A 144,179-nucleotide genomic window follows, 5' to 3' on the forward strand; every position below is an offset into this window, starting at 1 on the left:
AACCAAAAAATTCTAAGTCGAAAAAGGGGCATAATTTTGTAAAAAAGCAAAATAGAGTTATGGAACCTGTGCAATGTAAGTCAGTTTATCACAGTAAATAAGTGTGTGAAGTTTCAATCCATTCCCACAAGTGGTTACTGAGATACCAGCTTACATACAAAACCTTAACCAAAAATTTCTAAGTCAAAAAAGGGGCATAATTTTGTAAAAAAGCAAAATAGAGTTATGGAACCTGTGCATTGTAAGTCAGTTTATCACAGTGAATAAGTGTGTGAAGTTTCAATCCATTCCCACAAGTGGTTGCTGAGATACCAGCTTACATACAAAAACTTAACCAAATCGGGACGCGGACGCGGACGCCAACGCATGGGCGAGTCCAATAGCTCTACTATTCTATGAATAGTCGAGCTAAAAATTATATGATAAGTCCACACATAACTCTTTACCAGGTAGGGTAAGTTAAAATACACCTAAAACTTGGATATAACTTGCATGCTGTACCACAGGAAAGTGGTCTCGATTTTTCCCAACAGCCAGTAATAAAAAAGTTACAATATAAGCTATTTATGGTAACAACAATGGGAAGTAATTCAAAAAACAGGAGGGCCATGAAGGCCCTGTATTGCTCACCTGACCTACTGACCTAAAGATTATCAAGATTAACATTCTGACCAAGTTTCATTAAGATATGGTCATAAATGTGGCCTCTAAAGTGTTAACTAGCATTTCCTTTGATTTGACCTGGTGACCTAGTTTTTGACCCCACATGACCCAGATTCGAATCTGACCTAAAGATCATCCCGATTTACATTCTGACTAAGTTTCATGAAGATACAGTCTTAAATGTGGCCTCTAGTGTTTACAAGCTTTTCCTTCGAATTGACCTAGAGTGACCTTGTTTTTTACCCCACCGGACCCAGATTTGAATTTGACCTATAGATCATCAAGATTAATATTCTGACTAAGTTTCATTAAGATATGATCTTAAATGTGGCCTCTACAGTGTTAACTAGCTTTTCCTTTGATTTGACCTGATGACCTAGTTTTTGACTACACATAACCCAGATTCGAATTGGACCTTGAGATCATCAAGATTAACATTCTGACCAAGTTTCATGAAGATACAGTCAAAAATGTGGCCTCTACAGTGTTAACAAGCTTTTCCTTTGATTTGACCTGGTGACCTAGTTTTTGACCCCAGATAACCCAATATCGAACTCGTCCAAGATTTTATTAAGGGTAACTTTCTGACCAAGTTTCATTCAGATTGGGCCAAAATTGTGACCTCTGGAGTGTTAACAAGCTTTTCTTCTGATTTGACCTGGTGACCTAGTTTTTGACCCCAGACGACCCAATATCGAACTCGTCCAAGATTGTATTGAGGGTAACACTCTGAACAAGTTTCATCAAGATTAGGCCAAAATTGTGACCTCTAGAGTGTTAACAGTTAAATTGTTGACAACGGACGGACGGACGGACAACGGACATAGGGTGATATCACAAAAGCTCACCTTGAGCACTTTGTGCTCAGGTGAGCTAACAAGTGTGCCTCATGGTGGTGAACATTGGTGCCAAGTTACATCAAAATCCCTCCATGCATGAAGAAGAAATGCTCCGGACAAAGTCATTCTTGAATTTGACCTTTGACCTCTAAGTGTTACCTTGACATTAGACCTAGGGACCTGGTTCTTGCGCAAGACATTCCTTCTCATGATGGTGAACATTTTTGCCAAGTAATATTAAAATCCCTTTAAGGATTGTTGAGATGAAGACTAGACAGGAAAAAAGCCCTTTTGGCCTTTGACTTCCAAGTGTGACCTTGACCTTTCAGCTATGGGCCTGGGTTTTGCGCATTTGACACGTCTCATCCAGGGGAATATTTGTGTCAGTTGATATTTAAATCCTGTTTTGCATGACAAGAAAAACTAGATGCCCACGGGCAACATGTCGAGCCCGCCCACTGTCAAAAGGACTGGGAGTTGCACATGACACTCCCTGTCTCACTGAGGCAAACATTTATGCCAAATAAAAAGGAGATTGCAAAAAGTTACAATATAAGTTATTTAAAGTAACAACAAAGGGACGTAAATCTTAAAACAAGAGGGCCATGATGGCCCTATATTGCTCACCTGTTATTATTGCACTTGAGGACAAGAAGGTCCTCAGAAAAAATATCTAAGTCCAAAGGACAGGAACAACAAAGGAAAGAAATTTAACCAAAAAGAAAAACAAAATTCTTACAAGGTACAGATATGTCAAAATACACATAAAAATTGGAGGTACCATCCAAGTTGTACCACAGAAAAGTGGTCTCGGTTTTCCCCTATGGCCAATAATAAAAAAGTTACCAAAAATAGGCTATTTATAGTAACGTAAAAGGAAAGTAATTCAAAAGAAAATTATTGTAAGTTAACAAAAGAAGGATCTGTCAAATAAATCTGTTGACATAAATGAAATTTCAGATCAGTATCTTCATTAGTTAAGGAGATATACCCGTTTTAATTTGAAATAAAGGGAGGTAATTTGACATAAAATCAGTCCATAGTTATCTACCCTGATTGGCTTGGTCCAACTAATGACAATAATGAAATTTCAAATAAGCCCTGTAAGTACTTACTGATATAAATCCATTTTGACTACAATCAGGGGAGGTAATCAGATATAAAATAACTCTGGAAACTACGATTGGATCTGATTTGTCATCGAATCCAAGACTTATTGTTGTTGAAGATATTTTGGAAGTTTGTATCAAATAAAACCATAAATGAAGTCTCTATATGGCTGCAAAAGCCAAAATAGACAATTTTGGACATTTAAGGGGCTATAACTCTGGAACCCATGATGGAATCTGGCCGGTTTAAGAAAGGAACCAAGATATTGTGGTGATACAAGTTGTGTGCAAGTTTGGTTAAAATCAAATCATAAATGAAGTTGCTATTGTGCAGACAAGGTCAAAATAGCTAATTTTGACCCTTTCAGGTACCATAACTCTGGCACCCATTAGGGAATCTGGCCGGTTCAACATAGGAACTGAGATCTTATGGCAACACAAGTTTTGTGCAAGTTTGATTAAATTCAAATCATAAATGAAGCTGCTATTGTGCAGACAAGGGCAAAATAGCTAATTCTGGTCCTTTCAGGGGCCATAACTCTGGAACCCATAATGGAATCTGGCCAGTTCAAGAAAGAAACCAAGATCTTATGGTGATACAAGTTGTGTGCCAGTTCGGTAAAAATCAAATCATAAAGCTGCTATAGAGCAGACAAGGTCAAAATAGCTGATTTTGGCCCTTTCAGGGGCCATAACTCTGGAACCCATAATGGGATCTGGCCAGTTCAAGAAAGGAACCGAGATCTTATGGTGATACAAGTTGTTTGCAAGTTTGGTTAAAATAAAATCATAAATGAATCCACTATCGTACAGACAAGAAATTGTTGACGGACGGACGGATGGACAAACGACGGACGAAGGGTGATCACAAAAGCTCACCTTGTCACTATGTGACAGGTGAGCTAAAAACTAGAGCTGTCTCCATAGGATGCACATGCCCCCAATGGCACTTTGAATGAATAGTTATGGCCGATGTTAGAGTTTAGGACCTTTGACCTACGGACCTGGGTCTTGCACGCGACACGTCGTCTTACTGTGGTACACATTCATGCCCAATAGTTTTAAAATCCATGCATGAATGACAAAGATATGGACCGGACACGCCTATCAATGCACTAGGCCTAACAAAAAAAATTGTTTGTTTCCAGTGACATGGCCAAAAAAAATAGAGTAGGTAGGTAGGCATTTTTTTTTTTTTTTTTTTTTTTTTTTTTTTTAAACCTAACACCACCCTAGTTTCAAACAGGGAGATTATAAACCTTATAAACATGCATCCTATTGTTATGTTTGATTTACACCTGAATGTACAATGACTTTGATGATGTTTTAGCAATATAAAATGCCATTTGATTGTGTATTTAAATATGAAATAAATATATGCTTTATGTTTGTGTTTTGTTGTTGTTGTTTTTTCATTTCCAGAGTAGCCCATCTGATTAGCTCAATAGGTAGAGCAGTCGATCTACGGATCAAGTGGTCATAGGATCGTTGTGTCCTATATCATTCATTCTCCGCCGCTAATTCATGTGGAGAAGTTGGCAATTACTTGCGGAGAACATGGTTTATATTTGATTAAACATGAAACTTGAATGAAATCTTGCTGTGGATTCTCTCTTTAAATAATAATTTTAATATTGAATATTATTCTACAACCAACATTTATATTTCAAACTAAAACCAAGTAAAAGCACACTGGCCAGGAATATGATTTGCATCTTTGATCTGAATTGAGATTAATACCATCAACCCCTACCCCAGTCTAAAATTCTGGATTAACTGGAAATGCTAGACAATGGAGTTTTGACTGGTATGCCCAAATTGTGAATTAATAAAGCTGCAAGTGGTTGTTCAACGTCTTACTACTATAAATCTAGGGTTTTCCCTAGGAAATTTATTTTGAGGGACATCATGTCCCCCCAAATTTATTTTTCTGGAAAAAAGAGACTATTTTGGGGGACATGTTAGGATTTGCTTGAATACTTTGATACTCTTTTGGGCTTTTAATAGTTTAAATTGATTGAAATTAACTTTTAATTAATTTGAAAAATTGTTTTTTTGGGAAAACTCATGCCCCCCTTTGCTAAGAAAAGGGGGACATGGACCTCGAAAAGTGGTAAATTAACCACCTTTTTTGGGCTAGGGAAAAGCCTGTAAATCCCATCTAAAACCTGACTTTTCAAGACTCTCCAGGCCTCGACCTTAACTTTTTTCAGCAGGTCCACCAACTGCTGAAATCTAGGAGAGCTGCTCAGACTTTAGTGGACCTCCAATTCTATCACATAAATTGTGATGTTGTAGACGTCATAACTTCATATGACTCAAAGAAACAGGACTTATTTCTAAAATAATTAATCAAAGACCTGAAGGGTCTGAGAGTCGGCTAATGATTGATGTACTGGTAGACTAGTATAGTCTACCAGTTTCAGTTTGTTTTTTAGTTTCTTTTTTCCCAACAGAACAGAGATTTTGTTACAATAGATGAAATGGACATTCAATTGATGCCTAGTAAGACTTTGATTGACATTATACAAGTATTTAAAACCAATATATTTCTCTAAAATTGAAGAGTGGTTCGCAAAAATAAAAATGTTGAAAGTACAAACTACAACTGGACAGCTGACACTAAGATACTGTCCATGACTACGTGTCATACATTAGGTATTGTTCAATCATATCATAAGTGATTTGAATTTAAAGTATACTTACTTTTGCGTTTAAAGATATGTAAATGTTGCTGAGTGTCAATATATAGTGTCATGAATGTTTACACTGACAGGAAAATTGCGCACTGGAAACTAAGGGAAGTTACTTGGACTAGCTACCAGTTTCGGAAAAGAAAACCGACATTAATAAATGCAGTTCTTTTTTAGTTAAAACCATCATTTATTCTATTTCAGTCCTGTTAACCTCTTCAAAACCATGTCAGAAGTCCCCAAGTCCATGCACTTTCAATTATTCATTTTGATTCATGTAGACAGACTTGAATGTTAAAATTTCATAAAACAGCTCAATATTAACCCAAAATATTATATCCGGATACGTACACTTTTCTTAATACCCCCAAAATCTCCAGTTTCAACAATATGTTTTACAAATTGTGATGATATGAAGACAGTTAAGCAGCAGTTGGCAGTATCTGTCATTGAAGTTTATGGTGAAATTACCTCTTATTTAAATCATTTCATAAAAAAGTTGTTTCGTTTTGTCAAAGCAGTCTAACATAGACGATCTACTTTCGTTTTCGAAAACTACAAGAAAATACAATTTAATGTTTCGCCAATCGTTAATTTCTTGAAAAATAAGAAATAAAATCATTTTTAAGATCAGTAGTAATTAAACAAACCAGTAAGAGCTTCTTCTCCTGACAATTTATCCGCTTACTGACTGCAAAATTCAACCCATGTGTCATCATGAATGGGTGACGGTTTCATTTTTTGCGACCTGAATCGTAAGTAAATTATCCGAACCAGTCAAAATTCCAGAAAGGTTACGATTTAGAACAAAGTTATAGACGTTACTAGCGATTTTGCATAATTTTTATCTGGCCTATCTTCGTAGTACTTTTTCGGTAAACCGAGTCCGTATTTTCAAACGCAAAATCGTAGAAGCGTTGTTATAAACAGGTCACGTGTTAGCCGACAAGTGCCCAGAATGTAGTTAGGATTCATCCGTGAAGTCTCGCGGAAGAATTAACGTACTGCACATATCTTATTCGGGTCATTTAAAATGAAGCTGTCATAATTTAATTTCATCGATGTGGTAAACTCTTTGATAAGAGACATTTCAATGCTTTCAGAGGTACTCGACTCAATAAAATACTAGCAGTATGTTCTGGAACTATATTTTGTCTTTCGCTGGATGTTACGCAAGCTTGGTAAGCCTGCGCAATTCATGAAATGCACAGCGCAATAAATGTTATTTGCGCAATGATTTTAAAGATTATTTTTTGAAACGGACAGGGTAACAAATGGACAATTTGGCTAATAAATTAATATGCAGTTTTTATTTGAATTTGTGAACATTATATTTGCTATTTTGTGACAAAAGGGCATAAAATTAGTCACCATAATCATATGCGCAAATGTATTACCAAATCCTGCAGATTCATTATGCGTGTTTATGCTTAATGAGTTACCGCGGAAGAAAATACGTGGCTTTATTCGAGTATTGCACAAATACACTTCATAAATTTGACAGATTGCATCGTATATTGGTCATAGCAAATGGGACTGACATAACTGAACTTCATCCGATCAATGAACTCTTTGAAATTAAAGACAATCTAATGGAACTACATCAATTCGCTGTGTTGTGAGGCCATTTAATGTGAATGAGAAATTGGGCGATAGCAAGGACTCGTCAAACGCTTTCAGCGTTTAGCCGACTCAAAAATGGAAGACTGTAGCAATCTGTTACCCCGAAAAATAATTATTTTGAAAAGTGTCCCAAAATATGGACACAATAATCATCATCCACCCGACGTCGACCCGTGTTAAAAGTGAAAAAAAAAAAACATTAATAATTATCGGTAATTATTCTGATGATAAACTAAGTAATTAGCCTTGTTTTCATCATCAATTAACACCCCCTCTAAGAGCTAAAAGAAGTGTGTCGGTTATTATGGCATCTGAAGTGGAGATCAAAGCGGTATAGTTGCCCGAGATTGTCATGGCATTACGTCATGTTTTCGCGCCATGTGACACATCACTGTCTGATCGTACTTTCTCGATTCCTTAAATTGTTGAGAAGAAATCAATAAAAAAGTTTTTTCTTTATCTTTTTTTAAAAGCGAATGTGCAATATCCCGAATAAACTGACATGTAAATGTGTCGTGAACGATGATAGTCGACAGCCAGCTCTGTGACCTATTTGCCCTCAAGGAATTTACATTATTGTTTGAAAAGAATATTTAACAAAGTGTTGTGTCAAAAAATACATGTACTATGAATAATTTAAAACTTATTAAAATCCGCAACAACATCATACTGCTTTATTTTAAAACCACATTTCTATTTACGTTCACGAGGTCACGTAACCTATTCTGCCGTGCTAACAGAAATCTGTTTGCCAAAAATCGTTTTACTCCATGTATTTAAATTGCTGCCGCTTTTTCATTATTTAAGATTTTTTAATTGTGTTTTTTGTACATTCTGGTCAAGAGTCTGAATTTTATTACCATAGTATGTACCGTTTATTTCCTTTAAGAAAGAAGTAAATAATCAAGATCGCGCTGTTTGAAATTTTACAAAACATTATATGAAAATCTGATCGTTTTTAAAGAATTTTGCCTACATTCCTGTCGATATCTTATTAAAATTGTTATAGAACTCAAACTGTATTAGTTCTCAAGCGGTGTTGAAAATTTGAAGCGATTACATTGAAAAATGAATGCACCACGCGCGTTTATTGTGTCAAAACCCTTACAGAAGAAAAAGGCCTGCTGCGTACTCTTGCTGTGTACATACAGCGTATATGATGCGTACATGATGTGTACTGAAATCAATAGTACGCAGGATATACACCGCACATACACCGATAGTACGTTTGTAGTACACTTTTGACATGCAAATGAGCTCTGCCGCGTACTACTTGCTGCGTACATGCTGTGGACTACATAGTACACAGGATGTACGCTGGAGGAATTTAGTATGCGAGAAATAGTACGCAGCATGTACGCGGCACATACACTTTTCACATGCAAATGAGCCTGCGGTGTACTACCCCTGCGGCGTACATGCTGTGTACTCCTGCGGCGTACATGCTGTGTACTCCTGCGGCGTACATGCTGTGTACTCCTGGCCCAAGTCCTGCGGCGTACATGCTGTGTACTCCTGCTGCATACATGCTGTGTACTCTTGTGGCGAAACTGCTGTGATAATGTAAATTCCTTACCCCACCAACTTTCGTATGCAAATGCTGATCATTTGGACAGAAAAAAACAGAAAAAAGATAAGTGACATGCATCAATAAGTATTTACCCTTACCAAAATAATGTAGATTGATGTTATCAAATAAATTAGTATGCTTTTCTTCATCCACTTTTCAATGAAATAAATCAATTTTTGTAGCATGTAATTTGGTAAACATTTGAAGAAAATGGCGTAACTGCATCAAGGGAAACAACTTTAATGCAACTAAATATAAGTGTTATGATTTATTATAGACGATGTGTGCGTAGTATGTATTTATTTTGATTAAAATCCATCTGAGAACAATCTAGGACTGGAATTATATAAGCATTTATACACTTTTACGTCCGTAAAAAGTAGCACACCAAAAAATTTTGGATTGATTTTTTCCAATGGGGCAAGCGCAATTAGCCAAAAACGTTCTGAAAATATATGAGCGGCAAATCCGATAAACAACTTTTTAATTTGGTGAGGCCTTAATGAGTTAACATAATGAGCATTAAAGCCTTTATAAAACATGATAGAGTGGTGTTTTGCTTAAGAGTATTCAAATAACAGTGAGAGCTATTAATTCTTCTCATTCGGGCGCTGTTGAGGCATTATCTTGGTAATTATTTCATGTATTACAAAATGTAATGCAACGAAGTTCAAATAAGGCTTTTCAATTATCCATGTTAGAAAGCTCCAGGATTAATTCAAAATGAAAAAGAATATATTTTTACACTGCATGCAAGGTGCAGCTCAGAAATCACTAAGATGTAAGCTTCACAATTGAACATTGCAAATAGTTTGGCAAAGTTTTATTGTTCAGAATACCGGTAATCTGAACTATTCTATGCTATTAAGATAAAAGTTACTCGGAAATCAAGTTCTTGCTTCCAAAAAAAAAAAAATGTACAAATCCTTCCTGCATGAAGTCCCTCCCGCGTATATGAAGTTTACTTCAGACTTTAACTTATAAAAAAAAACTAAGTATAAATGCCAAAAGAAATTGTACAAGTCTTTCCCGCGTATATGAAGTGTACTGCACAAATTTCAAAGTATCTGCGGTGTACATGCAGTGTACTATTTTCTTGTACAAGTCCCTCCTGCGTACATGCAGTGTACTCCTTAAATTTTCAGAGTCTGTGCTGCGTACTTGAAGTGTACTAGTGACCTCCTGCGTACATGCTGTGTACTCGTCGAAATAGTACACGGCATGTACGCGGCATGCGGTGTAGGTAAAATGTACTCCTCTGGCGTACTACTGTGTTCGCGGCATATACACAGCAAATACGCAGCATGTACGCCACAGAGGCTTGCTTCTGTAAGGGTTAACCAAAAATTTCTATGTTGAAAAAGGGGCATAATTTAGTAAAAAAGCAAAATAAAGTTATGGGACCTGCTTCGTGCATGTCAGATCATGACAGTGAACAAGTGTGTGAAGTTTCAATCTATTCCCATTAGTGAGTACCAAGATACCAGCTCACATACAAAACCTTAACCAAAAAATTCTAAGTCGAAAAAGGGGCATAATTTTGTAAAAAAGCAAAATAGAGTTATGGAACCTGTGCAATGTAAGTCAGTTTATCACAGTAAATAAGTGTGTGAAGTTTCAATCCATTCCCACAAGTGGTTGCTGAGATACCAGCTTACAAACAAAAACTTAACCAAATCGGGACGTGGACGCGGACACATGGGCGAGTCCAATAGCTCTACTATTTTATGAATAGTCGAGCTAAAAATGCAATATTTTTCCCAATTATCATCCAAAAATTCCCCAAATGACCAAATTATGTTGATGACTGCAGAAGGAAAACCAATCTGACTAAAGTACTTGATCTTCTAAACGAAGATCTGAGAACGACCCATTCACATTCGTCTTCTGTATATTTTGGATTTCCAATATTGCTATTTTTATTTTCGCAAATCTATTTTTGTTTGAACCAACCAGACAACTTGTTCGAATGTCAAAGAGTAAGAAAAATTTGCAGTTAATCCAGGGCTCGAACCCGGGACCTCTCATTTACAAAGCAAGTGCCCTACCGACTGAGCTAACCGGCTATCTGACATCTTTCAACATAAAAATTGTTGATATCAAAACCCACGGCTTTTAAAGCTTGCAGGATATTGTAAGGTAGCTTTTGATTGGCTAGCGGAAGGGTTGTCAGAACGAGGCCATGAATAGCTCGTTGTCAGATCCTATGCGTAGCGTAATAGGAGAGATCGTGTTTGTATACAAATTCTATTTTTAGAACTGATAAGACAGTGATCGGGTGGGCAGAAGCCGACCGTCCATGTTTTTTGTAAACAGTGATGTTTTTCTAACGGTCTAAACTTTCTTAAAACACAAATTACATAAATAATTTTTTGATCAATGGAAAGGTTATAAAACAAGCAATTTATTGATTACTTTTAATTGTTATTTCGAAATAAAATGGATTAATTATGAACGCTTAACTTACACTGTTTTTCTAAAGGTTGTGAAAATCACTACGCCGCTTTTAAAATTATATGTCATTTAAAACGGTTATTCATTGAAAAAAGATATTTGGATACAAAAATATGAAGATTGTTAGTATTTCAAATCTTTTTGAATTTTGAAAATCCATAAATGAGCAAAAAAGTTATTAAAAATTAAAAATTCTGATTCAATACGCAAACGGTGTTAAAATCATTTGTTTTGCCAACCACCAGATAAACAGATGTTAACGCGTGACGTCACGGCGATCTCTCCTATAGGAGATGTACTTTAGTCAGATTGGAAGGAAAACTTAGTTACATTGACATTCACCATGATTTAACCATTCAAACAGTTTGTTTGATGCTATTTACATGGAATTAAGGAAGAAGCATTCTAATGATGTTATTAATTCACTATAAAAATTCCCAATCTGAGTAAAACCCCGCTATTTTCCCCAATTTATCCGGTACCGGACCTTTTCCCAAATGGGCAAAAAAAAATCACTGAAAGTAAACATTGAAATAAAATCTTGAAAAAAAAATCGTAGAGGAAAAAGAAGGGTGTGCACACAAATTAACGGACGAAGTGTGACCACAATATTTAACACTATCACTTTGTGCATAAAAGTCTAACAAAACAAATGTCATGGTTTGTCGTCTGCAAAACGAAACCGAAAGTTGATTTAGACCGGAAGCTGCAAAGACAGTACACATATTATGATGACGTCATTAAGTAACTGTGGAGTTGTTTACAAATGGCGGCCAATTAGTCAACACGTAGTTTGTTGATTAAAAAGTTTGCTTATATCTAAAGGTAAAACATTTACAAAAAAATTACCACCATTTCTTGATCGCTTAAATTGTCTTACATAGCATGACAATTTCGACATTAATCGTCGTCAAAGTCATGCATGAAATCGAAAAATAAACGACATCCCCAAAATTGCCAAATAGACTGCCTTTTAATTTTAGTCCAGGATAGTATAGCCTAAGATCTGTATTTCTAGTGTCCAGATTGGAATTTTTCCAGTTTTTTTTTTCTACTAAAAACAGTGTAGCCAGTCATTGCAGCAAAACTTCAGATCACAGGGACGAGTACAGTGCTTTAGGGTATAGCGAATTTTGGGTATAGAGGATAGATTGATAAATTTTATATTTAGACTTGAATTATTGTATAAATTTTCATATCATTCTTTTACTGGCATCCAAACAGACATTATGACATACATTTTAAATATTTGCTTGTTGTGTTATTTTTCGTATGTCATCAAATGTAAAATAAAGCTATCCCCTATAGACTAAATCAGTGTATGTGTAAAAAACGTCGGTGAATGAGAAGTATTTAATAGTAATTTAAAAAGCTGAATGTTTTTGAAGAGAGAATACATTATTTTTCTGATCTATAGTAAAGAAATCTTGGAAAGTTTGTTAAGATGTGGATTTTAAGCTAATAATGGAAAAAATGACCAAAACTATCCTGTACACCCTAAATCAGCTCATATGTAAACAATGGCTTGGAGAGAAAAAACACATGAATTTCTATGAAAAGCTGAATGTTTTAAGAAGAATAGATGTTTTCTGCCTGATATACTGAAAGAAAAACCTACTATTTTCATTTCTTTGAATTGGAATGCAGAAAAAATTAGTTAGCTATCCGCTATACCCTAAAGCACTGTACAGTATTGGACCTGGGACAAAAAATAATGACTGTACGTTAGCAGGCTGGTAACAGTGCCCGATCGGGCTTGTGACTTAATATTACTTTTTGTGTCATAAGCCCGATCGGGCAATGTTACCAGCCTGGTTAGTGCGTATTTTTCAATTTGGACTAATTTAGGATGTAAACAAGTGGTTTTATCAGTCTGGTCATATTGTCCCAGGTCTGATACTTGTGCTCCAGATATGTTACTTTGACCATGTAAAAAGGTAATAATTTTCATGAAAATTGTGTCACTAATTTTGTGATACTTTCCTGTATTCTGTCAAACACTTTTCACTGACTTACTTGGACTCATGGGCATCAAGCGACAAAATTTGTAAATTCTTTGGTAAGTTTACAAAACTAATCTTGATTTAGAAGCATAATATTGAAGTGTAGACAGACCATCTTTGTTCTCTGGACTGGTATAATTTAACTAAGATTCATTATATTTCTTACAATATTAGGAGCAGTATGAAGAAGCTGACATTAAATGTATGTGGTTGAAAAACTGCATATTCAAAATATTTGAATATAACATGCACTTTACTTTCAGTGTTTTTTTCTGGCTATTTCAGTGCCAAATTTGACCCCCAATCCCAATCGCTATAGTACCAGTATGTTTTTTTTTTTCCAATTTCAAAGCTAAATTCCTAACGTGAAAAAATATTTTTTTCTTTTTGCTTTTCCAACCAAGACTGTTTCACGTAAACATTTGAAACACAAAACAGTATGCTAACTCAGTGCATTTAATATCATGACCATTTTTTTCTTAAATGTATCTTTTTGATTAAAAAAAACAACTTTTTTAACAATTCCTACCAGTAATTTAGACATTCAGACATTTAATGACGCATTTTTCCCCAATTATTGTAAAGGTTCCAGTCCCATTCCCAAATCAGTAGAAAAATCACTGACTCGTCAAATAAAATTTGTCCTTTAGAGGCATAGAACACAATTAAGCACAATAATAGCAGAGTTTGCTTTATGTACTGACACGGTTAGTATGAATACATATTTTATCATCTTTCTTGTTGTAGAATCCTGCTGGTCAGGATGGCATCAAGGGAAAAGGTGAAGAAGAAGAAGACAGCCCCGTCTCCAGCAGTCAAAAAAAAGTCAAAAGCACCTACTATATCAACAAAAGTAGAAGAAGTAACCAGTAAGTTGAAATTGATAAATTTTGTCACCTTGGCGTAATATTGGTTAACTGCATTAATTGACACAAGAATTGCAATAGGCGTTGAAAGTGAACTGCATGGATCCTGACCAGACTGCAGGATGCACAGGATGGTCTGGATCCATGCTGGTCGCAAATGCACTATGTTGGTTTTGTCATGGCGCGGCTGATATATTCTCTAATGAACATCCTCCACTTAATAAGCTTAAAAAATAAGGTAATTTAGGTCGTAAGTAAATACCAGTATTATGATAATGCTTATAATAGTTGTTATAAGTTAGATTTACAGTTTATATTTTCTAAAACATGTTTTTATAAAGCCAAACTTTTTGAGGGCTGTCATAATAACCCCAATTTTGCAAAATTTAATGCCCCTGTGGGTGTTAATAAGGAGTATACAGTATATAAAATGTAAGATTGCCTGAAATGTGTTGTACATCATTATGTCAGCATATATTATTAACAGTAGTGTATATATTTAATACATTACTTAGACAGTTTATACACCATTTTACAAGATTCTGAATATCTTCAGTATTGTTGTCAAATGGTACTTTGAAAATGATATTATTTTACTTATTAAATATCTTGAAATGAACATTTCATGGTCTAGTTTCTAGCATGTTCATGGTAACAAGGGCTACTAGATAATGTACTTCACAGCCAAGAAGCAGTATACTCAACAGTAATCTAATATTTTTTATTTTAGATGAAAATATACCTGAGGAAGTCCAAGGTTCTCAGGTATCTGTCAGATCTGCTGCCGATGAAAACATCAAAGATTTTACTGGCAAGGTTAGTACTTCAATAGAGTATTAAAGATAAATTTGTAAAGACCAAATGATAATAAGATGTTAATTAGATTGTTAAAGGATATTAAATTGATAATCAGATGCTGTACTCAGTTGCTTGGTGATATTTATGTTTGAAATGTTTATTGGAGGGTACTTGTCTACCTAAGTACTGCTGGAGATTTTATATCCAGGCAACAATATTTCTTGAATAAGACTTAATTTGTTTTTTCTTCTGTCTTGAGATATTTGTTCCACATGTCACATGCTAAAGGGTCCATGACTCCAGACCAATATTTTATTAGCTCGACTATTCGAAGAATAGTCTAGCTATTCTACTCACCCTGGCGTCGGCGTCGGCGTCGGCGTCACACCTTGGTTAAGTTTTTGCATGCAAGTACATACAGTCATCAATGAAAGGCATATAGCTTTGAAACTTATTTCTTCTTTTTCTAGGTCAATTACCAACCTCTCTGGGTCAAGTCCCATAACTCTGACATGTATTTTGAGCAAATTATGCCCCCTTTTGGACTTAGAAAATTTTGGTTAAAGTTTTACATGCAAGTTACTATCTCCAAAACTAATGCAGATATTGATTTGAAACTCCACATGTGTCTTCGGGGTTATAAAACTAGTTGATAGCAGCAAGTCCCATAACTCTGACTTTCATTTTGGCCAAATTATGCCCCCTTTTGGACTTAGAAAATTCTGGTTAAAGTTTTGCGTGCAAGTACATACAACTATTTCTAAAAGGCATATAGATTTGAAACTTATTTTTTCTTTTTCTACATCAATTACCAACCTCACTGGGTCAAGTCCCATAACTCTGACATGTTTTTTGAGCAAATTATGCCCTCTTTTAGACTTAGAAAATTTTGGTTAAAGTTTTACATGCAAGTTATTATCTCCAAAACTAATACAGATATTGATTTGAAACTTCACATGTGTCTTCGGGGTTATAAAACTAGTTGATAGGATCAAGTCCCATAACTCTGACCTTCATTTTGGCCAAATTATGCCCCCTTTTGGACTTAGCAAATTCTGGTTAAAGTTTTGCGTGCAAGTACATACAGCTATTACTAAAATGCATATAGATTTGAAACTTATTTTTTCTTTTTCTAGATCAATTACTAACCTCACTGGATCAAGTCCCATAACTCTGGCATGTATTTTGGGCAAATTATGCCCCCTTTTGGACTTTGAAAATTCTGGTTAAAGTTTTACATGCAAGTTTCTATCTCCAAAACTAATGCAGATATGGAATTGAAACTTCTCATGTGCCTTCGGGGTTATAAAACTAGTTGATAGCAGCAAGTCCCATAACTGATATGCATTTTGGTCAAATTATTCCCACTTTTGAACTTAAAACTCTTTTGATATTTAACTTTTTTGGGTAATATTTTCCTGCTTCTGGGTCAATATTTCGAATAGTCGAGCTTGGCTGTCTTACGGACAGCTCTTGTTAATTATGTCCCGTTCTTCTTAGAATTATTGGTGAAATTGGTTTTTATACTTTCCTTGAAACTGATATCCCTAGATGTATTTACCTCATTTCAAATTAAGATGTTGCTTCTTGTCATCTATTACATCATATACACTACTCAACTTCCATATGATGTTATATTTACATGCAGGACAAATTTTTTATACCTTAATATCTGTCTTATGCAGGACCCACAGTCTGAGATTCCTGGCCCACAGGCAAGTTCTGGAGATCCTCAAGTAAGCACTTCAGAGGCAAAGAGAATCAAGAAAGATCATGTTGAGCAGAAGCTTGGAAAGGGGGCAAGTCCTGCAAAGATGGCAGACCAGGAGGCACAGCCAACTTCAATTTTGAAGAAAACTGAACATCCTATGGGCAGTGCTGTTTCTCTTAGGTCCAATGCATCTAAAGGTAAAGTAACCACATGACAAATGTCATTTTTTAGCTCATCTGATTTTTTAAAAAGATCTGCAAGGTATTTTTGTCACTTGATTGTAGGCATTGGTTAAAATTTTTGCATAGGTCCACCTTTTCTCAAAACTGTAAGAGTTACAGCTTTGAAACTTTGCAAACTTGTTCATCATCATTAGGGGACTATGTAGACCAAGAACCATAACTCTTATTTGCATTTTGGCAGAATTATAGGCCTTTATGTACTTAGAAAGTCTGAACTATAAATCTTTTCTTACATATTGTCCAGCACTTGCAGACAAGTGATGACACCAGCATAAGCATGCTTTATCTACATTTGATCATATCAGGGTTTAATATTGTGGTAAATGTTGACCAGTATTGATAAGTTCTTATAATTAAACTCATTTGTACTCAAACTCTTTTTCTTAAAGTGAAGCTGTTCATCACTTGCAGAAAAAAATTGCTTGTAAGAAATTGTGATAGAATGACAGGTTACCTGGTTATATTCACATAATTTACTCTTGTCTCTGTAGCTAAGTGATCCAGTTCGCTGACTTTGAATCACTTGCCCTGCACTGGTTTGGAAATCCCTCTTAGGCTTTAGATTTCTTTCATTTCAAGTCACATAAATTGCTTGCAAAAAAACAGTGTTTCTACCTGGGTAACTGCCAGTGGCTTAAATTATGTCAGAAAGTGGTCTTACCTAGGTGACCACCAGTGGTGCAGATAATATCCAAGTGGTCACTTCAGGTCTTGATGACCACACCTGTGAAAAGGGTGGTGTCCAAAGTGGTACATGTATCAGGTTTAACCTTGGTTACCACACCTGTGACAAAAAAAATTCTAAAAGGGCATCTTAGATCTTCTTGAATCAGTAATGTTAGAACCTTGATGTATGATGCAAAACGTTTTTGTGTGACTTTAAACTCTGCAAAACATATCACATTGTTTTTATTTCCAGAGGCTTGGATAGAGAGAAATGAACAAGATGTACAAGGTATACACATTTCTAAACTTGAAATATTAACATTTGAGGATTTTATTGTAATTGTATCTATTTAATTGCACTAATGTCAATTTATACTAAACTTTAACTAATTTTTTTTTGTCCAATAGATGCTTTATCATTACTTATGATTTATGTTCATTCTCTTTTGTCTAACTGTATGTACTATAGATTGGGTATGCTTCAGATTTTCACTGTATGTGCTATAGAATTGGCATTGCAGTTATTTTGCAATTTAGTATTCATCATTCTTTTTGCCTTATTAGCTCACCTGAGCCAAAGACTCATGGTGAGCTTTTGTGACCGCTCAATTTCTGTTGTGTATCGTCTGTCGTGTGTCCATCAACATTTTCTAAAAAAATCTTCTTGAAAACGACTGGGCAGAATTACACCAAACTTCACAGGAATTATCCTTGGGTGGCCCGCTTTTAAAGTTGTTCAAAGAATTGAATTCCATGCAGAACTCTGGTTGCCATGGCAACCAAAAGAAAAAACTTTAAAAAATCTTCTTGTCCAAAACCACAAGGCGTATAGCCTTGATATTTGGCGTGTAACATTATCTACTGGTCCTCTATGAAGATTGTTCAGATTGTGCCCCTGGGATGGAAAGAGGCCCCATCCCAGGGGGTCCCAAGTTTTACATAGACTTGTATTGGAAAAAACTTCAAAAATCTTCTTGTCTGAAACCGCAAGACCTAGGCCTTTGATATTTGGTATGAAGCATTGCCTTGTGGTCCTCTACCAAGATTGTTCAATTTATGCCCCTGGGATTAAAAGAGGCCCTGCCCCAGGGGGTTTCAAGTTTTACATAGACTTATATAGGAAAAAACTTTAAAAATCTTCTTGCCTGAAACTGCAAAGCCTAAGCATTTGATATTTGGTATGTTTCATTGCCTTATGGTCCTCTACCAAAATTGTTCAAATTATGCCCTAGGGGTGAAAAGTGGCCCTGCCCTGGGGTTCCCAAATTTAACTTAGACTTATATAGGGAAAAAAATAAAAATCTTCTTTTCTGGAAAGTTGAAGACCTAGGCCTTTGATATTTGGTATATAGCATTGCCTAGTGGATCTCTAACAAGATTGTTCAAATTATGCCCCTGGGGTGAAAAGAGGGTCACTTGTTATATGAGATATATAGGAATAAATACTTCAAAAATTATCAGAACATATTTCCTAGACTGTTTAATTATAATTACCTGATGACCTTGAAATTTGGATGACATGTACAGTTCTGCACACCAATCTTAAAACTGATTTTCAGTGACCATGAATATGACCTACTGACCTACTTTCTAATATTTTAGCATCAATTTGCCATTTGAAACATGTGGCTCATATTACTCAGGTGAGTGATTCAGGATTATCATGACCCTCTTGTTTTTAATTTGCAACTCATAGCTGATTATATAATTATTTGACATAATGTTGACTGTAGGAATATCACATCTCAAGTGATTGCAAATATTACCCAATCTCTTGTACGTTGTTTTTTAGCTCACCTGTCACAAAGTGACAAGGTGAGCTTTTGTGATCGTGCAGCGTCCGTCGTCCGTCCTTGCGTCCGTGCGTAAACTTTTGCTTGTGACCACTCTAGAGGACACATTTTTCATGGGGTCTTTATGAAAATTGGTCAGAATGTTCACCTTGATGATATCTAGGTCAAGTTCGAAACTGGGTCACGTGCGGTCAAAAACTAGGTCAGTAGATCTAAAAATAGAAAACCTTGTGACCTCTCTAGAGGCCATATATTTCACAAGATCTTCATGAAAATTGGTCAGAATGTTCACCTTGATGATATCTATGTCAAGTTCGAAACTGGGTCATGTACCGTCAAAAACTAGGTCAGTAGGTCAAATAATAGAAAAACCTTGTGACCTCTCTAAAGGCCATATTTTTTATGGGATCTGTATGAAGGTTGGTCTGAATGTTCATCTTGATGATATCTAGGTCAAGTTCGAAACTGGGTCACATGCGGTCAAAAACTAGGACACTAGGTCTAAACAGAGAAAAACCTTTTGACCTGTCTAGAGGCCATATTTTTCAATGGATCTTCATGAAAATTGGTGAGAATGTTCACCTTGGTGATATCTAGGTCAAGTTCATAACTGGGTTACGTGCGGTCAAAAACTAGGTCAGTAAGTCTAAAAATAGAAAAACCTTGTGACCTCTCTGGAGGCCATATTTTTCATGAGATCTTCATGAAAATTGGTGAGAATGTTAACCTTGATGATATCTAGGTCAAATACAAAACTGGGCTACATGCCTTCAGAAACTAGGTCATTATGTCAAATAATAGAGATACCTTGTGACCTCTCTAGAGGTCATATTTTTCAGTGGATCCTCATGAAAATTGGTCAGAATAAACGACGTCATACTCAGTTCATGTGGGGACAGGTGAGCGATTCAGGACCATCATGGTCCTCTTGTCTATCATTAAAACTATCTCTTTAATTTACTATTACATAATAATTATAACAGCTTCTGTATCCACAGAACAGTCTTTAACATAATTTCTGATTAACAAATGCTTTGTGGTCATTAGAATCTACTAACTCCTCAAGGAAGGGAAAATTTGGAAGTACTTTCAGCCTGTCAAGGGGCAATAAAGTGACCCCAGAAGGTAATGTGCATGTAGAAGGCTAGCAAGCATGCAAGCTAAAAATAGCAGTTTCTGTATGTATCTTGCAATGGAGAACAGACACCTGGTCATTGGGATGCCATCATGTGAATATGCATGTAGCACATCTGCAAGAGTGTGAGATTTCAGCTTCACACTGGTATTTTCACAAGATCCTCTGATTTTTACCCGGGGGAACAAAATCTCTCCCAACCCATGTATCTATTACAGATGCTTAATTTCAAATAGTGAAGTTTAATGTGTAGAAATATAAACTTGATTTATGGATGTAGAACTTTATAAATTTAAAGAAAAATAGAGTTGCCTTTTCTATCTTTTTTACTGGAAATCAGAAGTGTGATTTTGGCTGTTTTTATGTTTAAATTAGCAGAGGGGAGATGCAGAATGTCCCAATACTACTATTATTATATGTAACCTGTCATCTTATGCAGATTTATATTGTATACATTTCATAATTATATCACAGATATCACATTATAAATGTTATTTGCAATATTTAGCAGATAGGACTTTGAATTATTTTTCAAAGTGTTGCATAGGTCATCTGCTGTATTAGAATTGAATTGTATTCTCTTTTGCAGAATTTTTCATATTTTGCTTATATTTTCACTTTATACTATCCATTTTATTTGCTTCACCAGTTTTCCAAAATCTTCTTCATTCTCTTGTATTCATAGTTTAAAAGCACTTTGAAGATTCTGATGTTTTTGTTATATGACTAAAAATGTATTGTTCGAAAACAAATCTTTAGTTAATATATTCAGCTTATAAAATTTTGATTTGTTTTTCAAAATGTTACCATGTTATTTCATGATCATTTTATATGCACTAAAATTTTGCTTTGTCTATATATGAAGATTTCCATGATATTTTGGATAAACAAGTGTAGAAGAATTTTTTGTTTTAACCCTTAGCCTGCTGGTGGCAAGTAATTCTGCCTTTGCAACAAGTGCAAATCAAGATCATGGTCTGCTCTGTTTGCCATTCAGTCAGTATCTTTTTAGTAAGCACCCCTTTTAACAGTTAATGGTACAGTCTAAATTGAAAGACGGACAAGTTCGTTATGGAAACTTAGCAGGGTAAGAGTTAAACCCATCAGATAGCTGAATGCTAGATTTCATGACATGAAAGACTGAGGCTCTTAAGAGTTATCAAAGTTTTATAGTTTGTAAGTTCTGTCTGATAAAATATTAATACTGTTACTGTTTAAAGTCTATACAATGTTTGTATGTACATAGGTACTTCATGGCCCAGCCAAAGTAAATCTTAAAAGCCCTTTCCTTCTAAATTTCATTAAAAATGTAAAAATTTGCAATTTTAAAACAACTTTCAGATTATTTCATTCTTTTAAAAAGTTAAGCTTGATTCCTTGTGGAAAATGCATTTATAGGAGTAAGGGGTTGATTTTAGGTTTAAAGGGAGTAGTGGTCTAATGGCTAAGGTGTTGTCGCTCAACCAGAGGGTCTTGGTTTCAAGCTTAACTGGGGTTCACAATCAAGCCTTCTCATATGACACCAGTACTGGTTATTCCTGGAAGTGGACTTGAGAATGGTTCAAGGAAGCTTGAATCTTCCATCACAATCAAGCTAGAATAAATTTGTAGAAATTAAGTTTTCAGATTTTCAAAGAATTGTACATGCCTTTGCATAGCTGCATTTTAAAGTTCCAATTAGATCTATTGGTTTTAGAAATGAGGCAGAAAAAAGGGAAAACTGGTAATTCCAGTGTAAAGCGAATAAGTGAACTTTGCACGATGATTGTGAAATAATTTAATGTAATTGACATATTTTTTTCCCAAAATGTCTTAATTGTTTGGCATTTGAATTTGTGGATATCAGAGATTAAGATATAATAAATTTTTATTGGGATTTGATTTCATAAACTAACACAACCATGAAATCTAAGAAAATGATCCCCCCTCATGAATATTGAGGAGTTCACTATTTCACATTAAAATGTATCATCTGGTTTAGTTTGCATATTTATTTCATAAATCAGGATTAACTGACTATTACATTAATTTGAAATTGAAGGGAATATGGTTTCGTAAAGTAAATAATCATACAATGTGTTCCACCATACTTAGTATACTCACATACAATACTGTAAAATCATTTAATTTCGTGGGCATGAAATTTCGTGGTTTTGGTCAAATTGGCAATTTCGTTGGGTTAAGAATTCGTGGATTTCAACCTTTGAACATAAAATGAATGGGAATTTTACTTGTTCGTTGGGATTAAATTTCGTGGATTGACTCAACCACGAAATCCACGGAAATAAGTCCCCCACGAATATTAATGATTTCACAGTATGTTTAATAAAATATATATATTTAGCTTTAGAAGTCTACATGCTTATCATTTTTGTTGCTTTATTTACATATCGCAGCTTCAGCTACTAACCCTGCCTCCAATTCTAGTTTAGCTAGCTCACAAGATAATACAGCAACCGGTCAAGATATTCTGGCATCCTCTAATAACACTGATGCTGCTTTAAATAGTTCACAAGCTACTAACCTGCAGACTGCTTCTAGTTTAGTTAGTACACATGCTAGTGGGCCAACCAGTCCTGGAGTGAAGGGTTTAAAAGGTAGATTATTGGTGTTGTGCTCCACAGTTACATGAATTTTAAAATTGATACATTGTATCACATTCTAATATGGCCTAGTTTGTTACTTAGTTAAACAAAGAATGAAATCTGGTGTTGTATATTCTGCCGTAAACAATTGGTTTGACACATGGATGTGAGACCATGATTATGCCAAATTTTGCCACATAATGTCACCCACTGAATGGATATCAGCTATTTTAACTTGATAGTTTATAAGTATTTTAGTATATCTTGTTGTTGTTTATTGTCTGATATACAATGGTTTGGAGTTCATATGTTCTGCTTAGATGTTTAACCATTGGGCAACTTAACTCTGATTCAAGATATATCACTGTGACAGGATAAGCCACAAGTAGGCCTCGATTATCTAATAAATATCTGTATCTACGCTTTTATATATGTATACACATGAAAACCAAAGCTAGATATAAGAGCCTGAAAATTCAAAGCATTTTTTTTTTATTTTGGTAAAAAAGCTCATGTAGTTTAAAGGTCTGAATCACTAATGTATTTTACAGTAGTTCTTGCATCTTTGTTCTTTTTTACTCCCTTTTTGTTCTTATATTTAACCCTTTGCCTGCTGGCGGCAGTAATTCTGCCTTTGCGACCAGGACAGACCAAGATCAGCCTGCACTTCCGTGCAGTCTGATCATGGTCTGCACTGTTCGCTATTCAGTAAATTTTCAGTAAACACCCCTTCGAATAATAAATGGTATTGCCCAAATTGAATGATGGACTAGTCCATTATAGAAATTTAGCAGGCTAAGGGTTAACAGTGTACTTAGTGCAGATTACTTACATATGTGTTATGATAACTACATCAGCTGTGTACTATCTTGTGTATTCATCTGTTAAAACTTTTCATACATGTTTTTAGCTCACCTGTCACAAAGTGACAAGGTGAGCTTTTGTGATCGCGTGGTGTCCGTCGTCCGTCGTCCGTCCGTGCGTCCGTCCGTCCGTCCGTAAACTTTTGCTTGTGACCACTCTAGAGGTCACATTTTTCATGGGATCTTTATGAAAGTTGGTCAGAATGTTCATCTTGATGATATCTAGGTCAAGTTTGAAACTGGGTCACGTGCCTTCAAAAACTAGGTCAGTAGGTCTAAAAATAGAAAAACCTTGTGACCTCTCTAGAGGCCATATATTTCACAAGATCTTCATGAAAATTGGTCAGAATGTTCACCTTGATGATATCTAGGTCAAGTTCGAAACTGGGTCACATGCCATCAAAAACTAGGTCAGTAGGTCTAAAAATAGAAAAACCTTGTGACCTCTCTAGAGGCCATATATTTCACAAGATCTTCATGAAAATTGGTCAGAATGTTCACCTTGATGATATCTAGGTCAAGTTCGAAACTGGGTCACGTGCCGTCAAAACTAGGTCAGTAGGTCTAAAAATAGAAAAACCTTGTGACCTCTCTAGAGGCCATATATTTCACAAGATCTTCATGAAAATTGGTCAGAACGTTCACCTTGATGATATCTAGGTCAAGTTCGAAACTGGGTCACGTGTTGTCAAAAACTAGGTCAGTAGGTCAAATAATAGAAAAACCTTGTGACCTCTCTAAAGGCCATATTTTACATGGGATCTGTATGAAAGTTGGTCTGAATGTTCATCTTGATGATATCTAGGTCAAGTTCGAAACTGAGTCACGTGCGGTCAAAAACTAGGTCAGTAGGTCTAAAAATAGAAAAACCCTGTGACATCACTAGAGGCCATATATTTCATGAGATCTTCATGAAAATTGGTCAGAACGTTCATCTTGATGATATCTAGGTCAAGTTCGAAAGTGGGTCACGTGCCTATAAAAACTAGGTCAGTAGGTCAAATAATAGAAAAACCTTGTGACCTCTCTAGAGGCCATATTTTTCATGGGTTCTGTATGAAAGTTGGTCTGAATGTTCATCTTGATGATGTCTAGGTCAAGTTCAAAAGTGGGTCACGTGCCATCAAAAACTAGGTCAGTAGGTCAAATAATAGAAAAACCTTGTGACCTCTCTAAAGACCATATTTTTCATGGGATCTGTATGAAAATTGGTCTGAATGTTCATCTTGATGATATCTAGGTCAAGTTCGAAACAGGGTCATGTGGGGTCAAAAACTAGGTCAGTAGGTCTAAAAATAGAAAAACCTTGTGACCTCTCTAGAGGCCATACTTGTGAATGGATCTCCATAAAAATTGGTCAGAATGTTCACCTTGGTGATATCTAGGTCAGTTTCGAAACTGGGTCATGTGCCGTCAAAAACTAGGTCAGTAGGTCAAATAATAAAAAAACCTTGTGACCTCTCTAGAGGCCATACTTTTCATGGGATCTGTATGAAAGTTGGTCTGAATGTTCATCTTGATGATATCTAGGTTAAATTTGAAACTGGGTCAACTGTGGTCAAAAACTAGGTCAGTAGGTCTAAAATTATTAAAATCTTTTGACCTCTCTAGAGGCCATATTTTTCAATGGCTCTGCATGAAAATTGATCTGAATGTTCACCTTGATGATATCTAGGTCAGTTTCGAAACTGGGTCACGTGTGGTCAAAAACTAGGCCAGTAGGTATAAAAATAGAAAAACCTTGTGACCTCCCTAGAGGCCATATTTTTCATGAGATCTTCATGAAAATTAGTTAGAATGTTCACCTTGATGATTTCTAGGTTAAGTTCAAAAGAGGGTCACGTACCTTCGAAAATTAGGTCAATAGGTCAAATAATAGAAAAACCTTGTGACCTCTCTAGAGACCATATTTTTCAATGGATCTTCATGAAAATTGGTCAGAATTTTTATCTTGATAATATCTAGGTCAAGTTCAAAACTGGGTCACATGAGCTCAAAAACTAGGTCACTGTGTCAAATAATAGAAAAAACGACGTCATACTCAAAACTGGGTCATGTGGGAAGAGGTGAGCGATTCAGGACCATCATGGTCCTCTTGTTATTTATTTATTTATGTATAACATCAGAATGTGTTATTTTTCTTTAAAGATATCACACCAGCAGTAGCTGAAATAATAGAATAACGCACTAGAAATAGCTTACAGGATACTAACATTAGCTTTCTTTTTGTATTTTGTTGCTGTTTAATAGATCGTCCAGCTTCTGCATCTAACAGTAGATCTAGTTCTAGCTTAGTACGTTTAGAAGATAGTCAGAACAAAGATGGATTCAAAAATGTTAAAGGTATTTCTTATTTTAGTCCTGTTGACATATATGTTAAATTCTGTCTTTTTTTGGCGTATTTTCTTCATTTTAACAGGAAATTGAAGTAAAATACGTAATTAAGTAGTTGTGTTTTTACCTTTTTTTGAATAGATTATTTACATCATATAATTATTGCAGTAATGTGCTATAATAGTCATAGAATAAGACCATATATATTTTTTTAGGTTCATAGAGGGAAGAAGATTTCAGCTTAATTAGCCATGGTCTTTTGTTTAGAGCAGCGATTAAAATAAGATTATGTATCCTGTATGAATAAGGTTTTCTTTCATTAGAAGCACAGTCTAGGCTTTGTTTTTCTTGACATATGTCCTCTATTTTTATACGCCCGTTTGAAAAACGGGACGTATTATGGGAACGCCCCTGGCGGGCGGGCGGGCGGGCGGCGTCCACAGACCTTGTCCGGAGCATATCTTCTACATGCATGAAGGGATTTTGATGAAACTTGGCACAGTTGTTCACCATCATGAGACGGAGTGTCATGCGCAAGAACCAGGTCCCTAGGTCTAAGGTCAAGGTCACACTTAGAGGTCAAAGGTCAAATTCAAGAATGACTTTGTCCGGAGCATATCTTCTTCATGCATAGAGGGATTTTGATGAAAGTTGGCACAATTGTTCATCATCATGAGAAGGAGTGTCATGCGCAAGAACCAGGTCCCTAGGTCTAAGGTCAAGGTCACACTTAGAGGTCAAAGGATACAAGAATGAAAACTTTGTCCGGAGCATTTCTTCTTCATGCATAGAGGGATTTTGATATAACTTGGCACAAATGTTCACCACCATGAGGCGGAGTGTCATGCGCAAGAACCAGGTCTCTAGGTCTAAGGTCAAGGTCACACTTAGAGGTCAAAGGATACAAGAATGAAAACCTTGTCCGGAGCATGTCTTCTTCATGCATAGAGGGATTTTGATATAACTTGGCACAAATGTTCACCACCATGAGACGTAGTGTCATGTGCAAGAACCAGGTCCCTAGGTCTAAGGTGAAGGTCACACTTAGAGGCCAAAGGTCAGATACAAGAATGACTTTGTCCGAAGCATTTCTTCTTCATGCATGGAGGGATTTTGATGTAACTTGACACAATTATACACCATCATGAGACGAAGTGTCATGCGCAGTTCCCTTCTTTCGAATTACTTCCCTTTGTTGTTACTATAAATAGCTTATATTGTAACTTTTTCATTACTAGTCATAGGGAAAAATCGAGACCACTTTTCTGTAGTACAATATGCATGCTACATCCAATTTTGAGGTGTATTTTGACCAGTCTCTACCTGGTAAAGATTTTTGCGAGGACTTACAATTTTTTTTTTGATTTTTTTTTTTTTTTTTTTTTTTTTTTTTTTTTTTAACTTCCCTTAGTTGTTACTATAAATAACTTATATTGTAACTTTTTTATAATTGACCGTAGGGAAAAACCAAGACCACTTTTCTGTGGTACAACATAGATGTTACTTTCCAATTTTAGGTGTATTTTAAGGTATCTCTACCTGGTAAGGAGTTTTTTTGTGGACTTAGAAAAACAAAACACTTAGTTATTACTAAACAACCACAAAGTTAAAATTCCATTTGCAAATACAGGTGCTAGAGTAAAGAAATTTGCTGTGACGGGCGTATATTGTGACATTCTTGCACTCTTGTTAGATTTCATATAGTACTGACCATTTTGTCAATTACTGGATTATAATGTTTGGATAATTGTTTGTCTAAATTTTCTTTTTAGTTGTTGAAGAAGACAGTCCAGAGAAGCATGCCTACATTCCATACTTGTATGCCCGTAATTGTATTGCTAAAATCATGGAGGACATGAAAGCAATGAAGACAAACCATTTGGTCATAGTGGAGAACATCCAGATGCATTATGGGGAAATAGAAACTGAGACACAGGTTACCCATAATTCTCTGTTTTATACATGTACTGTTGGATGGATCTTAGGATTTATGGATGGGACCATTTGCTGAAGTTGGAAAGATTTCTGTATTATGCTACAGAGAGATAGAAGCTATGAAACAGATCACCCACAATGTTCCTATCCAGAGGTTTATCTAAAAGACCCTCTTTTTGGTACCTTGCAATTGTAGATACTTTACTTAGTACATCATCACTCTCTTGTAGTTGAATTTGAGATAACGGAACACCATAGTTACGCCCTTTCAGCTGGGCAAATCTCCTGGTAAAAATATCTTAGTGCCTTGCTAAAGTAAGAGGGATGGGAGGCATTCCATGTTGTAGACATTGTTGGAGGGATGGGAGGCATTCCATGTTGTAGACATTGTTGGAGGGATGGGAGGCATTCCATGTTGTTGGAGGGATGGGAGGCATTCCATGTTGTAGACATTGTTGGAGGGATGGGAGGCATTCCATGTTGTAGACCATTGTTGGAGGGATGGGAGACATTCCATGTTGGAAACCATTGTTGGAGGGATGTTAGACATTCAATGTTATTATATAAATATCATATGGCAGCGTGTGTGACATTGATATTGTCAACCTGAGGGCAGAATGTCACCTGAGGCGAAAGCTGAGTGGTGACATTCTGTTTCGAGGGTTGACAATATCAGTGTCGCACATGCTGTCATATGATATTTATTTTATTATACCGAACAAAATTAAGCATATAAAAAAATTTTAAAAAAGTTTTTAATTTATTTAATACAACAGTTTCATCTTTTGCGCGGTTATCACATGCGTACACATTGAATAGTGACGTCACTACAATATGACATTGTGTACAAGGGAGGCAGGGGCAAATAACTGCTTCAATATTTTGGCCAAATGGTCAAAATATTCAAGCAGTTATTTGCCCTTGTATGACATTCAAAATATCAGCGCGGTCACATGACCTGAAAGTCACTTTCGCTAGGTCACGTGTCAAAAAGGTTGAAAATGTTTCTGATAGACAAAATATCTCTTTCGGGTAATGGGATTTTACCATTGTAGACAAAAGTGAGGTATAATAAAGATCATTGTTACAGGGATGGGAGACATTCCTTGTTATAGATCATTGTTAGAGGGATGGGAGACATTCCATGTTACAGATCATTGTTAGAGGGATGGGAGACATTCTATGTTATAGATCATTGTTACAGGGATGGGAGACATTCCATGTTACAGACATTGTTGGAGGGATGGAAGGCATTCCATGTTACAGACATTGTTGGAGGAATGGTAGGCCTTCCATGTTGTAGACAATTGTTGGAGGGATGGGAGACATTCCATTTTGTAGACCATTGTTGGAGGGATGGTAGACATTCCATGTTATAGACCATCGTTAGAAGGATGGGAGACATTCCATGTTACAGACATTGTTGGAGGGATGGGAAATATTTCATGTTTTAGAACATTGTTTGAGGGATGGGAGGCATTCCTGTTTGACGGATGGCCCTGTTATAGATCATCATTGAAGGGATGGGAGATTTTTCCTGTTACAGAACATTTTATAAATGTGTAGGAAATGTATTTGTAAACATTGATCTTAATTGTTAATTACTAGACATTGCATTTTGCATTAACCTGGGTATTTTATAAAAGTTTACGTTATTAATTTAAAGAAATAAAAGATTGTGTATGTATTTGCAAACAGGAACAATTCAACATGTTTGTGCTGTGTATGCGTGAGGATTATTCCAAACAGAGAGGCACATTTAGGAAGGTGATTGATGCTCACCAGGTAGAGCTGGACAAGAAAGAAAAATACTGGAATGAAATGTTGCAGGTATTTTAACCACTTGGTTAAAAGTTGATCTTTTTTTAATTTGTATTTTTTATGTCATACAGTCCACTGAGAAAATAGTCCCAAAGTTCACATGTACTATTTTATGCTCATAAATGAATACAGTTCCCTTTGACAATATTGAACTCCTTGAAAACTGAACACTTTATGACGAATGGATACCCTAGCTGATGTAAGTGGAATATGGATAATTCTTAAATGAAACACAAGTATATATTGCTAAATATAAATAAAGAAGTGATTTCATATTTCTGATTCATGTTTGTACCTTCTTGTCTGATAAATATATATGGTTTGGCGATTTCAATTGAGACTTTGGCAATATCAGACGTGTGATAACCAGACAAATGCTTTTGTCCAGAAGATTTCATAGTACACTGTATTGATAAAGAGAAGTCACATAAGGTCGAAAATTTATTTCACAAACTTACATTTTATATAGCAAATCAACCAGTAGATGAGATCTGTAATACAGTAGTTTTCATTACACGTTTTATATTTGATTTATAAAAAGCTATTATTTAGTTATGTATGGAAATATTTCAGAGTTTGGCAGAAAGAAATAACCGTCTTCTGAGAGAAAAGAAAATGTTACTGGTCCACAACAAGACAGAGATTGAGAGGCTGGAAAAAGACAAGGTTAGTGCTATATGTGATTTTATTGTCAACTAATTTGAGTATGAGAAGAATTTAGGAGTTGTAGTATGGGTAGATGTCATTTTCTCATCAGAGAGATGGAAGAGTTGAAGCTAAGATAGAATTACAACATGCCTCCTCGTAAGGCACAAGGAAGTTTACTCAAGAATTGCTTGATTAGCTTCATATTTAAAAAATCAAACCAACAAAAATAACTAGTTTCTAACATGTTTCGTTGTTGCTTTATTATAGAAAAATTTCATCATTTTGTTTTTGCATATGATAACATATTCACAGGATGATTCAGTATCATTATAGTCATTTTTGAATGAGTTTGCTATTTATATTCTTAATAAAAAATCATAAGTCATTCTTCTTACTTAAGAAGAAACTATTTTACCACTCTTCAGGTCAAAGTGAATTTGTTTTGTTACAATACTGCAAAAATATCGAAATTAAAGTGAAAACTAATGTACAGTGTATTGCCATTTTAGCAAGAACTTCAAGAGAAACTAAGTGGAGTGGTTGTTGCTCCTGTGCCAGGTATGTGTTCAGGTGTTACTGTTTTACTTGCCAGTTCTGTAACATATTTTTTTTCTATATATTTTGTTTTTGTTGGGTTTTACATCACACTGACACAATAGTAGGTCATATGGCGACTTGTCAGCTTTTGATGGTGGTGGAAGACCAGGTGCCCATTTCATCATGGGCGGGCACCTTGGTAGAACCAGCAACCTTCCGTAAGCCAGCTGAATGGCATCCTCACATGAAAAATTCAATACCCTTAATTTTAATATTTAATGTTAAGTTGTTTTAAGAATCAGACAACATATAAAGTCAAGATAGAACTTTAAGAAAATTCTCTTATCCAAAATGGCTGAAATTTACGAAGGTAAGTATTTCATCAAAATGAAATTTCTTCATCTGTTTAAAAAGAAATTAACATTTACTGTAGGATAGTGTTAGGAAATTGGTTCCACCAGGTGTTTAAATTGAAAATGCACTTGTCACAAAGGAGTTGTAACTGTTTAATTGCACTTCTTTTTGTTAAAGTTGGACATACACATAAATGTATGTAAAATGATTGAAACATTAAGAAACTTATTTTTTACAATGTGAAAATCTGCAAAGTAGATTGTAAAAATCAGCAATTTTAGTGTTCCCAGAAACCCCCAAATGGGTTTTTTTTCTTCACGCCCAGAATGGTACTTTGCACCTCCAGTTTTCGAGACAGCTGTTATATTATCTCTTAGTGAAGGGTGCAAAAGTGAAAGAAAAATTCAGTTTTCACCCCCAACTTCAAATGCCAGTGGGAACACTGATTTGGTGAATTGTCATGAAAAATATTCTCATTTTCAAAACCCAAATTACTGAAATGCTTAAACTTCAAAATTTTAATAAAAAAACCCTTCTCAGAATTTTACATAGCTCTTGATGTTAAATTTCAGTGTTAATGTATAAATAATTTAGATAAAATGTATCAATATCACACATCATTTCTCTTGCACATGAATTATTATATTGTGCTTATTCTTTCAGCTCCAGTACCGGAAGCCTGGGAGGAAGAAAGAAAGGTAGGTGATACCATGAGGACAACAGAGGAAAATATTAACCCTTACTCTGCTAAATTTCTGTAATGAACTTGTCCATCTTTTAATTTTGACAGTACCATTAACTGTTAAAAGGGGTGCATACCAAAAAGATACTGACTAAATGGCGAACAGTGCAGGTCATGATCAGACTTTGAGATGAGTTTAAAGTTACAGCGACACAATTATAGGGCATACTTCCAGCTTTTGATAGTGGAGGAAGACACCATATGCCCCTCCGTGTATTATTTAATCACGAGTAGAACCACCAACCTTCCTTAAGCAGGCTTAGATGGCTTCCTCACATGAAGAATTCAATGCCCTGAGTGAGGCTCGAACCCACATTGGTGCCGGGCAATTTATTTGAAATCAGCAACCTTAACCTATGGGCCACGGAGGTCCCATTGAATCTTTAAAAGTTATATTTCATAGTTGCTGGTATTAGCACAGAGATGGATGCAATTTGACATGTTAGCATCTCCTTAAATTATTTGTACACACATGAAGTTCAGAAGTAAGTGTAATTTTTTTATGCCCCCGGCATCTACTGATGCGGGAGGCATATAGTGATTGTCCTGTCCGTCCGTCCGTTCGTTCGTCCGTCCGTACGAGGTTAACCAAATGGGACCGTTTCGTCTAGCATCAATACCACTTACTAGAATGACTTGATACTAATGCAGATGTAACCTGTGACCATTCCTCATCTTCAGACATCACCTGATCTCAGTTTGACCTTGACCTCATTTTGGACTTAGGTTGCTTTATATGGGCCATCTCTTGGTTAACCAAATGGGACCGTTTTGTCTAGCATCAATACCCCTTACAAGAATGACTTGATACTAATGCAGATGTAACCTGTGACCATTCCTCATCTTCAGACATCACCTGACCTCAGTTTGACCTTGACCTTGACCTCATTTTGGACTTAGGTTGCTTTATATGGGCCATCTCTTAGTTAACCAAATGGGACCGTTTTGTCTAGCATCAATACCCCTTACTAGAATGACTTGATACTAATGCAGATGTAACCTGTGACCATTCCCTATCTTCAGACATCACCTGACCTCAGTTTGACCTTGAATTTGACCTCGTTTCGGACTTAGGTTGCTTTGTATCGACAAGGATGCCACCGGGGGCATCAAGCGTTTATTGAACGCAGCTTTTTGTTTTTATTTTAAGCTTTTACAAGATCAGCTAGAGACAGAGAAGGCCAATGTGTCCAGCCTGGAGCAACAGATTGCCACTATGAGTAAGGAATCAAGTGCTTCTGTAAAACTAGAGGTAGCTACATCATCATCTAAGGAGACGGCTGTGGCTGGGGCGGCCGGATTTGGTGCAGGTAATTGCATTTAGTGAACAATTGTAAATTATGTTATCATTGATGACATAGGCTATTGTGAAATTATTTTTATTTGTGGGCAATTTGTTTTAGTGGATTCTATGACTGTACCATTCCACAATATGAAACTGTGACAAACGATATTTCTTATGTACATTTTATCTTTTAGAATTTAGAATCCAAAAATTAATGTCCTAACAAAACAACCTTTTTGGTTGAAATGTCATGCCAGTAAAACTACATGTTTTCACAGAAGTGGTTTTTCTGCATCATAATTTTAGCAAAAAGTTTTAAAAAATCAGGGTTTTTTTAGTGAAGAAAAATGTGGGAAGCATGCAGACAGGAATAATAATCACATAACAAAATTTTGTTGAAAAAAATCAAAGACTGACAAAATAATATTTCTATTCAGGTGCCTTAGCAACAGCAGGTGTGTTGGCTGCCACCAAAGAGAACAACAAACAGATAGAGAAAGAGAGAAATGAGATTGACGAGGAGAGGAAAAAATTAAGTGATGAGCGTGCCAAGTTTGAGGAGGAAAGGGAAGGTTTTGCAGAGGAACAACAAAAATGGATGGATGAAATAAGCAAGTTGCAGACAGAACTGGCTGAAAAGAATGTGGTATGTGGGCTATTCTTCTTATGGTAGACTGGGTTAGAATTTTCTGATCAAGGTCCAGTTAAAGTGTATTAAATTTTGGGGACCAGTCTAAGTGTGCAATGTTGACATTGAGAAATTTCAGTTTAAACTCTGGTGGTAAAGTTTTAAGACTTTTCTTCAAAGTTTGTTCCATAAACTGAGGCACTGATACTTTACATGTTGAGTCAAACTTAACTCTAGTCTTACTTCGGCCAAGGTTAAAAAATGAATTTTTAGACCAGTCACAAAATTCCAGCATAATATGATTGGTTGATTCTGTCCTCAAATTGAGACTGACCAATGACAGGTCAGTCTCTACATTTGTTTTATATCCTTTCACTCTGGTCTTGCATTGTTTTTATGCCCCCGAAGGGAGGCATATAGTTTTTGAACCGTCTATCTGTCTGTCGGTCTGTCAGTCTTTCGGTCTGTCAGTCTGTCGGTCTGTCCGCAATTTTCGTGTCCGGTCCATATCTTCGTCATCGATGGATGGATTTTCAAATAACTTGGCATGAATGTGTACCACAGTAAGACGACGTGCAGTGCGCAAGACCCAGGTCCGTAGCTCAAAGGTCAAGGTCACACTTAGACGTTAAAGGATAGTGCATTGATGGGCGTGTCTGGTCCATATCTTTGTCATCGATGGATGGATTTTCAAATAACTTGGCATGAATGTGTACCACAGTAAGACGACGTGCAGTGCACAAGACCCAGGTCCGTAGCTCAAAGGTCAAGGTCACACTTAAACGTTAAAGGATAGTGCATTGATGGGCGTGTCCGGTCCATATCTTTGTCATCGATGGATGGATTTTCAAATAACTTGGCATGAATGTGTACCACAGTAAGACGACGTGCAGTGCGCAAGACCCAGGTTCATAGCTCAAAGGTCAAGGTCACACTTAGATGTTAAAGGATAGTGCATTGATGGGCGTGTCCAGTCCATGTCTTTGTCATCGATGGATGGATTTTCAGATAACTTGGCATGAATGTGTACCACAGTAAGACGACGTGTCACGCGCAAGACCCAGGTCCGTAGCTCAAAGGTCAAGGTCACACTTAGACGTTAAAGATCATTTTTCATGATAGTGCATTGATGGGCATGTCCGGTCCATATCTTTGTCATTCATGCATGGATTTTAAAATAACTATGCATGAATGTGTGACACAGTAAGACGATGTGTCGCGCGCAAGACCCAGCTCCGTAGGTCAAAGGTCCTAAACTCTTAACATAGGCCATAACTATTCATTCAAAGTGCCATCGGGGGCATGTGTCATCCTACGGAGACAGCTCTTGTTTTTTTTTGTCTCAGTTTTAGTATTTTAGCTTGAAAAAAAAAAAACCCTTTTAAGCAGGTGTTGTTATGAAGTAGAAATCTTTAAATGTTCTTCCTTCAGAAAATAAGTAAATTAAACATTTCTAAGAGGAAAGATTAGTCATTAAATTGATCGAATATTGCAGTGCCTTTCCATATAAATTGGTCTGAACATGAAATTTGTTCATTCTCTCATTACCTTAATTGATTACAAAGTATTACATTGGATTACAAAGTATTTTTGATTATATGTAATAGTCAGGAAATGAGTGGAAAGTGAAACATGATGTTCTACACGGACGTCTGGAAGAGGTTGCTGGGGTTCAAGCCAAGTACCAGACTCTGGAGAACCAGTATGCCGCACTTGCTCTCCTTGTGAAGGGAACCGATACCTCAGCTGCACTTAAGGTACCATATGTGAATATTTAAAAGAATAGATTGTCTTGTTTTATTAAACTTCTGTAGAGATTTGTTGCGTTAAAGGTTTGCCATACTTTAAGGCAATCTTAGCTGGTGCGAACCTTTCTTTATTGTGATGAATTATAGGCTAAGATGAAACTAGACTGTTTAGGGGTCTAACTAGAAAAGTTACTTTTACACCAGAGGTTACTTCTTTTTCCTTTGTGTGATTGAATTCATTGATAGTTGGTAATATGAAAATGAAAATGGGTCTCGTTTCTGCATAAAATCTAGGTCACTTGGTCAAATAATAGAAGTGGATAACATTTAGAAAACATGTTTTTGAATGGTTCTCCATAAAACAATTTTGTTGATCTAGTTTTGTAATAAATTAAATTGTTCTGTTTGTTATGACTTATATTCAAGGTCAGATAAGCCCAGATCAGGTGAGCAGCTTGGCCCTCTTGTTTCCTTAAGAACCTGCAGCAAAGTAAAATTGTCAGTAAATTTGGTATTCAGATTTCGTTGTTTGCTACGTACTTAAATGTAACTATGTTAATGTTTTTAGGAGAACATAGAAAAGACACAAGATGAGAAGAAAATGATGAATGAAGAGAAATCAAGACTTGATGCTGATATCAACAAATGGGAGAGAGAATTTGAAAAACAAAATGGCCGCAAACCAGCTGAGGAAGACAAGTATGTTTATTTCTAACTTCTATATTTAAATTAAGACAGTAAAAATCTCTGTTAGAAGGAAAGAATCAAAGCTAATGAATGAAATGTTCTTACCTCTGTTAGAAAGAAGCACAGCTAGAAGTGAAATTTTCTTATCTCTGTTAGAAGGAATGAAGCACACCTATGAATGAAGTTTAGTTTTCTTATCTCTGATAGAAAGAATGGAACACAGCTATGAAGTGAAATATGGAACACAGCTATGAAGTGAAATGGTCTTAGTTTTGTTAGATGGAATTGAGTGCTGCTAGGAAATGTATAGTCAGCGATATTGCATGGTGCTGTGGTTCGTTAAGAGAGTGCTAATGGCCTAGCACCTCTGTCTTCAACACTCTAGGTTTCTTTCGGGGTTACCTCACCCTTAGTTCCGAGTTAAAACCCTATCCTGGGAACAGAGGAACTATTTGTCCCATAGCTGGGGGTCTGTTCATAGGCATCAGGGCGTGTCTACACGCCGGTGGGTCTGGCATGCCACATGTCTGGGGGTAGACCTCCTCCGAGTCCCCTGCAGTTCTGCCTGAGGCGGCAAGGTGCTCAGTTACCGTGTTGCGCCAACTAGGAGGCACTGCAAAAGGGCTTGTCTGCAGAGAGGCTATGCACTGGCAGGGAAGACTTATGCACTTGGCTTCTTGTTCACCAGAAGGCTAGCCAGCGGTGGGGGTTGAAAGCGGAAGGTGACAAGCACACAACACACAGCACGCCACACTTGATGCATCAGCAGACTTATGCCACACCTGCTAGGAAATGAAATGTTCTTGTAAATGTTGGAATTTTAGGAATATAATCAAAAGATATATTGTGCAGATAAAACTATTAGTATTGTTGCATGTTTTTTTTAAAAAAAGATACCTCTGCCTTATTGAATAACTTTGGGGTTTTTTTTTACTTATTTACAATTATTTATAAATGAAAATGTTTTCTAAATCAGAAAATTGGGCATTCTTATGAGAAAAGAATCAGATGTTCTAAACCTTGGTTTCTGCAACAGTCATGAAGAAAAATGTAAAATTGTTAGTGTACTGTATTGTTCCACCTTTGCTCATGTTGAAAGATAGAAAGTCTGTAATTCAGCATCTATAGAAAGTCTGCTATTCAGCATCCATAGACAATCCATAGACAGTCTGTAATTCAGCATCCATAGACAGTCTGTAATTCAGCATCCATAGAAAATCTGTAATTCAGCATCCATAGTCTGTAATTCAGCAACCATAGACAGTCTGTAATTCAGCACCCATAGACAGTCTGTAGTTCAGCATCCATAGACAGTCTGTAATTCAGCAACCATAGTATGTCCATAGACAGTCTGTATTTCAGCATCCATAGACAGTCTGTAATTCAGCATCCATAGACAGTCTGTAATTCAGCATCCATAGAATGTCCATAGATAGAAAGATAGAAAGTCTGTAATTCAGCATCTATAGAAAGTCTGTTATTCAGCATCCATAGACAATCCATAGACAGTCTGTAATTCAGCATCCATAGACAGTCTGTAATTCAGCATCCATAGAAAATCTGTAATTCAGCATCCATAGTCTGTAATTCGGCAACCATAGACAGTCTGTAATTCAGCACCCATAGACAGTCTGTAATTCAGCAGCCATAGACAGTCTGTAATTCAGCACCCATAGACAGTCTGTAATTCAGTATCCATAAACAGTCTGTAATTCAGCAACCATAGTATGTCCATAGACAGTCTGTATTTCAGCATCCATAGACAGTCTGTAATTCAGCATCCATAGACAGTCTGTAATTCAGCATCCATAGAATGTCCATAGATAGTCTGTAATTCAGCATCCATAAACAGTCTGTATTTCAGCATCCATAGACAGTCTGTAATTCAGCATCCATAGAAAGTCTGAAATTCAGCTTCCATAGACAGTCTGTAATTCAGCATCCATAGAAAGCCTGTAATTCAGCACCCATAGACAGTCTGTAATTCAGCATCCATAGACAGTCAGTAATTCAGCATCCGTAGACAGTCTGTAAATCAGCATCCATAGACAGTCTGTAATTCAGCATCCATAGAAAGCCTGTAATTCAGCACCCATAAACATTCCATAATTCAGCATCCATAGACTGTCTGTCTAATTCAGCATCCATAGACAGTCTGTAATTCAGCATCCATAGACAGGCTGTAATTGAGCATCTACAGACAGACAGTCTGTAATTCAGCATCCATAGAGAGCCTGAAATTCAGCATCTATAGACTGTCTGTAATTCAGCATCATGTATATGGAATCTTTGATGGAGCAAAAAACAAAATTGGCCTTTTAAGGTTTAAAGTCTTTATTGAAACCACAAATAATATTTAATGAATATTTGCATTAATTCTATTACAGAACTGATATGGTAAAAGAGATGTATACAACACGTGAGGAAGTGACATACATGGTTACCTCCCTTCAGCATAAAGAGGACACATTTAAGAAAGTTGAAGCTGGTAATGTTCCTGATGTACCAGAGATACCACACAAACCTGTAGATACCAGTGACCCTGAGGTTGTCACCGTGCAGGTATAAGACTGAAACAAGTTTTTGAATATTTTCATTAAATATTCTTATCAACATCTTACATACAAACCTTGTGATATCCCCTTTATATACCTTTTTTCTGAAACAATTACAAGACGTAAAAACAAAAACTAAAAGAGACATTCTTCAAAAACTGAGATTGTATCGTGACCATTTTGATAATATTTCCCTTGACTAAAGTATTTTTGGATAGCCTTTATCTCAGTTTCTGTGCTACAAAGTATTAAAACTTAATTGGGTGAACTAAAGGGTCCTCGCTTGATGGTTCACTAGTTGAGATGATGTTTGATGATATCAACCTTTAGCCTGCTGGTGGCAAGTGATTCTGCCTTTGTGACCAATGCAGTCACTGCACTATAAACTATTTAGTCAGTAACTTTTCAAATGATAAATGATACTGCCCAAATTGAATGTTGGAACAGTCCACTTTAGATATTTGGGAGGCTAAAAGTTGAAAGTTCTTTACTCTTTTGAAGCGTTGTTAACAGAAGTTTTATTATGAATTCATTGGTTGAACCTCTGTTTGATAAGGTGAAGGTACCAGACCCAACTGTTGTGGAAGAGCTGAAGCAGACACAGAGTACCATCATCACAGTGAAGACAGAGGTCACGACCTTACAGCAAGAGATGTCCGAACTGAGAACCGAGATTAGCCATCAGAATAAACAGTTAGCCACACAGGTTTGCATGTTTATATTACTTACATCATTAGCAAATCTGTTGTTCTCAAATCTGTTAATGTTCTCATAGTGAATGATACAGTTCTGCAGAATGAAATTGAAAGTTAATTAAAAGGAAAGGAATGATTAGCAACAAGTTGATTATATTTGAAAGCTCTTAACCAACCATTCAAAACACAAAGAATATTTAAAACTGAACCACTGTTGAACAAGGTGTTTTGAAATTTAAGAAAGGGGCTAGCCATAAAGGCAGCCATTTTAGTGAGATTGTAATCATTTACAAACTGACTGATTATTTATTTAGCAAATACCTTCTAGAATAGATTAATTTCTATAGTTTCATAGTTTAAAATGTAAAGCATGATATTTTCTTTTGTTTTAGCTGAAAAAGTAGAGAAACTAGTTTACAAAATGAAGGAAATACTGATCAAACAAATATCTAAAAATAAATTAAACCAACCATTTTCTTTTTGTGTTGCCATAGAAACAAAATGGCTGCCATTTTGATCTAATAATGAAATGTCCATAACTTTCTCATTTTTAATCAGATTTTCAAAACCCTTTTTCTCCTTTTAAATAATTCAGAAGACCTAGCTTACTTCTTTAAAACATTGCCTTTCCTTTTAAATATAAGTGATAAAAGGTAAGATCATTCTGAAAGCTTAATGATTTATGTATTTCAGAGAGAGACAATTGCTGAGTTAGAACATCAGATAGCTGCCATGAAGGCAGAGGGTGTTGTAGCTGGGGCAGGGGTAGCTGGAACTGCAGGCATCTCTGAAGAGGTAAGACAGAGGGTGTTGTAGCTAAATCTGGGGTAGCTGGAACTGCTGGAGTCTCGGAAGAGGTAAAGCAGAGACAGAGGGTGTTGTAGCTGGGGTGAGGGTAGTTGGAACTGCTGGTATCTTGAAAATAGTAAGGCAGAGTGTGTCATGGGAAGTGGTAGCTGGAACTGCTGACATTTCGGAAGAGGTAAGGCAGAGGGTGTTGTAGCTTGGGCAGGAGTAGTTGAAACTGCTGGCATCTCAGAAGAGGTAAGGCAGAGGGTGTTGTAGCTGGGGCAGGGGTAGCTGTAACTGCTGGCATCTCAGAAGAGGTAAGGCAGAGGGTGTTGTAGCTGGGGCAGGGGTAGCTGGAACTGCTGGCATCTCAGAAGAGGTCAGACAGAGGGTATTGTAGCTGGGGCAGGGGTAGCTGGAACTGCTGACATCTCAGAAGAGGTAAGGCAGATTGTCTTGTAGCTGGGGCAGGAGTAGTTGAAACTGCTGGCATCTCAGAAGAGGTAAGGCAGAGGGTGTGGTAGCTGGGGCTGGGGTAGCTGGAACTGCTGGCATCTCAGAAGAGGTAAGGCAGAGGGTGTTGTAGCTAGGGCATGGATAGCTGGAACTGCTGGCATCTAGGAAGAGGTAAGACCGAGAGTGTTGTAGCTGGAGCAGGGGTAGCTGGAACTGCTGGCATCTTGGAAGAGGTAAGGCAGAGGATGTTGTAGCTGGGGCAAGGGTAGCTGGAACTGCTGGCATCTCAGAAGATGTAAGGCAGAGGGTGTTGTAGCTAGGGCATGGGTAGCTGGAACTGCTGGCATCTCAGAAGAGGTAAGACAGAGGGTATTGTAGCTGGGGCAGGGGTAGCTGGAACTGCTGGCATCTCAGAAGAGGTAAGGCAGAGGGTGTTGTAGCTAGGGCATGGATAGCTGGAACTGCTGGCATCTCAGAAGAGGTAAGGCAGAAGGTGTTGTAGCTAGGGCAGGGATAGCTGGAACTGCTGGCATCTAGGAAGAGGTAAGGCAGAGGGTGTTGTAGCTGGGGCAGGGGTAGCTGGAACTGCTGGCATCTTGGAAGAGGTAAGGCAGACGGTGTTGTAGCTGGGACAAGGGTAGCTGGAACTGCTAGCATCTCAAAAGAGGTAAGGCAGAGTGTGTTGTAGCTTGGGCAGGGGTAGCTGGAACTGCTAGCATCTCAAAAGAGGTAAGACAGAAGGTGTTGTAGCTGGGATGAGGGTAGTTGGAACTGCTGGTATCTTGAAAGTAGTAAGGCCGAGTGTGTCATGGGAAGTGGTAGCTGGAACTGCTGACATTTCAGAAGAGGTAAGGCAGATTGTGTTGTAGCTTTGGCAGGAGTAGTTGAAACTGCTGGCATCTCAGAAGAGGTAAGGCAGAGGGTGTTGTAGCTGGGGTAGGGGTAGCTGGAACTGTTGGCATCTTGGAAGAGGTAAGGCAGAGGGTGTTGTAGCTGGGGCAGGGGTAGCTGGAACTGTTGGCATCTCAGAAGGCAGAGGGTATTGTAGCTGGGCTGGGAGTAGTTGGAACTGTTGGCATCTCAGAAGAGGTAAGACAGAGGGTATTGTAGTTGGAGCAGGGGTTGCTGGAACTTCTGGCATCTCGCAAGAGGAAAGGCAGAGGGTGTTGTAGCTTGGGCAGGTAGCTGGTCCGGAATTGCTGGCATCTCGGTAGAGGTAAGGCAGAGGGTGTTGTAACTGGGGCAGGACAGGGATAACTAGAACTGCTGGCTTCCCAGAGGGTATCTTTAGCAGTTGTAGTTGGAAATGCTGTTATCTTAGAAGAGGAATGGCAGAGAGTGATGTAGATGGGGAAGGATAGGGGTGGCTTACACAGCTGACTTGGAAGAGGTAAGGCAAAGGGTATTGTAGCTGGGGCAGGACAGGAGTATCTGGAACTGCTGGCTTTTCTAAAGAGGTAAGGCAGAGGGTGTCTTTGGCAGTGGTAGTTAGAAATGCTGACAGCTTGATGTAAGGTAGAGGATGTTGTAGCTTGGGTAAGGATAACTTGAACTGCTGGCATCTCGGAACAGGTAAGGCAGTTGATGTTGCTTCCTAGATGGCAGTGATTGGAACTGCTGGTACTTGAAAGAGGTAAGACAGAGGGTGCTTTAACTTGGGCAAGGGTCTCTGGGGCTGCTGTTATCTGTTGAAAAGATAAGACAGCAGGAGTCCTGGGTGGCAGTAGATGGAAGTGCTGTTATCTTGGAAGAGGTAAGGCAGAAGTTGTTGTAGCTTTAAGGATGGTAATATGAACTTTTAAAATATCTTGATTAGTTTTGAACTTATCATCAAAGAACAATTTCTGTATGGTATTTTCTTTTGTGTATTTCAACCATTTTGAAGTTAAAGACAATGAGGATACCTTTGATATTTTTTTCAAACTTTGTCTGTCATGGTTAGACTTGATTTCACTGAGGTATGTTTAATTGTCTGCAGGAACTAGAGGCATTAAAGCAGGAAAATCGTGCATTACGTCGAGACATGAAGAAGATGATCAAACAGTATGAACGTCTTGCTGAGAGACAACAGGCAGCTGGAGCTGGGGGAGGTAGTACTTCTTTACACATGTTCAGTATTTGTAACCCCAAATAGCATTAAGACATATCACATATATATCATCAGTGTTGAACTATCTCTCCATTACATTGATCTATACTTTTTGAATATCTGAAAAGATTTTTTGAAAATGTGGCCCATTATTTTTCATATTAAGACAATATGCAGAGAACAGCTTACGGCTCTATATGCTCATGTACGGTCATGGTTATATTCTTTGAAACTAATCAACCAACAAAGTTTGTCTTAAAATTATATGAAATATCAAATCTGCCCATATATACCATAGTTATATTTTTGTTAATAATTAGTGTTTTGTTACAGATGGTAATGCAGAAATGAAGGAGATGGCAGAAACCATGAGTCACCTTGACAACAAGATTGCCGACCTTGAGTCTGAGAATGAAGCTCTTAAGGAGGAAAGACTGGTTCTCAGGGAGAAAGTCAGGGTTGGTGTTTGCCAGTAAAAAATATATTACTAATAAATAAAATTCACCACAAGAAAACATTGCAGCATGATTGTCTGTGCTGAAAAACTGGGAATAATTATTTTTTGCATGGTTGTTAATGGTAGCTTTTTATACGCCCGAAGGACTTGACACAAATGTTCACTACATTGAGACGACGTGCAGAGTGCATTTTTTGGATGACTTGCTTCAATGTCAAGGTCACACTTAGGGGTCAAAGGTCATATGACTGTTTCATGTCCATTCTGTAACTCTTGAACTGCTAGAAGGATTTTAAAGAAACTTTGCATAAATGTTTACCACATCGAAATGACGTGCAGAGTGCATGTTTCGATGGCTCGCTTCAAGGTCAAGGTCAGATTTAGGGGTCAAAGGTTATACCTTTGGGCATATATAGCTCCGGATTGTGGTGCTCTTGTTTTATATGCCAATGTTGAAAAAATGGGTGGTATTATGGAATGGTGATGTCTGTCCATCTGTTTGTCAGTCCATCAGTATTTTCCATTTCTGGACACTTAACTATAATAGCTACAGCTTTCAAACTTTAAAGTATAACTAAGCACTGCTTTAGTAGGATCTTTATTGTTTTGGGGGTCAAAAGGTCAAAGGTCAGGGTCACAGTAACTGGAAACTGTTTTGTTTTATACTGAACTTAGAATATCAGAGTACAGTTATTTGCACTCTATACTAGTGTGAAATCCAAGAACACAGGAAATTTCTGCTGATTGCCATTACATATCTGGAATATTGAATGATAAAACACAAACTAGGCAAAATTTAATGAATTTTAAAAATTTCAGACAATTACAGAGACAATCACTGTGACTCACTTTGAGGAGAACAAGAAGAATCTGGAGGAAAAAGACAAAAAGATTGAGGAATTGATTGCTGTGAGTTATCTCCCTTTAAAATAACTTTATTTATGAAACACAAAAGTGAGTTTAAGATTAAGAGACAAGTAAACATAAAGATTTTTTGTTGTATTTTTCCCTGTGTTACCGTCTGAAGGAAAGACTTCTTATCATAGTTTATTATCAAAGCCTCTTTAAAGGGGGAAGGAATGCTTAATATTAAGATGATTTTATATGAAAGTCATCATCAAACCTTTCACAGGGCTAGAAGATTTATCTTAATCTGACCACAATTGAAAAAGAAATGGTAGTTTGAAATTTAAGAAATTGGCCATCGTAGTGGGTTTATGACATCCTTAACTCACTGCAAGATGGATAACATGCTAGTTTCTTTTGTTCTATCCGGGTAAAGCAAAAAATTTATATTACAAAATTAAACAATAAATGTTTGAAAATAAATTCACCTTTTTAGCTCGACTATTCATAGAATAGTAGAGCTATTGGACTCGCCCGTGTGTCGGCGCCCGCGTCCCGATTTGGTTAAGTTTTTGTATGTAAGCTGGTATCTCAGCAACCACTTGTGGGAATGGATTGAAACTTCACACACTTACTCACTGTGATAAACTGACTTACATTGCACAGGTTCCATAACTCTATTTTGCTTTTTTACAAAATTATGCCCCTTTTTTGACTTAGAAATTTTTGGTTAAGGTTTTGTATGTAAGCTGGTATCTCAGTAACCACAAATGGGAATGGATTGAAACTTCACACACTTATTAACTGTGATAAACTGACTTACATTGCACAAGTTCCATAACTCTATTTTGCTTTTTTACAAAATTATGCCCCTTTTTTGACTTAGAAATTTTTGGTTAAGGTTTTGTATGTAAGCTGGTATCTCAGTAACCACTAATGGGAATGGATTGAAACTTCACACACTTATTAACTGTGATAAACTGACTTACATTGCACAGGTTCCATAACTCTGTTTTGCTTTTTTACAAAATTATGCCCCTTTTTCGACTTAGAAATTTTTGGTTAAGGTTTTGTATGTTAGCTGGTATCTCAGTACTCACTAATGGGAATGGATTGAAACTTCACACACTTGTTCACTGTCATGATCTGACATGCACAAAATAGGTCCCATAACTCTATTTTGCTTTTTTACAAAATTATGCCCCTTTTTCAACATAGAAATTTTTGGTAAAGTTTTTGTATGTAAGCTGGTATCTCAGTATCCACTAATGGGAAAGGATTGAAACTTCACACACTTGTTCACTGTCATGATATGACATGCAGTGCAAAGGGTCAATAACTCAACTTCGCACTTTACAAAATTATGTCCCTTTTTAAACTTAGGAGTTTTTGGTTAAATTCTTATATGTAAGCTGGTATCTCAGTACCCACTTATGGGAATGGATTGAAACTTCACACACATGTCCACTGTCATGAGCTGATAAGCACTATGCAGGTTCCATAACCCTATTTTGCTTTTTTTTACTAAATTATGCCCCTTTTTCGACTTCCTTATTCATTCATTCGACAAGGATGTTGAATAGTCGAGCCTTGCTGTCCTCTGATAGCTCTTGTTGTTTTATGTTGCCATGGAAACAAAATGTCTGCATTTTTTATCAAATATGGAAATGTTCATATCTTTCACTTCCTTTTAAAAATAAAATCAGAAGATCTATCAGACAGAAATAACATTAATGTTGTCTTTCCCTTTAAAAATGGATATATGGTTACAAGAGTCTGCCTTAAGTTTGAAAATGATTAAATCTTAGCTGGCAGTGGAATGTTAAATATAGACGTCATTACTTAAACAAATAAGTCTACATCTTTTTAACTGTGAAGGCTGGTTCTCTAGATTTAACCATCCCAGCTGTTTGTCAAAATAAATGTTGTACAATTTTGTTTTAGGAAATCACAAAACTGCGTGAGGAGAATGTTGCTATGACCAAGGATATGAAGAAAATGGTGAAGGCACATGCAAAGACCAAGGGAAAACTGGATGACCTTTTGTCTGCTGAGAAAGCTGTTAAATTGTTGGAGATAGTTGCAATGCTGGTAGGTGTTACTTGTCTGTACAAATATTCATTGAACTTAGTAAAGAGGTTTTTTTTTGCTGTATATACCAATAGCTATTGTGCACTGCTGCTACTTCCTTGAGCATCAGTTGCTCAAGTACCCCTAGACACACTCAAGCAATTTTTGTCATCCAAAGTCATTTTCTTGTTTTTTTATTTCACTCATAACACCAGATATTTCGAGCATTTTGCACATTGTTTTACTGCATGCTAAATGCACAGTTTTACACTTGAAAATTATGTATATTTAACTTCCTCACTTGCTAGGAATTTATTGTTATAAATTATTATAGTAACTTGAAGAGTTGATTGTTTCGTAAATGTTAAAGACTGACCTAGCAAACAGAAATTCATATTTGGCAATTATGAAGAATCTTGATGGTAAAAGAAATGTTAAATTCAAGTTAACAATTTTATTTAAATCATAGATACTTCTTTGTTTCTTTAAAACTAAATGCAGTTAAACAGATGATCTCTGTGTTTTCAAAAGCAATAAGGTCATTTCAACTTTGAATACTAAAATTGCATTGCTGTGAACTAAAGTACACTTGGCCAGACTAAAACTTTAATTATCTCCCTTACAAGATACATGAGATTCATGGTGATGTCCCAGAAGCTGCAGGAAAAGTCAACAACCGATTGGTTGAAGCTCAGGATTCTGTCAACCAATCAAAACAGATGTTAGATAATAAACAAGCAGCCTATCAAGCTTGGGTTGACAATTACCAGAAAGAACACAATAAATTACCAGGAAAAGAAGATAGGTAAGATTGTTTGTCCATACAGTAATAGTCAGAAATGCTTACTGGGTGTTCCTCCACTAAAATGAAATATTATGACTGTCATGTTGCGGAGTTACTTTTTCCTATTTTTTATGGCTATTACATTTCCTCACGAGAACAATTTGTCGGTCATATATCCTACCAGACACTCAAATTCGTGGATATGGGGCTATCATCATCCCATTGTCACACAAAACTTTGCATATTAAATTTCTGAAAGTCTCTACTGAACCGTTTTTTATGTCAGTTACATTTACAAGTTTGACTGATTTAGATATTCCAGTCACCTATTTAGAGATCTAATTATGATGATTTCTTAATTGTTTTTCTGTTTGTAATTAAGACTTTCAAAAAATATAGTAGCTTACTTCCTCCTTAACTGTGCATCACTCGGTGAAACTTAACTCTTGTTTTCCCGACCATAGTTTCAAGAGAATAGCATAGGTTCCATAACTCTTCCAGGATTTGATGAAATTATCTTGCTTCTTTACTGACACACAATATCAAAATGTAGCTAAAAAAATTGATATTTAGTTGAATTCACAAAGTTATGACTTACTTCATTTATGTATGTTTATCCATATATTGATTTCAATCAATATACTTTATATTTTAAATAGAAGATGGAAAAAACTGACTTTGGAAGAAAGTGTAACATTTCGCATATTCAGAGGGTATATATACAAAAAATAATGGTGATATTGTAGACGTGGAATTTGAGTGATAACATGACTGTACTGTGAAATCATTAACGTTTTTGTGGGTCCAAGTTTCATGGTTTTGTCGATCCATGAAATTGTATCTCAAAAGAAAAATAAAATTCCTATTTATTCTGTCCGTTAACTTTGAAATATACATTTTGGCTTCAGCCAGGAAATTCAGTGTCAACAAAATTTAATGATTTCACAGTGGTGTATTGCTTATAATTTGAAAGCTTACTGATAAGTGTGATTCAGCCAGGTTGACGTCTCCAGCAGTGCTGCTTGACAAAGCTAGATGGGCTCAATAATTTTCAGTTTTATGTCAGTTTGAACATACTAATGACAACTTAATGGCTGATTGAACTGATGCAGATTTCTTTGATAGTGTTCTAATATAACCTGATATAGATTGTAACACGGGACAACTGGTAGATTGATTTTGATACATTTGGAACAACTGGATTGCTTAACATTTCTAATGTTTTGAAGTTGTTAAGATCATGCATTTTATGATTACATGAAATTTTTAGTCTAGTTCATTATTTATCATGAGACAGTTGCTTTTCTCTGATTTATGTGGAGAAGTTGATAGCTACTTGTGGAGAACAAGTCAATATTGATGTGGTATTGTGCATTCCTTTATGAAATATAATGGTAATGTGATTATATTTTATATGTTAGCTGTAAAGTTAACAGTGCTATTGTTTTATTTCCCTTTTGTTTCACTGTTTCAGAAATATGTTTGTGTCTTTAGGAAAAGTCATGATAAAATTGAAATATACATTACAACATAACACAAACAAATTGATGATTTTCAGGGATAAGAATGGTGAGAAATACCATGGAGAGTGGGACATGGCGAAACATGATTTCAAGGAGAAACATCTATTTATGTCTGCGCTCCTGCTGATGAAGACGGGAGATGTTAATGAAGCTGTGGGAGCTGATGGAACTGCAGAGAAATGTGAGACACTAATTCTAAATATTTTGATAAAATGCATTGATGAGTTCTACTTGGTCTAGCTGAAATGTTTTATACGTTGCTCTACTAAAGTTACTATCAGTCTGTGAGATAAGAGCACCTGGCATGCCAAAAAAACAAAAAACTAGAGGAAGCTTCATGAATTTATTCAGAATCTAAAATGACATTCTTCGGGAGTATTCAACTGTATGTTTAACTTAATGCAGCTGTGAATTAATTTGATATTTTTTTTTCCATATTGGTTAAAAGTCATTGCTTGTTTGAAAAGTTCTTAAAATGGATTTGGGAAAAATTCATGAAAGAAAGTTTTCTGGGACAAGACAATAATTATCACCAGCATTTCATCTGACTTTTTATGATATAAATCTGATGTGCCTTAAATTCATATCTTGAATGATTCCTGCCTTTAAATGCAAAATTTACTTGAAAGCAACCTCATAACCTACAGGTAATTATGTCTCCCCCCTCTGGGGGAGACATATTGTTTTTACTCTGTCTGTCCGTTCGTGCCAGCGAAATGATGGTTAAGTGACTGCATAACAGTACCTTCTCTTTGATGTCATTCATTCCGTTCTGTTTATGTGACCTTTTTCTTTTTATGTGACTGTTAGAACAAGAGAGAGAACAATGGGGGTATCACATAAATACCGTTTCGTTAGAACGTCCGTCCGTCCATATATACGTACGTACGTCACACTTCATTTCCGAGCAATAACTTGAGAACCATTTGAACCATTCATAGGTTGGTAGGGCTTATGGAGGAGACGACCCCTATTGTTTTTGGGGTCACTCCGTCAAAGGGCAAGGTCACAGGGGCCTGAACATGGAAAACCATTTCCGATCAATAACTCGAGAACGACTTAACCCAGAATGTTGAAACTTCATTTCAGGATGATTGGTCATGCAGAGTAGATGACCCCTATTGATTTTGGGGTCACTCCATTGAAGGTCAAGGTCACAGGGGCCTGAACATCGCAAACCATTTCCACTCAATAACTTGAGAACTACTTGACCCAGAATGTTGAAACTTCATAGGATAATAGGTCATGCAGAGTAGATGACCCCTAGTGATTTTGGGATCACTCTGTTAAAGGTCAAGGTCACAGGGGCCTGAACATCGAAAACCGTTTCCGATCAATAACTTGAGAACCTCTCGACCCAGAATGTTGAAACTTCATAGGATGATTGTTCCTGCAGAGTAAATGACCCCTATTTGTTTTTGGGGTCACTCCATTTAAGGTCAAGGTCACAGGGGCCTGAACATTGATAACCATTTCCGATCAATAACTTGTGAACCTCTTGACCCAGAATGTTGAAACTTCAGAGGATGATTGAACATGCAGAGTAGATGACCCCTATCGATTTTGGGGTCACTCAGTTAAAGGTCAAGGTCACAGGAGCCTGAACATGGAAAACAATTTCCGATCAATAACTTGAGAACCACTTGACCCAGAATGTTGAAACTTCATAGGATAATTGAACATGCAGAGTAGATGACCCCTATTGATTTTTGGGTCAGCCTGTTAAAGGTCAAGGTCACAGGGGTCTGGTCATATAAAATCATTTCCGGAAAATAACTTGAGAACCATTTGACCTAGAATGTTGAAACTTAATAGGATGATTGGACATGCAGAGTAGTTCGACGAAACCTCACAGGAGTGATCAGTACCAAGCCTAGTTGCAGCCAACAATCAGTGTCTCTTTGACTTTCGTTCCTGACCCCTATTGACTTCTTGCCTATAGCACTTTGCAATGGGGGAGACATATGCTTTTTTACAAAAACAATTTCTAGCTAGATTTTTTATTTATATAAGTCAAAGTTTAATGCTGATTGAAATGATGTAAGTAGACAAGTAACATTTGTATGTAATATAATTTGCTTGTACATGTGTACTACAGTTGATGTAGATCTTGCCAATATGGAGAAGGCCCTGTCATTGGCAGATAATCAGATTATTGACCTTGAGGCCCAGGCACAAAACCTCACTGATGAAAAGAACAGATACAAAGAGAAGGTTGAGGTAGGTATTGGTACTTACATACCTCAAGGTATCTCATGTAAACCGTCCTTACTTCTGTCATGTAGATGGTAATTCTTTATCATGTGTTAAGGGGAAAGTCCATATTCAAAAATACTGACTACCATAAAAATATTAACTTATGTAGGAGATAGGGTTCTGAAAACTTATGACTAATATGTAACAAAGTGAACAAGAGAGCTTAAACTGAGGACAAGTGTTTGAACTTAATTATCACTGTTGTTTCATCATAATCTAAAAACTGAATTCCATGGCATATCTGTAGTCATTTTTTGGTTATACACCCAGATACTAAGCCATTGATGACTATATTAGAATCAAGTGCATCCATTGGTTGGTCTGTCTGTCAGAAGTCAGTCTATCAATTGGTTGGCCCTCTCTCGGATGGTTTGTCTTTCATTTCCAGGGGATTTTTTCCAAAACTGCCACAATTTGAGGTCAAAGGTCATGTAACTTTAGTGCTATCTCCAATCTTCCAAACGTCTTGAAGGATTTTCATAAAACTTGCATCAGTTGTTTACCTCATCAAAACAAGGTGCTAACCTACCTTGTATGTATTGTCTCGGTATATCAGTCATTTCAGTGATAACTCTAGCCCTTACCCTGCTAAATTTCTATAATGAACTTGTCCTTCTTTCAATTTGGACAGTACCATTAACTGTTAAAAGGGGTACTTACAAAAAGATATTGATTGAATGGGGAACAGTGCAGATCATGATGAGACTGCATGGATGTGCAGGCTGATCGTGATCTACACTGGTTGCAAAGACAGACTCAACCATATCCAGCATGCTAAAGGCTAGCATTGAAATGTCTTAAGATATTTAATATACTAAGTATAAAACTGTATATAATTACAGGACCTGGAGAAGATGTTGCTGGACTTGCATAAACAAGCAGAATTGAATGCCACATTAATGGCAGATTCTCAAAGTAATGCTGTAAGTTTTCCTGTGAATTCATTGACATCCTGGTATATTCACTTGAACTCAAAACAGCAACTTTTCAGTCAGTATAAATACTTTTGTAAAGCGTTATTTTTGACAAAAAACAAACAAAATATGATAGGAATAATACATTTTTATGTCTCTTAATATTTCAAGAAAGCATTTGGCGAGGAATCAAAAAAGGAAATTTAAAAAAAAAGGTTGTTATAAGGTCAATGTCTAGATTTCTGACTTGTAGATGAGTTCTTACTAAATCATGCTTTTGGTTGAGAACAGAAACTCTTTAAGACATGGTTTGCTTCACAATAATATTTATGATTTAATGCTGACTTTAGCTTGTTGTGGAAATAATTTTTTGACACCATTTGCAAAGAAAATGTTAGGAAGTCAGTATGAATTTTTTGGAGATTTTTTTTACATACTACTTTTTGTAACTAGGAATTGACTGAACAAATGAGTGAGTTGCAAAAGAAAGCTGATAGTTTTGAGGCAGAACTCATGCAAGAGCGTATGTCTCATGTTAACACTAGGGATGAGCTGGAGACATTGCATAAACAGATGGACGTCCTCAAGGAAGAGATGGAAAATGAGAAACAAGGAATGGAAGCAAGACTAAATGGTTCCAAGGCTGGTCTTGAGGCACAGCTCGATGTGAAAAATGAGGTAAAGATAGGGTTCACATGAACAAAATTGTTATATACTTGATTTCTACCTGCTCTGTTGTACTCCTTTTCTTGAACTGCCGTGATTTGTAGCTCATCATGAACACTATTGATGTACAGTTCATCATGTATTCTGGCAGCTCTTTTTATGCCCCCGAAGGGAGGCATATAGTTTTTGAACCATCTGTCGGTCTGTCAGTCTGTCTGTCCGCAATTTTCGTGTCCGGTCCATATCTTTGTCATCGATGGATTGATTTTCAAATAACTTGGCATGAATGTGTACCACAGTAAGACGATGTGTCGTGCGCAAGACCCAGGTCCGTAGCTCAAAAGTCAAGGTCACACTTAGACGTTAAAGGATAGTGCATTGATGGGCGTGTCCGGTCCATATCTTTGTCATCGATAGATATACCCTTACAGAAGAAAAAGGCCTGCTGCGTACTCTTGCTGTGTACATACAGCGTATATGATGCGTACATGATGTGTACTGAAATAAAGGGCTTCAAATAGTACGCAGGATATACACGGCACATACACCGATAGTACGTTTGTAGTACACTTTTGACATGCAAATGAGCTCTGCCGCGTACTACTTGCTGCGTACATGCTGTGAACTACATAGTACACAGGATGTACGCTGGAGAAATTTAGTATGCGGGAAATAGTACGCAGCATGTACGCGGCACATACACTTTTCACATACAAATGAGCCTGCGGTGTACTACCCCTGCGGCGTACATACTGTGTACTCCTGCTGCGTACGTGCTGTGTACTCCTGCGGCGTACATGCTGTGTACTCCTGGCCCCGAGTCCTGCGGCGTACATGCTGTGTACTCCTGCTGTATACATGCTGTGTACTCTTGTGGCGAAACTGCTGTGATAATGTAAATTCCTTACCCCACCAACTTTCATATGCAAATGCTGATCATTTGGACAGAAAAAAAACAGAAAAAAGATAAGTGACATGCATCAATAAGTATTTACCCTTACCAAAATAATGTAGATTGATGTTATCAAATAAATTAGTATGCTTTTCTTCATCCACTTTTCAATGAAATAAATCAATTTTTGTAGCATGTAATTTGGTAAACATTTGAAGAAAATGGCGTAACTGCATCAAGGGGAAACAACTTTAATGCAACTAAATATAAGTGTTATGATTTATTATAGACGATGTGTGCATAGTATGTATTTATTTTGATTAAAATCCATCTGAGAACAATCTAGGACTGGAATTATATAAGCATTTATACACTTTTACGTCCGTAAAAAGTAGCGCACCAAAAAATTTTGGATTGATTTTTTCCAATGGGGCGAGCGCAATTAGCAAAAAACGTTTTGAAAATATACGAGCGGCAAATCCGATGAACAACTTTTTAATTTGGTGAGGCCTTAATGAGTTAACATAATGAGCATTAAAGCCTTTATAAAACATGATAGAATGGTGTTTTGCTTTAGAGTATTCAAATAACAGTGAGAGCTTTTAATTCTTCTCATTCGGGCGCTGTTGAGGCATTATCTTGGTAATTATTTCATGTATTACAAAATGTAATGCAACGAAGTTCAAATAAGGCTTTTCAATTATCCAAGTTGCAGCTCAGAAATAACTAAGATGTAAGCTTCACAAATGAACATTGCAAATAGTTTGGCAAATTTTCATTGTTCAGAATACCGGAAATCTGAACTATTCTATGCTATTAAGATAAGTTACTCGGAAATCAAGTTCTTGCTTCCAAAAAAAAAAAAAATGTACAAATCCTTCCTGCATGAAGTGTACTTCAGACTTTTACCTAAAAAAATTCAAAGTATAAACACCAAAAGAAAATGAACAAGTCCCTCCCGCGTATATGAAGTTTACTTCAGACTTTAACTTATAAAAGAAAAACTAAGTATAAATGCCAAAAGAAATTGTACAAGTCTTTCCCGTGTATATGAAGTGTACTGCACAAATTTTAAAGTATCTGCGGTGTACATGCAGTGTACTGTTTTCTTGTACAAGTCCCTCCTGCGTACATGCAGTGTACTCCTTAAATTTTCAGAGTCTGTGCTGCGTACTTGAAGTGTACTAGTGACCTCCTGCGTACATGCTGTGTACTCGTCGAAATAGTATGCGGCATGTACGCAGCATGCGGTGTATGTAAAATGTACTCCTCTGGCGTACTACTGTGTTCGAGGCATATACACAACAAATACGCAGCATGTACGCCACAGAGGCTTGCTTCTGTAAGGGATATTTTCAAATCACTTGGCATGAATGTGTACGACAGTAAGACGACGTGTCGCGCGCAAGACCCAGGTTCGTAGCTCAAAGGTCAAGGTCACACTTAGACGTTAAAGGATAGTGCATTGATGGGCGAGTCCGGTCCATATCTTTGTCATACATGGATGGATTTTCAAATAACTTGGCATGATTGTGTACCACAGTAAGACAATGTGTAGCATGCAAGGCCCAGGTCCGTAGCTCAAAGGTCAAGGTCACACTTAGACGTTTAAGGTCATTTTTCATGATAGTGCATTGATGGGCGTGTCCGGTCCATATCTTTGTCATTCATGCATGGATTTTAAAATAACTACTGGTGAATGTGTGGCACAGTAAGACGACGTGTCGCACGCAAGACCCAGCTCCATAGGTCAAAGGTCCTAAACTCTAACATTGGCCATAACTATTCATTCAAAGTGCCATCGGGGGCATGTGTCATCCTATGGAGACAGCTCTTGTTGAATTCAAACCATTTTACAGTTCATTATGAATTTTAACAGTTAACTTGAATTCTGGTCATGTACAGTTCACCTTGAACTCTAGTCATGTTCTGTTCACTCTGAACTCTAGTCATGTAATTTGAACTCCAATCATGTACAGTTCACTTTGATGTCTAGTCATGCACAATCCTCTTTGAACTCTTTGTCTTACACAGTTTACTTTACACACAAGTCATGTACACTTTCAACTGTAGTCAGTTTCATCATGAATTCTGGTCATATAAATTAACTTATATGTTATAATAAATTCCAGTCATGTACGGTTTTCTAATTTACATTTTTGAGTCAAAGTTGGACCAGTCAAATTAGTGATCTTTCATGTAGTTTAAGAAAAACAGTATAGTTTCGTAAGAAGCTTTGATAATGTGAGAATTAAAAATGAATGGAGAGATATACATGATGGAATGTTGTATTGTTTATTTTATGAACAGGAGATAGAGTCTCTCAAACTGAAGAATGATGAACTAGAGACAGAAAAGTTGTCAAAGTTACCACCAGACTCAGCTGCAGAAATCAAGAAGTTACAAGATAAACTGGTTTGTACTTACAGTATTACTTCCCTCCCCTAATTACACACATGCTTAAGTTATTACTTACCTCCCCTGATTATACCTGTATGTAAATAATTACTTAGCTTTCCAGATATACATGTACTTAAATTATTACTTCCCTTTCCTGATTACATATGTACTTAAATTATTACTTCCCTCCCCTGATTATACATATAATAAAATTATTACTTCCCTCTCTTGATTATACACATACGTAGATTATTACTTTCCTTTCTTGATCATACATGTATTTAAATTATTACTTCCCTCCCCTGATTATACATGTACTAGAACACCCACCCACTTAGCTCAATAGGGAGAGCGCAGATCTACAGATCATGGGGTCGTGAGTTCAATCTCAGGGCAGAGCATATGTTTTCCATGACGGTTTTATAAAAGACGTGTCTGAAATCATTCCTCCTCCACCTCTTATTCATGTGGGGATGTTGGCAGTTACTTTAAGAGAACAGGTTTGTACTGGTACAGAATCCAGGAACACTATTTAGGTTAACTGCCCACTGTTACATAACTGCAATAATGAAAAAAAACATGTACTTCAATTATTACGTCCTTTTCTTGATTACATAATGTAATTAAATTATTAATTCCCTCCACTGATTACACACAAGCATTGAAAAATTAAAATATATAGTCTGTAACAAAGTTTTGGTATCTTAGAAGTAAAAGTAAACAAAAATTATGGGAAAATTTGATTTTTGACGAAGAACTTCAAATTTCAAGAAAAAAAGTTGTTTCTGAAAAAATATGGGGAGTGAATCAGACAACTTTTATACTTCATGAGGCCTAAAGGAGATACCAGTTTATCCTTCCACAGTAATAACTACCTAATCACCCATGTCTCCTTACAGAAAAATCTGGAGCAAGATAAGAGCAGCAACAAGACATCTTCAGTGACTTTGAATGCTCAGGTTGCAGAACTCACCTCTCAGCTCGATGTTACAAGTAAAAACCTTGAGTCTCAGAGGGCTGCTAACAGGGAACTTGAGGTTTGTAGCTGCATATGTTAGTCTGTTAGATAATATTTGGTGTTATAACACAAGTAAAAATGACAAGTGTTGTAGTTCTAACCAAACAAAATCACAGATACAACAGCAAATTGTATGTTGATGTGTCATATTTGTTTGTGTTTCTAAAGGAAATAATGACATTGTTAGATGGAACAGAGGTCTGAAATGCATCTAAAACAAGTAACTTGAGGTTGTTTTACTTAAAAAGTTTGTGGTTTATTTATTCATGCTATCAAATTCAGTTGTAGCAATTAATAAGATTTGATATGGCCTGACTGCTGCCAGTGTGAATTAAAAAACATAAGTGATTGAAACCTCATGATATTTCTTCATATATTAAAATATTCTACATTATTAACAATTCTAACACGATCCGCAGCAATTGCTATATAAACATATAGCGAAATCGCCTATACATGAATCTACGATAAAATATGGTTGGCTGTTACATTTCACCCCCTATGATTGTAACGTAAGAGATTCTACTTCAGTTCCATTACATACAAATTATTTCAGGGCCAAACGGTTGAAAACGGCATTTCAAAAACATAAATATAATAAAAAGACATACTGACTTATGTGTAGGTCCGTAAAACACGTTCTGATCTCTACGAGCGAATTCAATTAGCCTAATTATGATTCAGCGGTGACGTCATAAATGTATGACATAAAGTATGACGTCATAATGATGTGACGTCATATAAAAGTTAAGCTCGTCACTCGTAACACAGGGTCAACTCGCCTAATTTGATGATTCTGTTCATAAATAGTTTGCGAGCTGTTAGATTACTAATTTATGAATACTTCTTAAAATTCTGATAAAAAAGAAACAAATATCTATACGTTCCATTGGCTATGCAACACTTTCTAACCATAGGGGGTAAATTGTAACAGCATATGACCCGAATGACGTATTACGCTGAAAATGTAGTACTGTGAAATGTGAATTATTTGCGTTGTTAGAATCAAAATAATAAATATGTTCCAATAATTTTATCAATTAATAAAACATTGGCAGTCGTTTGGATGCGAATAATTAAATCACGCACTCGTAATTTAATTATTACGCATCCAGACTCCTGCCCATATTTTATTAACTGATAAAATATAGGAACAGATATATTATTTCTTAAGTGAAAGTTTCATGCATGTTAAAGTTATATTCTGCAGTAAGACACCAGTCGCTTATGGTTTGAAAAAAGTAATCAAAATGCTGGAATTGTCTGGGATTTCAAACAAGACATAGAAAATCTATGGAAAACTATACTGGAAAACACAAGAATTGCTCCAGCGAGCCTGTCTTTCTCGATATCAATGCTTAACCCTAATCATGCTAAATTTCTATAATGAACCTGTCCGTCTTTCAATTTGGACAGTACCATTAGCTGTTAAAAGGGGTGCTTACCAAAAAGAAACTGACTGAATAGCAAACAGTGCAGATCTTGGTCAGAGTGCACGGATGGTCAGGGTGATCATGATCTACATTGGTTGCAAAGGCATAATCAATCATGTCCAGAATGATAAGGGTTTAAAGCAATGCATTAATCTGCATGTGATGTCTTTTTGGAATGTTAAGTTGTTTGGTTCTTTCAGGCCAAGTTGAAGGCTCACAGAATGGAAAAAGACAAGGACGCAAAAAAGATGTCTCGTCATTTGGAAGAGAAACAGCAGAAGACAGCATCTGAAGACAAACAACGTATTGCTATGCTTGTCAAACGTGTGAAAGAACTGGAGTCGAAAGCAGGCAAAGGAACTGTGAGTTTATCTTTTTAATTTTTTTTTGTCTTTACCTGTAGGCTTTAGTTTCATTTAGGATATGTAAAATGTGAATTAAAATGATTGATTTGTTTTGTTTGTTTGTTTTGTGTTTAATGCCGTTTTTCAGTAGCATTTATACGCCCAAAGGGACGTATAATGTTATGACGCTGGTGTCCGTCCGTCTGTCCATGAGCAATTTCGTGTCCACTCTGCAACTCTTGAACCCCTTGAAGGATTTCAAGGAAACTTGACACAAATGTTCACCACACTGAGATGACCTGCAGAGCGCAAGTATTGGATGTTTCGTTTCAAGGTCAAGGTCACACTTAGGAGTCAAAGGTCATATCAGTTTGTTTCGTGTCTGCTCTGTAACTTTTGAACCCCTTGAAGGATTTCAAAGAAACTTGACACAAATGTTCACCACACCAAGACAATGTGCAGAGCGCATGTTCCGGACGACTCGCTTCAAGATCAAGGTCACACTTAGGGGTCAAAAGTCATATCAGTTTGTTTCATGTCCGCTCTCTAACTCTTGAACTCCTGGAAGGATTTCAAAGAAACTTGGCAAAAATGTTCACCACACTGAGACGATGTGCAGAGCACATGTTCCGGATAACTTGCTTCAAGGTCAAGGTCACACTTAAAGGTCAAAGATCATATATGACTTTGCTTTGTGTATATTGCTCTGCATTGCAGTGCACTTGTTTTTATTTGGCAGATCTCTTTATTTGTTCACTTACAATAATTTTTTTTTAATAACTTCCCTTTTATGTTACTATAAATAGCTTATTTTGAAACTTTTTTATGATTGGCCGTAGGGAAAAACTGAGACCACTTTTCTGTGGTACAACATGGATGGTATCTCTAGTTTTTAGGTGTATTTTTACATACCTGTACCTGATAAGGATTTTGTTTTGTGGACTTTGAATATTTCTTTTTGTGGACTTAGATTTGTTTTTTGAAGTTTTCCTTTTGTTGTTCCACTCCTTTGGGCTACAACAGTCAAGTTCTTTAAATTTTGCTCCCATCCTATGATGTAATCCTTCAGGCGTATATTGCCCCGCTTGGCGGAGCTCTTGTTTAGTTATGTTATGGCAGACAGTTAACCAGTACAAACTTGTTTTCCACATGAATCATAGGGGGAAGATAAATATTTCAGACACAATGTCTTTCTTCAAATTGTCATGGAGAACAATCACCTCGCCCAAGGATCGAACTGGCAATCTGTAGATCTGCACTCTCCCTATTGAGCTATTTGAAAATTCAGCCTTTATATATTGTGTTATTTGAAGGACAGTAATAGTATGGAATAACTTTATCTGTGATAACATTTATGGACATGATGTTCTTTTTTTTTTCAGAATGTTGTTCCTGTGGTAAGATTAAATGGCTTTCTACAATGTATTTTAATGATTGTATTGAATAAGTGATAAATTATCATGATAATACCATATTTTGCATTACAAATTGTTAAAAAGATGATGGTTCTAATGGAATTGGCAATTTCTGTATATGTTGATTAATTAAATTTTAAAGATTAATTCCGATTGTTAATTGATGCAGAGGGAAATATATAATTATTTTAGAATAAAACATTGACATGGGAGTACAAGACATTTTCCTTGAGCTTCAATATTCATGTTCTTTTTTTTATCATGAACTGATCAGACTGGTATCAGCATATTTACAAAATGTACTTTTAAATAGAAAATTTCTACTGACAAAGGCTGTAATTTTCATTTTTTATTTTCTGTGTGAACTTTACCTTTGTACAAATCATACATATGTGGACTGGTACTTTTGATTTCAGCCAATGGGTGGTGGTGGTGGAGACAAACATGGCAGTGCTGAGGTTCTCATGTTGAAACGGGAGATCAAAGATCAAGCTGCAGAGATCAAACGTCTGGAGAAGGAGCTCAAGTTTGCAGGTGGAGCAGGTGGTGGAAAGGGAGGAGATTCAGTTGCTGATGTAAGTTTTACTCTCGCTCGCCTTTGTAAGGATCATATAGGTAGCTAAAGAAGAAGATAAAGGGTTTGTAAGGAAATTACACATTAGCCCGGTAATTTAATTTTTTTCATTTAAATTTGAAACATGAAATTTTAATTGCAGTAATTTTGAAATCTTTCTACTTATATACTGTATTGATTTCTTGAACAGGCAAGTCTTTTTTTTTCAGTTTATCTTGTTTCAAAGTTAGGTTAATATTCTCTATGGATATTACTGAAAGTCAAATATCTAAGAGTTGGTACACTCAGCATTATAATTATGTGACTCAGGTGGGCAGTCTGGTTAGTTCTGTAGGCTAGATGTACCAGTAGTTAGTGGAAAAGCTATAGTATTTAATGCCAAGGGAGGCAACTAGCTGTAATCTGTAGTTTGTTGAACAGCTACAGCAATGAATAATAGCAGAAGTAAATAGCTTAAGGAATAGAGGAACAGCTGTAGCATTAAATGCCAGGGGAGGTAACCAGCTGTAGGAGTAGAAAAGCTATTGCATTGCATGACAGGGGAGGTAACTAGCTGTATTCAGCAGAACAGCTATAGCATTGAATGACAGGGAGATAGTAGCTGTAGTTAGTGGAACTGCTATAGCAATGGACATCAGCAGTAGTAACAACTAGCTGTTGTTAGTGGAACAGCTTAGCATTGAATGCCAGGGGAGGTAACTAGCTGTAGCTAGTGGAATAGCTGTAACATTGAATGTCAGGGGAGGCAACTAAGCAAAGAGAATGGGACAAACTTTTTAGATGTAGATTCTTAAAAGCAGGTTTTTAATAGTTTGATTTAATTTGAATTTGATATTTCACTTTCAGAAAAAGAAAGCTGCACAACATGAAAAGATTTTGAAAGAGCTTGAAAAGAGGATGGATCATGAAAAGGAAAAATCTAGCAAGTTAGTGGAAGGTCTCAAAGCTGCTGATGAGGAAAACAAAGCACTCAAAAAGGTAGATGGATCCTATATCTCTTCATTCTTTCCTCATCCTATACAGAACTGAAAGAAAGTTTCCTTCTGACATTTACAAATTGTCTCAAAAAAGACAAACCTCATATTTCTGCCGTATTTTGTGTTATGTAGTGATTGTTAGTGAATATACCCTTTTTTAAGATTTTGTGCCAGTACTGGTCAGTCCTCCATAAGTGATTGACATCATATGGACTGTCTTCTGTGCAGTTCTTAAGAGAACTTTCGACATGCGCAGGATTCAAATTCAAAATATAAGTTGGTTATCTTGTGGTCTTTCCCTTTGGGACTTGGATGTACTTTTCATGTTTAGTTGTTCATTTCTTGTAGGAGCTTGATGAGAAGAATCGCACCCTGACAAAGTTAACTGGAGAAATGAAAACCATCAGCATGGCAGCAAAGGAAGGTATAGAAGCTGCTAGCAAAGTGAAGGAGCTGGAAGCAGACAACAAAAAATTGGGAGAGGAAAATATTGTCCTCACCAAGAACTTCGAAAGTGAAAGGGTAAATCTTTCTCACATAGGGACAAACTTATATGACCTAGGAATCAGTGAATGGTTATCTTGTATGATCTAGGAAACAGTGACTGGTTGATGTTTGAGAGTTTTTAGCTCACCTGAGCCAAAGGCTGAAGGTGAGCTTTTGTGACCACTTGATGCCCGTCGTGCGTCCGTCAACAATTTCTAAAGAAATCTTCTTCTTCAAAACTACTGGGCAGATTTACATCAAACTTCACAGGAATGTTCCTTGGATGGCCCCCTTTCAGAATTGCCCAAAGAATTAAAATCCATTTAGAACTGTGGTTGCCATGGCAACCGAAAGGAAAATCTTTAAAAATCTTCTTCTCAGAAACTGTTTGCCGGATTTCAAAAATATTTTGTAGAAATGATCTCTAGGTGACCCTCTACCAAAATTGCTTAAGCCGTTTTATTTTGGTAAAAAACATGGCCGCCAGGGGGCGGGGCTTATTTTCCCTCAATGGCTATATTGTAAATTTCAAAAATCTTCTTCAAAACCACTGGGCAGATTTACACCAAACTTCACAGAAATGATCCTTTGGTGGCCCCCTTTCAAAATTGCCCAAAGAATTAATATCCATTCAGAACTGTGGTTGCAATGGCAACCAAAAGGAAAATCTTTAAAAAATCTTCTCAGAAACTGTTAGCCTTATTTCATAAATATTTTGTAGAAATGATCTCTATGTGACTTTCTACCAAAATTGCTTAAGCCATTCTATTCTGTTAAAAAACATGGCCGCCAGGGGGCGGGGCTTATTTTCCCTATATGACTATATTGTAAATTTAAAAAATCTTCTTCTCTGAAACCTGAAGACCTAGAGCTTAGATATTTGGTATATGGCATTGTCTAGTGGACTTTTACCAAGATTGTTCAAGTTATGATCCCAGGGTCAATATTGGTCCTGCCCAGTGGTCCCTTGAATTTACATAGAGTTCTAATAGTATAGGAAAAACAAAATAAATGTTCTTCTCTGAAACTGAGAGGCACAGAGCTTAGATATTTTACATGTGGCATTGTCTAGTGGTCCTTTACTAAGATTGTTCAAATCATGACCCAGGGTCCATTTAAGGCCCCTCCCCGGGATCACTTAATTTTTATATGACTTATATAGGAAAAAATACTTCAAAAATTATCTGATCATATTTCCCAGACTGTTTGATTATAATTACCTGATGACCCCAAGTAATTAGGGGTCACTTGACTGTGACCTTGACCTACTGACCTATTTTCTTGTTTTTTAAGATACAGCCTTGAAATTTGGATGACTTATACAGTTTTGCACACCGATCTTAAAACTGACTTTCAGTGACCATGAATATGACCTACTGACCTACTTTCTTAATATTTTAGCATCAGTTTGACATTTGAAACATGTTCACACAACTGGGAAAAGATTTCAATGCTTACTTATATTTGACTTTCTTACCTGATCTATTACACTTGTCTATGTAGCTCATATTACTCAGGTGAGCGATCCAGGGTCATCATGACCCTCTTGTTAAATCATGAGTGAGCATTTTGATGATTTGAAGTTGTCAAGTTTTTGAGATTTTTTGCACCATGATGTTGAAAATGTTTAGTTTTGCTGTAATAATGATTATTTCAAAGCTAGAGAGATTTTTTTAAACTAAGACATGTTTTTGTTTATGATTTAAGAGTTTGGTGATACAGCAAACTCATTGATCGATTTAGTTCAGGAAAGTTTGGTTTTATAATTATTGTGACTGTTTCAGGTTCTGAGGAAGAAATATTACAACATGGTTGAGGATATGAAGGGCAAGATTCGTGTGTACTGTAGGGCCAGACCAATGAGCAAGTCTGAACTTGAAAGGGTAAGATTTAAAAGATTTGATTTTTAATCTGTGCCAAGCTGATAATCAGGATTGATAACCCTTATCCTGCTAAATTTCTATAATGAACTTGTCCATCTTTCAATTTGGACAGTACCATTAACTGTTTAAAGGGGTGCTTACCAAAAAGATACTGACTGAATAGCGAACAGTGCAGATTATGATCAGACTGCACAGATGTTCAGGTTGATTATGATCTACACTGGTCGCAAAGGCACAATCAATCATGTTCAGCATGGTAAGGGTTAATTATTGTTTTTTGCTCTCTTGAATCAAAGATTCAGGGTTAGCCATTAGTACAGGTGGATTGTCTGGCTTCCATATTAAATCATGCATCATTATTTCTACTTAAACATCTTCTCTGAAACTGGTGGTCAGAATTTAACCAAACAGTGTGTGTATCATCCTGGCATGGATGTCTCTAGATTATAGGGACCGCCACAGCTAAAAATAGGAAAACTTTAAAATGACTCTTTTTCATGATCCACTTGATGGATCTTCATCAAATTTGGTAGCATCCTTTTACAGACTTCTCTCATCTTTGTTTGAATGGGTACACTTGATGCCTTTTTGGGGGCACCAAAGATAAAAAATTGAAAAAAGAACTTTACACAGCTTCTATTAACTACATGATAGATGTTCAGAGAACTTTGTCTGTAGGACCTTTCTTAAATTCATTAAGATGATTTTGTTTGGCCCATTTTAGAGGCAGTAGAAAAACTTAACAACTTCTGCTCATGAACTACTAGAGGGATTTTTATCAAACCTAGTGCAGGCCTAAATCCTCACCACCCCACCCCCAGTCAGCTGAGAAGTGACTTATACTTGTCAAAGTTGCACCCAACTATTTTGGCAAAGGAATGATATTTACTAAAAATTTAGACCAAAAAATGCCCCAGAGGCCACCATTTCCAAACTGGTGCCCCCCCCCCCCCACCCCAACAAATCAAATATTTCTGGATCCAGGCCTGCTAGTGTTTAACATTCTAGTATGGACTTTATCAAAATGGGTTTAATTGACCCATTTAGGTTTCAAGCTGAAAATAGAAAAAACATTTTAACGACTTTTTCTTGTGAACTTCTTCATTGATCTTCAGAAAACAGTGTTTTTCTTCAAATGGTAAGGCTTTAACCCCACTTAGAGGCCATCCAAGCTAGAAATAAATTTAAAACGATATCTAATTTGTTGTAATATGTTATTATTTATAAATACTGAAAATCATACTGCCTCTTTCTGTTACAGGGAAATAAGCCTGTTTGTAAGTCATCAGATGAGTACACTATCAGTGTAGAAGCTACAAGAGGTCTTAAAGAATTCCAGTATGATGCCATCTTCATGGAAGATTCTACACAAGAAAAGATCTTTGAGGATACCAATGTAAGTTTCGGTATATGAGGGATGTTCTGGAAACTGAAGAAAAAAGTTCCAGGAGTGTTCCCTGATACTGAGGGTCATTGGTTTTGGCTAACCTGTAAACACCAATGAAATAGCTATTGTATTCGCTAATTTCATCTGAAAATGATCTTGTATGCAAGTGCACAGGTTCCGCTTTTTCCACGTAACAAGTTTTTTGTTCAGCTGGTATCTCAGTAAACACACTTATTCTCTGTGATGATATAGCATGCAAAGCACAGGTCCCATAACTCTGTTTTACCTCTTTCTTTTCTTTTTTACTTTTTGGTTGTATTAGTCTAGGATATTATTAAGGCAGTTAAAGATTCTCATAATCTTTCCAGTTGAAATAATAAAACCCTTTGAGTTTCACAAATATAAATAGACCTAATGTGTCTCATATAACTTAAATAAATAACAGACATTTTAAAAAACTAATTCATATACAGTCGAATACCGTTACCTCGATATTCAAGGGACTGTAAAAATTGCATCGACGTATCCGAAGTTCGACGTAACGATATCGACTATCTGAGACTTCTTTGTACTTGTGTTGGACGTCTATATTGTCAGTATATCCAATGCATTTTTCAGAGGGTTTGAAAGGGAAAAAAAATAATATAAAACATAAATGCGATCTTAATTACATTTACAATTAAAACACATCTTGATTAAATACATACATACAACTTTTTAATTTTTCAAAATATACATTTAAACATTAGCATTTTTATTCCTTCCCTAAACAAGTCAGAATGCAGCGGTAACGTTCCTAGTTGAGTAATCATTTTGACTGTGATTCAATAACGAAAATTTGCCAGTAATATACACATATTGTTACTCAATCCTAAATGGCAGAATTTTACTCCGTCAAACAGAAATTATTTCATCAAAACAGTTTTTATATTTGAAAACAGCTTTCCTGCTTGCACGGTGTTTTATAACGCTTACATTTAAATTGGATTAAAGATTAAATAACCAACAAAACAAACACACAGACTAACTTGAATATGATACATACATCGCCGGACAACAATAGGTTGATTTTCACACCTTACAAATAGCATGGATATTTTTTGACAAGCTGTGACATCGACGAAACCAGGTGTAAAAACAGTACAGGTATGTTGACGGGACTGAAAAATCTCATCGAGCTAAACAAAATATCGAGCTGATCATATCGAGGTAATGATAAATATATTACATTAAGATAAATAGGAAAAAATTGGGACCGACGCAAACACATCGTACTAACCGGAGTATCGAGCTAACCGATATCGAGGTAACGATATTCAACTGTACTTATTTTTAGCTCACCTGAGCACAAAGTGCTCAGGGTGAGGTATTGTGATCGCTCACCGTCTGGCGTCCGTCTGTTGTACGTCCGTCCGTCCGTCGTCCGTCCACACTTTCCTTTAAACAACATCTCCTCCTAAACCAACAGGCCAATTTTGATGAAACTTCACAGGGATGTTCCTTAGATGGTTTTCTTTAAAAATTGTTCAAAGAATTGAATTCCATGCAGAACTCTGGTTGCCATGGCAACCAAAAGGAAAAACTTCAAAAAATCTTCATTTCAAAAACCAGAAGCCTAGAGCTTAGATATTTGGTGTGAAGCATTGCCTAGTGGACCTCTACCAAATTTGTTCAAATCGTGACCCCGCCCCAGGGGTCATTTGATTTTACATAGAAAAATCTTAAAAAATCTTCTTCTCGAAAACCAGAAGCCCTAGACCTTAGATATTTGACATGTAGCATTGCCAAGTGGACCTCTACTAAAGTTGTTCAAATCATGACCCGGGGGTCAAAATTGACCCTGCCCCAGGGGTCACTTGATTTTACATATGAAAATCTTCAAAAAATTTCTAAAAATAAACCAGAAGGCCTAGAGGTTAGATATTTGACATGTAGCATTGCCTAGTGGACCTCTACAAAAAAATTTCAAATCATGACCACCCACCCCCCGGGGTCAAAATTGACCCCGCTCCAGGGGTCACTTGATTTTACATAGGAAAATCTTAAAAAATCTTCTTCTCAAAAAGCAGAAGCCCTAGAGCTTAGATATTTGACATGTAGCATTGCCTAGTGGACCTCTACTAAAGTTGTTTAAATCATGACCCCGGGGTCAAAATTGACCCCACCCTAGGGGTCACTTGATTTTACATATGAAAATTTTCAAAAACTTTCTTAAAATAAACCAGAAGGCCTAGAGCTTAGATATTTCACCTGTAGCATTGCCTAGTGGACCTCTACAATATTTGTTCAAATCATGACCCCCAGGGTCAAAATTGACCCCGCCTCAGGGGTCACTTGATTTTATATAGGAAAATCTTCAAAAATTTTAAAAATAATTCTAAAAATAAACCAGAAGGCCTAGATCTTAGGTTTTTGACATGTAGCATTGCCTAGTAGACTTCTACAAAATTTCTTCAAATCATGACCCCCAAGGTCAAATTGGCCCCGCCCCATGGGGTTACTTGATTGTACATAGAAAAATCTTCAAAATTTTCTAAAATAAACCAGAAGGCCTAGAGCTTAGATATTTCACCTGTAGCATTGCCTAGTGGACCTCTACAATATTTGTTCAAATCATGACCCCCAGGGTCAAAATTGACCCCGCCTCAGGGGTCACTTGATTTTATATAGGAAAATCTTCAAAAATTTTAAAAATAATTCTAAAAATAAACCAGAAGGCCTAGATCTTAGGTATTTGACATGTAGCATTGCCTAGTAGACTTCTACAAAATTTCTTCAAATCATGACCCCCAAGGTCAAATTGGCCCCGCCCCATGGGGTTACTTGATTGTACATAGAAAAATCTTCAAAATTTTCTAAAATAAACCAGAAGGCCTAGAGCTTAGATATTTGACATGTAGCATTGCCTAGTAGACCTCTACAAAATTTGTTCAAATCTTGACCCCCCAGGGTCAAATTGACCCAGCCCCAGGGGTTACTTGATTGTACATAGGGAAATCTTCATAAATTTGCTTAAAATAAACCAGAAGGCCTAGATCTTACATATTCAATATGTAGCATTGCCTAACCCAGGGGTTACTTGATTGTACATCGGAAAATTTTCCAAAAAATTTCTAAAAATCATCAGTTTGACATTTGAAACATGTAGCTCATATTACTTTGGTGAGCGATCCAGGGTCATCATGACCCTCTTGTTTAATAAAAATTACAATTTCTTTTCAGAACTTGATCCAGTCAGCTGTGGATGGATACAATGTATGTATTTTTGCCTATGGACAGACTGGCTCAGGTAAAACATTCACAATGATTGGAGACAAAGAGCAGAAATTCCCAGGTATAGCTCCCAGGGCCTTTGACAGAATCTTCGAACTTGTGGATGAACTGAAGTAAGACATTTTATTTTATTACCCGAAATTATAACCAGAAGACAAGTAACATTCACATTTTTACATGTTTATTTGTACATTTCAGATATGAATACAGTCACATATTTCAATTACCGGCGCATAAGATACTGTAAACAGTGCTAATTCAACCTATGAAATATTCCTTTCAATATAAAAGTTATTATCAATATTTTGGCAGAGTATGGCCACTCCAATGAAAGCTATTTGAAAAACCAGTCGACCGGGAGGAAACCAGACGTACTCGTAAAGCACCACGTCATTGCTCCACGTTACCTGTAGAGCAACAAGCAGCGCCACACGGACGCAAGGGATACCACAGTACACCACAGTAAATTAAACATCCCCCAAAACTCGACGTTACCTGCAAAGCAATGAGGAATATTTAGCGGACCAACGGAGCAAGGCAACGTACTGTGGTTCTAAGCAACGAGCAAGGCTACAGTACACAACAATATTTAGCGGACCAACGGAGCAAGGCAACGTACTGTAATTCTAAGCAACGAACAAGGCTACAGTACACCACAATATTTAGCGGAGCAAGGCAACGTACTGTACTTCTAAGCAAGGCAAATACTATAATGAGCAAGGCTACAGTACACCACAGTAAATTAAATATTCCCCATAACTCGACGTTACCTGCAAAGTAATGAGGAACATTTAGCGGACCAATGGAGCAAGGCAACGTACTGTAATTCTAAGCGAGGCAAATACTATATGATGAGCAAGGCTATGACATCAGCAAGGCTATGATACATTTAAGCAAGGCTAGTCAGATATTGCCAAGGCACTAGAGCAATACCTTTAATATACACCGTAACATCCGTACCATCAAAACGTCCCAAAGCACGCCCGATCGCCCCCACGGTCGACAGAATTTTTCCAGGCCCTTACAAATAGGAGTGACATAAAAATAATTGTATATAAGTATGGAAATGATTAACTGGAATTTTAGTAATAAAGATTATACATGTATTAATTCTAAATTGTCCTTTTGATTTCTCATAAAGCAACAGTCCGGAAGAATGATATCCTTTTAGATTTGTCTGTTTCACAAATTGTTTGTAGTCCAGGAATCCGTTCAATTAATGTCTGTGGAAAGTACCTGGAGTCTGATCACTTCCGGAGTTGGCACCCAATGGCAGCATATTATCTGCAACATAAATACTTCACAAAACAGTCAGATTGTCATAACAGAATTAAAGATACAAAATATAATGAATTGAAGTATACAACAATTTTTATTATTATTATTATTATTACTGGGGTGTGGCGGGTGGGCAATTTAACATCGATCTGAAGCGCTAGCCAATACACCTTTAGTTCAACTGAGAAGATTGCACGTGCTCTCGATTTAATATAACGCTCGAGTGGTTCCCTGACGAATAGGTGTTTATCATTAATCTGTTATGTTTAGACAAGGAACTAGAAAACTGGATTACTTGACAACGACGATAGTTTATAGCTAACACACCTAGCAACGAGATAGCTATAAATTTCGGGAAAAAATAAAAGTAATTATTTTTAGGCAAAATAATTTTTTATTATTTTATTACCCGAAATTATAACCAGAAGACAAGTAACATTCACATTTTTACATGTTTATTTGTACATTTCAGATATGAATACAGTCACATATTTCAATTACCGGCGCATAAGATACTGTAAACAGTGCTAATTCAACCTATGAAATATTCCTTTCAATATAAAAGTTATTATCAATATTTTGGCAGAGTATGGCCACTCCAATGAAAGCTATTTGAAAAACCAGTCGACCGGGAGGAAACCAGACGTACTCGTAAAGCACCACGTCATTGCTCCACGTTACCTGTAGAGCAACAAGCAGCGCCACACGGACGCAAGGGATACCACAGTACACCACAGTAAATTAAACATCCCCCAAAACTCGACGTTACCTGCAAAGCAATGAGGAATATTTAGCGGACCAACGGAGCAAGGCAACGTACTGTGGTTCTAAGCAACGAGCAAGGCTACAGTACACAACAATATTTAGCGGACCAACGGAGCAAGGCAACGTACTGTAATTCTAAGCAACGAACAAGGCTACAGTACACCACAATATTTAGCGGAGCAAGGCAACGTACTGTACTTCTAAGCAAGGCAAATACTATAATGAGCAAGGCTACAGTACACCACAGTAAATTAAATATTCCCCATAACTCAACGTTACCTGCAAAGTAATGAGGAACATTTAGCGGACCAATGGAGCAAGGCAACGTACTGTAATTCTAAGCGAGGCAAATACTATATGATGAGCAAGGCTATGACATCAGCAAGGCTATGATACATTTAAGCAAGGCTAGTCAGATATTGCCAAGGCACTAGAGCAATACCTTTAATATACACCGTAACATCCGTACCATCAAAACGTCCCAAAGCACGCCCGATCGCCCCCACGGTCGACAGAATTTTTCCAGGCCACAATAAATTTGCCAAAATTTATCCCCCAAAAATTCTGTGCAACGATTTCTTAAATTCTAAAAAATACTATCTCAGCTTTACAACAATTATATTTGTTCTTTAAAAACCAAACTGGTTCATCCATATAACTATAACATAATCGGATAGGCTATTTGAAAGACAAGTAGAGCAAATCCCGCCAACATCACGTGATCACGTTTTGCCAATGTATGAAACAAGGAGCAGAAGGATTATCGTCTTGAGTGATTCGGATCATTTGTTCATCATCATGATGATAATCTATAGTTCTATCTTTGAAAGAAATAACTAACTTAAATGCTTACCTAAAATATATTTGTTTGGATACACGTTTTATCTTAAGATTTATGTCCTAATGTAATTTAATTAAAATTCAATTCCAACCATGTTGATATGTACCCCTTCAAGGCTATACATCAATATCCAGAAAGACCATTATCCCTTTTATCCGCAAGCATTATCCCTTTTATCCACAAGCATTATGTTGTTACTGCATTTTGGTTAGCTTTTCAATGAGTTTACCAGGCCTCAATCGGGTCAGGTATGACAACACAATCCAATACACTACGGTACCAATTTAAACATAGTATAGATCAACTTGATACTTATTAAAACGACTGCATGTTTATACATTGTATTATCGTTTGCTTGTTATGGTTCTCATGCATCGTTGAACTCAAGAAGATTGTCAATGAAAAAAGTTAAGTGCATACTGAAATGTTTTCTGTATTGAAACGTTTTAATGAAGAAAATCATAATTATCAAACATTTTATCGTTTAAGTTACCGTGTGGGATTTATACATCAAGGCATGTCTGCACTATTAATTTATAATGATACTGCGGTAAAATACCGAAGCTAGCGGATGGGAAATTGTGCAATTATACATGTATTTATAAATGAATAGATCTACTGCGGAACTAGGTCGATATATTTATCAATAACGTGTTAAAGTAGTTGTACTTCTGTCGAATCGTATATTAAAAGAAAACCATACTTTACTATGAAGACCCTGAATAATCGACTTTTCCAATAATGTTTCGCTATCGCTTTCTACTGATAAATACGTAATCGTTCTATAAATAGATTGCGCTATACAGCATGAAATATGTCCAGATATTCAACTTACACGAAAACACAATTTCAACCTTATTTTGTAAATCTAATACATAATGACGTTAACATTATCTGTCTTCAGTAAATAATTTCGGCTTGGTTTGTCAAAGAATTTTTTTTTACTTAGATCTAAATATTAAAAATCCGACTTTAATAATTTATATAACAAACCAACTCTGATTTATGAAATCCCGGTTCCGGGCTAAGGTCAAAAAACAACAGAATTTCGTTAACATGATATAGTGCTACATGAGCTATTCGAAGAGAATTCACTTACTGGAACAGGAGAAAAATTAAGACGACCAAAAAATTTTCATTCATACATAACGTAACAAACGACTGGTAGTTTGTTACAGATTTCAACCAAATCCCATGATAACCAGCTCTGAAGTTTTGCTCACTACACATACTCCAATGATAAAATCATCAGTCAAGAGTGTTGTAATACAGTATGATGACTTCCAAAATTTTAAGAACCATTAATATGATCTGTGATATTGGATTCGGCTAAATATTGGCAGTATATCTTAACGCTACATATTTACAACTATGATGACCTAATCTTATATTAGTTAGCTTCTAACACCAAACAAAAACGTGACACTATATAATGGGAAACCAAGTTAGATAGATAGATTCTTTTATTTCCTCCATTCTTGAAGAGCATAACATATATACAGGTAGACATATATCAGGAAATTTACATGTAAACATTTAAACATTATGTACATATTATACGTGAATATATATATCATTTTAGATACAAACAGCATTATATGCTTCAGTTAAGCATCAACTCTACAAACATAGTAACACAAATATGCATATTATACCATAATTAACATAAGAAAGTACAACCATCATAAACTATGCTAACATGGTATACTCTTTTCGTTAATGTAACTGCATGCATTAAAACTTAAGATTTCTCTATAATACGTGTATATTCAATGATAAGAGCCATATTTGACTAGGAAGTGCATAAAACAATGTCCACCATTTACCTATATTAAATAATACAAATTTTAAGGTACTACTTACTAGTGATGTAAGCATTATCGTATGATATACCAGCAAGGCTTGTCTTTTTCGAAAGAGAGATTAAAAGCAAGCCCCTAGTAACCATACTTAAAGACTGTGTAACTGGCTATATACTGTAATTTCCAAATAGAACAATCTTGTCGAAACTAAAACACAAGATGAACGAACGGAAACAACACGTATATGATATATCCTTACTCGCACTAATTATATAATCAAAAAACGATTGAGAAATGGTAACAGTTCATGTAAAATTAGAGTCTTTGACACAACAAATGCAACGTTTAGGACAAACTGTTTCGAATATGCAAATTAACGAGTATATAGTATAATAAATGCAAAGTTAAGAGCATATGGTATAATATGTGTGAGGTTAATGAGACACGATAGGCAGCATATGCAAAGTTACGGGTATACGAAATACAGTATATGCAAAATTAAGTGTACATGGTACAATCTATCAAATGTCAGCACAAAAAAAAAAAAAAAAAAAAAAAAAAAAATTCACCTTGTTTCATAAAATCATCTGTACCTTAACATATACATGGTCAGATCAACACCTTCTGTAGAACTCTTGCAATTTGATAATTTTTCAAACTGCATTTATTATTGTCTGTAGATAGTTGTATAAAGAACCACGATTGTTCATACGGGCTCATTCTAAACATTTGACTTAATGTATCTAAGTCGCAGGCTGAGATGACAGCATCCCAAAGGCAAGTATGTTGATTATGATTTTCATGACAGAAACATATTAAGTGAGTTATCAAGTCTTCACATAGCAGGCTGCATTTTTTACAACGCTGTACAAAAGTCTTTGACAATCTTACACCGATTGTTTTAATAAGGAAAGTACACATGGACATAAGTTTAGGGTTAGTCCTAGCTATACACCACAGTATGCACGGATTTTCCAGGTCAATGACATTGTGTAACTCTGGTCTGATTGATACTAGATGTTCAGCAAGCAGTCTTTTCTCCTTTACAATGATAACTTTATATAATATTGACTTCCACGCGTACTTCGATGGAAAGAATCCTGACTCTACGAATCCTGCAAAAACTTCACTAAATCGTATTTTTGAATAAGTCTGTATAAGTCTGGTATGAAACCGTATATCTGTTTGTCAAAATTCATAAACCTCGTTAACCTATGAACAAACACTCGTTTTGCAAGGTATCTACACGGCAAGCGACACAGTTGCCCGAAAAATTGGAGTTTTCTAAAGTTAATAAATGTTTCTATCGAGTCAAGGGATATAGCACACAGGGCGAAGCCAGTGTTGGTAAATTTATTGAGTTGTTGCATGGATTTTACACAAAACCTGTGTGCACGTTCTAGATTAAGTATATCAGAGGTAGAATATAAGGACCATAATTCACATCCATATAATGCTTTTGGAATTACAACTGATTGATATATTGTTCTGGTCGTAATTGGGTTTATTGCTACAGGGTGAATTCCGCAATTTGAGATATTAAGAACGTTCCCCGAAGTTTGATACAAGCATCTTGTATACATCTATTTATGATAGAAACTTGTCAGATACAAGTCCTAGATGGGTATAGTATTCTCTTTCCTGGACTATTTCATCCCCAAGTTTAAATATTCTATCAGTTCTTGTCCTTTCGCTTCCAGACTCATTAAAGACTATAACACCACATTTATTGGCATTATATTTGAATCTCCACTGACATGAATAACTATAACATATAGCCAGCATCCGGTCAATTCCAAACTTCGAGTAAGACACAAGTACCATGTCATCAGCAACTGTTGGGGCACAAACATTCATATTAAACATACACAAACCATAGCCACTGCCCTCAAGCTGTTTAATGAGACCGTTAATGAAAACCAAATAAAGCAGAGGCGAACTTTTCCCGCCTTGTCGGGTTCCTTGTAGCACCGGGAATATTGGCGAATTCAGACCCTTATATTTTACATAGCTGGAAACATTTTTGTATAGTTCTTTAAAGCAATTAAAGATGTTTCATCAATTTCACTCTCAATCAATTTGTAAAAAAGCCATGATGCCATACATTGTCAAACGCTTGTTTTCCGTCTAGGTAACATACATACACTTTTGACGAATTCTCGCGTGAAAAAAAGACACACTCGCGTAATATAAAAGAAGTCATAATACATCCTAGTTTATCCTGAAATCCACCCTGTTGTATACTTAAACTGTCTATTAATGTCTCTTTGCATCTGTACATCAATATAATTTCAAAAAGTTTTAATATTACAGATGACAAGGTAATAGCGCGATAATTGTTGGGGTCATCTTTCCGTTTCTTGCCACCTTTATGCAGAGTTATAATTATCCCACGTTTTAATGAGTCTGGTATGTATCCGAGACGTAACATGTATGTAAATACGTTTGCTAACACACTTGACACAACGTGTTTTGCCAAAATTAAGTGTTCATAGCATATATTATCATCACCGCTAGCTTTCCCAGTCGGTAATGTCTCAATGGCTGCTGTTACAACCTCTGGCAATACCCTCACATGTGGGTCGGTAGCGATGTTATTGAACGTTTGTTGAACAACTGTGTTAACAGTTTGTTTCCACTCTTCGCTGAACTCCGGCGATTCAGCGGGCGCATATAGAGCTTGAAAATACAATCCCCATTGTTCCGTTAAGCCTTTTCTGTCTCTGATCACACGATCTTGGAATTTTATGCCGTCTGCCATTTTAGACTGAGACTTCTTTTTCCTAGAATTTACTATTTTCCAGAACTGCCCGCTATCTACTTCAGCTGTCTTGTCTAGTTCTTTGTCCATTAACGCTAAATAGTTTTCTAACACTTTTTCTATGCATGGACCTAAATGTACCTTTTGCGGCCTTATATTGTTTGTAATGAATATTGTTTTTATCTCGCGGTCTTCCTTCTCTACACCAATTTTGACGAAATAACTGCATCTCCTTATGGTAATTCGACAACTCTTGAGTCCAATATGGCTTTAAGAATGGCTTGAAACACTTCCTAGGTAGGGACTGTATTGCGCTATCTTTCAGTTTCTCTGTTAATATTGTGTACGCTTTTGCAATGCCCTCTTTGTCTAAAACGCATGTTCCAAGATTAACAAAGTCGCTATCAGACGACAACAATGCCTGATACTGTTTGATATCAGTACTGCTCGCTTTTTTCCAGTGTACGTTGTAATCATTATATATTACATTTTCAAAGTCAATAATAATTGTATAGACATAAAAAACAGGTCTGTGCCTGGAGACATTTAAACTGTGGTCATCAACAATTTCACAATGGGCCATTAAGTCTAATACCTCTAACGGCACACAAATGTAATCAATAAGAGTGCTATAGATATTGTCATACGACACATAACTGTATTTTGCGCCTTGACATGTGGGTAACGTATTTACAGCGCAAAGATTACAATCAGACAAAAATTTTACAAAATGTAAATCACGACCATTTAGGCTGCTAGCAGTACATTTTGAGTTAAAATCACCCATGAAAATGGTAATACCATTTGCAGAATACATATTATATATATCATACAGTTTTTCTATATAATCAATATACACTCTTGTAGGATGATTCGTGCATGGCATGTAAACCTGAAATATAAATATATACTGACTAGAATCTATCTGTATTTGAATGCCAACAATATGGTCATCGTCAATACTTAATGGTAGAACACAGTGGTCATATTTCTTATTCCACATGATACCAACACCACCTTTACCTACTTTTCTACTATAATAATTTTTAAATCATTGTCACAGACTGCATGGTAATTATAATCGCTAATAATGCTATCAAAAAAGAACAAATTGTGCGAAAAAAGCCAGTGTTCAGATATACCGCAGATATCTATTGATTTCTTCGTTATATCTCACTAAGATAAGACGCACTCGACATAAGTCCGGTTGCGTTCCATTCAATAAATTCAGGGTCATTATTAAGGACGGTTAAGTTAAGTTCATAATTTCCTTAATGCACACAGATGCAGTCTTAATCAAGTTGTTCACTAAGTGTATAAAATCTGTTTTCGTGGAAAAAACTCTCATTCTGAGAATTTGTGTTTGACAATGCACGTTGACTGTTACGCTTCATTCCATTAGACAAATCAGCGTTCAAATTACTGTGAGACGTCCGAAGGGCTTCCCGCGATTTCCACGGTGAACAGCTAACATGCTTTGGCCAGAAACCTTCTCGCATTACAAGATTTGCATTTTGATCTGCTGCGACATTTAGGCGTACAATAACTTTATTTGGCGACCTGCGCATAGGAAAATGTCCGAATAGTGAAGACTTTGGGCCTTTGATCAGATTCAGTTTCCTGGGTATGGAAGCCACCCATGGAAACAAATTTGTGAAGTCTGTCAATATTTAGTGATTTCTTAAAACCAAGCACACAAAAGTGCATTGTTCTTTTCCGTTTAGGATGCCGAAAGTCAAAAGTACTATTTTCGCATTCATGAGTTCTCCGTGTTATACGCACCGGAATTGGACGCTGATAATCTGTGGTAGAAGGAGACTCTGAAGTTTGAGGCGTTACCGGTGTGTTTTCTACTCGTGCCCGTGATGCGGCTTTCACCGCATCACATCCCGACAAGTTATGTACTTCCTGATCATTGGGTATTTCATTTTGTGAAGAAAATTGAGGAATAACGTCAACTGCATCACCGTACGTACAAATAGTATGCCTTCTAGGTGAATTAACATTGCCGAGTGTATCAAACTCGGTAGGTTCATTGTACAAGTCGTCATTCTGCGGGCTACTATTATCATCTTGAACCTGGAACAAAGTGTTATATTGAGCGCGTGATACCGACAGTAAGTTGTTTGTGTCAATAAATGTCTCAAGGCCACTGACCCGTGTTTCAATGTCCTTGACTTGATCTTCAAGTCCCCTTTTCTGATCACAAAGTTTTAATTCAGTCTCTAGCATACACCTGCGCACTTGTTGGCCAGTTTCAAGTATATCCACCTTAATGCTCCCTAACACTGCCTTAACATAGTTCATTTGCTCTGTTCTAAGTAAGTCACTTGCATGAAGTGACTGCTTCAGCAACAGTAGTCCTGCTTGTAACGTTGAAACAGTGTCTTTCAACAAGGCCACTTCATTTGCACACTGACATGTTATGGAAGTCCGACTAGGAACTGATTTACTCGGTACCTCGCCACCGTTGGAGCCGCCGCCACTGATGCTGCTCGGGCTCTTGATGTGCTAATCATATCACGTAATATCACATAGTCTTCCCCTTCAGCAACAGCTATAATATTATATATGTCCTGAGCAAGTTTAACAATCACTGGATCGCCTTTACGCGTAAAAACTCTACGTTTCAGCTCAGCCTGCAGACCAAACGGAAAGTCATCGTGTTCCTGTTTAAGGACTTCGAAATATTCCAGCCGGACTCTCTCTAAGTCAGGTTCACTAGACGCATAGATTCTTAGAAGCTGGGTAATAAACATTTCTTTCGGAAAATCACGATATAAAGTTACTAGTTTGTGGTATTCATTAACACTACTATAGGTCAACTCAGCTGAAGGTACAGACTTTACAGTATCTTTATGTTGCGACAAAAAGTCTTGCTCTTCCGAGCTTACAGAGACAGGCACCTTCACTTCAGTGTTATCATCCATTAACGTGGGCTCAAGTTTACAATCAATTTGCCATCATAAGATTAAAGATTAAATATTTAGATCACAGGCTATTTATACAAGCTACACAACACACTATAACAGTTATATCATTAAATTAGCCAGAGGCGTAAATCCTGCCTCTATTGGTGAGCAGACTGTTCACTATCCTTTGTTTACCTTATTTCTCTAAATTACAACAATGTTACAATCTTAAGTCAAAAACGAACTTCAAAATGTGTAGCACACAGAACTCACGATCATCTCGATATAAAAATATCCATCATTACTTTATGATAAATCCATTTAAATTCAAATTTGTACAGAGCCATAAAAATACAATTTCACACCACGATAACCACACTTATTGACAACCAATAAAATATCATAGGAAAGCTAGCCACATATACATGTATAAATTCAATTGATTTCTCTTTAGTTTTAAAAGTTTAGAATGGTGTAAAAAAAAATTTTTTTGAGGCCGCAACTTGAATTAACAAAGTTTCCGTGATATCTTATTTGACTCTGGTAACAATAGAATCTATAATAATATAATAGAATCCGGTTCTGTATGGAAAATAACAAAATATCTATTGTTTTTCAGCCTCTAAATTGACATACATCACGATTCTGACCCCGTTTCTTCGAAAAATTCAAGTAACAATGTGTTTCGGGAAACGTAACTATCGTTTCAAATTTAATGTACGGGAAGTTGAGCTTCAACGAAACAGAATTTCCTCACCAAATTAACAAACGTAGTAGTGCAACAATTAACAATCCTGAACACCAAACAAAGAACAAACTGCCCAACTAATACTGTTTAAAAACGTTTGAATCTTATTTTCATAATAGACCACTCGATTTTTTTTTTTTTTTTTGTAAAACGTTTGCGAGCATTTAGCCTAAAATAACAGTGGACGAGTTACATAAAGGATGCACTACAAAGTAACGGTACTCTTTGTAATCTGTGATGACAACTCTACATGATTTGCATGAAAAATACATGAGGCACACAAGAATTTAGTTCAAAATTGACAGTGACATATTAAGCGAAGACAATGTGCATTGCATGAATTAATGTAGCGATATATATGTACGTCGGTGTGTTTAGTTAAATTTCAATCATATTTTGTTTCCCAGCATAAGAAAATTATTCCTCTATACTTGACAAACTATGCTGAAAAGAGATTTAATAAATAAGTCTTCAGATAATGTTGCGAAAACACATTTATCAAAGGAAGGGCTTAAATTACCCACCTGACATGTATATTATACCTGTATTATACAACCTAGCAAGTTCAACATCTTTATTTATTTTGGATTAAATATTGTGGATCTTAAATTTTCGATTCTATGGATGCACGTGTTCCCGTGCAGTGTATTTGAAGATCATTACCGAAACCAATCGGAAGAAAATGTAAGTACATCTAAGTCTGATACTGAACCAGTGAATTTGTTAGTGATATTTGTTTATGATATCGAAAGAGTTAAATGACCTAACCTGATCCAACGTTAACAGGTGCTGATGCCTGCGTTTGCATGCCGACAGATTCTCCTGTCATGTAAAACTTATCGCAAAGTGAGGGTCGTAATTAATAGTGTTTGAGAAAACCTACTTAAATATCTTACAATTGCGTCCTTGTATAAATATTTTTCCTTACAATCTTTCTAGTTTCCGTAACCCATCTGATCTTAATCCATATACTATACCCTTGCAATACTAAACTATTCGACGGTCCCATAAAGGGGACGTTAACGTAAAACACTCCAAAAATTTGCTATTTAAATTGCGGGAAGTAAATGAGCCCAACAGTGTCACTGTCTTATGAAATGTGACGTCACCGATGTTACTATTTACTTTGCGAGCACCTTACGAGTAATAAAACGGAAATGCCCTATGTGAATCTCGTGTATTGAAAGTAACACAGCCTGTCGGAATCAAGAAACTATTACGACAGTTGACTGAACTAGCAACATTATTGCTTTGGTTCGAATCTGTAAAATTATGAGAAATAGGGTCGCCACACCCCGTATTAAGTTTACAGTTAATACAATACACAATTCCTAATCGGTGTATAGATGTTAACGGGAAGACATTAACTGTGTATAACTATTTACTGACGTAAGTACTGTCATTACCAAACTGCAGAATTAATTGTGACTCCTTCAAAATTTGTTCGAAATCAATAACAAACCTACCGGCATTTGTCTGATGCCTGGAATTTTCTGGCAAATCCGCCGTCTAGTTCGCCTTTCGTTTCCTTCCCTTCATAATCATCTCGACAGGCTGGCTCGCCTGTACCTTTCAGGCGTGCTCTACATCGACCACGTGGCATGGCTATTCAATTTAACATCGATCTGAAGCGCTAGCCAATACACCTTTAGTTCAACTGAGAAGATTGCACGTGCTCTCGATTTAATATAACGCTCGAGTGGTTCCCTGACGAATAGGTGTTTATCATTAATCTGTTATGTTTAGACAAGGAACTAGAAAACTGGATTACTTGACAACGACGATAGTTTATAGCTAACACACCTAGCAACGAGATAGCTATAAATTTCGGGAAAAAATAAAAGTAATTATTTTTAGGCAAAATAATTTTTTATTATCTTTTCAGCAGTCATCAATCTTACATTTAAAGCCCTCGAGACACAATCTCTTACAACTTGAATTGCCTCTAGACAGATTTTTTTTGTCCCTATGAAAGGACCCTGCTAATCGTAATATTTTCAAACACTATAAAGACCTTATGCTTTGAATGAATTCCATTGTACTAAAGTATTGTTGCCAACTTCACTTTTCAGTTTCACCACAGTTTTCTTATACATTCCAAACTGGATCACAAAAACCATCTCTTTGAATATATATTAAACAGGGTGATCGCGTTATCCTGTGGTCTCTCAAATGGAAATGGATAATGGTGTCTTTTTAGATCACCTGTCACAAAGTGACAAGGTGAGCTTTTGTGATCGCGCAACGTCCGTCGTCCGTGCGTCCGTAAACTTTTGCTTGTGACATCTCTAGAGGTCACATTATTCATGGGATCTTTATGAAAATGGGTCAGAATGTTCATCTTGGTAAATTCTAGGTCAAGTTTGTAATTGGGTCATGTGCCGTCAAAAACTAGGTCAGTAGGTCTAAAAACAGAAAAACCTTGCGACCTCTCTAGAGGCCATAATTTTCAATGGATCTTCATGAATATTGGTTAGAATGTTCACCTTGATGATATCTAGTGGGTCACGTGCCTTCAAAAACTAGGTCAGTAGGTCTAAAAATAGAAAAACCTTGTGACCTCTCTAGAGGCCATATATTTGACAAGATCTTCATGAAAATTGGTCAGAACGTTCATCTTGATGATATCTAGGTCAAGTTTGAAACTGGGTCACTTGCCATCAAAAACTAGGTCAGTAGGTCAAATAATAGAAAAACCTTGTGACCTCTCTAAAGGCCATATTTTTCATGCGATCTATATGAAAATTGGTCTGAATGTTTATCTTGATGATATCTAGGTCAAGTTCGAAACTGGGTCACGTGCGGTCAAAAACTAGGTCAGTAGGTCTAAAAATAGAAAAACCTTGTGACCTTTCTAGAGGCCATATATTTCACAAGATCTTCATGAAAATTGGTCAGACGGTTCATCTTGATGATATCTAGGTCAGTTTTGAAACTGGGTCATGTGCCATCAAAAACTAGGTCAGTAGGTCAAATAATAGAAAAACCTTTTGACCTCTCTAAAGGTCATATTTTTCATGGGATCTGTATGAAAATAGGTCTGAATGTTCATCTTGATGATATCTAGGTCAAGTACGAAACTGGGTCATGTGCGGTCAAGAACTAGGTCAGTAGGTCTAAAAATAGAAAAACCTTGTGACCTCTCTAGAGGCCATATATTTCATGAAATCTTCATGAAAGTTGGTCAGAATGTTCACCTTGATGATATCTAAGTCAGGTTTTCGAAAGTGGGTCAAGTGCCTTCAAAAACTAGGTCAGTAGGTCAAATAATAAAAAAACCTTGTCACCTCTCTAGAGGCCATATTTTCCATGGGATCTGTATGAAAGTTGGTCTGAATGTTCATCTTGATGATATCTAGGTCAAGTTCGAAAGTGGGTCACTAGCCTTCAAAAACTAGGTCAGTAGGTCAAATAATAGAAAAACCTTGTGACCTCTCTAAAGGCCATATTTTTCAATGGATCTTCATGAAGGTTGGTCTCAATGTTCATCTTGATGATATCTAGGTCAAGTTTGAAACAGGGTCATGTGCGGTCAAAAACTAGGTCAGTAGGTCTAAAAGTAGAAAAACCTTGTGACCTCTCTAGAGGCCATACTTTTGAATGGATCGCCATAAAAATTGGTCAGAATGTTCATCTTGATGATATCTAGGTCAAGTTTGAAAGTGGGTCATGTGCCTTTAAAAAAGTAGGTCAGTAGGTCAAATAATGAAAAAACGTTGTGACCTCTCTAGAGGCCATATTTTTCATGCCATCTGTATGGAAGTTGGTCTGAATGTTTATCTTGATGATATCTAGATCAGGTTTGAAACTGGGTCAACTGTGATCAAAAACTAGATCAGTAGGTCTTGAAATAGAAAAACCTTGTGACCTCTCTAGAGGCCATACCCTTGAATGGATCTTCATGAAAATTGGTCAGAATGTTCACCTTGATGATATCTAGGTCAAGTTTGAAACTGGGTCACATGCCTTAAAAAATTAGGTCAATAGGTCAAATAATAGAAAAACCTTGTGACCTCTCTAGAGACCATATTTTTGAATGGATCTTCATGAAAATTGGTCAGAATTTTTATCTTGATAATATCTAGGTCAAGTTCAAAACTGGGTCACATGAGCTCAAAAACTAGGTCACTATGTCAAATAATAGAAAAAACGACGTCATACTCAAAACTGGATCATGTGGGAAGAGGTGAGCGATTCAGGACCATCATGGTCCTCTTGTTGTAACAGGCAGAGTAGCTGAGGGAAAATGTTGACCTTTCTAAACAGATATAATTGTACTGTTAAGGGGCAGAAGGGAAGGGAAAATTGTTACCTTTCATAGCAGGTTTTCTAGTTACGGTCTTTATTTCAGTGTGGTCTTAAGTACAAATTTACCAATATTTTGTTTCCTATACAGCCTGATCAGGTTGTACTTGCATAACTATATAGTATATGGTATCCTTGCACTTGTGGCCAGATTTCCTTCATTGATTGTAACAGCAGTAGAATCTGTTACGTATATGTGAAATTTAATTTTTATCACTTCCATGCGGGGGGCCTCTGTGGGTGAGAAACATTGCTTGGAGTGTAGAATGCTTCTGTATGAGAAAGCCAGCTGGTAAGGTTGGTGGATCTACCCAGGTGCGAAATAATCCCTTGAGGGGCAACTGGGGTCTTCCTCAAACATCAAATGCTAGAAAATTGCCATACCATTTATAATTGCATGTGTCAGTGTGACGCTAAACCCAACAAAAACAAATTTTCACTTGCAGGAGCAAGTTTACTATCACAGTTGAGGCATACATGTTGGAGTTGTACAATGATAAACTCATTGACCTGTTTTCCAAGCCAGGAAATGAAGATGTAAGTTTTGTTTTATATAATCAGTTCATATACACTTAACCTAGTAGGCCATTTTTTTTGATTGCCTGAATTGATAAGTACAGTATATCATCACAAGTGATTTCATGATTATTGTACCCCCCGACAACAAAGTTGTAAGGGGGGGTATACTGGTTTCAGGTTGTCTGTCTGTCCATCTGTCTGTCTGTCCGTAGACGCAATCTTGTGCGCTCCATCTCTCCTTATCCCCTTGACAGAATTTAATGAAACTTCACACAAGTGATCAGTACCAACAGTAGTTGTGCATGGGGCATTTTAGGTTCTTTTAGAAAAAAAAATTGCAGAGTTATGGGACTTTGTTTTTTTGTTACTATACTGTATACATAGACATAATCTTGTGCACACCATCTCTCCTCATCCCCTTGACACAATTTAATGAAACTTCACACAAGTGATCAGTACCAACAGTAGTTGTGCATGGGGCATGTTAGGTTCTTTTAGAAAAAAAATTTGCAGAGTTATGGGACTTTGTTTTTTTGTTACTATACTATATACATAGACACAATCTTGTGCGCACCATCTGCTGATCCCCTTGACACAATTTAATGAAACTTCACACAAGTGATCAGTAACAACAGTAGTTGTGCATGGGGCATGTTAGGTTCTTTCAGAAAAAAAATTTGCAGAGTTATGGGACTTTGTTTTTTTGTTACTGTACTATATACATAGACACAATCTTGTGCGCACCATCTCTCCTCATCCCCTTGACACAATTTAATGAAACTTCACACAAGTGATCAGTATCAACAGTAGTTGTGCATGGGGCATGTTAGGTTCTTTCAGCGACAAAAATTGCAGAGTTATGGGACTTTGTTTCTTGTTAACATACTATGTACATACAGTCTGCATATGCAATCTTGTGCATGCCTAATCTACCAAACCCTTACACACAATTTAATGAAACTTCACACAAGTGATCAGTACCAACCCTAGTTGTGCATGGTGCATGTTACATTCTTTTAGATAAATATTCTGCATAGTTATGGGACTTTGTTTTTTGTTACTTTACTGTATACATACAGTCTATATACATACAGTCCACGTAATTATGCAATCTTGTGTGCATCAAATTGCAATGTACTGTGTCAGTGCATGCGGGGGGTACATTTATCACCTTTAGTGATAGCTCTAGTTTTTGAAAAATGTTGGATGTTTAAGCATTTAGTGTAGGGTAATGATTTCAGGTAATATCAGAAGTAAAGATTTATTTATATCTGGTCAGCTCTTAGACTGAAGTACTTTTTAGGAGGGGGACTTGACCTGTGATATATATTGGACTACCAAATTCCTATTGAATACAGATTGATTTGTAATTATCTGTCATATAAGTCAGTGGTATCATACTCTTTTTTTAAATGATTAGGATATGCATAACTTGTTACTGTCTACCATTGTCATGTAAATGTGTACATTTTTCCCCTGTTATACAGAAACCTGTGGTATAATAAAATTGTTACGTACTTGATTCATAATTATGTGTTATATCAGGTCAAATAAAATATTGACTGTTGGGTGTAAAAAAAAATTCTTACTGAAATGCTTTCAATGTGCCAGAATTTGTAAATGGGGTAAAACTTCTCAGAAGCTGACTTTCTACAGAAGGATTTACTAATAGTAGATATCTGTTTTGGCTGCTTCTGAAGTTTTCTGTGTCAGATAGCCATTTGATGTATATATTCAAACTTCTGGTCTGAAGTGTAAACAAGTAGCTGTAAATAGTTTTGAATACTTGAACATTCATATTCTCTTGATAGAAACACAAGAATAATGAATCAAGTACTCATATTCATAATTTATTTGGCACTAAGCCAAGAATTTCTGATAATCTGCTGCTACATTTCTCTTACAGCCTTAAAATTCATGAGGTTGAAATTTTATTCATGTATGTAGGATTTGTTAAGGTGATAAATATTTTCTAATTTTTTTCTACTAAATGCATTGGCATAATTTTGTTGTCTTGAGGCATGCTGCTTCTGCCAAGATGTTTGGGTATATTGTTATGTTTGATTCTGTTTGTCTGTCCATCAGCAGGTAAACAATTTGGTTTCCAATCAATAATTAAAAAATAGCAGTTTTCAGACTTCATTGGGTGATTGCCTATGGTCCGTAGATGATTTCTGTTGTTTTGAGGACAGTTAAAGATCAAAAGTCAAAGGGACCTGGTGGATAAAAACGGATTTCAATCAGTAACTTGAAAACAATAAGGCCTACAGTTGTAAAACATTATAAGATGATTGCCTATGGTCATTCAAGAGCCCTGTTGTGTTTGGGGTCAGTAGACAGATGGTCACAGATGCCTATTGAGACAGAGAATGGTTTCAGATCAATAACTGGGCAATGGTTGGCCTTGAACTGTCAAACTTCAAAGGATGTTTGCTGTTTGTCACTAGATAACCACTATTGTTTTAGGGGCCAGTTGGTCAAACATCAACTTCTCAATGTTGTTGAGACTTGAGAAATAACTTGAGACCACTTGTCTCTACGGCCATCAAACCTTCTAAGCATTATTTTCATAGGTCAGTAGATGACCCTTTTGTTTAAGGGTCAGAATTGTTTTGGGTCAATAAATGACCCCTTTCAGGGTTACAGCTACTTGAGACTAAAAATTTCCCACTTATTTGCCACTAGACTAGCCACTAGACTGATAATAAATATATTTCTACATTTTTCCTTTTTTTTTGACGACAAAAGCCAGTCAATTTTAAGAGATTTTCACAGAGGAATGATGTTGAAATTATCATATGATATTGTACAAAGAATATAGACTGGCTCAGTTCACTACATTCAATCATAAAAATGTAAAAAGATATATCATAGTCTAGGAGCTAGTCTAATTTGCCACAAACAGGCAATCATTCGGGACATATTCATTTTACACCCAGCTCTTGTTTTCAGATAATGTATAATGCTAGATGATAGCAAAGTAGCACAAATTATATGAAAGCTGTCTGAGAGAGCAGGTCATCTTAATTCTCCAGTTCAAAGTGTAAACTGGACCAGTTTGAATGAGCTATGCCCTGAATTGTGATATTATAAAAATGGATTAAATAGAACTTTAAAATTACATTAAAGGATTAAGTTAGCGGTTCATGTTTATCAGAAGAAAAATGTAAAGGTTAAACATATAGGATATGTTGAAAAGAAATTTCTACCTTGTTTTTACACTTTCTTGATAATAATGACACTTCTGTTATGAAAAAATAATGGAATGTGTCAACATCTTTATTAATATTTTTTTTATAATGAATTTCAATCTTTGTCCATTTATTAACATTATAATTCTTAAGTTTACTTAAGTAACAATCTGACTAAAGTACTTGATCTTCTAAACGAAGATCTGAGAACGACCCATTCACATACGTCTTCTGCATATTTTGGATTTCCAGTATTACTATTTTTATTTTAACCAATCAGACGACTTGTTCGAATACCAAAGAGTAAGAAAAATATGCAGTTATTTCAGGGCTCGAACCCGGGACCCCTCGCTTACAAAGCAAGTGGCCTACCGACTGAGCTAACCGGCCATCTGCCACAATACGACATAAGAATTGTAAATATCAAAAGTCAAGGCTACAGGTAGATTTACAAAATGTTGTAAGCTAAGCTCTAATTGGCTAGCGAAAAGGTCGTCAGAACGAGGCCATGAATAGGTCGTTCTCAGATCCTATGCGTAGCGTAATAGGATATGTACTTTAGTCAGATTGACTTAAGTAATAGCTGTTGCAAAATAATTAACCTATTGCTTGTTACAAAGAAACTAAATATGTTAAGTCCATTAATGATACTTCTTTTAATGCTTGTTATAGAAATGTGTGCCACTGTTTACTAAGTCCATTAAAGATCATTAAATTTCCTTTAAGTATTCTCTCTTTTTATGCCCCGGAAGGGAGGCATATAGTTTTTGAACCGTCTGTCGGTCTGTCAGTCTGTCCGCAATTTTCGTGTCCGGTCCATATCTTTGTCATCGATGGATGGATTTTCAAATAACTTGGCATGAATGTGTACCACAGTAAGACGACGTGTCGCGCGCAAGACCCAGGTCCGTAGCTCAAAGGTCAAGGTCACACTTAGACATTAAAGGATAGTGCATTGATGGGCGTGTCCGGTCCATATCTTTGTCATCGATGGATGGATTTTCAAATAACTTGGCATGAATGTGTACCACAGTAAGACGACGTGTCGCGCGCAAGACCCAGGTCCGTAGCACAAAGGTCAAGGTCACACTTAGACATTAAAGGATAGTGCATTGATGGGCGTGTCCGGTCCATATCTTTGTCATCGATGGATAGATTTTCAAATAACTTGGCATGAATGTGTACCACAGTAAGAAGACGTGTCGCGCGCAAGACCCAGGTCCGTAGCTCAAAGGTCAAGGTCACACTTAGACTTTAAAGGATAGTGCATTGATGGGCGTGTCCGGTCCATATCTTTGTCATTCATGCATGGATTTTAAAATAACTACGCATGAATGTGTGACACAGTAACACGACGTGTTGCGCACAAGACCCAGCTCCGTAGGTCAAAGGTCCTAAACTCTAACATCGGCCATAACTACTCATTCAAAGTGCCATCGGGGGCATATGTCGTCCTATGGAGACAGCTCTTGTTTTCTTATTATTCTCTATTTTTATTTTGACAAGCCTATTTTATAATGATATTTCTTGCAATTATGAAGAAATACTGTTCACTATACAGAGGATATTCAAGTTTTGTCAAGAATATGGTATTTTATTTTCATCACTTGGTCTTGAAATAAAAGCTAAATTCATGATAAATTGAGCCGCACCATGAGAAAACCAACATAGTGCATTTGTGACCAGCATGGATCCAGACCAGCCTGCACATCCGCGCAGTCTGGTCAGGATCCATGTTGTTCGCATTCAAAGCCTATTGCAATTGGGGAAACCGTTAGGGAACAGCATGGATCCTGACCAGACTGCGCGGATGCGCAGGCTGGTCTGGATCCATGCTGGTCGCAAATGCTCTGTGTTGGTTTTCTCAAGGTGCGGCTCAAATCTAGAATTTTCTATACTTAGTTGTTGATTACATTCTGGAACAACAACACTACCTGTGTATAGAAAATATATTTCATTGCAGGGAAAAAATTGATGCACTGAAATGCATAGAATGGAATTGTATTTTATTATTAATTCTCAATATTTCATCAGGCAGTATATGATAAATAGTGTATGGTTTGGCACTACTCTACAGCAAGACATGCAGGGAGCTAACTTTTCTCTTGAAATATTGAATTGATTGTTATTTAAACTGTATTCACTCCACTGTGCAAACTTGATGTTTTAGTATGATTGTTGACACCAGATTTGGTGGGTAGCATCCTCATTGATTCTGCTGAAATATGTATCTGTTGCCAGTGGAAACGATTTTGGCAAGCACTTAGCTCTTGTTGAGTTATTGCTCAGAAATTTCCTAATAAATCTTTATGTTTTTACCTAAATACATAATTTTTCAAACAAGTCTTCAAGAAAGAATACACTCTAGACATTTTGTCCCTTTTGTGCTCTAATGTAATTGATTGTGTAAATTTAAATGATAATATTAATTGTGTATTTTTGGTAGACAAAGTCATTATCTTGGATAGATATGATGGATGTACGTATATAGCTCAATGTAACTTTTAACATTTTTTGCAAGATGTAACATAAATTTTATTGCAAATGAAAATTTTAACACAAGCATAATGTCTAACATGTTTGATAGATTTTTGAAGAGTTCTGTAGTTTATAATTATAATGATAAATTTATTAGTGGATATAACCTTTCATGTTTTTGAGATGTTTTATTCAAGTAATAACCTGTCCTGTTGTCTGTTGACAATGTGTGTACATGAATGTGTAATAGTTATTTCAGTATGTGTCTTTATTTAGCATTTGTGAGGCTCTTTACTTTCAGATGTAATTGATTACATTTGATTACAATTACAGTTTTGTCAATTATTACGGACACTAAGATTGATTAGAATAATCAATTACATTTGATTAAAGTTACAAGAATGTGATTACTTTCAATTAAAAGATACATAATAATGTGTTTAACCTCTAATCCTGCAAGCATGTTTGATTACTACAGTAGGATGTTAATTAATAGACTGTCAATGTCATAATTTATAGAACTATATATCAGGTAAATGTAAATAATATACACATAATTATGGTTTAAAAATGTGTTAGGTAACGTTATTAAATCCAATATATCTGACTCTAAACATTTTCTGATTCAAAACAAATACCCTGTATTAGATAAAACCTTGAACAAAAACATTCAGGAAAAGGAGAAATGCTTTTAGGACACTGTAATCTGAAAATAATCACTTAATTGCATTACACATTACTTAATTATGATTACAGTCTGTAATTTTCAGGGAAGTGTGTCATGATTACATGACATAATGTAATTGATTTCATTTTGATTATGTTTACTTGGTATGTTTATCTCATGTCTGATGCATAGTTCTCTGAAAAAGCTGAAAATTAAAAAAAAAATGCCTAGATCTATTTGTCTACCATTAGCATGCTCACCATATTTTGAGCAAAAATATATACTTTTTTTTTTTTTAAATGAAAAATTTACACTTAAATGTCTCCATGCACATGTCTGTATTTTTTATACCATGAAACTTTATTTTAAAGGTCTTACGGAATTTTAAAAAAAGTTAGTTAATAGGGGCAGGTCCTGTTTAGAAAGGTTTCAGATATGTACAATCAGGAACAATATCTCAGCTTATACATTGAATGGACATTCAGTAATACTTGTCTTTCACTTTGTTACTATTTTTAGTTTAATTGTTTATTCAATTACTCTAACTTATGACTGCTCAAATGCAAAAGTAAACAGTTAAATAATATCATTGCGAAATAATGCCATAGAGGAGGGGAAAAAACAATGGTTATGCAAGAAAAATATGCAGCCACAATTTGACAACATTGAAATTTTGTTTAAAATCTATTATTCTTTCAGCCGAATCGTCAGGTATTTGTAGCTGTTATTAAAACATGGAAATATTATGCCAGATATCCCAGCATAAAATAGTCCCTGTGTTCAACACATATGCCACTGATATGGTTGCAGACTTTTGAAATGCTTATTTCTGAGCTTACTCCTTAATGTATATAATATTGACTCTTGTAATTTCCAGTGAATGATGCAAAAGTCCCATATTGTATCACAAATGCGGCAGTATATCCACTAAAGCATGTGCAGGGAAATTTGCAAGACACAGCATTATATACTAATACAGTCGAACTTTATTCGCGCAAACTCAATGGGACAAGCAAGATTTGTTTAGATTATTGGTAGGTCGAGCCATCGAAAAAATGATACATTATACGGATATTTTGCTAGGATCTGACGATCACTTCAAGCAAGGGTGATGCACGAATTATCTGAGTTTAAGCAGACAAAGTTTTACTGTATAAGACAAAGATGTTCATTGTTCAGATTCATTTGTGAATCTTATTTTGGCAGATTTCTTTAATATAAAATTATCATTTTACAGCATCAGTGAGAAAACCCACCAAAAATTTCTTTCAAAACGATAATTGTCTAAACTGTCTAAGTTGTATTTATTTAAAATTACCACTTAGAAAGGAAGGTCTTAACTAACCATAACTACATTGTTATTTTTTTTTTTGAGCTGATGAGATTTTTAAATATCAGTTTTTGGCATAGTAATGTTGTACATGGACCGATCAGTTAGGACAGGGACAATGCTTGTATTTATAGCTCTTGCATGGCAAGTTGTAATTGCAAGTTGGCGTTAAGTAGTTACCAATGGACTGGGCAAGGTATTTTAGCAATAATTTCATGGCTGCAACATTATGCATGAGAGAATATCTAGTTATTATCTATTCTGGAATTAAATCTAGACTGGTATTATATATAATGCATGATTGTTTATCAACGACCACATTTGCATGTTGATGTAAAATTACAGCTTTTAGTATTTTGTTATATAGGACTGGATGAGAGCACAGGTAATGTGTAGGGAAAACACACATATATATACGTCACCTGTAGTTGAATTCCATTTTTCTTAATAATAATTTTGTTATCCCATAATTATAGATGTTAATTTTAGATTCAGATTTTTTTTTTTTATCTTGATAGATGATCAGTACTTTTAATTTAACAGGTCTGCCCATTTACTTTAGATGGAAGTCTTTGAGGGTTTTCACTTGGAACTATAGTTTGGTACTTGCATATGTAAATGTTTGTTATCAAATCATCTGATACATATTACTGGTACCCGTCACTCTGTGCACCACTGAATTGCAGAACCATGCATCAGTGCATGGCCTGTGCGTTATTTAAAAAAAAAAATCAAATCAATATGTATGAAGTCATTTATCTCATTTATCTTCCACATCTGGCCCAATTTATGCTGTGATATTTCTAAATGAAGAAAACATTGATTTAAAAACAAAAGTCCTATTTGTTATAATATATTTATACAATTTGATGAGCACTTTTGGCCAATTTTTGTCTCTTTTTTTTTGTATGCTTTGCTAATAATATATTTTACTTACTTTTGCAATGTGGGTACTGATCATGTAGTAGGGTCAAGTAGTTTTTTGACTTTGAAATTTCACTCTTATTAGATAAATAATTATTTTGCCCTTGTCCGTGTGAGCAGTTTTATCTCTTTCACGAAGGATCATTGAAACACTTGGGTGCCGAGTTTGCTTCTGTAGTAGTACACAGTAGCTGAGTATTAGTTTCTATTTCTTGCTTTCTAGTCTCTATCACAATAGATTTTTTACCACGTTTGACATTGCAAGAGTGAAATAATGCAGTGTCATCAGTTTTGTTGCTACACTAGCATAGTAACATTGGGACATTGAAGTCAAGTATAGAAGATATTGGTTGACTTGACTTTGTCACAGAAGAAATTTTCAATGAAAGCAAAAAAGGAAAAAAAGCTAGCAGTGAACTCTCTCAAATTTGTTCAAGTGGTTCCACTAGACCCCTTTTAAGGGCCACCATGGCTAAATACAATGTATAGAAAGATTCTTCTCATGAACCACTGAATGGATCTTCATCAAATTTAGTCTGTAGCATCCTTGTATGGACCTGTATTGAATTTATTCAAGTCATTTTGCTTCACCCCTTTGGTGGCTGCCCATGCAAATTAAATACTGGAAAAAATCTTTACATGACTTCTTCTTTTGAACCACTGGATAGATGTTCACTAAATTTGTCTGTAGTATCCTCGGATTGCTTCTTCTCAACTTTGCTCAGATGATTTGGTTTTACCTTTTTAATGGGCCACCAGAGCCAAAAAGAGAAGAAAAAACTTTTAACAATTAAATGAACAACTTGATTGATCTTCATTAAACTTTATCTGTAGCCTTTCTCAAGTTTGTTTACATGTTTCTATATGACCCATTTAGGGATCCGGTGCTAAAGTAAGTGCCAAAAACATTGAATGACTTCTTCTCATTAAGAAATGGATGTCCACCAAACCTGGCCCAATGTTCACAAAACAATTTCAGTCTCAACTGAGTTTGATAATAAAACATTATTTTTCTCTTCTATTTAAACTGCATGTTTAAAATTAAATGTTAAGTAATTGATTATTTTCAAGTGACTTTTCTAGCAGAAATTGCTACTAAAATTTCAATCTCAAACTCAGCTAAGTCTGGGAGAATATTTTGTGAACATGGGGCCTGATCAGAAGCAAGATCAAAATGTATAAGTCAGGTGAATGACTTAGACCTTGTGGCTATCTTATTTGATAATACGGTACTCAATGTAATTACTTTAATTTGCAAATTCTTCTATTGGTGTAAAATGAATACTAAATAAGTATAAAGAAGAACAAAAATGTAGTACTACCATAATAACATTTTTAGTATAAATAAAATGCTGAGCACACCAGTATAGGCAATTTTGTAAATTATAACATCAGTGTGATATTTTCTTGACAGGACAAACTGGATATCAAGAAGGACAAGAAAGGTATGGTGTATATACAGGGATCTATCGTGAAAAGAGCTGGAAATGCCAAGGAGTTATTTGCCCTTTTTGAAGAAGGAAGCACCAACCGTCACGTTGCATCAACCAGTAAGTGAGAGAAAATAAACATTTTGAAATTCATCATTTCTTGCATGTGTTGCTATTACAAATGAGGAATTCATGCCGTCCAAGGTGAGCTCAGTAAGTAGAACACAAAATTTACAGCCAGAGGGTCAAATGTTTGAATCCCAGGTTAGATGTTTGTTTCTTCGTGATAGTTGTCTGAACAAAAGTTGCATCTGATTTGATTTTGCCTACACCTCAGTTGTATGGAAGTTGTGATTAACTTGTGGAAAACAGTTCTTGTAAGCAATTCGCAACAGTGGTTGACAGGGGCAGATTCAGGATAAAAGGTCAGGAAGAGGTGTGAACTTTTAGTAGTTTTATTTTTGCTTGATAAATAAGGAAATGTAAAACTTGATTGTTTTGCTCTGTTCACCTCATTTCACCCGACACCATCCGTGTAGTATAAATAATACTACACTAAGACATGAGTGTAGCAAAATGTGTGCTTTTAGCTTTTATTTGCATAGGAATATACATCCCTCTGAAAAAATGATTATGTTATGTGAGAAGAAAGTTTTTACTTGTTACGTGGATTACAACAAAACAATGAAGGAAATAGGGATGAGTGCAGCCTGCCAAACCTAACCAAGATTTTTCCTGAAAAAAAAGAAAAAATGTTTCCATGGAATCACATTCTAATGAGACTAATTTGTTTTATATATTTTTTTGTTTTTCTTTAAAAAAAATATTTAGAGGGTGAGCAGGAGCTGGGGACCATAGCATATGTATTTTCAAGCTCAAGTTTGGGGGAAATGGATGGGGGACAGCCACTCAGTTTCTATAATGGGTTGTTTGCTAAATATATGTCATTCATTTGAATGTAAACATTTCTACATTTTTCCAAATTTCATGTTTTATAGAAATTTTATTAGAATTGAAATATTCAGGACAGTGCTTGCAAAATAATGCCACATTTTGTATTTATGAGTCTCAACTGATGTTTAGAAAGTGACCACAGTGATTATCTGTTGAGTGAATTACTTGATTTTCAAAATATAAAACACTTATTTACAATTTTCAGAGATGAATGCTGAGAGTTCAAGATCACATTTGGTCATTGGTATTATTATGGAGGCAACAAACAAGAACACAGGAAATGTCACAAAAGGAAAGGTCTGTGTTTATAATATTTACATTTTAGACTTCTGTTAGCCTTTACCCTGCTAAATTTCTAAAATGGACTGGTCTGCCATTCAATTTTGGCAGTACCATTTATTAATCAAAGGGGTGTTCACGATAAATTTACTGACAGAACAGTGAACAGTGCAGCCCATGATCAGCTTGCACGGATGTGCAGATCTTGGTCTGCACAGGTCGCAAAGGCAGAATTACTTGCCGCCAGCAGGCTAAAGGTTAGAGAAACACAATAATTCATCTGGCTTTATTTTTGGCATTGCAAATGTGCTGCCTAAAGACATATTTTGGTAAAAAAAAATCTGATCTGAGCATGTTCACAAAACATCATAGGAAACTTGATGTATACTTCGAAATTCAAATAAAAAATTAGGTAGTTTTAAGAATGAAAACTGTACATATTTGAATGATTAAACATATCGGTAGTGTTGATAGTTCCAAAATGACAATGGCTTCCCTACAAAAATATACATTTATGTAATCTCATAGGTTAGATGAAGCATGTTTTAGAACATTTTATTTTATGCTAACTGATGAAATACTGTGTTTTATCAGCGCGATATAATCCATATCACTTACTGCATATCACTCACTGTAAATGATGAAGCTTTGCCAATCTACTTGTACATTGTGTATAAATTTTAAATTATTTGCTTAAAACAGGATGAAAATTGAAGTCACAACTTGTTCTTTATGGTATATTTCTCAATTCAAATTATTTTACTTAATTAATGAGAATTTCATAACGTTATGCAGCAAGAAGTAAAATAAAATGGAACTTAATGTTGTGTGCGTATTTCTAACGTCACAACACTTCTGACGTCATGTTCGTTTACGCGCATCTGTTTCCCGCGCTGAGATTAAAAATTGTTGCAAAATGCATATCTAAAGGTAATTAAGCATTAAATAAAAAGAAATTTGAATGTTTTTCGTGAATATAGAATATCTCACCTCGAAGTGAGAAAATTTTTTACACATTTTCACTCGCACTACGCGCACATGAAAATATTTGAAATTTTCTTGCTTCTCAGTGAGGTATATTCTATATTTACTCAAAACTAACAAATATTCACTATTTAGTTGATTTATTGGAAAACAAAAATCTAGGACACATTGATAAGTTACTAGCTTTATGCATACAAGGTAAGATGTTCTTGATTGATTTGGAAATATTTTTCATGCATGTAAGTTAAGATGTTCATGATTTGGAACTGTTTTTCATGTATACAAGTTAAGATGTTCATGATTTAGAACCATTTTTCATGTATACAGGTTAAGATGTTCATGATATTGAACTATTTTTCATGCGTACAAGTTAAGATATTCATGATTTGGAATTACTTTTCATGTTAAAATGTTCATGATTTTGAACTGATTTCTATTTTTCAGTTGAGTTTGGTGGATCTTGCTGGAAGTGAAAGAGTCGGCAAAACTGGAGCTGGGGCAGAGCAACTTAAGGTGAGAATACTGGCAGCATTTTAGCTGCAGACAGTTTTGCCTGGCAACATAAAAAATCTTTATTCACTGCCAGCTTTTCAAAGTGTAATTTTACAATTTTTATTATTTTGTAATAGAACACTTGAAAAATGACGTAGATGCAAAAACTTGTTTTCAAATTGCAAAACAGACACAGTCCATGGCGAGTTGTTGTTTATATTTAGCTATTGGCCAACAACCTTCTTAATTGATACATTTTTTCTGTTTTATTGGAAGTGCAAGACTTTTAGTGCCAATGCTCCAGAAGGTTTTACAACTTTGAAACACGATCTATAAAGGTATTTAAGGTTGCACAAGAATTTGTTTTAAACATTATATTTGATTACAGGAAGCCATGTCCATCAACAAATCTCTGTCTGCCCTGGGAGATGTGATTTCTGCCCTCAGTAGCGACCAACAGTTTATCCCGTACCGTAACAACAAACTCACCATGTTAATGCAGGACTCGCTCGGAGGAAACGCAAAGACGCTTATGTTTGTGAACATCTCTCCAGCGGACTACAACATGGATGAAACTGTTATCTCCCTGACGTATGCTATTTATTCTAAACACATAAAATTTAATGTAATAAGAAAAGTTATAAAATACTACGAAATCCTTAAATTTTGTTGGCATGCAATTCATGGTGCTGGCCAAAGGGATAAAGACAACGAAAGAAGTTTTTATGAAGTGATTATTGTCTTAAATATGGAACAGACAAAAAAAACCAAAGATTATAAATGTTCTTTACAGTTGGAAACTCACATAGTTATATATTTCTGTATTTCTTGAAATTAAGTTTATTCAATAGATTTAAAAATTACAGTTTTTGTCCAGTGTTTTTGAAGGTACTCTTATAATTGTTACAAAAATAAAGACAGAAAAATAAAGCTTAGTATAATATTTACCGGTACTGTGAAATATACAGGTAAATCTTGGCTTACTAATCACAGAGTTCAAATGATGTATTTTCATATTATAGGTATGCTTCGAGAGTAAAGTTGATTACAAATGATGCAAGCAAGAATGCTGACAACAAGGAAATTGCCAGACTTAGAAATGTAAGATACTGTTTTAGTTTTATGATTAACTAATTTAAACGTTGCAAGAAAGCAAAGTTATTGAAAGTTTTTATATCATAGATAAGCATAAAAAAGCAATGGTTAAGGCTTGGCAGCAAGTTATTTTGCCTTTGCAACCACTACAGACAAAGATCAGCCTGCACATCCATGCAGTCTGATCATGATCTGCACTGTTCGCCACTCAGTATCTCTTTGGTAAGCACCCCTTTTAACAGTTAATGATACTGTCCAAATTGAAAGATGGACAAGTTCATTATAGAAATTTAGCAGGGTAAGGGTTAAAGATGAAAGTTTCTTATTTAACATGGTAGTTTTCTATATTCCCCATATTGGTGGATGGAACAACTTACTTGAAACTGAACTGACAGCATGTAAGATCTTCCTCTTTGATATACAGACTAGGCTGACACTGCTGGAAAATGTGCCAATTAAGTAGTCACCCAGCACTTACTGGGACAGCCGTGCAATGGATAGTCACACCAAGGTCACTAGCATTGTAGTCAAACATGCTTACCACTGTGCCACTGATTCCCTTGTTAAAACTAGGGAGATTGAGATTTTCATATGTATACATGTAGGAAATGTGAAAACTTAACTTTAGGGATTTACTGAATGAAATGCTACATGGATTTGAATTTCAAAATTAGATCTAACAAGAATGTGGTCCAGTGGTTAAGATATAGGCCCCTTAACCCAGGGGTCATGGGTTCAAACCCATTTGGTGTGACAACCACACTTTCTCATATGACTCCAGTACTGGTTTTTCAAGGAAGTGGACTTGAGAGTGGTTTAAATAAGCTTCATCACAATCTAGCTAAAATATATAGGTATAAATCAAACACCAACTTACTGAAAGAATGTGATAAAATGCTGACTTGTATATCAGCTCACCTGTCACGAAGTGACAAGGTGAGCTATTGTGACCGCTTGATGTCCGTCGTCTTTGTGATCGCTTGATGTCTGTCATCCGTCATCAGTCATGTGTCGTCCGTCAAAAATTTCTAAAAAATTTTCTTCTTGAAAACCACTGAGCAGAATTACACCAAACTTCACAGGAATGATCCTTGGGTGGCCCCCTTTCAAAATTGTTCAAAGAAATGAATTCCATGCAGAACTCTGGTTGCTATGACAACTGAAAGGAAAAACTTTTAAAATCTTCTTGTCCAAAACCACAGGGCCTAGGGCTTTGATATCTGGTGTGTAGCATCATCTAGTGGTCCTCTACCAAAATTGTTCAAATTATCCACCTAGGGTCAAATATGGCCCCGCCCCGGGGGTCGCATGGTTTATATAGACTTATATAGGGAAAACTTTGAAAATCTTGTACCAAACCACATGGCCTAGGGCTTTGATATTTGGTATGTAGCATCATCTAGTGGTCCTCTACCAAGATTGTTCATATTATCCCCCTAGGGTCAAATATGGCCCTGCCCCAGGGGTCCCAAGTTTTACATAGACTTATACAGGGAAAAAAGTTTAAAAGTCTTCTTGTCTGAAACCACAACACTTAGACCTTTGATATTTGGATTGTAAAATTGTCTTATAGTCCTCAATCAAAATTGTTCAAATTGTATCCCTTGGGTGAAAAGAGGCCCTGCCCTGGGGGTCTCAAGTTTTATATAGACTTATATAGGAAAAAGCTTTAAAAATCTTCTTGTCTGAAACCATACGACCTAGGCTTTTGATATTTGGTATGATGCATTGTCTAGTAGTCCTCTACCAAAATTATTCAAATTATGCCCCTGGGGTTAAAAGAGGCCCCGCCCTGGGGTCACTTAGTTATTATGTGAGTTATATAGGAAAAATACTTAAAAAATCATCTGATCCTATTTCCAAGACTGTTTAATTATAATTACCTGATGACCCCAAGTATTATGATATCACTTGACTGTGACCTTGACCTACTGACCTACTTTCTTGTTTTTTAAGATACAGCCTTGAAATTTGATGGCTTACACAGTTTTGCACACAAATCGTAAAACTGAATTTCATTGATCATGAATGTGACCTACTGACTTTCTTAATATTTTATCATCATTTTGACATTTGAAACATGTAGCTCATTACTCAGGCAAGCGATCCAGGGTCATCATGACCCTCTTGTTTACTTTTACCATTATTCATTCTAAACTTTTCAAATGTTTCTTCAGGGTAATTGTCACATTATATTGTGTAGTTTTTTTATAGATTGAAAGTTGTTTATAATTTATACATTTATTCCTTCCTTAGATCATTGAGAAGTTGAGGAAGGGAGAATCTGTGCAGGAAGATGAGATATAGTTACCTCAAACCTCAGCATGTTTGCAAAATGTGATTCGACACACAACGAAACAACTTCTGATTTCATAAGACAGCAGAATTTAGACAGGCATGAATAGCACGAAAAGGAAATCTGCGATTCAACTTCTTTATAAAGATAACAAGATATGGGAATTGTTTAGCAAAAAGTATCAATAAAATGTGATAAAATTTTAACTGTGACATATCATTTAATAATTGTTTGAAAAAAAATACAAAACTGCTGTCATACAGAAAAGTAATTATTTTTATATACTCAATTTCTTACTTGCCATTTTGTTTTTGTGTACATTGGAATACATTTGACAGAAATTTCACCCTTAAATTTTTTTTTCTGTTTGATATTGGTTTTTTTTTTAATACAAGGGGATTAATTGTTAAAATAATTCTGGAAAAGAGATGTAGATATGACAGTTCCTTAACGAGCGCCGCAGAACATTTATTTTTATTGTACATTATTTTTAAAGTTATTTGGAAAAAATTTACATGACGTATATTTTTATGTCGGTGATTTACTGTGATTTTTTTTCCATATCTATGATACGCAATTTATAACATTGAATGAATATGATTATTGTACAGTCTTTAATTGAAAACTGATTAATTGGTTTTTACAGCTTAGTGGGTTTCATAAAATACTGGTTTTATTCCTTCTATGGAAACTTTTCACCTAAGGATTTATAGTATTTTTTGTTAAGTAACAGAAAACTATTCCTTATACAAAAGGCACAACAAACCCTTACCATGCTGGACACAACTAATTCTGCCAGTCAGTCAGTATTCTTTTGGTAAGCATCCCTTATAACGGTTAATGGTACTCTCCAAATTGAAAGACAGACAAGTTCATTATAGAAATTTAAGAAAATAAGGGCTAAATTCTTTATCCAGATTAATAAAATTTGTCACTAGTCAGCTTGACAGCTGGTTGCAAAATATGTGATTGCTCTTTTACCAGAGTTTAAGTTTGGGAAGGGAAGTTTGTTTGGAAAATACATCTTCCCTTCATAGGTCCTCTTATCTTTCAAAACTAGAGACACCTTAACTCCTAAGCTGTTTGTAATATTTTGATTCTTCAGGTATGTAGAAATTGTTAAATAAACCTGTCAATTTATTAACAAGCACATGGTACTGTATTTTTTAAATATTTTTCATTTGAGTTATATTTTTGTTATGTATGTTTTATTTATTTAGCATTTAAAACTGCAATGTACCTAAGATACGAGGGTTGACCCAGAAGTGACAGTACTTCTGGATCAACCCTCGTATTTGTTGTAGCAATTTAACTTAGTTGTTGATTGGATATTTTTTATTTCTTACAATTTTCTGCAGACAGAGGATTAAGTACACAAGTTGAGTTTACAGTAAAAAATTATTTTTTTTGTATTTCATTTCAAAACTAATAATTTCTTCTGTACTTATTTTCACATTTTACAACAGTTTAATAATTGAAACTTGAATATCATTTCATACTAGAAATAACTTGAATACGTTTAAAGTGTGCATTTACAGAGATATATATATCAAAACTGTGATATTTGTTTTATTTTCATAAACTAGATACTTTATTAACTAATTAAAAAACTAACTATTTATTTGTTGATAGCATTTTTTTAAAATCAAAACTTGTATGTTTACATTCAGGCTGGTCTGTCCAATTGTTGATGTGATTATATATATATATGTACATGTACTATGCATTTACTATGTTTATGGGCAGGTCCTTTTTTTACTGTTGTTTATCTAATAGATTAGCCTTTGTGGTTTTTTGTTTTTGTTTTTTTCTAATGTGAACTAACATATTTTCAGTACTTAAAGCAGCATGCCTCCAGATCGTTTGACAAAAAAAATAAATTTTTTTTTAGGTATCTTGAAATAAATGCTATATTTCTTAAGAAGGCTTTTAAACTTAATTACTGACAAACTTTATGTTACGGAAACACATGAGAATTAGCTGTTTTTACTACTTTTTGCGATGAAAATCGAAAAGCGTTTGTCACGCTTTTACTCCAGGTAAACAGTCTCCATTATAAATATCTATATTTTGAAGTCATTATTCACTACTTCAGCTATAGCACTATTGGTTACGATGACGGGAAAATGTCTTTATTGTCGCGGCGGTTTGGGGTTCCATTCCCAACACGGTCATCTTTTTTTCTTGATTTGGAACTTTTAAAATATGTTAGAAACAAAAATGCATATTCTAATGTTCATAATATGACCAAACTTCAGTTTGAAAGAAAGGTTATTTTTTAGCCAAATCTGGAGGCATGCTGCTTTAAGTAAGATTTTGTTTCTTTTTTAAAAAAAATGGCACTTTCGGAACATTTTTTAGCTCACCTCTCACATAGTGACAAGGTGAGCTTTTGTGATCACCCTTCGTCCGTCGTCAGTCTGTGCGTGCGTGCCTGCGTGCGTGCGTGCGTGCGTGCATCAACAATTTCGTGTCTGCACGATAGTGGTTTCATTTATGATTTTATTTTAACCAAACTTGCACACAACTTGTATCACCATAAGATCTCGGTTCCTTTCTTGAACTGGCTAGATCACATTATGGGTTCCAGAGTTATGGCCCCTGAAAGGGCCAAAATTAGCTATTTTGACATTGTCTGCACAATAGCAGCTTCATTTACGATTTGAATTTAATCAAACTTACACAAAACTTGTGTCACAATAAGATCTTGGTTCCTTTCTTGAACCAGCCAGATCCCATTATGGGCTCCAGAGTTATGGCCCCTGAAAGGGCCAAAATTAGCTATTTTGACCTTGTCTGCACAATAGCAGCTTCATTTATGATTTTATTTTAACCAAACTTGCACACAACTTGTATCACCATAAGATCTTGGTTCCTTTCTTCAACTGGCGAAATTCCATTATGGGTTCCAGAGTTATGGCCCCTGAAAGGGCCAGAATTATCTATTTTGACCTTGTCTGCACAGTAGCAGCTTCATTTATAATTTGAATTTAATCAAACTTGCACAAAACTTGTGTCACCATAAGATCTCGGTTCCTTTTTTAAACTGGCCAGATCCCTTAATGGGTTCCAGAGTTATGGCCCCTGAAAGGGCCAAAATTAGCTATTTTGACCTTGTCTGCACAATAGCAGCTTCATTTATGATTTGATTTTAACCAAACTTGCACACAATTTGTATTACCACAAGATCTTGGTTCCTTTCTTGAACTGGCCAGATTTCATCATAGGTCCCAGAGTTATGGCCCCTTAAAGGTCCAAAATTGCCTATTTTGGGTTTTGCAGCCATATAGATACTTCATTTATGGTTTTATTTGATACAAACTTCCAAAATATCTTCAACAACAATAAATCTTGGATTCCATGACAAATCAGATCCAATCGTAGGTTCCAGAGTTATTTCATATCTGATTACCTCCCCTGATTGTAATCAAAATGGATTTATATCAGTAAGTACTTATAGGACTTATTTGAAATTTCATTATTGTCTTTAGTTGGACTGAGCCAATCAGGGTAGATAACTATGGACTGATTTTATGTCAAATTACCTCCCTTTATTTCAAATTAAAACGGGGATATCTTCGTAACTAACGAAGATACTGATCTGAAATTGCATTTATGTCAACAGATTTATTTGGCAGATCCTTCTTTTGTTCACTTACAATAATTTTTTTTTAATTACTTCCCTTTTACGTTACTATAAATAGCTTAATTTTAGTAACTTTTTTATTATTGGTCGTAGGGAAAAACCGAGACCACGTTTCTGTGGTACAACATGGATGGTACCTCCAATTTTTAGGTGTATTTTGACATATCTGTACCTTGTAAGAATTTTTTTTTCTTTTTGGTTAAATTTCTTCCCTTTGTTGTTCCTGTCCTTTGGACTTAGATATTTTTTCTGAGGACCTTCTTGTCCTCAAGTGCAATGGTAACAGGTGAGCGATATAGGGCCATCATGGCCCTCTTGTTTATAATGAATAGTCAAAAAGTCCAGTTGATGACATCATACAATATGAACATCATAATGTATTGTCTAATAACCAGTTAAAGACATTATATTAATGAAAGCGATTTTCTTCCTTTAATATGGTTATTTGTTTAGTTGTTCTTAGTTTCATCATAAGCAAAATAATGATAAATAAAGTCAAATTCAGATACAGCTCTGGACAGTTTCTGAAATATTCTGATATTTGTGATATTTTTTTCTCCTTTTTATGTCGATTTTCTGTAATAAACATTCAGCATTCTCTAATCGCTTGTTGTTTTCCATTTAGAAAATGCCCCACTACTTCAGTCAGGTAAGGCTCAGTACCAAGTCTGATCTCTGACAGTTGAGAGGGCAAATATTTCTTTTGGTGGTTTATGTTATGACGGAAATTCATTCAGCACCTATGTTTCATGTTAGGAAGTTTAGTTCACGTTTGCTGTACCTATTCGGAACTGCCATAATGTAATTATGGAAGGCCGATGCGCCATGCTGACTGTTAAATGATATCAAACGCGTCATGTTAAATACAAAAGGCTATATACTATATACATAATGCTAAATCTTCTATTGTGTCCTTCAGCGCGTTGTCACGTAAACACGGTATTTGCATCAGTTAATGTCTTTCGAGCTTGTTCATAGTAAAGATGATTCTAATTTACATGGAAAAAATTGATTTAAATGGAAAGAGAAAATAATGATTTAGTACATGCATTTTGTTATGAATCTGCAGCAGCGGTTAGTCCAAATCGTCTGCAAAATAGAAGAGAAAACATGATTGTGGTTTATCATCGTCACATGATTTGCTCGGTGACAGGGATGGTTGTTGCGCGGAGGTTGACTCGACTCTAGCTGCAATAGCTTTTTAGGTCTAAAATAACTAAATTCTATACCACATGTATAATATAATGATGATAAGATGTTGACACATATAGCCAGACCTATCCTATTATTTTCAGGACGTAAACTGCCATAATCATAAAGCTTTATATTTAACGAAGTTAATACTTAATCCTCCTACGTGCATTGTTCAAGAACGAAGGGAAATTTTGGTTGCTGCAGCGGCCCGGGTTCAATCTCCGACTGGGGCCAGTTTTCCTTCTTGATTTGGTATTTTTAAGACAGTTTAGACACAAAAACGCATTTTCTAATGTTCATGATGTGACCAAACTCGGTCAATTTTAGAGAAAATCTTTTTAGCGAGAATCTGGAGGTCACAGCCCTTTAAGTGAAAAAATAGTGCCACTTGACCTGTTATTCATAACCCGGTTAAACCAAATGTTTAGTTACGCCTTTAAAGAACGATATATAATTGCTCTCAAACACTCTTTTCAAAATCAAGTCTACAATTCTGGTATCTGCTTCAAAATTGTACCATGCTCATGACGATTACTAAAGTATGTGAGTTACAGCGGACCTAGGTCAAATCGATATACAAGACCCCGGGTAAGGAAAATTTCTTCATAAAGTTAGTATAGATAGACAGTTATTAGTATTTGTGATTTATAATGCTAAATGTAGCATATTAGCTTAAAGGGCGGGATTTTGGTTTGACAATGGCACAATGCTCCTGAAGATTATATACTAAGAGTATGTGCATCACAATGGACCGCGGTCGAATCGATTTTCAAAACCCCGGGTAAGCAACCTCTCTTCATCATTACCAACTTTTAGTAACATCTCGAAACCGATAAAGCGGGAGAGGTCTACCTATCATAAAAATCAATAAAACCAATAATCCAATATCATCGCTACCGGACGGATTCGTTGATTTCCGTACTAATTGTTGTTGTTGTAGTAACACGGGGGAAAATCGATAATTAACATCTTTGGTCATTATCTGATGCATTTGTAGGCGGGCGGTTTGCTAAACGATATACTTGAATTAAATGGAGTTTTGATAATTATTAAAGTGAAAATCGGAACAAGTCGAAAATTTATATAATACTTTATTAATTGTCAAATAAAAGTAATATTTATGAATATGTTATTTAAAATATTTAGAAATCGTTACATTTTATACATCGAACACATAGATTTACTTTCTTTTTAATACATGAAACATCAATGCTAACGTATATCTATGTACAGAAAAGAAATATTTACACACAAGAAACTGTCTGTAAATAAAATAAATATTCAAGAATATGAATATGTTATCTACAATATTTAGAAATCGTATATACGTCCTCTATACGCGCTTTCTTTCACATATTATGGACATTAGAATGAATGTAGGACGTTTTGGCCAGCGGACGTTTTGGCCCGGACGTTTCGGCCTAGGATCTTTCAGCCTAGGATGTTTTGGCCAGGCTTTTTTGGGGGGTAGGACGTTTTGGCCAAAAATAAATTGTGGTTCCATATCATACAAAATATGGTCTGGAGATTATTCCAAAGAATGTTAAAGTCAAAGAAGTATAAAAAAACAACATTTATTTTTATAGCTCTTTGTTATAGTGTAAGTGAATAAATTAAACTGATAATAAAACATACTCATGGTATTTTATTTTTATGTATGTGTGTGTGTGTGTGAAAATATTTGCTATTTACAACAAATCAAAAGAGTTATGAAAATTAATTTTATTCACAATTATTTTTCTTAAAAAATGATCAATTATAATGTAACATATGATAACATATTAATATCCAGACCATATTTTGCATATTATGGAAATAATTTTTTTTTTTGGCCAAAACATCCTACCTCAAAAATGTTCTTGGCCAAAACATCCTAGGCCAAAAGATCCTAGGCCAAAACGTCCGGGCCAAAACATCCGTGGCCAAAACGTCCGTCCTCCCATTAGAATATGAGCTTTTGATTCTAAAATATTTTCAAAATTCTAAACCACTAACGTTTTCCGATTTTCATCGTAAAAGGTAGTAAAAACAGCAAATTATCATGTATTTCCATAACATAAAGTTTGTCAGTAATTAAGTTTTGAAGCCTTCATAAGAAAAATAGCATTTTTTTCAAGATATCTAAAAAGTATTTTTGTTTAGAAATAAGACTTATACTTTTAAAAGGAAATACTTAACCCTTACCATGCTGGACACGACTGGTTCTTCCTTTGTAACCAGTGTAGATCATGATCAGCCTGCACATCCTTGCAGACTGATCATGATCTGCACTGTCTGCCATTCAGCCAGTAAGGTTTTTGGTATGCACCCTTTTCATAATTAGTAGTACTGTCCAAATTGAAAGATAGACAAGTTCATTATTGTAATTTAGTATGGTAAAGATTAAGTTTCTTATATCGTGTCTAAATAGAAATATCATATTTGCGTGACTTGAATAGGTACTGCTGACAAATACTACTACAACATTAAATAACAATAACTTCATCAATATCTCAATTTTAGAATAGCAGACTTAACTAAGTAATAACTTAATATTTTTCGTGAAATTTGGGCCAGGATCTTTACTCAGTAAATATTTACGGAACCACTCTGTTAACGACATGAATTCTAAATTTGTACTGATTCTTTCTACTGTCATACGATTCATGAAATAAGGGTAAATATCGTAAAAACAAATTTCATGAAAGAAAGGGAAAAGACTATATAAAGACAGAAGAAAGTGAAAGACATATATTACAACGCAAAAACCATAAAACCATAAAAATACCTATCACTTATAGTAAGTGGGGTAACATATCTTTTATGACCCGCCTTGAAACAACACTGACCGGATATTGTTTACCTCTAGGCAATATTGTAATACACAATAAAAGTCAAAGGATAATTTTAAGTTATTTGTTACAATTAAATCAAATAATAGATATCGCAATTTTTTTAAAACGAATGATTAAAGAATGTACCAAAAACATGCATTAATTTAAGAGTACAGAATAATATATACAAAGGAGGTTCGGAAAGAAGCAGAATTATCAGTTCATCAAGGCTATTTTTTAAATTAACGTTTGGTCATATTATGAATACTAGAAAACGATTTTTTTTTAAACTTATTAAAAAATCCTATATGAAGAAAAAAATGATGACCGCGTCGGAGATCGGACCCGGACCGCCGCGGCAATAAAAAAGTCTCCAGATCCTTCGGCAAAAAATAATAAAGGTAACTGGAAATTAATAAATTAATCGTCGTTATATTTCTTAAGAATGCTTTGAAACTCAATTACTAACAGACTATATTTTACGGAAAGACATGAGAATTAGTTGCTTAGAGTATATTTTGCGGTGAAAATTAAAAGCATTTTCTATATTTAATGCGAATTGAACACTAAATCCTCTCTAGCGTTATTTTAAACGACAGCGGATCTAGGTTTCGGCGTTTCTGAGTTCAACAATCAATTTGTTTTAAATTGTCTAATTACAGTTTCTTTTTTTTTTTTTTGTCAATGTGAAGTTGCCTACAATTTATAAGCTTTGAGCTGTAACAATTTGTACCGACAAAGTCAGACTAGCAGACGACAATATTTTCCGTAACAGCTTCCGAGTACTTACGGATGACGGCTGAAAAAGCCGGAATATTTTAAGAAATGTTCACTGTACACACTAAAATGCAAAAAGGACCAAACAAACCATTATAAAATTTAAAACAAATTACACATAACGAAAATTGAATAATTTTTCTACATTTTTAGGGGTATCGAATTTTTGATTTTTTGCGGAAAATATCTCATTTTATCTGTTATATTTGAAAAAGTCAGTTTCTTTTTACCCGTTTCCTACAGAGTCTATATGAACTGAGGTGGGTCTATTTAATGTAAAAAAGGACCAACCAAATATTAAAATATTTTTTAAAAAAAATATTCATAATATCCGGAATAAATTAAACTTTAATTTGTGGGGTATCGAATTTTCGATTTCCAAATAGAACATTTTCTATTTAAGTTTAAGTATTTTTTTCCTTCTTTGTTTATATAGGCAAATTTATCGATTTTCCAATAGATCGATGTTACTAAAAGTTGGTAATGATATTGTTAGTATGGCTAGCTAGTTATTAGTATATGTAAATTATAACTCAAAAATGCAGAATGTAGCATATTAGTTTAACCTTTAGCCTGCTGGCGGCAAGTTTCCAGTGCAGACCAAGATCAGCCTGCACCTCCGTGCAGGCTGATCATGGTCTGCACTGTTCGCTATTCTGTCAGTAAATTTTCAGTGAACATCTCTTTGATAAACAAGCGGTAATGTCTAAATAGAATGATAGACCAATCCATTTCAGAAATTTAGCAGGCTAAAGGTTAAAGCGGCGTTACAAGTTCTAACCACAAGGATGTCTCCACTTTAGAACCTTTATTTATTTTTATTTGGGGGGGGGGGGGGGGGGGGCACCCCTAGACCCGCCCATTGTTATATTTTCTGGTCCTTTGGAATCATTTTCACCATGATAGAATTACGCAGTGTCAATTAAGGGACGTGAACAACCTTTTTATATTACCTCTGAGTCATGCTATTATATGTTGCCATAAAAGCGGCTTGGTTGCGTCTATTGCTCCAAAGGATCTTTCACAGATTTTATTCAGCGGGTGTGTTTGGTTTCGCTCTTGTTTCATATGTTTGTGCAACAGTACAAATACCATTGGGTTTTCATTAATGTTCATAAACTGGGATTTTTTGCCGTCCACAAATAACCAATGGGGATTTCCGTCTCGTTACTAAAAATAAATATATACATGTACATCATTGACGAATGAACGAGTTACTAGTATATTGCCTGAAAGAGCAATTTGAAAAATTTGAAAATACAAAATGCTTTGAAACTAATGATATGCAAACAAAATAAAAAAGAAAACCTGCACCAAAGATATCATGTTCTCTCACTGACATATGCACATGGATGTTTTTTCACGACATGCATAAAATGAGTCATCAATGTGCAATAAAAATTCTTGACCTGAATGGTCATGCACTATCCTGTTCTTTTGGGTATTCTTAAAACGATATCGATGTAAGGAGTGGTTGGGTAACTGCAAAATCTGTTGTTGTTTTTTGTTATATGACGAAATCTTATTTTCGTTTTATTTCGAAATACTAGTATTTTTTTTAATGTTACAAAGTATCATCACTACGAAATTTCGATTTGTCATGTAACTGATTGTTTTTAATTTTTCGAAATATCATTTAGTGATGTGTAATAAAGAAATTTCCTAGACTAGAAGTCTTAATTTGTTACAACGATAATTATCTTAAATATTTCAGTTTTTCGAAATATGATTATAATGTTGGTAACGCGGAAATAAAATAAATGATAATAGGCACAAGCTATACGAGTTCATGGAAAAAATCTTCACTACATCAAGATCATTGAGACGAAATCTGCTACTTACTGCTTTAATGAATTGTACAGAGAGAATTGTTTCTTTATTGAAATCACTAACCACATAATTATGCAGAAAGTTATTGTTTAAAAAATGAAAAAGATCTTACAAATCCGGGAAACAGAAATCTTAAATGATTTTCTTGGAACAGCACTAAAGGGATTTTTTTTTATATTTAAAAGCCCAAAATCAAACATCACCATAAACATAACTAATTAAAGAGTTTTAAGGCGTTTGGATACAAATAGTTTTAGGAGTAAAAATGCATGTTTATAAGAAACTGCCAAATATACTGAAATGAGCTCTTAAGTTTATTGCATACGGTACAAAATTGTTGAAACAAAAGTATAAAACGTCCGTAGGAGAATTAATACATTCCTTGTCCGTTTTTATTGTATGATCATTTGTTATTTTACATTGATCATTTGTTATTTTACATTATTTGTTATTTTACATTGATCATTTGTTATTTTACATTGTTTTTAAAAAGTCTTGGTTTAGCACTGTTTTTCTAAAACATTTCAGTTATGTTATGGAGGGCAGTTAACATAATCAGTGTTCCTGGATTTGGAACTAACCTGTTCTCCACAAGTAACTACCAACTTCTCCATATTTGATTCAGAGGTTGAGGACAAACTGGCTCCTGACACTATTTGTATTATCAAGTTGTAAAGGAGAACATATGCCTCGCCCTGGAATCGAACTCACGGCATCGCAATCCGTATAGGTCTGCGCTATCCGTTTTTTTTTCAATCATGTGTGTGTGTGTGTGTGTGTGTGTGTGTGTGTGTGTGTGTGTGAATAATATCAACTCAGAACGACAGTATAGGCTACATATTTTTCAAAAGTAATAAGAAATTCAAGTTTATAAAACGTTTATTACCTCCCTTTCAGTTCTCAGTTTCCCAACCAAAATAGATGAATTTCGAACCTACACCTGTTCTAAAATATCCCAATATTTACATTTATCAAATGCAAATGTAAAACTAGAAATTATATTGAAATCAAAAGAAATAGTCTCTTTTATAATATTTCATATTAAAGGGAGGTAATTACAAAAAAAATCATAAAAAGTAATAAAATGCTCATTTCCAATAGGGATCTAACTGTATGCAATGTCTCTTTGTTCCTTAAATAAGTCTGTCATAGTGCTGTCACACTTGGATTGCGACCATCCACGATCTTACGGCGACAAGAAAATGTACAAGTTCGCCGGCAAACGTGAAGAAAACGCGAGAAAAAGTCCCCCGGAAAATACAAACTCTAAAACAGCCGCGCTCTTACCTCGACCTGTGCGATCATAGCGCGTTCTCACGGCGCACCCGCCACGACTAATACGCGCTTGTGGCGTTTCTATTGAGATCTATGGGCTTGGAAACAGCGTTCACACGAGATCTCGCGGCGCTTATGGGGTTCTTACCAGGCGTCTTCTACGTGTATCACGACTACAAGGTGACCTCACGGCGTTTCTATCGCATGATCATGACGACTATAAAAGGCGGTCAGATTTTGTCTGAGAAAGACGATGCCGAAGAAACAAGCTAACCGAGGCCGTGGCCGTGGCCGACACATATCGGCATCTTGGACATAATCAATCTCGCAATCTCCAGCCTCATCACCAGATTGGGCATGCAGGAATGATGACGCAAAGTTTGACACCCAGTCAGTGACTAGTCAGCGTGATAGTCCCACTCAGATGACAGAAAACAAGAAGTGTTAGGTCTTGACTGACATTGTTATTGAAGAGGAAGAAGCAATGGCTGAATGCTTGAAGAAGCCCTCCTCCTGGATATCTTCTGCCAAAATGATAAACGTGACATACACGCGATGAAGACAACAGACACACTGATGTATGAACTTTGGAACAGCAGTTTTTATAGCAGATCGCACATGAAAAGCATGGTCGCCATAGAAGCATAGTGCAAGCTTGGTTAACCTCGCCATAGTCGTATTAAAGAACTACATGAAGGCAGTGGGAACCACATGAGAACGCAATATGCGCACTGAGAGCCCTTTGAGGACGTGTGCAATCACATAACAGTGGTGAAATCATAGTAAGAACGCCCTGACAACACCATAAGGACTCCGAACGCGTAGTGGGGTCGTGACAGAAACCCGAGGTTCGTGGAAAGGACGCCATGAAGCTGCCGTTGCAAATGCTATCGTTTTTGCAGCATCTTTGCCGCGCGTGTACTGCGCTTACAATACGTTCATGGAGATGTTACGATGCTTGTCTAACGACCATCGCGTTCTCAACGCGTTCCAGAACGGATCGCCGAACCTTGGCGTTTGTTTTGAACATGTTCAAAAATGGCGACCGCAGCACGATGTCTGGCGTTTCCACCACGCTTATACCACGCTTATGGCTTAATACGCTCTGGGTCCATTTTCCGTCGTCGTAGCAGCGCAGTATGGACGCCTCTCCGGTGTGACGGCACCATCATAGAAAATATGAAAACTGAAAAATGGCTTCAAATGTTACTCAAATGTGACTGACTAACTTTAAATGCGAGCACAGTGGGTACATAAAAGGAACAACGGCAGTCTACGGTCAATAAAATTATTATAAAGAAAAGGACCAAGAAAGCAGGTTATTCAGTGCGAACGATATAATGTATTTACTCCCAATCCCTTTTAAATTTGGATTTTTTCGAAAGAACGTCCGATAAGGGGAAGTAACACCGTGTTGGATGTTTACGGCAATACTGTTTACCATACGATAAATGCTAAAAATAGAATCGGATTTTCCACTATTAGTTCGTATTAAAATCTAAGTTTGTCTTCGGTGATCTATATTTAGATCTGGGAAAACCAGTGTGTTACTATTTTACAACATCGGGCAGATCTCAGTTATTATTGCAACGGATATGTAAAACACTGGAAGTGTCAAAATGGGTTTAACGAGATCAAAATATGCTACAGATTATAGTATCGAGAGTTGGCAGCCTGCAAGAAAACCGGGGCCTTCGGAGGTAAGAGAGTGATTTTGCTATATTTTGTAGTTCACGAAGCCTACTTAATTAGGACGAAATTAGAACTTAAAAGTAAGGTGTTTCACATAGCCTACTGTACATTAATTTAAGCTGATTCATCTCAACTATTTGGCTATTCTTAAAATCTGAGCAAAACAAAAATAAGATAGATTTATCCTAAAATGAATAAACGACTCCTTGTTAAACGGATACAAGTTATCACGGTCCTTTGAAATAAATGTGTTTTAAAATGTCATACTTAGGAGGGAACCTAGTCCTAGGTTGAAATCTGTTTCGTATACCTTCGGGGACGGAATGAATTACTAATAAAAAATCAACGCTTTGTGTATTTTTTTAATATTTATATTGTGTATAAGGTGGAAGGAGTTGGACAATTCATTGAGGGATCTACTCATTCGGCTTATCGGCAAAAGCTAGATATTATCTTATATTTGCCATCCCTATGAGGACAATTAAACGAACCTTCATGTCTCTGACGAATTTTACCATGAACCTATTAAAAGGAGTATTTGTTGCTGGTTGGGTGCATAGGTTGTTAGTGTGGTTGAGTGCATGGGTTTTTAGTGCGTTTTTTCCATAGTTAAAATGACTTCTTTCTTTTCTATTATCTTCACTTTACTGTTTCACTTACACATTGGATCGTCCTTGAAAAAAATTTCCGATTACATGTTGCTTTGTATAGCTTATTTTTGGCAAACTACCCAGTTTCGTATTTTGTATTCCAAAGACTTACAAAGTCTATTGAGACCAATTAATCTGTACATTAATTTCATGTTTAGGCCTATTTCTTTCTTCACAATGACGCAGATTTTTTTTCCGCTTTAGGCTCATCACAACAGCCATTATCTAGAGTCAGAGATAAGAGATACTTGTTTTTCAAAATGGGTTGTTAATAGGGATTTTATGACTGAGATTTTTGTTTTAAGACTCTAATATCTGATGCCAGTCTACACCTAAAGGAGACGCACCAGGCAATTTCTTAAACCGGTGCTAGGGTACGTGGGCAATGTTGCATTTTCCATTACTGCTCATGAACAGACTTGATCAAACCGAGTCTGCAGTTTTCACTGTTTGCCTTATTCTCGGTGCTTCCGATGGATCTAATTTCAAGATTTCATTTGATACTTGCGCAATACACTAAAATGACGAAGATCCGAAAATACGTAGACCCAGCTATATAAAAATAAGTTATATTCTTAGAACCAGCGTTATAAAAGTAAGTTATATATAACCGTTACTAAATACATTTTATAGATCAAGATCAATATCCATAAGACAAATTTAGTACAATTACATTCATTGGAATTTCGGACAAACATCCCCCTGACAACTCCTCGCCAACCCTCCTGACAAGCCCCACCCCCACTCCACACACGCTGAATGTGACCTTCCCGCTCATCCCTTTGATTCATTTATCAAAATACTTAGTATTTGAATTAAAAAAAAACGCCGATATAAAAATTTACAAGTGACATTAATTAATTTTGTTAAAATGATAATAACAATGTTTCAAACGGAATGAATTGATCATTAGGAGACATTCGAATACAAAATCAACAGAGAATTTGTCCGCCTTGGTTGGAATGGAATTTTTGTAAGGAGTGGGGTCTGTTTTCCAAGTCATTGATATTCTCTTGCCCAAAGCAAATATCCTTAAAACAGTTATTTCCAGACTTTTTATGGCCTATCAACACTGTGCCCAAAACAGATCCCCAACTATCAGTGTTATATTTGAAGCATTTTCATGTTGAATGATCCCTTTCACAATTTACAAACTTTATGATTTTTATTTTTATTTATTTATTTATTTCAGCGGGCGCAACGGCAGCAGTTGACGCCCAAGCAGGTTCAAAACCGGTCCGGTGCCTACGTATGGGAGGTGAACGACATGATGAAACTGCAGCGGTTCCTTTTCCTAGGGGCCGATAACTCTTTCTGTTACAAAGCTATCGACAATGAACCTAAGAGAGAAAATGCCCAGTGTATCGACAGGTGTGTAAATTTTAAGTTAAAAATAATTGATGATAGATGTTCTATGAACGAGGTCACAAGCTATTTGGTTTTCCATTTTCGTTTTGCATAAGTTTATATGGGATTCCAAAAATTAAGTTTTGGTATATAGAGGAAGTTCATCGATTTATTTCTATTCGGGTAGCTCAGTGGTCATGTATGATAGCTTATCTGGCGTTGTTCTCTCCTCTAAATCCCACCACAGGCTTTAAACTTTTCGAAAACCAACGACGATCGCAGCATAATTTAAATTTTATATTTGAAAAAAAAAATGTTTCTATACAGTATCTATGAATGCACGAAATAAACTGCGTTGAATAGTACTATAGACTTAAGGATGTTAGGACATCTGCCTTTTGAATTTTTTTCTTTCAATTTTTCTCTCGAACAAAATGTATGCCAAAAATTAATGCTAAATTATTTAAATATGGTTTATAATGTACGATTTAGCCGAACGGATTCTACTTGTTGCTAAAACAATCACCCTTATTTCAAGTCATTTGGCCCCAACGTTTTTTTCCATTTTGAAGCATTTTTTGTGTCATTGGAGCAGAAAAAACATCTTAAAAATCTTAACTACAGAATTTTTTTTATGTAGATTTAAATATGTATTTTACTGAAAAATAAAATGGGGTTGGGGGTAATTATAAAAATGAAACAGATTTATTAGTGACATTTGTGCTTAAAACGGTATTCATAGTAACCTGTAAGGCCTGAAATCCCTGTAACATTTGTTTTGTTTGTTTGTTTTGGGTTTAACGCCGTTTTTCAACAGTATTTCAGTCATGTAACGGCGGGCAGTTAACCTAACCAGTGTTCCTGGATTCTGTACCAGTACAAACCTGTTCTCCGCAAGTAACTGCCAACTTCCCCACATGAATCAGAGGTGGCCAGGAGGACTAATGATTTCAGACACAATGTCGTTTATCAAATAGTCACGGAGAACATGCGCCCCGCCCGAGGATCGAACTCGCGACCCCGCGATCCGTAGACCAACGCTCTTACCTACTGAGCTTAGCGGGCGGGTTCCCTATAACATTATACGGGATATTATATATTTTATAAAGTACCCCCTTTTTTCAGTTTTATTTAATTTCAGAAAATGCTTCGACAACGGGGGAAGAAAATGCACTATAAAGTAAAAACGAGTGCGCTTTTTCTGCCCGTATTTGTTATAGAAACTGATGTTTTTCAAGCTCATTTAGTTTGAAAAAAAATCTTAATTGTAGAAAAAAATTGATCCTACATACTTAATATAGCTATTATATTTAAATCATAACTTATAGTTTTGTACTACCAATAAAAATTGCCAGCTTTTCTTAAAAAAAAGAAATGGCTCTTAGCACTTGACACGCACAGTAAGTTGATATATTGAGGCAAATAAATTATATTTGATGAGGAGTGAGTATCCAGGTGAAAGTGGAGCGTAATATCTCTTTAATTAGATCAACACTTAATAGCTTGAATATTTTATTGCAGGCTAATAGCTGACGGAAAGGGTACAGATGTAGTGGAGCTTATACGGGACATCAGTCTTGCCGGCCGGGCGGCAAGACAGCAACCAACAATGTTTGCTCTAGCCATATGTTGCAGATGCAACGACCCAGCTACAAAGAAAAAGGCTTACGAGGCACTCAACGAGATGTGCCGGATTCCAACACACTTGTTTATGTTTGTCAAATACTGCGAAGATGTAAGTTCTGGTACTGGGTGGGGCCGGGCACAGAGGCACGCAATCGTTAACTGGTATTTGAATAAATGCAAGAACCCGGTAGCAGTAGTTCGTCTGCTGACAAAGTACAAGAACAGAGAGGGATGGACACACCGTGATGTACTTCGTCTCGCTCACCCTAAACCAACAGACGACGCGTTAAAAGTCGTCCTGAAATACATAATGAAAGGTTTTATAGAGGCAAAAATGTTGGTGGATAAGGAGATGGGAAATGACGAAAAAATTCTTAAGATGCTTGATTTCTTGGAAGCCACGGAGAAAGCGAAGAGATGCACGGATGAAGATGAAATGGTGAAAATGATTAGAGAGCATGGTTTGGAGAGAGAGCACATGCCTACGCAGCTGCTGAACTCGAGGAAAGTCTGGGAAGCACTTGTAATGAACTTGAAGATGGAAGCTGCAATCCGTAATCTGGGGAAAATTTCGTCAATGGGACTGTGTGGTGAGGGGTCTTTCGTTGAGCAGGCAATCGCCAGTAAACTTACAGATCAGCAAGCTTTGAAAGATGCAAGGACCCACCCGTTCAAAGTGCTTCTGGCTTTGACAACGTATGAAAAAGGAAGAGGGGAGAAAGGACATTTGAATTGGACACCAAACAAGAAAGTTCTGGATGCGCTTGATAAAGCCTACTATTTGTCGTTCGCTGCTGTGGAGCCAACTGGAAAACGTTACCTGTTGGCCATAGACGTAAGCGGTTCCATGAATGTTCCATGCGTAGGAAGTCAGACCATCACATGCCGTCACGCTGCCGCAGCAATGATGATGGTTACGGCGCGGACAGAAAAAAATTTCGACATCGTCGCGTTCTCGCATGAGTTAATGATGATGGATATCAAAAAGACTGACACTTTGCCCCAAGTTCTTGAGAAAACTGAAAAACTTCCGTTCGGCGGTACAGACTGTGCATTACCAATGCTTTGGGCAGACGAAAAGAAAAAGAAATACGATGTTTTCATCGTGTACACGGACAGTGAAACGTGGTACGGCAAAGTACATCCGTCAAGGGCTTTACAGGACTACAGAGTGAACATGAAAATCCCTGACGCGAAGCTCATTGTTGTCGGAATGGCATCTAACGGTTTCAGTATTGCTGATCCCGACGATCTCGGTATGTTAGACATTGTCGGTTTCGACTCCGCTGCTACACAGACCATTGCTAAATTCAGTCTCGGTGAAGTGTAAAAATACACATATTAATATAGTTCCTATGTGAACAATGTTCTACAAGCAGTGCCCCGATGTGAGCAGTGACTGTAAAGAGTGATGAAAGTAACATTTGCATGGAACATTAAAACTTTTTTTGAGATCAGTCATGCAGATAATTACATACTGACGATATTTGCGTCCCTTGATTTTTTTGTTTTGCTAATTTGTATAATCTGTGTTATAGAAGTACCCGTTTCGATAAAAATATGGTAAAAAGAAATTGCACAAATCTTAAGATAGAATATGTAGACACTTCCTTCTGTCAGAAATCAGATTCATGGTCTCACTGACAAGTATCCCTACATTTCGATTCCCGTGGGCATGGTGGGAGGCGAGTGACATACGTGGCAGTAAGCCAAAACAAAAACGTCTAAAGTCGAATCGTTTTAGGCTTTTCTGTCTTGAATGTGAAGGATATACAATTTTGAGATATATACAGCACTGATATAACTGTGTGTGTTCCCGCACCACACTGTATTTACCGCTTAATGAAAATTTAAATGATTTTCTCCAAAACATTTTAACTTCTTTTTAATTAAAGAAAAATACGAAGTGTAGAAGTTATGCCTGCAATTACAAAAAGAATGACGAAAGTGTATATATTGTGTGTATACATCTACAGTCGTTTATAGGATGTGAACATTTCTGCTCAAAGTAAGTGATGAGGGACAATATGTGTAAAAATGATAACTATATTATACCATATACTTCATGAAGAGTTCTGTATCTGGTACTCTATAATTTTTAATGCTTTCGAATGTTAAAATCTACATATAGCGGAGTTATAAATTTAATGTTTTCAAGACATTAGTGTTTTTTTTATATACATGTATATTTTTGTGCAGATGGCTACGTATTAACATGCATACATGAACATTTATATGGTTTACAATCTAATACCTTATTACAGAATTTAGTCAAAGCTACTTTTCTCAATTTATGCTTTACTGTTGTAAACAGTGTGTGTTACTTTTCATATTTTAACTCTTCACATTTTACATTAAAATATGTTCACAAATTCATCATTAAAAGTATGTCACTTTTCTGGAATCTAAAATTTAAATATATGTTAGTCATTTTGATCTCGTGAGGCGCGCGAGTTTAATTTTCTCTATTTTCATCGTGCAGATAAACAGTTGTTATAACAAGTGATCGTAATTTATAAATGGCACATGTCCGTTATATGTATATATGGTAAATAGAAAGAAATGTATATGAATTTTCTTGAGGCTGCTTACTTAAAATTGGGAATGACTAAATCAACCATTTATAACGCGGTACATTGAAATTTCTTTCAATGCCCACTCCATGTGCACATTTAGATGGAAAATACCCATATTCGCTTAAAGTTTTTAATTCAGTACCGACAGTTTTTCTTTGATAATTTATCAAAATTTAAAAACAGACGAGTAAATCGATGATGATTTTAAAAAATATGCTAATTTTAAAAATATTCATAATTCAATGATAATATTATGAGGGTTTTTCATTATATCGTGTTTGTTTCCAAATTAGTAGCCTTATATAAGACGTTTTTTTTTTTAGAATTTTCTTGTTTATTGAATGACAAAATGTTGACTGTTGATGTACGGATATGTCTTGTACAATAAAAATGGGTTTAGTGATGAATGAATGTGTCTCGGCTTTGTTTCAGCTATAATTGCTGATGAACGTGTATGTGTACTGAATTATATGCACTCTCATACTTTTAAATAAAACAAACCAGTAAAAGATTTGTTGATGAACCATTAGATAGATGATCGCAGTCCAATTGTAAATTCCTTTACACGTAATTTTTTTTCAAGAAAAACGCCTTTAAACTGTCGGTTTATGACAACAGGAACGATACCCAACTGAAGACCTGAGAACTAAGTCTATTAAATTTGCCATTACTTTGTTTATATCATATAACATGCAAAACTTCATCAATAAATAAAACACTTTATACTGACTGTACACGTTTAAGTTTCGACCAACCTCTTACCCATAAGGACATCAGTGGAAAAGTAGCATGCTGGCTTTCACCTATGAGCCTTGTTTTTATGTGTGGACTTGTTCCAAAGAATCTTCGTGCCAAGTTACAAGTTTTCTTCCTTAATTTAACCGCCTATATTTTAAAAAGAAGGTTTTATGCAATGTTCTGTAGCAGTATTTTTTTCTTATTTTACTGTTTCAGATAACTTACATTCATTTCTTTGCACCACATGGGAAATATTCTCAATAACCCCAAGACTATTTTCTTGTTCAGTATGCCTGTTTTAACAGTTGTGTGCAAATATAAGAAACTCAAGAGTTTGTTATCTACGAATTTGTGAGAAAGGTCAAAGTAAACTCACATCTTTCAGCATGTGTCCAGAATTGCTGTTAATACATTTCAGCTGATTACTTATCAAAGCAATCTATAAGACTGCAGGTTTAGAATTTCTAATAAAACATCTGGATATTACAATTTCTGCATGGCACTTCAGATTATATGGTGTATTTAAAAGACACCATCTGTTTGTAAAACTCATGCCCAGCATGCTGACCTTTTATGTGATTTCAGTGTCAAGTATGCTGCGACCTTAACCTTTAACGTACTGATCAGTATGATCAAATATTGACAGTCCTAGGCAAAATACGTACTGCTCCCCAAATCAAGAGGGTCAAATATTGACAGTCCTAGGCAAAATACGTACTGCTCACCAAATGCAGAGGCTAAAATATTGACAGTCCTAGACAAAATCATTCTTCAGTTACTGATTTGAAGCTTTTATTATCAGTCTCAATAATACTGACTTGACAGACGATGTAGTAGCCTGATATTATGATATCCAAAGTCAATGATGATCATAGACTGACCAAACTCAATGGTGACCATATACTGACCAAACCCAATAGTGGTCATCTACTGATCAAAGTCAATAGTGATCATCTACTGACCAAAGTCAGTGGTGATCATCTACTGACCAAAGACAATGGTGATCATCTACTGACCAAAGTCAGTAGTGATCAACTTCTGACCAAACCCAATAGTGATCATCTACTGACCAAAGTCAATAGTGATCATCTACTGACCAAACCCAAAAGTGATCATCTACTGACCAAAGTCAGTGGTGATCATCTAAATGGTTATCATCTATTGACCGAAGTCAATGGTGATTATCTACTGTCCGAAGACAATGGTGATCATCTACTGACCAAAGTCAATGGTGATTGTCTACTGACCGAAGTCATAGTCAATGGTGATCGTCTACTGACCACAGACAATGGTGCTCATCTACTGACCACAGTCAGTGGTGATCGTCTACTGACCACAGACAATGGTGATCGTCTACTGACCGAAGACCATGGTGATCATCTACTAACCACAGTCAGTTGGGATCGTCTACTGTCCGAAGACAATGGTGATCATCTGCTGACCAAAGTCAGTGGTGATCGTCTACTGACCGAAGTCGGTGATAGTCTACTGACCGAAGTCAATGGTGATCATCTACTGACCAAAGTCAGTGGTGATCGTCTACTGACCAAAGTCAATGGTGATCATCTACTGCCCAAAGACAATGGTGATCGTCTACTGACCGAAGTCAGTGGTGATCGTCTACTGACCAAAGACAATGGTGATCATCTGCTGACCGAAGTCAGTGGTGATCGTCTACTGACCGAAGTCAATAGTGATCATCTACTGACCAAAGTCGGCGATAGTCTACTGACCGAAGTCAATGGTGATCATCTACTGACCAAAGTCAGTGGTGATCGTCTACTGACCGAAGTCAATGGTGATCATCTTATGACCAAAGTCAGTGGTGATCGTCTACTGACCGAAGTCAATGGTGATCATCTTATGACCAAAGTCAGTGGTGATCGTCTACTGACCGAAGTCAATGGTGATCATCTTCTGACCAAAGTCAATGGTGATCATCTACTGACCAAAGACAATGGTGATCATCTACTGACCAAAGTCAATGGTGATCATCTACTGACCACAGACAATCACCGGATGAAGTTGAACCATTGTATAGGCAAAAGCTATCTGTAAGATATTAATCGGATGTCAAGTATCTGAACTGACATGAGCAAAATAAGATATATATCTCCTTCTTCTAGCCTGATATTATGATATCCAAAGTCAACGATGATCATCTTCTGACCAAACCCAATAGTGATCATCTACTGACTAAACTAAATGGTGATCATTTACTGACCAAAGTCAATGGTGATCATTTACTGACCAAAGCCAATGGTGATCATCTACTGACCAAAGTCAATGGTGCTCGTCTACTGTCCGAAGACAATGGTGATCGTCTACTGACCAAAGTCAATGGTGATCGCCTACTGACCGTAGACAATGGTGATCGTCTACTGACCGAAGTCGGTGGTGATCGCCTACTGACCGAAGTCAATGGTGATCGTCTACTGACCGAAGTCAGTGGTGATCGTCTACTGACCGAAGTCAATGGTGATCGTCTACTGACCGAAGTCAATGGTGATCATCTACTGACCAAAGACAGTGGTAATCGTCTACTGACCGAAGACAATGGTGATCATCTACTGACCACAGTCAGTGGTGATCGTCTACTGACCGAAGTCAATGGTGATCATCTACTGACCAAAGACAATGGTGATCATCTTCTGACCAAAGACAATGGTGATCATCTACTGACCAAAGTCAATGGTGATCATCTACTGACCACAGACAATCACCGGATGAAGTTGAACCATTGTATAGGCAAAAGCTATCTATAAGATATTAATCGGATGTCAAGAATCTGAACTGACATGAGCAAAATAAGATATATATCTCCTTCTTCTAGCCTGATATTATGATATCCAAAGTCAACGATGATCATCTTCTGACCAAACCCAATAGTGATCATCTACTGACTAAACTAAATGGTGATCATTTACTGACCAAAGTCAATGGTGATCGTTTACTGACCAAAGCCAATGGTGATCTACTGACCGAAGTCAGTGGTGCTCGTCTACTGTCCGAAGACAGTGGTGATCGTCTACTGACCGAAGTCAGTGGTGCTCGCCTACTGACCGAAGTCAGTGGTGATCGCCTACTGACCGAAGTCAGTGGTGATCGCCTACTGACCGAAGTCAGTGGTGATCGCCTACTGACCGAAGTCAGTGGTGATCGCCTACTGACCGAAGACAGTGGTGATCGCCTACTGACCAAAGACAATGGTGATCATCTACTGTCCAAAGTCAATGGTGATCATGTACTGACCACAGACAATCACCGGATGAAGTTGAACCATTGTATAGGCAAAAGCTATCTATAAGATATTAAACGGATGTCAAGTATCTGAACTGACATGAGCAAAATAATATATATATCTCCTTCTTCTAGCCTGATATTATGATATCCAAAGTCAATGATGATCATCTTCTGACCAAACCCAATAGTGATCATCTACTGACTAAACTCAATGGTGATCATCTACTGACTAAACTCAATGGTGATCATTTACTGACCAAAGCCAATGGTGATCATCTACTGACCAAGGTCAATGGTGATCATCTACTGACTAAACCCAATAGTGATCATCTACTGACTAAACTCAATGGTGATCATCTACTGACTAAACCCAATGTTGATCATCTACTGACTAAACTCAATGGTGATCATCTACTGACTAAACTCAATGGTGATCATCTACTGACTAAACTCAATGGTGATCATCTTCTGACTAAACTCAACGATGATCATCTACTGACCAAACCCAATAGTGATCATCTACTGACTAAAGTCAATGGTGATCATCTACTGACTAAACTCAATGGTGATCATTTACTGACCAAAGCCAACGGTGATCATCTACTGACCAAGGTCAATGGTGATCATCTACTGACCAAACCCAATAGTGATCATCTTCTGACTAAACTCAATGGTGATCATCTACTGACTAAACTCAATGGTGATCATTTACTGACCAAAGCCAATGGTGATCATCTACTGAACAAAGTCAATGGTGATCATCTACTGACCAAACCCAATAGTGATCATCCACTGACTAAACTCAATGGTGATCATCTACTGACTAAACTCAATGGTGATCATTTACTGACTAAAGTCAATGGTGATCATCTACTGACCAAACCCAATGGTGATCATCTACTGACCAAACCCAATAGTGATCATCTACTGACAAAACTCAATGGTGATCATCTACTGACTAAACTCAATGGTGATCATTTACTGACCAAAGTCAATGGTGATCATCTACTGACCAAACCCAATGGTGATCATCTACTGACCAAACCCAATCGTGATCATCTACTGACTAAACTCAATGGTGATCATCTACTGACTAAACTCAATGGTGATCATCTACTGACTAAACTCAATGGTGATCATCTACTGACTAAACTCAATGGTGATCATCTACTGACCAAAGTCAATGGTGATCATCTACTGACCAAACCCAATAGTGATCATCTACTGACCAAAGTCAATGGTGATCATCTACTGACTAAACTCAATGGTGATCATCTACTGACTAAACTCAATGGTGATCATCTTCTGACCAAACCCAATCGTGATCATCTACTGACTAAACTCAATGGTGATCATCTACTGACTAAACCCAATGGTGATCATCTACTGACCAAAGTCAATAGTGATCATCTACTGACCAAGGTCAATGGTGGTCATCTACTGACCAAAGTCAATAGTGATCATCTACTGACCAAAGTCAATGGTGATCATCTACTGACCAAAGTCAATGGTGATCATCTACTGACCAAAGTCAATGGTGATCATCTACTGTCCGAAGACAATGGTGATCATGTACTGACCAAAGACAGTGGTGATCATCTACTGACCAAAGTCAATGGTGATGGTGATCATCTACTGACCAAAGACAATGGTGATCGTCTACTGACCGAAGACAATGGTGATCGTCTACTGACCAAAGTCAGTGGTGATCGCCTACTGACCGAAAACAATGGTGATCGTATACTGACCACAGTCAGTGGTGATCGTCTTCTGATCGAAGTCAATGGTGATCGTCTACCGACCGAAGTCAATGGTGATCATCTACTGACCAAAGACCGTGGTGATCGTCTACTGACCGAAAACAATGCTGATCATCTACTGACCAAAGTCAATGGTGATCATCTACTGACCAAAGTCAATGGTGATCATCTACTGACCAAAGTAAATGGTGATGGTGATCATCTACTGACCAAAGTCAATGGTGATCATCTTCTGTCCGAAGTCAATGGTGATCATCTACTGACCGAAGTCAATGGTGATCATCTTCTGACCAAAGACAATGGTGATCATCTACTGACCAAAGTCAATGGTGATCATCTACTGACCAAAGTCAATGGTGATCATCTTCTGACCAAAGACAATGGTGATCATCTACTGACCAAAGTCAATGGTGATCATCTACTGACCACAGACAATCACCGGATGAAGTTGAACCACTGTATAGGCAAAAGCTATCTTAAAGATATTAAACCGATGTCAAGTATCTGGACTGACATGAGCAAAATAATATATATCTCTCCTTCTTCTAGCCTGATATTATGATATCCAAAGTCAATGATGATCATCTTCTGACCAAACCCAATAGTGATCATCTACTGACTAAACTAAATGGTGATCATCTACTGACTAAACTCAATGGTGATCATCTACTGACCAAAGTCAATGGTGATCATCTACTGACCAAGGTCAATGGTGATCATCTACTGACAAAAGTCAATGGTGACCATCTACTGGCCGAGGACAATGGTGATCATCTACTGACCAAAGTCAATGGTGATCATCTACTGTCCGAAATCAATGGTGATCATCTACTGACCAAAGTCAATGGTGATCATCTACTGACCAAAGTCAATGATGATCATCGGTTGACCAAAGTCAATGGTGACCTTCTACTGACCACAGACAATGGTGATAATCTACTGACCAAAGTCAATGGTGACCATCTACTGACCAAAGACAATGGTGACCATCTACTGACCTAAGACAATAGTGACCATCTACTGACCTAAGACAATAGTGATCATCTACTGACCGAAGACAATGGTGATCATCTACTGTCCAAAGTCAATGGTGATCATCTACTGACCAAAGACAATGGTGACCATCTACTGACCTAAGACAATAGTGACCATCTACTGACCTAAGACAATAGTGATCATCTACTGACCGAATACAATGGTGATCATCTACTGAACAAAGACAATGGTGCTCATCTACTGACCAAAGACAATGGTGATCATCTACTGACCACAAACAATGGTGACCATCAAAGTCAATGGTGATCATCTACTGACCAAAGACAATGGTGATCATCTACTGACCAAAGTCAATGGTGATCATCTACTGACCAAAGACAATGGTGATCATCTACTGACCGAAGACAATAGTGATCATCTACTGACCACAAACAATGGTGACCATCAAAGTCAATGGTGATCATCTACTGACCGAAGACAGTGGTGATCATCTACTGCTCAAAGTCAATGGTGATCATCTACTGACCGAAGACAGTAGTGATCATCTACTGACCACAAACAATGGTGACCATCAAAGTCAATGGTGATCATCTACTGACCAAAGACAATGGTGATCGTCTACTGACCAAAGTCAATGGTGATCGTCTACTGACCAAAGTCAATGGTGATCATCTACTGACCAAAGACAATGGTGATCATCTACTGTCCGAAGTCAATGGTGATCATCTACTGACCAAAGTCAGTGGTGATCATCTACTGACCAAAGACAATGGTGATCATCTACTGACCAAAGTCAATGGTGATCATCTACTGACCACAGACAATCACCGGATGAAGTTGAACCACAGTATAGGCAAAAGCTATCTCGAAGATATTAAACGGATATCAAGTGAACTGACATGAGCAAAATAATATATATATATATATATATATATATATATATATATATATATATATATATATATATATATATTTCTTTGAATGAGGGCATAATTAACCTGCTACTGTGCATATTTTATTAAACAATTGCTAATATATTATTATTTTACATGAGCATGATTTGTTATTGCCAACGGGAAAGCTAAGTTTGCATAGTTTTCAGTTGAATGTTCCGCGTTCAAAATGTGTTTAGTTTTCAGTTGGGTGCAATACATTGATCCATTCGTGCAGTCTGATCAATATCTGCACTGTTCGCCATTCGGTCGGTATCTTTATGGTTAACACCCCTTTCAACAGTTAATGGTACTGTCCAAACTGGAAAATGGACAAGTTACATTATAGAAATTTAGTAGGGTAAGGGTTAATGAATAGATTCGCGAACGAACTGATAATAAGAATAGATGTATCGTTTCAAAAAATGACAGCTATTTTTCATTTGGTTCTCAGACTGGTATCACAGGATTTTCCTTTTAAACTTTTGAATCATGATCGGCTGCGTAAAAACACACATATCATGCACGAAAATACAGAATTTACAATGCGCAGGCCTGTTATCAAACAGAAAATGTATTTTTGATTTCGATTTAATTTATTTATAGACATATCACTCTTAAAAGACACAACTGTGTGGTGATTATCTTGATTATGTGTATTATTTTTTTGTACCAATAGTCTGTGTACACTTTGTGTGGTTCCAAAATAAACGAATTTATCAAATCCAACGACTTTCGTGCCTATAAAGACCTTATTAGCACCGACATTTAATATCTATATTTCACCTCATTTCTTCATAGAAATAATGTAACCTTTAGTATAATTATTTAATGATTCATTTAGCGCGTGATCTAACAGTTTTTTATTGTCTTTTTTTTACAATAATGTGTAGGAGATTAAGATTCTTCATAAAAGAAAATCCGGCATAGCGGTATCATGTGTATCCGCCATTTTGGAGAAAGCTTGTGAGACATAGCAACAATATCCAAGGTGGGGGAGGGGACGTTCCTTATCAGACAAAGGGGAAATGTTTGTTGGGGAGTTGTGTTGGAAAGCACGTTTACTTATTTACTGTTTGGGAGATAAGCAGCGGAGCGCATTTTACATGTACTATCATATGCATATGACAGTCTCCACACAGGAACAAGACAAAAACCCCATGTTGAGATTAAAACGCGTTTTTCTCTGCGTGTGGCGACCTCACAGCATGATGTGGCACATGGAACATCCCTCTAGCCAGCATGGTAAACAGATTCATGGTGTGCTTGCCACAGAAGAAAATCATTTTGTTACACATGTTAACAAACAAATGACAGTAGTATATAACGAGGCGTTTCGGAGATTTGGGGCATTGGGGAGGGGGGGCTTGGTGCTTTGGGGGAAATTGGGGGCATCGGGGCAGCGGGGCATTTTAACCCCGACAAAATCCCTAACCCGGCTTAATCCCCTCGAAATTGGGGCAGGGGGGAAAAAAATTTAAACCCGGCTTAATCACCTTAAAAGCGTAAACGTTGTGGATGTGGTCCGAAATTTCAAGATCTTTATAGCAAAAATTATAAATTTTTAATTCAGGAAAAATTTGGGTCAAAAATACAACCTAAGGTGCTGCGGCCCTTTTTTTCTTTATAATAAACTGATACTCCCTTATCAATAAATGACTAAAAAAGAAAAAACCTCCGCTGGCCGTCGCGATTTCTTTTTGGTTTTCCTGTCTAAGTTTTTTTATAAAAGCTAACACAAAGTTACAAAGTCATTTACTACATAAAACGGGTACAAACAAAACAGTCAAAAATAAAAATTTAAAAACCACAATGTGTAACCTTAGAAAACGAAAAACATTTAGTTATAGGGGATAAAGGGGGGTAATCACAAAAAATTAATTTACTATTTTTTCCACTATGTAAAAAACATTCAAATTTTTGGGTGCTTAAATTAGAAAAGTAAACTTTTGATTTTCCATGTACATATTTTTCTTTTCCTTTTCCCAATACTTAAAATGATTTTTGGACACTCGCCAAAATTTATCTCGGGAAAAACAAAGGAATAACACCGAATTTTGGGCCGAATATTATAATATCAACGCACAGCTTAAAAATTTTTGCAACTTTTGGAAAGGGTTAATGAAATATCAAATTTTTTAATATTTTTTTTTTTTATTTAAACAAAAAAGCTTTTTTCCCGAATTGGGTTGATTAATTTAACAGAATTCTTTATAAATTTTGGAAAAACCAAAAATACTCAGACCCTACAAAAAAAGGGAAATTTTTCCAGATGGGAAAAACGAAAAGTTTTTTTTTTCTTTTTAAAAGTTTTTTTTAAATAAAAAAAATTTTTTTTTGTTTTATTTCATTCTTTTCCCAAAATACTTAAACCCCCCTTCAATGCGAAATTTTCGTTGACAATCGGGTTTAAAAGTAAAAACGCCACCGAATTAGTACCGAAAACAAATTTTAATTTTTGAAAAAAAATAAGTGGCATTCTATTATAGGTTAAACCCTACCTCTATTGTAACTCAATCGTAAAGAATAACACCGACTTTAGGGCAAAATAAGTGCAATTTTATGGTTTAATTTTTTTTTATGTAAAACTTCTGAGTTTTACTCCCTTTTTAACAATGTCATGGGGAAATTTCCGTACTTGCTGATCTGGTCCCAAATTTTCAAATTACAATTGGGATTTTTATTTACCGTTTATCAATATTTTTTTTTAATTTCCATTTTTTTAAAGGGGACTGAAATGAAACTTCCCCTTCCGGGGGCCCCGTCTGCTTTTTTCTTTTTTTTTTTGGTTTTTCCTGTCTAAAAAACTTAAAAAAAACTAAAAACAAAATTACAAAGTATTTACTGCAAAATTTAGTACAAAAAACCCCACAAAATAAAATTTTTAACAAAAATTCGTAACTTTAAAGAAGACGAAAACTTTTTATATTACGGTTGTTCAAGGAAAATTACGTACGATATTTTCGTGTTTTAAAAAGGGTTACCAAAAACTTTAACCCCTAAACCCCGGTTTTTTAAAAATATCTATATATTTCCGGTCCCCAAATACATATTTACAAAATTTTAAATGTATTTTTAACAAATCTTTATGTTTAAAGATACCAAAAAATCTCAATCCGTAAAATTAAAAGGGAAACCAATAGAGAGTCAAAAAATTAATGTTTTTTTTTATATTAAAATTTTACTTTTACCAGTTTTTTGTTTTTTTTGTTTTTAAATTCTACGATACTTAACCCGCTTCAAGGGAAAGGGTTTGACAATTGGGATTAAAGTAAAAGTGCCCCCGTAGTAACAAAAATTTTTTTTCCCCTATTTTGAAAAACAAAAGGGGGCCCATTCTGAATAAATAGGATGATACAAAACCTTTGGTTGTAACGTTTTTTGTAAAGAATAACACCGAAAAATTGAGAGAAAAGTTTTAAAGATAAGTAAAAAACATTAAAAAGTTTTACTTTTGAACGAAATTTGATTAGTATTATAATAAACAATACAAAAATTTTTTAATAAAAAAAAGCGTTAAGGGTACAAAATTAACTAAAAAGGGTTTACGTAATAACAAAGGCGCAAAAACAACTGAAGAAATTTAAAAGGGTTTTAAAAACTTAAAAATTAAATTGTTTTTAAAAAATTTTAAAACTAAAATTGGGGTTGTAATAAAAGCGTAAAAGCAAATTTTTTCCCCTTTAAAAACTGCATAGTTAAAAACCGGGGGACTACTTCATTTTTTTTTTCCAAAACATAATCAATCTTAAGTCTTCATATAGTAAAACATTTTGAAAAAAACATATCTTTATCATCTAAAATCTGCAAAAGGGCAAAAGCGTTTAAACCCCAAACAGGTAATCTTCATATTTTCCCCGGTCTCAAGCGGATTGGTGCCACAACACATCTAAATTTACAAAATTTTAAAAACCGATTTTTTAAATGGAAAAGCATAGTACAATATTTCTCTACCCCAATACTCTTTTTTAAAAAGGTAAATTTTTTAAGCTTATTACCCCCCCCAAACCGCGTGTGACCATTTAACAAAAAATGATTTTCAACAACCATTTTTTTTTAAAATTTTTGGCTAACAAACACTGTTAACGACTTAACAATTAACCCCTTTAGAAAATGGGCCCGGGTAAAATTTTAAAAATTACATATCGGGGCCCAATATCTTTCAATTTTTTCTATCGCTAAAGTACCAATTTTTTTTAGTTTTAAATCCGGTTTTTTGGGGGGTGATCGGGGGAGTAGTTTTTATCCATTAGTTAATATTCAAAAAAATTAATTACAACGAATTGAAAATTTTTTACATATTGTCCCTATTTCAATTTTTTAAAAACATTTTTTTTATTTTTGAAAAGGGGTAAAAGTATACAAAAAATATAAATACCCCAAAGGAGTGATCTCCTAAAAAAAAAAAAAGGAAAAAAAAACTTTGAGTCAAAAAGAAAGACTTTTTAAAATATAGACTGTTAAAAGGATATGTAAAATTCCCCGCTGTCTACCCATTAAAAATTTAAAAATTTTTAGGTAAAGAATATGGTAAAACGTGGTTTGAAATAGTCACTAAAGCTGACTTGTTAACGTTAAAAAATAAAAGCGCTAAACGTATGAAGTAATTTAAAAGGTAAAACGGTTAATTTAATTGTCATTTAAAAAGGGGAAAATTTTAAAGTTTAAAAGCGTTGAAAGTACTTTATTATTTCATGGAGAACCATTCCTCGTTTTTTTAAAGGGGAAGATCATTTTTTGGCAACTGGGGGCCCCTTTTTAACGCGTATAAAACAGGAAATTGAAAACCCAAATAAAGGGTCAAAAAGGTGAGGGAAAATTATTCATTTAAGGGAAGAAACCTTATAAAAAGTCAGTTTGAAAGTCTTTTTTTTTTTTAAAAAAATAGTTTTCAAAATTTTTCTGACCACATCCGTCTTTGGTTTTATTTTTTTTTTTGAAAAGGGTCAAAAGAATACAAAAATAAAAAGGGCCTCGGGAGGACTCCTATAAAAAAAAAAAACCCAACAAACAAAAAAAAAGAATTGGGTCGGAAAAAAGGACTTTCAAATAAGGCTCAAAAAAGGATATTTTAAAATACTCCGCTGTCTGTCTTTTCCCAAATTCAATTTTTAGGAAAAACAAAAGGGTGAAAGGTGGTTACGTAGCCCCACTAAAGGCTAAAAATGTTATGCGTTAAAAAATAAAAGCGCAAACGTACTAAAACCAATTCAAAGGTAAATACGTATGAGTTTTCCAATCAGTAAATGCTTTTATCGCCTCAAACAATTGTAGTTATAAATAACTATTTATCTCAAATTTTAAAAATTACAAACGTATTTTATAATGGACAAAAGAAATTTTTTTGTCTCAAACAACACCAAAGGTGTTATACTCGAGTTCTCTTTAAAAATTTAAAAGAATGCTAGGTAGGGGTCGAATCGCTAAAAATCTGTCGTTTTTAACCACTTGCCCTCGGTGTAGAAAAAGGTTGGCTGTCAAAAAGGGGATAAATTTTTTGTTTGAATAAAAAACCCGAGCTTTGCAAGCCAAAGACGCTTATTATCGATAAAAAAAAATTTGGGGTTTGGGGTTTGCGCCCCCTTTAAACCTTTAAGTTTCCCCATTGGTTTTTTTTGCCACGACCTTTTCCAAGGCGGTCCCCCACGGTTTTCCTTTGTTTGTTGTTTTGCCCTTGAAATTTTGGGGATTTTTGTGTGGGGCGCGGGGTGTGATGCTTTTGGTTCGTTTAAACCTTATTGTTGGCTTTGAGTGTGTGTTTCTGTTTTGCCCTGATGTGTAAGCTTTGGTGTGTGTGTTTTGGTGCGCGCTTTTGCGTGCTGGGGGGTTTTTTGGGGGAGGTTGCGCTTTTGGTGCGGGGCTTCCTGTTTGATATTTTTCTTTTTTTTTTTTTTTTGTCCCTCAGAAGAGAGTAAGTAAGCTTTTTATTTATTATGGGTTATCTTGGGACGGGAAAGGGACTACAAAAGTTTGTTTTTTGGGACGGGGGGAACGGAAATAAAAGGGTTTTTGGGACATTAGGGCACGAGCATTATGGGAAAAGGTTCATTTTAAAAGTGAATGTAAAGACTATGAAACCCGCATGAAAAACAACCCCGCCTGGGGGAAAAATTTTTTGAGGGCAGCCAAAGCTTTCAAACGCAGCACCGCAGGGTTAAAAATAAACGAACACGAAAATTTAAATCTAAAATGTTACAATTTCTTTCCTCACTGGGAAAAGGGACGGGGGAAAACTTCTTTTAAAAGTAGAAAAATTACCCAACCCATCTACGAAGTTTAAAAACAAAGATTGTCTTTTAAAAAACTTTTTAATTGTACGGGGAAAAATTTGAAAAGCTGGTTTGTTTGTGGAGACGGAAATAAAAGGGTTTTGGGACATGAACCCCACGGCTTATAGACTTTGTTCATGTTACAAGTGAAATTTTAAAGCCCCCCCCCCCATCGAGAATCTCGCATGAAAAACAATAAAACCCGCCTGGGGGAAAAAAAGCGTTTTGGGGGTAGCCAAAAGGCGTTCAACGCACACGCATGCTTAAAATAGACAATACTAAAAAAAACCCAAACACTTGACATTTTTTTTTTTTCACTGGCAAAAAATACGGAGAAACTTCATTTTAAAAAAGTAGAAAGGGGTAATCACCAACGGAGGAAAAGAGATCTTTCGTAAAAATTTTTTAAACCTAAAAATTTCGGGGCAAATCCCTTCCAAAAAGGAACTTTTTTTTCCAATAGGGTTTTTTTCCTTCATTCATATACATCTTTTCAGTTTCCATAAAAACGCTTTAAATTGAACAGGGAAATCAACTGTGTCGTTCTATCAATATTTCTGTAACAAAATTTTGAATTTTAGCCCAGTTTTTAATTAGAGTTACATTTGCATGTGTATTTAAAATTTGATACTGAAAAAAATAAAAAAGATGTGTGGGTTTAAAAATTATCAGTTAGATCTAAAATAGAACCGGGTTCGTTCTAATGTAGCGAAAATTTTTTGGGGGGTTAATTTTAAAAAAGTTTTTTCAACTTTTTTTCTTTTATGAAAAATTTTTAAAAAAGAAAAAATAAATATTTTGAATTTAGGATCGCAAAAACAGTTTTCGGGAATATTTTAATAAAACCGTATTTTTTTAACTGGAAAATTCAGGGTTGCCCAAAATGGAAAGCTTTTTTCTATATTGATACATATCTTAAAAGTTTAATGGTTTTAATCAAAAGCGTTGAAATTACTTTTTTATTTATTTATTTCAGTCGGAGAAGACTTTTTTGGGTTATTTGAAGAATTTTTCATATCCCTTTTTTTTTTAAAAAACCCCTTTTAAATTTGAATTTTTTTTGGGACAAAAAACGTTGAATTTTTGGGTTTTAAAGGTTTTGGGTGTACACAAAAAAAAAAATCGTATTCCTTTACGTTTTTAAATTTTTTTAAAAACATCTTTTTAAACAATTTGTTTTCATGTTTTCAAAAAGCGTCAAAAACAGTTCTAAATGAAAAATTTTTGCTTCAACAAATTCACATTTTTTCAAAAAGCAAAAAAAGATTTTTTTTATTACCCTTTCTCTAAGACGGGAAAACCCAAATTTAATTGAAGTTTTTTGGCCACCCCCTGGGTATCAAAATTTTTGACTTTAAAAGCGCTATTTCCTCATTCTCGGGAAAATTTAACCCCCCCAGTCACTTTCATGATTGCCTCAATATTAAAATTTATCTTATAAAAAACGAAAAAATTTCGATAAAAGTATCTTTAAAAGATATAAAAGTGCTCTTTTTTTTAAAGCCACTGTTTTAGTTTCCCGTGGGAAAATGTTTGGGGCGTTTTTTTGGGCCAAAGGGCCAGTTTAAAAAGGGGTCGTACCCAAACACGTAATATAACGGTATTTTATGGTTTTTAAAACACATTCAGAAAATTTTTTTTCCAAATTGACCCAAGGGCAAAAAACCCCAAATCTTTTATAAAAGCCTTTTCGGCCTGTTTTCATACAAATTGGTGTTTGATGCCCCAAAAAATCAGCAAAAAGAATTTTCTGTTTAAATGAAATTAAGAAAATTTCCCTTTTAAACAAAACCCTAGAATAAAACGATAGTAGATAGTAAATGGTTTCAATGCATTTACATTACACTTGCCTTAAAATTAATCAGTTAAAAAAAAAATTAAAAAAATCTTTACATAGCATGGGAAGGACTGTTTTTTTTAGTTTTTAACGGGCAACGTGGACTTTTTTTTCCCCAATATTTCTAAGAAGTAAGTTAAGTACAAAATTCAAATTTAAAATTTTTAGTAAGTTAAAAAATTTTTAAATTTTTAAAGCTTATTTCTTTTAAATCAAAACGGGGTTTTAATCGGGTTTTTTCCAGTTGAGGTTTTGCTGTGCAATGACTGTGTGGTCACTTGAAACACGAAAAACCCCAAAGAGCGGAATATCTTTGAAAAATACTTTAATTTTTGAATATATCATTTTTTTTAAAAGTTACATTTAACGTCGAGATAAATATTTTTTAAAATTTCCCCATTTCCCCGAATTTAAAAAAAAACGGGTGATCACTTTTGGCATAGCATTACCCCATACGAGTAGAAAAATAAGTAGAAAACAAACAATAAAACATTCACTGGTGATCCCCAGTTTTTTTCGGCGTATTTTCATGAAATCCGTACTTGTATCTTTGGGCCCCGAATTCTATGACAAGCTGTACGATGTTTGATTTAATTTTTTTTTCGCTTTTTTTTAAACAAAAAAAAAATTTGTGTATAAAACAAAAGAGCTGTTGGAAAAAAATTCGGGCGCTAAAAAAAAAATATTTTTAAAAGCCTTAAATTTAAAACCAAAAACTTCATTTTCTATCCCCCTGTCTTTATACATTTTTAAATTTTGGGTATTAGTTTTGCTTTTAGCTGAAAACCCCCTAACCCCTTTGTTTTGCTTGAAAAGATTTTATTGGGGCCCTGGCTATCTTTTAAAATTTTGGAAGGCGTTTAGCAAAAAAAAAAAAAAAACTTTGCTGAGTGCAACAAAATATGCCTTTTCCTTTAACAAAAAATTTTTTTTGGGCTATACATTTGTATCATTAAAATCTTTTGTCTTTACAAAAACTTTTCTAACTCAAAAACAAAATTTTTTTTTGCGTTTACAAAAACTTACCCGGATGCATCAAAATATGCCCCTTACCTTTAACTAAAACTTCTGGAGTTTACAAAAATGAAAATCGTTAAAACAAAAAATCGATTGCAAAAGACAAAAACTTACCCCAATTTCAACAAAAACTCGTTTTTTTAAAACTAAATTTTAAATTTTTGGGGTTTAACATTTTTTTTTTGACTATTTTGGGGCAAAAAAAACTTTTGTCTTTAAAAAAAACTTAATTAGGTTTTTTCAAAAAGTTGATTAGCGTTTACAAAAACTTACCCGAATTCAAAAAAATATGCCCTTACCCCTTTTTTTTTTAAAAAAAAAAAAAAAACTTCCTGAAGGGTTTCAAAAAAATGCTCGAATTTAAAACAAAAAATCGATCGCAATTTACAAAAAAATTACCCCAAAGCAAAAAAAAACTCGATTTTTTTTTCCTATATTTAATTTTAAAGGGGGTTTTAAAATTTTTTGAGGGTTTCGCCAAAAATAGCATTGTCTTTACAAAAACTTACTAAAAATATACAAAAATTTTTTTTTTGCGGTTTTCAAAAACTTTTCCCGAAAAAAGCAACAAAATATGCCCTTACCTTAACAAAAACTTCCTGAGAGTTTACAAAAAAATGACCATTTAAAACTAAAAATCGACGACATTTTCAAAAATTTAAAACCCAAAAGCAAAAAAAATCCGGGTTTTTTTTCAATATATTTAAATTTTAAAGGGGTTTAACATTTTTTGGGCTGTTCGCGCAAAAAATAATTTATTAGTCGTTTCAAAAAATTACTTTGGTTTTACAAAAAATTATTAGCGTTTTACAAAAATTTCCCAAATGCAAGAAAATATGGCTTTTCCTTTTAAAAAAAAATTCCCGAAAAGTTTACAAAACTGGGCTTTGATTAATACAAAAAAAATTTTGATCGACTTTTACAAAAAAATTTTCCCGAATGGGAACAAAAAAATTGATTTTTTTCACTATATAATTTTTAAAGGGGTTTTTAAAATTTTTCGAGTCTGTTCGCGCAAAAACATCTTTTTTCTTTACAAAAACTTTTAATTTGGGTTTTACAAAAAAGTTGATTTGGTTTACAAAAACTTACCCGAATGCAAAAAAAAAAAGCCATAAACTTTAACGAAAACTTCCTGAGAGTTTACAAAAAATGACTCGATTAATACAAAAAAAAAAAACGATCACATTGAAAAAAAACTTACCCGAATGCAAACAAAACTCGATTTTTTAAAACTATTTAACTTAACGGGGTTTAACATTTTTTGTGCTATTCGTGCAAAAATATCATTTTTCTTTTTCAAAACCTATAAATCTATACAAAAATGGATTACGTTTAAAAAAAAATTTCCCGAAACAACAAAATTTTGGGGTTTCCTTGGCTACCTATGGCTAGAGTTTTGGGCAACTCTTCCCTCTCTTGGGAAAAGCTTCGGGCAAGGCACAGAAACGCCCTGGGTGTGAAAATTTTCCCCCATAAGCAAATGTTTACCAGGGCGCTTGCGGGGGCCTTGACCCAAAACAGTTCCCAAGGGGGGAGATTTTACGCAACTCGTACCATAGTTTTAGCCAAGGAAATGGCAAATTTTGTTGCATTCGGGGTTTTGTTTTTGTAAAAAGCTAATCCACTTTTGTATAGATTAGTATGTTTTGTAAAAAACTTTAAAGATATTTTTTTCCGAAAAGTCACAAAAAAAAGTTTTAAAACCCGTTAAGGGTTTTTATAGTGGTTAAAAAAAACGGGGGTTTTTGTTGCATTCGGGGTTTTGTTTTTTTTCAATGTCGATCGATTTTTTTTTGATTAATTTGAGTCCCGTTTTTTTTAAACTCCCCAGGGAAATTTTTGTTAAAATTTATGGCATATTTTTTTTGCATTCGGGAAATTTTTTTTAAACGCTAATCAACGTTTTGTATAAAACCCAAGAATTTTTTTGTAAAGGGCTAATATGTTTTTGCGCGAAAGACTCGAAAAAAGTTAAAACCCGTTTAAAAATTTTTAGTGTAAAAAATTTAAGTTTTTGTTGCATTCGGGGAAGTTTTTGTCAATGTCGATGATTTTTTTGTATTAATCGGTCAGTTTTTTTAAACTCCCCAGGAAGTTTTTGTTAAAAGGGGAAAGCCATAATTTTTTTGCATTTGGGGAAGTTTTTGTAAACGCTAATCAAATTTTTTTATAACCCCAAGTAAGTTTTTTTTAACGAATAAAGATATTTTTGCGCGAACAGCCTCAAAAAATTTTTTTAAAACCCTTTTAAAATTTTTTTGTGTAAAAAATCGAGTTTTTTTTGCATTCGGGAAATTTTTTTAAATTCGATCGGTTTTTTAAATATTAACGAGTAGTTTTTGGTAAAATCTCAGGAAGTTTTTGTTAAAGGTATTGGAAAATTTTGTTGGGATTCGGGGGAAGTTTTTGTAAACGTAAAACAATTTTTGTATAGAGTTTTAAATTTTTTTTAAAGACTTTAAAAAAATTTTTTCGCGCACCCCAAAAAAAGGTTTAAAAACCCCTTTAAATTTTTAAAAGTGTAAAAAAACGAGTTTTTGTTGCATTGGGGTTTAAATTTTTGGGCCCAAAGTCGATCGTTTTTTTTTATTAATCCCAGTCAGTTTTTGTAAACTCTCAAAGTTTTTGTTAAAAGGGAATGGTATTTTTTTGCTTTTGGGTTTAAATTTTTTTAAACGTTAAACAACTTTTTTTTATAACCCAAGTAAGTTTTTGTTAAAAAACTAATGATGTTTTTGCCGAATAGTCCAAAAAAAATGTTTAAAACCCGTTAAATTATATAGTGTAAAAAAAACGGTTTTTGTTTCATTGGTAATTTTTGTATTTTCAATCGATTTTTTGTATTAATCGAGTCAGTTTTTTTTAAAATCCAGAAAATTTTTTTTAAAGGGAATGGAAATTTTGTGCATGGGTTTAAATTTTTAAACGCGAAACAAATTTTTGTATTGAAATTAGTAAGTTTTTTTTAAGACTTTAAAGGAAAATTAAAGATACTAATAAATATACCAAAAAAAGAATTTTTTGTTTAAAAGGGAATTGGAAAAATTTTTTTTTGCACTCAAAATAAGTTTTTTTTTTTTTTTTGCTAAACGCCCTTCCGGGTTTTGGGAAAAAAGCCAAAGGCGCCAATAATAATCTATTCAAAACGAAAAACGAAAGGGGGGTTTTGAGGGTTTTTTTTGCTTTAGCAATTAATTTTTCCAAATAAAAATGTTTAAAACAAGGGGGTTTGAAAAAAAAGTGTTGCTTTTTTAAGGGAATTTTTAAAAATTTCTTTTTTGCGTCGAATTTTTCAAAAAGTCATTGTTTTTTTACACTAATTTTTTTTTGTTTCATGAAAAGACGAACAAAAATTTAAAACAAACATTGTCGGTTGGGAAAAGAATTCGGGGGCCAGACTACAAGTACGGATTCTCATGAAAAACGCCGAAAAAAATAGGGATCACCAGGGGAAAGTTTTATTGTTTGTCTTTTACTTATTTTTCTATCCGGATGCGGTAAAAGCTATGCCATTCTGATCACCCTTTTTTTTTTAATTCGCGGAAAACGGGAAAATTTTAAAGGGAAATATTTATCTCTGACTGGGTTTAAAAATTAAAGATAAAAAAAAACTGATATATTCAAATATTTTATGTATTTTTCAAAGATGATTAAGCTCAAACTGGATTCGGTTTTCAAGTGACCACAAAGTCATTTTCACAGCAATCCTCAGACTGGGGAAAAGGGCCAGAAAAACCGCGTTTGGGTAATAGAAAATTTTGCTAACAAAAAAGAATCTAATTTATTTAAAATTAAAATTTTTTAAATTTTTTACTTTAAATTTCTTCTTGAAAAAATTGGGAAAACTTTCCAGGTCCCTTAAACCCCCCAAATTTCAGTTTCCTTTTCCCATCAAAGTACATTTTTTAATTATTTATTAAAAATGATTATTTTAAGCGCACTGTTAAAAATAAATCATTGAGCCATTTAAATAACTACTATCGTTTATTTAAAGGGTTTTGTTTAAAAAAAGTAACTTTAAATTTTATTTAAACAGAAATAGCTTTTTTCTGATTTGGGTTTATCAAAAAACACGCCCAATTTTTATGAAAACAGGCCCCAAGAGGCAGTTTTAAAAATGAAAGGTGTGTTAGCATTGGTTTTTTGTGGAAAAATTTTTTTCTGACTGTGTTGAAAGACCATACTACCGTTATATTACGTGTTGGAATACAGCCCTATAAATGGGTCTTTGGGAAAATAACGCCACAAACATTTTCCCAAAGGGGAAACAAAAAAAAACAGTGGCTTTAAAAAAAAAGGCACTTTTATATCTTTTTTAAAATACTTTGGGTCGTTTTGATTCGTTTTTTAAAGATGAAATTTTTAAAATTGAGGCAATCAGTGGGAAATGACTGGATGAAATTTTAAATTTCCCGGAATGAGGAAATAGCGCTTTTTGTCCCAAAAATGTGATACGAGGTGGGGGGAAAAACTTCAATATAAATTTGGGTTTTCCCGTCTTAATAAAGGGTAATTTAAAAAAAATCTTATTCGCTTTTTGGAAAAAATTTTTAGAAAATTTTTTGTTGGGGGGTGAAATTTTTCATTTAGAACTTTTTAAAGACGTTAAATTTAAAAGCATGATATCAAATTTTTTTAAAAACGATTTTTGAAGAAATTAAAAAAACCCAAAAAAGGGGAATTTCATTATTTTTTTTTGTGGGACACCCAAAACGTCAACCAAAGATTCCTTTGTTTTTGTCAAAAAAAAATTCAATTTTTTGGGTTTTAAAAACACAAAGGTATATAATGTTCTCAATAACAAAAAGATCTTCCCGACTGAAAAAAATTAAAAAAAAAAAGTAAAAATTTAACGCTTTTGAATTTAAAAACCCTTCAAAATTTTACAAAAATGTAACAAAATTAATTTAATTGCGCATTTTGTCAACCCTGAATTTTCCAAATTTAAAGAAATACGGTTCAAAAAATATTTCAGAAAGCTGTTTACGATCCTAAAATTTTTAAAAAAAATTTTCTTGTTTTTTTTAATAAAATTTTGGGTTTAAAAGAAAATAAAAATTTTAAAAAACTTTTTTAAAATTTAAAGGAAAAAAAAAACCCCAAAAAAAAATGCAATTAGAAAAGAAAAAGGTTCTATATAGGGTCTAATGATATTTAGACCGACCAATTCTTTTTTTTTTATTTTTTTTTTTAGTATTTATTTTAAATACCATGGGATATGTAAAAAATATTAAAAAACTGGGGTATAAAATTTAAAATTTTGTTACAGATATATTTATAGAACACAAAAGTTGTTTTTCCCTGTTCAAGTAAAAGCTTTATTGGGAAAATGTAAAAAGGGGGGTGTATATGAATGAAAGGGAAAAGACCCTATTGGGTAAAAAGTTCCTTGTTGGGGGAGTTTTGCCCTGAATTGGTTTGGTAAAAGGGTTTTACTTTATAGATTCCCTTTTTTCCCCCGGTTTGGGGATTACTTTCTACTTTTAAAATGAAATTTTCCCCCGTATTTTTTTCCAGTGGAAAAAAAAAAATGTCTAGTGTTTGTTTATTTACGTATTCGTCTAATTTTTAACATGCTGCTGCTTTTGAAAAACCCCTTTTGGTACCCTCAAAAAGTTCTCCTCCCGGGGGGGTTGTTTTTTTTTCATGCGAGATTCCCCGATAGTATTTTCAATTTTACTTGTAACATGAAAATGTTATAATTTCTCGTGCATTTCAGGCCCCAAACCCCTTTTATTTCCGCTCCCAGGCAAACAAAAGCTTTTCTTTCCCAAGTACAATTACATAGTTCTATAAATTGGGCAATCTTTTGGTTTTTAAACCCTTTGTTTGGGTGGTTTGATCAATTTTCTACTTTTTAAAATGAAGTTCCTCCGGCCTTTTTTGCCTGAGGAAAGAAAATTTTAACTTTTTAGTTAATTTTTCGTGTTTTTGTTTATTTTTAGCTGGGGGGTGCGGGGTTTGAATGCCTGGCTGCCCTCAAAACGTTTTTCCCGGCCCCGGGTTGGGTTTTTTATGCGGGGATTCTCGATAGTCTTTACATTTCACTTGTAAAAATGAACATGTCTATAATGCTCCCTGCATATTTCCAAAAACCCTTTTATTTTCCCTCCCCCAGTCAAAAAAACATCTTTTGGGGAAATCAATTAAACCCCTATGATATCGCCATAATAAGTTTAAACCGCTTACTTATCTTTCTGGTACAAAAAAAAAAAAAAAAGAAAAATTTTCAAACAGGGGGGAAAGCCCCGCACCAAAAGCGCAAAACCCCCTCAAAAAAACCCCCCAGCAAAGCAAACGCGCGCCCCCACACACACACAACTCAAACTTACAAAATCGGACAAAACGAGCAAACCACACTCAAAGCCCAAAAACATTTTTGGTCAAGGCAAAAAATTTTGCATACACACACGCCGCACACAAAATCAACTTTCAAGGACAAAACGAAAAAAACCAAAGGGAACCAAAATGGGGGACCGCCTTTGGGAAAGGTTATGGCAAAAACACCACTGGGGGGCTTAAAACCCGGGTTTAAAAGGTGGGGACCCAACCTCAAAAATTTTTTTATCGATATAAGCGTTTTTGGCTTGCACCTGGTTTATTATTTAAACAATAGAAACCCTTTTGGGGCAGCCCAACCCTTTTCACACCAGACAAGTTGGAAATGCACAGTTTTACGTATCTCCCACTACCCAAACTACTTTAATTGAAAGAGAACTCGAGAATTTAAAAACACTTTTGGGGTTGTCGAGACAAAACAAATTTCTTCGTCCATTAAATATAGTTCGTATTTTAAATTTTAAAAGATAAAAAGTTATTTATATACTACAATTGAATTTGAGTACGATTCGCATTTTTTCTGATTGGGCATCATCGTTTCACCTTTGAATTTGGGTTTTGTACGTTTAGCGCTTTTATTTTTAAAAGAAAACATTTTTGCCTTTTGTGTGGGCTAAAGCAAACCACGCTTTCCCGTTTTTGTTTTACCTAAAATATTGGAAAATTTTAATAGACAGACAGCGGGTTTTTTTAATTTTCCTTTTTAGAGGCCTTTTTTTTTTATTTTTTTTTACTATTTTTCCCTTTAGGGCCCCAAAGTCCTTTTTTTTTGTTTGTTTTTTTTATTTTTTATAGGAGATCACTCCCGAGGCCATTTTTTATTTTTGTTTTTTTATACCCTTCTCAAAACTTTTAATTTAAAACCAAAGACGGGGTGTGGGCAAAAAATAGGAAAAAAATTTTAAAAAAAACACTAACAAATGACTTTTTTATCAATTTTTTTCCCTTTGTGAATAAATTTTCCTTTACTTTTTTGACTTTATTTTGGCTTTTTCATTACCTGGGTTTTTTACGCGTTAGAAAGGGGACCGATTGCTAATAATGATCTTCCCTT

General features: G+C 35.5%; 2 protein-coding genes across 10 annotated transcripts; both read left to right on the plus strand.

Annotated features, from left to right (window-relative positions):
• Positions 1 to 11,653: 11,653 nt before the first annotated feature.
• LOC123566477 (uncharacterized) lies at positions 11,654 to 104,814 on the plus strand. Of its 9 annotated transcripts, none has more exons than XM_053549799.1 (48): positions 11,654 to 11,776; positions 13,702 to 13,823; positions 14,551 to 14,636; positions 16,304 to 16,526; positions 17,491 to 17,526; positions 20,078 to 20,155; positions 22,562 to 22,762; positions 25,864 to 25,956; positions 27,720 to 27,883; positions 29,581 to 29,712; positions 30,277 to 30,369; positions 30,861 to 30,909; positions 31,906 to 31,940; positions 33,135 to 33,294; positions 33,707 to 33,915; positions 35,505 to 35,654; positions 36,214 to 36,344; positions 38,720 to 38,894; positions 39,444 to 39,593; positions 40,276 to 40,377; positions 42,806 to 42,917; positions 43,250 to 43,374; positions 44,193 to 44,282; positions 46,164 to 46,310; positions 46,916 to 47,094; positions 47,733 to 47,786; positions 48,632 to 48,777; positions 50,695 to 50,816; positions 51,695 to 51,775; positions 52,220 to 52,444; positions 55,635 to 55,739; positions 56,624 to 56,761; positions 58,376 to 58,537; positions 59,902 to 59,916; positions 60,351 to 60,509; positions 61,355 to 61,486; positions 61,834 to 62,007; positions 63,756 to 63,854; positions 65,116 to 65,250; positions 68,464 to 68,627; positions 84,373 to 84,463; positions 90,083 to 90,115; positions 94,450 to 94,585; positions 95,625 to 95,716; positions 97,127 to 97,195; positions 97,563 to 97,765; positions 98,197 to 98,275; positions 100,526 to 104,814. In XM_053549799.1, exons 2-48 carry the CDS (start codon positions 13,718 to 13,720, stop codon positions 100,574 to 100,576), a joined length of 5,691 nt encoding a protein of 1,896 aa, XP_053405774.1. In that variant the 5' UTR covers positions 11,654 to 11,776; positions 13,702 to 13,717; the 3' UTR covers positions 100,577 to 104,814. The 9 variants fall into 9 exon arrangements, with proteins under 9 accessions (XP_053405774.1, XP_053405775.1, XP_053405776.1 ...); XM_053549800.1 differs by lacking the exon at positions 90,083 to 90,115 and adding an exon at positions 92,479 to 92,496; XM_053549801.1 differs by lacking the exon at positions 90,083 to 90,115.
• An 8,826-nt stretch (positions 104,815 to 113,640) lies between these two features.
• LOC123566475 (RNA-binding protein RO60-like) lies at positions 113,641 to 120,398 on the plus strand. Its single transcript, XM_053549812.1, has 3 exons — positions 113,641 to 113,800; positions 115,635 to 115,813; positions 117,311 to 120,398. Exons 1-3 carry the CDS (start codon positions 113,720 to 113,722, stop codon positions 118,743 to 118,745), a joined length of 1,695 nt encoding a protein of 564 aa, XP_053405787.1. The 5' UTR covers positions 113,641 to 113,719; the 3' UTR covers positions 118,746 to 120,398.
• Positions 120,399 to 144,179: the final 23,781 nt, after the last annotated feature.

This window comes from Mercenaria mercenaria, chromosome 8 (genome assembly GCF_021730395.1).
Source record: "Mercenaria mercenaria strain notata chromosome 8, MADL_Memer_1, whole genome shotgun sequence".
Taxonomy (NCBI): Eukaryota; Metazoa; Mollusca; class Bivalvia; order Venerida; family Veneridae; genus Mercenaria; species Mercenaria mercenaria.

Coding starts and splice junctions, on each gene's coding strand:
- LOC123566475 (XM_053549812.1), top strand. CDS start 113,720: ATGGGTTTAACGAGATCAAAATATGCTACAGATTATAGTATCGAGAGT. Junction 113,801..115,634: donor GAAAACCGGGGCCTTCGGAG/GTAAGAGAGTGA, acceptor TATTTATTTCAG/CGGGCGCAACGGCAGCAGTT. Junction 115,814..117,310: donor AATGCCCAGTGTATCGACAG/GTGTGTAAATTT, acceptor ATTTTATTGCAG/GCTAATAGCTGACGGAAAGG.
- LOC123566477 (XM_053549799.1), top strand. CDS start 13,718: ATGGCATCAAGGGAAAAGGTGAAGAAGAAGAAGACAGCCCCGTCTCCA. Junction 13,824..14,550: donor AAAAGTAGAAGAAGTAACCA/GTAAGTTGAAAT, acceptor TTTTTATTTTAG/ATGAAAATATACCTGAGGAA. Junction 68,628..84,372: donor GAACTTGTGGATGAACTGAA/GTAAGACATTTT, acceptor TTTCACTTGCAG/GAGCAAGTTTACTATCACAG.